The sequence below is a fragment of the Pecten maximus genome, chromosome 7 (assembly GCF_902652985.1).
Source record: "Pecten maximus chromosome 7, xPecMax1.1, whole genome shotgun sequence".
In the NCBI taxonomy this organism is placed as follows: Eukaryota; Metazoa; Mollusca; class Bivalvia; order Pectinida; family Pectinidae; genus Pecten; species Pecten maximus.
Window position 1 is genome coordinate 36,695,871 of NC_047021.1, and position 128,651 is coordinate 36,824,521.

The window sequence follows — 128,651 nt, forward strand, 5'->3', positions numbered from 1 at the left end:
CTTTGTCAATATTTTACTATACTATTTTTTGTGTCAAAATTTTGTTTGTTGGTTTGTTTTGTTATTGTTGTTGCTGTCTATTTATTTTTATTTTTTTTTATTTATTTTTTTTTTTTTGGGGGGGGGGGGGGGGGGGGCTGTTGCTTGTTTTTTTTATACTTGTTCTTTAATTTATCTGATGAATTGCTACAGCTGTAACTAACGATTATACATTTCAGACTGGCAGCTCTGACTGTTTACGTGGCAGTTGTTCAGAGAATGAAGTTTGTGTGGACAGGAGGGATGGCAGCCATATTTGTCTTGATCAAGGTATATGTCATCGGTTATATTTGTCTTATTTGTCTTTGTGTTTATTTCTGATACCGTTCGTCGTGTAAACACAAAAAGAATCCTTATTTCTTATATTCCTGACCTACCGCCTAAATATATATATGAATAAAATGCATTTGGACAGACTCTAGCGGGTTGTCCTAATAGCAATGTCCTGATATAATTTGGCTAGTTCAAATATCCTATCACTGCAGAGATATACCTGGACACAACAGCATAATATTATCAACTCCAAAAGTCTTATATCGGGGTATCAAGGAGAGGAATTAACATAAGCATATAGCTTGTCTCCCAATGCTACTGAAATATATAATTGTAATGTGATGTAGTGTATTTCAATAAAACATTGTTAAATCAAACCTGCCCTGTGACACATTTAAGAAAACAGAAAATCAATGAGAATGAAATATAAGACTCCATAGTTGTTATTTCTTACGTTGAAGTGGCACCCTAAGGTCATGCTGCAGAGAATAATAGAATCTAACATGTGCATGTTCAGTGGACAGAGATATCTCAACCCGAGTTTGATAATTTGGGTGGTCAGCGCGAGGCTTCGGTACAGTAAGGTGTTGGGAATATTTGTTTTAGTGTCCCAAATATTAAAAAAAAATTACTGAAAAGAACGTTTTGCAGCCGGGAACTTTCAAGTGTATTGAGATTAATGTAAACATGGTATGTTTTTGAATTAAATATTAGCGCAATTATTATTTGAAAGCACGACAAGATTGATGAAATACTTCACAACTATTGTAATAATACACATGCACGTAACAGAAAACAATATAGAATTAGACAAATCGATTACCTGGCATTGAAATGTAGAATTCCTGATAAAACTTTGTTTTTAAATAGAGCTGCACGGCACAGATAATTTCTTAAGCCATAAAAAGTTATTTTAATGTATTAATATAATATGTTTCAAACTGATGTACATTTACAATGCAGAACGTCACCAGATGTTATGCTATATAACACTATTAAATCATTTGACTTTACACTATCATGTCTCCCTCTTCTTTGATGTTCTAGGTCTATGCCCTACAGCCGACTGGGTGTATTTTAACCTGAAGTGTTATTTCTTTTCCCGGAGTAGAAAATTGGGAGATGAGAGCGTGGTAAATATTTTATTATATTTTCTTTCTTTCTCCATATTCTTGCGAAGGCGTTATTTTACCTATTGACATCTTTACTTCATGCCATTTTCTTAAGTGATCAATATATAATTGTGTAGAAATAAACGAGGTTCATTTCCCTTCATCAGTCCATGAAAGGAACAAAATTGACAATCAATCCATAGTGTAAATACAGCTGCATTCATCGCCAATAACAGGAACATAAAAGGTGAGGATCGAGTAATTAAGTATTCAAAATAATTGCATACAGTTTTTTGTAATTTCAAATGAGAGCCTCTTATTTTAGAATGTTTCTTCTATCTGCACAATATAAATGGCACCTTAAGTAAGTAGATTATAGAATAGAGAAATAAAGAATTTAACCCTTAGGATGGCATGTAATGGGCCTTCCGTATGTTGTTCAGTAATGTAACCACCCACTACTACAAGTAAACCCCGCCTCAAAATGGCTGCTCACGGGGCAATCAACTAAACAAACATTGGAATGTGTTTTTTATCTTGTGTATCTTTCGAACTTATTAAATTCTGTACTACCTGTTCAGTTTGACTTTAGACTGTTTTGTATTGTGCCTGTATCTTTGAACTTTAACGCCTAGGGTCTGCCAGGCTTCGAGGTATATAAATGAACACTTGAAATGCTACCCGAAAACTATGCAGCTTTCAGATGAACGATGATGTAAATGACATTTATAAAAAGCAATGTTATCAATATTAATATATCAGCGCCCATTAGTGAATATTACGTATATTCTCACGAGGACATCCGAACATCGTGCAAATATGGCGGCAGATTCGTTTGCTGCCTGACGAAGTCATGCCAATAACGTGCTGTGCAAAATTTAAAATTTAACCCTGTAAATGTTTGGGAAATCGAAAACGGTCCTAATTACGGGCGTGTGACGTCAGCGAACGAGTAATGACATATGATTTGAGTTAGTTCTAATACCCATGCCATAGGCCTCTGTTCTCAGAGAAAGCCATGACCATTAATTTAGTAAACAGATTGATACGTTATATTTTCTCGCTATTTGATAACCAGCAATCACCAAAATATATAATCAATTGACTTGAAATTATGATACAAACATTGTACTATGGACGAAGTCAGACACACAGAGAGGCACAAAATGATTAAACCAAAAACCTTCCTAAACTAAGTGATTAAAGTTATTACAAAGGATTTCGTATTATTATTTTTCTATATTACACAGGTGTTCTGTGACTCTTTGAACGCCAAACTTGTGAAAATTGACAACACTGAAGTGAACACTTTTCTCCTATCGGAAATGACACGACGGGGTAAGATTACAAATATAACCTTTCTTGATTACACTTCCTTTTAAGCTCATTGTTCAACTGCTATAGGTAAAAAGGAGTATATGATTTTATACTGAGCTAGATTTCCCATGGATAGACTTGTAGTTAAATTCATTATTTGTCATATGTATGTAGCCGTCTCTACACAAATAAAATCAACGAGTAATACCGATACATATTTTATTTCTAATTCAAAACCGATAACTTAACACGAAAGCAAAAGAAATGAAATACAGACTTGCATAACGTACCTGGAGAACAAGTTGACAAATTGATATGGGTGATCTTTGCGCCACCCATTTGCTTTGTTGCAAAAAATTAAAATGCATTTCCGTGCTACTTTTCATTATATCAAGACTTTTAGAGAAAATATGCAATTAAAAAAAACAAAAACAAAAACCTATTTCAAAAAATGATTAAAAACTTGTCACAGGTCTCTGTAAATGATTAGTGGTAACAAAGAGAATCATATTATAGTTGAGAAAGTTATCCTACATATATGTAAGAATTTCATTTTTGCAGGCATTGTCATTTCACCAAAATATGGATTTCATTTCTCACAATACTCTTTCGTAAAGAAAGAAATCTTATAATTTTTCTTGTAGTGATAGATTATGATGAAATTAGATGATATAATCATACAAAACGTTAATTTATAATGAAAATTATAGTAATACAGCACATTTTTTGTCGTTTTTCTACTTATCACATAAAGAGGAGTTATCTCACCTTTATATTTCATCACATTGTTCAGTTACTGTCCTCGTATGTTTTTGGGCAACATCAAAAACACTGTCCTTGCCTGTTCTTGAACACGAGAACAATGTTCTAGTCATAACATATTCTAGGAACAGGAATCTCAAACAACCTCCAAAGCAAAATGGTTGGTCAAGGTTGTGAAAATTTGAGCTGGGGAAAGTGAGGGGCTATACGGACGGAATAAGCTTCAATATCGGAATAAGTGTTTCTGGATAAATGAATAACCCAATTTTCGGTACATTATATATGTAAGATAGGTGTTCCGGCATGCCATATTTACTCTGACTTAAACAAAATCTTGGCGGAACCAAACTGTGTCGGAGAATTCCACTTCATTTGCATCAATATATTTACTTCTGACTGTTGTTTGGAACATTTAACTGTAAGTGTATGTCATCCCCGTGGTTATTGCGGTACGATGAATAGATACGTAATTTCAAAAATAGGTGGTCCAATATTTGATTTCAGTATATGTGCAATATGGTGAAATACTTACTTTGGAATAATGTAAGGAAATTACTCGCATATATGCAATGCAAAAAGCTATCACCAACGAATTGGCCCGTAACCAATCAGTATTATATATGTTTGATGATAATCAATGTCAAATTAGTATTGGGTTAAATGCATTCTGTAGTAATAATTATCTTATTGGCAGGAATGAGACGTATCTGGCTTGCTGCAAACGACAGGGCTGTGGAAGGTGAATGGGTTTGGGGGCCTGGAGACGAAGTATTGAATGCAGTGTGGGCCCCGAAGGAACCTAACAACTACAATAACGAGGCGTGTGTCATTTTGGATCGGGTCACAGAAACGTGGCACGACTGGGGTTGCGCAATATATACAGCTATTGCATATTCCGTGTGCGAAGTTGGTTTTTGACTTTATTTCCATCTTTACAGAATGTCGATTTTAAAACTGTGCTCCTTAAATATCGCGGGTGATTTCTCCTACTTTTCCCTTATAATAACACTTGGGAACTTTATCATCATCTAAACTTTTCCTATGTTTTCTTTCTTCTATGGTTTCTCTTTCAGTTCTTTGAATTCTTGTGTTGGTATCAACATGATCCTGACTGTTGGTGTCTCCTTGACGCTCGTCCTCATTAAAATCCTGGCTGTTGGTGTCCCCTTGAGACCTGCCCTCGATGCGGAGTTGGTTTTTGACTTTATTTCCATATTTAGAGGATGTCGATTTTAAAACTGTAATTTCTCCTGATTATTCTTACCCTTACCATAACACATGGGAACTTTATCATCATATAAACCTTTCCTAACCTATGTTGTCGTTGTTCTATGGTCTCTCCTGTTCCTGTTCTTTGAATCCTTGCGTTGGTATCTCCATGACGCCCGCCCTCATATGATCCTGAGTGTTGGTGGCTCCTTGACGCCCGCCCTCATACATTATGTATGACCCTGGCTTTTGGAGTCTTCTTGACACTCGTTCTCATTAAAATCCACGCTGTTGGTGTCCCCTTGAGACCTGCCCTCATATGACCTTAACTGTTGGTGTTTGCTTGACTCCCGCCCTTGTATGACATTAACTGTCGGCTTCTCCTTGACGCCCGCCCTTGTATGACCCTGGCTGTTGATGTCTTATGACACCCACCCTCATATGACCCTGTCTGTTGGTTTCTAATTGACGCCCGTCCTGATTTGTTATGATATAATATTAGAATAAAATCATTAATGACAGGGATAAAATTTGAGGTTAGGTGTAATGACCAATTAAGATTTGATAATATCAAAACAAAATTAATATGTAGTAATGATATATTTCACCCTATCGCCTTTTATAATTGATATGTATATTGAAAAGCTTACAATCGTTTATGGAGCTTTGTTGTACCTTGAATATTATGCGAAAAATGCTATAAAGGTAATTATTGTCGGTACGATCATACTGAGCTGGTGGAAAACAATCGGCAAAATCTCCTCAAATGTCCTTCCTTCGTTCGAATACAGTTTAGGTCGTCAAAATGGAACTTAATGGACACATATAACATCAATAGAAATTTTGCATATTTCTACTGTCCGACAAAACAAAACTTATATATAGTTATTGCATTTTTCATCTCATACAATCTACGATGTTTACTCACAAAAACGCCGTTTGTTTTAATCGATATAACTACACAAGTATATTATGTACATTGAATAGCGTACATTCATTTATGAGACTTCATTTTACCTTGAATATTATGCAAGAAATTCAATTTTTTGTAGCTAGGTAATTATTGTAGGTACGATAATACTGAGTTGGCAGAAACCATTCGTCAATGTTACCTTTATTACGATTATAACTTTAAAACAAGGTTGTTGTTTTTGTTTTGTTTTTTGTTGTTGTTTGTTTGGTTTTGTTGTTGTTTTTTTTTGTTTTTTATGTTTTTGTTTTTTTTGTTTGTTGGGGTTTTTTTTATTAGAACATTTATTCAAATTGAGTGTCGCTTCCCTGAAACTTAACATATCTTTTTTGCTTGAATATCGTAGATATTGTGATTGGCGACAAAGGTTAATATGTGATGTTGGCGTCGTTTGAATAACGTTGAGCTTGTGTCTCCAGGAGAATCCGTAGTCTTTGATGAATTTAATTAGCAATTGTGTTATATATAGTGTAAAATGATGGGTTTTTTGTTTTGTTTTTTATTGTTTCTACTTGTACTGACTGTTTTACAGTTTTATTTATCAATGCTACAGTACTAATCGTTTTAAAGTTTGTGTTCATACAGGATTTTTCAGTGAGTTGTCAATGTATATATAATCCATTCATGTGTTAATCGAAAAAGGGGCCACGATAATCCTGTCGTCAAGATAAGATTAGAGGTGCACGGTTCGACTCTCCTTACACGTGTCGGTTTGTGTTTCTCGGGAAGCTTAGAAATAGGCCGGTCTGTGCTGTCGTGGTTGGGTCCTTGGTCAAGACACTTTATCGCTGTTACTATGACGTAAAACCCCCGACAATCTGGATTGCATGCGACGGGCCTCGTGTATGTGGTTCAGTAGTTACCAACTACTACTACTAGGATAACCCACACAAAATTACTCTGTCTGTTCATGGGACAATAAACCCTGCAAGCAAACAAACACAATTATATAGGTTCTGTATACATGTATATCCATCCTATTAATGTGATTATACTTTTTAAAATCATTTTTTGTGTATCCAACCCTGCATAATTATGTGCTGAATGATTGATAGAATTTTAGTGTTCATATATTTAATAAAATTAAAATAAACCAATGTTTTGTGTTGTGAATTTACTTTATCGTTCAACGAAAACGCTTGTAGTGTTACATTGTTTATATCGAGTTGTTAATTTTCTCGATCTCTGCTTTTTACCTATTGCCATTGTGCTTCGTCCGCCGTCCGTACACATTTCCTTTCAAAACTCTACTCCTCTTCCACTCAAAACCAGTTTTCAATCAAAATCACATTCCATCAAATCTCTGTTCTGTGAAAATAACAATAGGACTGCAGCCCTTGCTTAATATTACATATATTATTATTATTAGTTAATTTGGTTTCATATTTACTTTCAAAATATCTGACAACATGAACCATCTCCTGTTGACTTTACCTCAAATAAGTCTTCTTTTTTTTAACGAACGTCCGCACTTGACTGCAATAAATCAAGTAAAACATTTTATCAGGCTTTAAAAGGATCACAGAAAAGCATAGTCGAATGAATGACATGAATAGTTTAAAGCAAACATATACTGGAATATAATCTCCATTCTTACAGCAATTTATGAGTGCTGAGTGATTAAAGAAGTATTGCTCATTCGCACATAAGCGGCTTGTTAGGTTAGGTTTGATGTTGCGTTGTTTAACGTCCTTTCAACAGGTAAGGTAATTTAAGGACGAACTCCCCTGTGTGTGGGAAGCGTGTGGTAAGTGCTTGTGGGTTTTGTGAGGCTGTGGTATATTCATATTTATCTCTTTGTGCTTGCGGGGAACTGACGCCAAATTTATAGTGCTCCCTCACTGAGGAATAATGGCGCAGACACCCAGCAGACACCTCAAAAGATCATATTATACTGACAATCCTTTATTTGCTATGAAGCAGGTGTAGAGAACTACCATTTCTAGAGTCTCTGGTATGTATCGGCCTGGGAATAGACCTCAAAGCCTTCCTCACATAGGCACACGCTCAACAAACGGCAGTAAGGCAGTGTCAAGGAAGACATAAGGAAGAATAAAGTTGTTTAGAAAGAAGGGAAAGGCTTGTTAGGAGACCATAACATGTAGAATTCTATCTTTATAAAATGACATCAAAAGGGCAGTAATTCAAAGTGAAAATCGATCAAACGAGGGGGAAATATGCACAAAATCGAGTGATACTTGAAAAAAAAGTGTTCATCAATGGTAAATATCAATTTAATGGACTGGTTTCTGACAAGATTAAAGGTTTTATCGGTTTGAGGAAATAAATATATTGGTCTGAATATCATTCTTTCATTCACTTATGTACTCGATTTTTTATTTCAGGAAGGGTGTGATAAGCAACGAGTTAGGAGTTTGCTATTTGCGGTTTGCGCAATTCTGATTTCTCCATCACTCATTTTAATTTTGAGAGAAAAAAGTACTTAATACAAAAGAAACAAGAGCCCAAATCTATGTGAAGCAAAATAAATATTAATTGTAATAAAACATCTACGTTGAATATCAATACAATTTTGTACTATACAATCAGAATGTATTCTTTTTTTAATTTTAGAGCTCTTTCGCAAGGCGTGAATAAATGTATTGGTCTTTATTTTGTTTAGCTTTTAGTCATTATGTCATATATTTGGAGACATTTGAGAGGTATATGCCAGAAATGAATGACTTTTAGAAAAGGTATTTCACATTATGAGACATACATCCACTGCAATCTGCCTTGAGAACAGACATTGGTCAAAGCACAAGCTAAGTTATAAGATTGATAAAAGGTTGTTTATTTATTTGCTACCAAATGTGGTTGGTTTATGACCATTCAACCTCACGGCATATCGCCGATAGAAACATTAAGATATATTGCAAATGAATTCATTGCATAAAAACTCAATACTTAGGAGGGGCGGCAGATTCCAAATAGTTGGGCGGTTTAAATTCAAAGTAGACATTGTTGTTTTGGGTGGGTCAAACTATCATCCCACGTAAAATATTGACCCGTTATACGATTTCCGCAGGGTCGTATTTCCTTATTACCTCGACTTGACAGGAGAAGTGGTAATTGAGTTGGTAAAATCTAATGACAACTCCCTCTGCCATTGCACATGTCACTAAGATATATTTAAACTAAACATAAACGTCCATGATACCTAATGTTGTACTTATTGGAAATGTACCTGTACGTTGCTGAGAGCGATGAGTGAAAACCCACTTGTGATGTCCTTGATCACTACCGTATGGCTACATCCGAATAAATAATACAATGAATCATTAAAAAATAATAATATATTGACTTCAGATACTAAAGGCTTTTCATAACATCAACAATATATTAAGCAGACTGACTTAGCGATACCGTGTGACTTATTTGTCATTCGTTTAATTACATAAGCTGTTAGTATTTACTGAAAACAAGACGATGCATGCTTACTTTAAATGACCTTTGCAAGGAGAAGTTGTTTCTCCAAACGTGTTGTGAGGTAGCCTTAAGCTTTCTTCTGATACAATTATGTACAGTGTTCAATCTCGTTATCTGATACTGACAGCAATTTTCTTCTTCCAAAAGTTTCTATTTGTTGATGGACATGGTATGTGTGCTGGGAATGTAAAGGATGATCTCGAATCAAGCAGATACTACAAATCCTTTATGGACCTGGATACCATTGGATTGTTACAATGCATCAAGATATGTAAGAAATACAAATTGTGTGAGAAAATTCACCACAATCGGGAGCAACTGACTTGTAATCTCATGATGACGTACCCGGAAGAAGGCGACATGACGTCACTTCTGGATGTGCAATCTGTACTGGTGAGTCATTTTAATTTACTGCATCTACATTTATGTGTTTAACAGACGTTTTGGTCTTCACTCCCCAGGAAGTTGTTTTTAAACATAGAAGATCGCACGACTGGCCAATGCTATTTATACTAGGCATTGATTTGACTTTTGAAAGACAAAGCAAGGAATCTGAGATCATGAATTCAGAGATTTTGGCAGAGACGTTGTTTTAATCTTCATCAACCAAGACGTTTCTTGTATATACCATCAATGTCATTGATTGAATTCATCACAAATTATATGCTCACTGTTGAGAGTTATCTGCGTCCAAAGGGCGCGTTGTATTTTTGTTTGTTTGTTTGTTTGTTTGTTTGTTTTTTTCCCTAGTAAGGAACAATTCCTTTTTGGATAGGTTTCAACGCCAAAAATTAAAAAAAAAAATGTATGTGTATTCATGGCCAACGAATGAAATTTGCAACAATTCACAGATTTGTTCTGCCAATAGATTAATTGTAAAACCGACGTTGATGAGTAAAACCATGCAGTTTATATTTTGTTGAGTGAAAGCCGCCTACCAATGTATAATTAAAAACAAAACTCGTCGTTCAGTCCCTATATGACATTTGTCGCCGTCTAAATCTGACAAATCTTAAATCATAAAGTATAAATTTCTAGAGCGCAGCAAAGTGACCCGAGTCGTCAATGAATAATTTTACACCTCTTCAGTGATGGAACAATATTGTTTCGGTCAGTGCGTCGAGTTCTAGTCTTACAAATGACCGTTTGTTGTGGGTTTAGCATCGCATACGTACAGCAAAGCGATCCGTCTACATTTAGTGTGGTCTTCAGATGCAGAAATGCGGATATATTGTTTCTTACTGAGTTAGGGGTGATCGGTCATAATCGAATCGACGATAGCTGCGTTGCCTTATCGGCTCAACAAATATTAATGAGCAGGATTATCATTGCAACGACGTATCATCGGTTGGGGACATTAACCTGTTTCACGACAATCTTTCTGTAGCTCACGTTCCCTATTATAGACTGAATAAGCCAACACTTCGTGAATCCTGCTTTATGGTGATAGGAAGAAGAGTCAACATGAAAGGACATCGCCATTATGAAAGATTGGCTGTGTCTGATAGTACTTGCCTTTAACGACTATAGAAACAAAATGATTGATAGGCCACGCTTTTACGGTCTGTATTCATGCTTAAAATCATAGATTAACTTCCTTTGACACAAGTAAGATGACAACGCATTCGTCTATTCAAAAAGAGCAGATGCACGTTGACACTCTTTGGTTTACTCCCCGTTAGTATGCAGCTAATCTCCTATACGCGTTATGGATCCGGTTGGTGGATTAAAGCAGACCTATGTATAAAACCCCACCCAGAGGCCATGTCAAACGGGTACCTGTAAAGTGCGAAACGAAACGAAATCAAACGTAACGAAACGAAATCAAACGAAACGAAATGAAATCAAACGAAAAGAAAAATAAAAACATTGAAGCAATTTACAAAGGCCTAAGTGTCCCATTCTCGTCGTTGTTAAAACAACACACAGGAAAGAATGAATTTATCGCAATATTCATTCAATTTTTAAATATAGAATAACTCTATTTAGATAATATGCTCAGTCAACTATTTATAAGCGTGCAAATCACGTAATATATTGGTGCACGCTCGATCTAAAATCACGTGACAGAGGTGATTGTAAGAAACTCCTTCTGGTCGTGAAAAGTTAAAGTTCCGGGAAAATTGCTGCACTTGAAAGGCGCGATTCGTATAATAACGCCGTCTTAACGCACCGTTCCCGTGTTGCTGGTGTCGGAAGTGTAGACTATTTCTGTAACTTTGATGAACTGTGAATAATTCTGGATATGTTTTAGACAATATTTAAGTACTTAATTAGTTAAGTGGATTATTTTATTTCAGCTTTGTTCGGAGATTTTCGTAAAACCAACTTGTTCTTTTCATCGGGATGTTTGAAATAACGCTTATATACTGTAAATAAGGAGTTGAACTGAGTTAATATGTAAGAGTAACGTCCCTTCATTTTGAAAGTAAATCTAGTTGGTTATCAGTGATTTTTAATTAGCAGGTGGGTAAGAAATAGTGTATATAGTTTATGATTATAAATTTATTGATAAGAAGATAGTTTTCCAGTATTTGTGATTATTTTGGTAGAATCACATGTTTAATATACACATTTTTTTGTACACACAATACACTACGCGATTTGTATGCCTATACATAATGGACTAATCATAAACATGTATTCGGAATCGGACATCGAAGGAAGTCATCCAAGTGCGGACACAAAAAAATAAAGCACTAGTATTTAAATGAACCATTTACGACTGACATCAAGTCCGTCTGATAGGACTTAAATTGGTGTCCCGTGTGAGAATGTGTAACTTGCACGATAAAGATCCCTCGGCGGTCTTTTGGTGTGATAACGCCGGCCCAGAGGATAAGATGTTTTTAGTCAAATATTTAATATTTTGAAATATTTTTTAGGTGTTTAGATGGACGTCAAAAAGCTTGATAAACTAAATTCAAAGGGAAGGGTCTATTCTCTTCTCCCTTCATCTTCGCTAGGGTAAGCGTAACTGCTACTAAATAGTGCTAGGCGAAGACCCATTTGAATCTTGGGGTCGCTTTCTCAAATTAATCACACCATCTATTAGACAGGCGACTGTCTTTCACTCCCCTCCCTTCTTTTTTCATTCCATACTGTTCTCATTCTACTCAATTTCCTATCTATTCTCGTCCACTGAAAGGCCACAAGGCCGTAATATTTTTATTATTATTATTATTATTTTCAAAGAGCTACAGATACAAAAATGTCCTTTTTTTTGCACCGATGAGAATGGGACACTTAGGCCTTTGTAAAGTTTAATATTTTTCTTCATTTTCAATTTTTTCATTTTTCGTTTCGTTTCGTTTGATTTTCTTTCGTTTTGCTTTAGTTTTGCACTTTACAGGTACCCATGTGTAACTACACCATGATAACGGTCAGGTAACTCCATCAAACCTTTCATCTAAGAATGGAGGGGTGCTCATTGAAAGAGAGTTGTTGAGAGGTCGTGCACGTGGTCTGTATCTTAGGATGACTTTACCGTGGAATCCAAGTGGCATACAATGTCACCATGCTGTTTGATTCACTGCCATATATAAAGATCCAGATAATGTTTGATATTCAAGGGGATAAGACAGTTAGGAAATGACGAACCAGATGTCACGGAAATTGATATTGGTGATCTTTGCGCCACCATTTACTTTGTTGTTAAAATTAACAATGCATGTCTGTGCTACTTTTCATGATATCAAGACTTTTGGAGAAAGCATGCAATTAAAAAAAAAAACAAAAAAAAAAAAAGGAAAAAAAGAACAATTTCAAAATAACAATCTTTTTTCACATGTCTCTGTAAATGATTTGTGGTTCCAAAGATTAGCAAGAGTTACATATGGCCCTGACCCCATGTCTAGTATAGCTCTAGAGCACACTTTTATATGAAAACCTTTTTCTCCAACATCGGTGTTCTATTTCGTCCTTATATATCCTCAATTTACGCTTACCAATAATTTACACTTGACTCGACGTCATTTTGCAAACTAAGTAGGTCGCGATTGACTAATAGAATATATCAATGGTCTGTTCCGTGGACAGGGATATCTCAACCCGAGTGTAAGAGTTTGGCCAGTCAGCACGAGGCTTGCCCTGTGGTTATTGCGGTACGATGATTACATACGTAATTTCAAAAATAGATGGTCCAATACTTGATTGCAGTATACGTTCAATATGGTGATATACTTGAATAATGTATGGAACTTACTAGTATATGATACAAACTGCTATCACCAACGAGTTCGCCGCCCGGAACAGTATTATATATATTTTATGATCATCAATGTCAAATTAGTATTGGGTTGAATGCATTCAGTAGTAATACTTATCTTATTGGCAGGAATGGGACATATCTGGCTTGCTGCAAACGACAGGGCTGTGGAAGGTGAATGGGTTTGGGGGCCTGGCGACAAAGTATTGAATGCAGTGTGGGGCCCGAATGAGCCTGACAACTACAATAACGAGGCGTGTGTCGTTTTGGATTGGGTCACAAAAGCGTGGCACGACTGGGGTTGTGCAAGATATAAAGCTTTAGCATATTCCGTATGCGAAGTTGGTTTTTGACTTAATTTCCATATTTAGAGGATGTCGATTTTAAAACTGTGCTTGCGGGTAATTTCTCCTGATTATTCTTACCCTTACCATAATTGGAACTTTATCATCATATAAACCTTTCCTAACCTATGTTGTCGTTCTTCTATGGTGTCTCTTGTTCCTGTTCTTTGAATTCTTGTGTTGGTATCTCCATGACGGCCGTCCTCATATGATCCTGAGTGTTGGTGGCTCCTTGACGCCCGCCCTCATACATTATGTATGACCCTGACTTTTGGAGTCTCCTTGACGCTCGTTCTCATTAAAATCCACGCTGTTGGTGTCCCCTTGAGACCGTCCCTCATATGACCTTGACTGTTGGTGTTTCCTTGACTCCCGCCCTTGTATGACCTCGGCCGTTGATGTCTTATGACACCCACCCTCATATGACTCTGGCTGTTGGTTTCTAATTGACGCCTGTCCTGATTTATGATATAATATTAGAAAAAAATTAATGACAGGGATAAAATTTGAGATTAGGTGTAAAAACCAATTTAGATTTGATAATATCAAAACTAATATGTAGTAATGATATATTTCACCTCATCGCCTTTTATCATTGATATCACTATATAATGTATATTGAAAAGCTTACAATCGTCTATGGAACTTTCTTTTACCTTGAATATCATGCGGTTTTGGATTTGGTGGAAAACAATCGCCAATATCTCATCAAAGGGGCATTTCTCCGTTTGAATACAGTTAAGGTCGTCTAAATATAATTTAATAGCAAATATGTATTTTCTCAAAGTAGTAAAAGTTATAATCGTTACATTAATACGGCAGTTTTTCTCGCAAGATAAACCAAAGTTCTTAGAGTATTAAGTCCTAAAAATTCTTAATTTGCCCCGAAGTATCAGTAAAAACCTCATTTTTCTGTATATTTCGGCGTTAATTTCATTGCTATTAGGCACAAACACTCATATAATCCTTGTTTAGACACATACTTCATCAATAGAAATGTTTCTACTGTCCGACAAAACAAAACGTTTTTTTTTTTCTCATTTTTCTTTATATTTTTCAATGGTCACATAATACATGATAATATAATCCTTATACATGGCACAAGCATACTGAGATTATACCAAACTGTAGTATTAATACATATAAATGTTTATTTAACTTTACTACCCCTCCGTGATTATCGGTCACTGCCATATATTTCACCCTTTGGGTCCAAGTACCAGGTAACAACATCAATTCCCACCAAAGGACATGTACAGTTAACTAATGTTTATATGCATAATAATATTCATTTAAGAATTGAACTGAACCAAACTTTTTATTTAAGTTAATGATTAAAAAAAGATGATGTACATGTACAGTTTACTTATATTTATATACATATTAATATTATTTCAAAAATTGAACTGAACAAAAGTTTTTACTTAAATTAATTGGAATTAAAATAAAACAAAATCAAAAACAAAAACAAAAAAAAACAACAGGGTTGATGGACATGTACATTTGACTAATGTTTATATGCATATTGATATTAATTCAAAAGTTGAACTGAACAAAACCTTTTTATTTAAATTAATGGTTAAAAAACCCCGGGGTTGATATGCAGAATAACCAATGTCGCATAACCGAGAACCCTATGTATGTAAAGATTAAACATCTACATATATTAACACTGATACAGTGTAGATATGGTGCCTGTAATGTCTTACAATCAATTAATTGTCTAATTCCAGTGCTGTGGCAATATTTCTCCATCTCTCCCTAACTGTCTCTGCTTGTGTATTGGGATAAAATATTAAACTATGATTATCAATCTGTCTGTAAAAGGATAACATTGACAAGACGCCATCAACGGATGGAGTAGTGTACTTACATCTGCAAGCATATACATATTTTCTAACAGGTAAAATATAATAATGTATGCTATCAAACTGGATCGTTGTTTGAACCTAGTATCACAGAAGAACATGTCATAGGAAAATATATAGTGGAAAAAGTATCAAACCTTTTTTTTTTTAGAAATTCCCATAAAACACGGGAGGGAGGAACATTCCCAAAAGGATGTTCTTAGGATTCCCTACTTGCCATACAAACACGTACAAAGCTCATTTCATCAGTCTAGTGTTTGTATAAATAATTCTGTGAAGCAATTTGTACTGAAATGTTCGTATATTTGTATCATCAGTCAGCCTAATCGGAGATTTAAATATTAATTTCCATTCTTCTGAATTGAATGTAGTTTCCAGTTTTTCATTCCATTTGTCTATGTTTTTCACTGGAAATTTCTGGTATTTACTTACTATAAGGTTATAGAAATATTTTGCAATGTTAATGTTTGTCTTAAGTACGCTTGTATATTTGCTAAAAATATTATTAAGTTTTCTACCATTTTGTATGATACATTTTTTGTATTTCGCTTCCAACTTCTTGGAATAGCAGAAAGTAGCCCTTGATAGGTTACAAAATTTGTATTTATATTAAATGTCTGTTTAAACTCATTCACAGATAAGAATTCACCAATTTCATTTATTAACTCATTTATAAAGAAGACAATACTTATAGTGTATAACATGCCTAGTATTTATTAATATTTCCCATGGATAGACTTGTAGTTAAATTCATTATTTGTCATATGTATGTAGCCGTCTCTACACAAATAAAATCAACGAGTAATACCGATACATATTTTATTTCTAATTCAAAACCGATAACTTAACACGAAAGCAAAAGAAATGAAATACAGACTTGCATAAGGTTCCGGGAGAACAAGTTGAAAAATTGACATGGGTGATCTTTGCGCCACTATTTGCTTTGTTGCAAAAATTTAAAATGCATTTCCGTGCTACTTTTCATTTTATCAAGACTTTTAGAAAAAACATGCAATCAAAAAAACAAAAACAAATAACTATTTCAAAAAAATTATTAAAACCTTGTCATAGGTCTCTGTAAATGATTAGAGGTAACAAAGAGAATCATATTTTAGTTGAGAAAGTTATCCTACATATATGTAAGAATTTCACTTTTGCAGGCATTGTCATTCCACCAAAATATGGATTTTTTCTCACAATACTCTTTCGTAAAGAAAAAAATCTTATAAATTTTCTTGTAGTGATAGATTATGATGAAATTAGATGATGATGAACAGGAATCTCAAACCACCTCCAAAGCAAGAACAGGAAGAACAAAGATGGCGTCTCTGTGGCAATACTAACTGCCAAACGTCTTTATGTCATTAATATTGTGTGCAATAAACATCACTTCAGGAAATTGTTAAACTGTTTTTTATAAACGATGTATCTCTAAAAGGTTAAGCGCCAGGAATTTAAAATTGACATAGATAGTCACTACATTTGTTTTATACGGATAGCACATGTATCAACACTCTTTTGTCTCGGGAGGTAGCATTGTGTTTTAGAGTGTTTTAGAGTGTTTTATATTCCATTGATAAACCTTTTCGAAGTGACCTTTTGATGTGAACTGGGCATTACTTTTGTGAAAGTACTTGGTAAAATATCAGAATTCATTAAAGATATGTTTCAACTTCATCATTAATATTAGCCCGAGTTACCTATGGCCCTGACACCATATGTCTAGTATAACCCCAGAGCGCACTTTTATATGAAAACCTGGAATTCTCCGACAACGTTTGATGTCGCTAAGATTTTGGTGCAGATAAAATGAAATCGGGCATGACATGACACCTACCTTACATATATGGATAAATGTGATACATATTTACCACAAAACACCCATTTAGTTCAGCATCGGTGTTCTATTCCATCTTTATATACATGTACCCTCATTGTACGGTGGTCAATAATTCACACTTGACTCGACGCCATTTTGAAAACTATATAGGTCGCGGTTGGCATAATCATCATAGCAGAGCACGATGTGGCGAAGGGTAACAATATTTCTATATAGTCAGCCAGTTGTGATATGTTAAATAAATGTTTCCTTGTATGATATATAACAGATATGGGAAAATAATGATACGCGTAGTTGTCTTGATTTAAACTATGTGAGAAGAAAACACGACAAATGTTATTTGGTCTTTCCGGTCCATTGATTTCTGATTCCGATGGTTAGCTGCACTGTCATAATAACAAAATAGTTGGTCAAGAGTGTGAAAATTTGAGCTGGGGAGAGTGGGGGGCTATACGGACGGAATAAGCTTCGATATCGGAATAAGTGTTTCTGGATAAATGAATAACCCATTTTTCGGTACATTATATATGTAAGATAGGTGTTCCGGCATGCCATATTTACTCTGACTTAAACAAAATCTTGGCGGAATTCCACTTCATTTGCATCAATATATTTACTTCTGACTGTTGTTTGGAACATTTAACTGTAAGTGTATGTCATCCCCGTGGTTATTGCGGTACGATGAATATATGCGTAATTCCAAAAATAGGTGGTCCAATATTTGATTTCAGTAGATGTTCAATATGGTGAAATACTTACTTTGGAATAATGTGTGGAAATTACTAGCATATGTGCAATGCAAAAAGCTATCACCAACTAATTGGTCCGTAACATATATATATTATATATATTTGATGATAATCAATGTCAAATTAGCATTGGGTTAAATGCATTCAGTAGTAATAATTATCTTATTGGCAGGAATGAGACATATCTGGCTTGCTGCAAAACGACAGGGCTGTGGAAGGCAAATGGGTTTGGGGGCCTGGAGACGAAGTATTGAATGCAGTGTGGGCCCCGAAGGAACCTAACAACTACAATAACCAGGACTGTGCCTCTTTCGATTGTGTCACTGAAACGTGGCACGACTGGAGTTGCGCAAGACATACAAGATACGCGAAGTTGGTTTTTGACTTAATTTCCATATTCACAGGATGTTCATTTTAAAGCTGTGTACCTGACAATCTGTGGTGATTTTCCATACTTCTCCCTCATTACCTTACCTTTCGTATGTTGTCTTTCTTCTCTGACTTTTCTTTCCTTCTGTACTTTTAGTTCTTGTTGATGTCTCCTTGACGTCTGTCTTTGTCCTCACATTTCCTTGGCTGTTGGTGTCGCCTTGACGCCTTCCTTCATGTGACCTTAGCTGTTTGGTGTCTCTTTGACACCTGCCCTCATATGACCCTGGTTTTTTGGTGTCTCCTTGACGCCCGTCCTCATATGACCCTGGCTGTTGGTGTCTCCTTGACGTCTGTCTCTGTCCTCATATTTCTGGCTGTTAGTGTCGCTTGACGCCTGCCCTCATATGACCCTGGCTGTTGGCGTCTCCTTGACACCCGTCCTCATATGACCCTGGCTGTTGGTGTGACCTTGACACCCGTCCTCATATGACCCTGGCTATTGGTGTCTCCTTGACACCCGTCCTCATCTCATATGATCCTGACTGTTGGTGTGACCTTGACACCTGCCCTCATATGATGCTGACTATTGGTGTGACCTTGACACCTGCCCTCATATGATGCTGACTGTTGGTGTGACCTTGACACCCGTCCTCATATGATCCTGACTGTTGGTGTGACCTTGACACCTGCCCTCATATGATCCTGACTGTTGGTGTGACCTTGACACCTGCCCTCATATGATGCTGACTCTTTAGAAACAGTTTAATTCTGTTTATGCGTCAACTATTCTGAATGTGATTAAATAAGTTTCTAACTGATGGAAGAATACTGAAAAAAGAAGAAACGTCCCTGAAACAGCGTATTGTTGATGGAAGAGATAGCGCTTTTTATACAATATTTACGGTAATTTTGATTTACGCAGACAGGCTGAATATGACGTTTTGTGGAAAGTGCAGTTAGACTAGTATTTGTGCCGATTTAATCGACGTTGTACATGTAATTTGATAATTAACGTCACTTTATCAAGTATGTTTCACATTGCTATGGACATCTATTATGTTAAGGCTCGAATCTAGCTAGAGGTAGCGTCGTGTACGGTATTAGAAATAGTACTGATGTAGGTTAGGTTCGTTTGTCAGAACAACAGCAGACATTACGTCCGATACAACATTAATTATATTATTGATGTAGGTAATGTTCGTTAATTCGAATCCCGATGTAACGTCTTGAACAGTATTTATTACATTACTTATAAGGTTAGATTCGTTACTCCGAATCATGTAAGAAGTTAAGTTGTGTACAGTATTAAGTTTATTACTGCTGTATGCAGTGTTCGTTGGTCCGAATCCCAGTAGAGGTAACATCGTGTACGGCATTAAGTATATCACGGATGCAGGTTCGGTTCATTGGTTCGAATCTCATTAGAGGTTACGCCGTCTTTTTTTATTTTAAAGTATGTTACTGGTTAGGTTCGGTTAATTGGCCCGAATCCCAGTAAAACTACGTGTACAGTATTTAGTATGTTACTGATAAGGATAGGCTCTTTGGTTCGAATCCCAGTAAAGGTAATGTCCTGTATAGTATCAATGGTATCACCGATGTAGGTAAGGTTCGTTGGTTCGAATCCAGTTAAAGATAACGCCGTGTACAGTATTAAGTATGTTTCTGGTGTAGTTAAGGTTCGTTAATTCAAATCCAGGAAGAGGTAACGTTATGTGCAGTATTATATCCCTGGTGTATGTAAGGTCCGTTAATCCGGATCCCGTTAGGGGTTACGTCGTGTACAGTATTAAGTATGTTACTGCTGTAGGCTATGTGCTTTTGTCCGATTCCCGTTAGACGTAACATCGTACACATTATTAAGTGTACACTTTATTACCTCTTCAGGTAATGCTCGTTAATCTGAAATCCTTTAGAGGTAACGCCTTGTACAATATCAAGTATTTTTCTGATGAAGGTAAGGTTCGTTAATCCGAAGCCAAGTAAAGGTGACATCGTATACAGTATTTATTATATCACTGATGTAGGTAAGATTCGTTAATCCGAATCCCGGTATATGTTACGCCATATACAGTATAAGTATATTACTGATTTGGTTTAATTCGTTAATCCGAATCCTGATATAGGTAACGTTATATGTAGTATTAAGTATATTACTGATTGGTTTATTTCAATTAATCCGAACCCTGATAGAGTCAGTATCGTGTACTGTATTTGGGTTATTACTGATGAAGGTTGTGTACGTTTGTAGGTAATGGCATCGTGGGATACACGGGGTAGCCGATGATGAGGAAATGATCGCCTGTTTGGATTCCAATATACACCCAATCTATTGTATTCATTAAGTGTTTTATTAATCATGAACATGTATTTATTCGCTATTGTATTTGTAACTTCATGGATTTGGACCAAACAGGAAATGCTTCATATAAAAATATATTGCGCAAATTACTTGTACTTTAAAGGGGCATTCATTCATTTGAATAAAGTTTAGGTCTTCAAAATGTAACTTGATGGGAAATATGCATATTTCCACATTAGTAAAGTTATAATCATTACATTAATACGGCAGTTTTACTCTCAAGATAAACCAAAGTTCTTCAGGTATGAAATCCTGAAAATACTTAATTCGCCCCGAAGTATCACTCATTACCAAAAAAACCGACGATATATTTGTGTACGATTTGTCATTGTTCTGTACATTTCGGCGTTAATTTCGTTCCTTGAAGACACAAACACTCATATAATCCTTGTTCGGATATAGATTTCATCATAGTAATTTTGTCTATTTCTGCTGTCCAAACACGAAGGAATGCCCCTTTTAATTGTGTAACATTTATATTATGTTATTATTCTTGTGTTACCATATAACGTCCATAATTAAATGCACGACACGACGATATTCGATAACGACAGGGGGTAAAATCTGAGGTGATATGTAATAACAATGTAGATTTCAAAACGTTAAAACAAAACTTATATTTAGTTATAACATATTTCATATAATCTATGATATTTGCTCACAAAAACATCGTCTGTTTTAATTGATATTACTATATAATGTGCATTGAAAAGCTTTCAATCGTTTATGAAACTTTCTTTTGACTTGAATATTATGCGAGAAATGCGATTTTAATAGATTCAAAATAGCTAGGTAATTATTGTCGGTACGATAATACAGAGCTGATGGAAAACACTCGTCAATATCTCATTTATAACGATTATAACCTTGAAGAAAAAGCTATGTTAGGAATTCTCTAAAATTCATTTATTCAAATTGTTTATTGTTTCCCAGAAAACTGGACATGTATTTTTCGCGTGTCTATCGTAGATTCTGCGACTTTAAATGACACAGATTAATGTGTGATGTTGGCGGCATTCGGATTAAGTTGAGCTCGTGTCTCCAGGGGAATCCCTGTCTGTGATAAATTACAATAGCAATTGTCTTCTATCTAGTGTATAATGATTTTTATATTGTATTGTTTCTACCTGTACTGACTGATTCATCGTTTTATACGGGTACCTGTAAAGTGCGAAACGAAAGCAAAACAAAACGAAACGAAACGAAATCAAACGAAACTAAACGAAATCAAACGCAACGAAACGAAATCAAACGAACCGAAAAAATGAAACATTGATAAAATGAGAAAATATATTATACTGCACATAGGCATAAGTGTCCCATTCTCATCGGTGTAAAAACAACACACCGGAAAGAATAAATCGCAATATTCATTCAGTTCTTTAAATATCAAAAAAAAAAAACTATTCAGATTAAACAGGTACCCGTTTTATACCACAATTACTACAGAATTAATCACAGTGAAGTTTGGGATCATTCAGGATTTCTCAGCGAATTGTTAATGTATATATAATACACTCCGGCGTCAGTCGAAAAGGGGGCCGCGATAGCTTAGTCGGTTAGAGCGCCTGCCACGGAACCTCAAGATGATGATCGGAGGTGCATGGTTCGACCCAAACTTCACGTGTCGGTTTTTGTTTCTCGGGAAGCTGAGAAACAGGCCGGTCTGTGCTGTCGTGGTGGGGTCCTTGTGCAAGACTCTGTATCTTAATTGCTCTGGATGCCATGATCCGTCCTCATATGACTATAACTGTTGCGAGGATGTTAAACCCCTGAGAAACTGGATGGCATCCCATATGTGGTTTAGTGATGTCACCAACTACTACAAGGAGACTTCGTCTCAATATGACCATGGATGTTCACGGGACAATAAACACAGAAAAAACACATACACACACAAATTAACAAATCTTTTCTTTATAAATACATTAAATACGTGTAATTATACTTTTAAAATCATTTTGTATAATACTATATTCTCAATGGTCGTAAGGATGGTGGTGTATTTCAGTGTTAATGTGTTCAATAAAGTTAAAATAAACCAATGTTTTGTGTTGTGAGTCTATGTACAACAAAGACAATACCATGACGTCATAACAAACCGATCTATGACGTCACATGTTTGCTGCTGAGCTACCTAGCAATCAGCAATGGCGGAGATGTCAGCATGTTATCATTGGATGACAACACGATTGATAAATGTATAAGATTATTAGTAACGATATGCATTTGTTTGTTGGTCAGCACATGGTTCGAATTGCCTTCTTTCTACTGGTACCTCACTTGGTAAGTTTGTCTGTCTATCTGTATATCTGTCTGTCTGTCTATCTCCACCACGGTATACTTTCAAAGTTGACTTGTTCTTAAATTTAAAAATATTAATCAATTTAAAGATTGAATTAATTCTAATGTTAGCAAAATTTAAAACAAACAGCCATAACTTTTCCGTTTTTATACGCCCGCCGCGAAGGCGTCACCCTGTCCGTCCGTCCGTTCGTCCACCAACATTTACATTGTCCGGAGGTTTCAAAGTACTGAATGAATTTCAATGAAACTTCATACAGTTGTTCCTTGCAACAAGCTCTGAAGACGAATCGAATTTCAAGGTCGTGGTTTGTGAATCTAGGTCATTGTTACTATTTTTAGAAATCTTGTATAACTTTCATTGTCCGGAGGTTTCCCGTCAAAGTACTGGATGGATTTCAATGAAACTTCAAACAGTTGTTCCTTGCAACAAGTTCTGGAGACGAGTCGAATTTCAAGGCCGTGGTTTGCGGATCTAGGTCACTGTCACTATTTTTTTTTTTTTTTTTATTTTCTATCACTTTCCTTGTGCGGATGATTATAGCTGTGGGATTCTTGAAGTTTACTACTCCCCACACAAAGCCATTTGGATATCTCTCGGTAAATAAAGGTAATCACAGTGTATCAAACAACAATTGATTTTATTCCATTTCAGCTTGCACAAACAATCATTTCATTGCACATCTGCATGTATACCCTTATAAATGCCTGCATGTTATAATCACGTACTAACCATGCGCCACTAATATTCCTTTTTCACACCCAATTGTTCATGCTTAACGTTATAGTTAATTCTTTCCTTCAACTAAACTGTGCGTCGATTTTCATGGTGGGCGTATTGTGTACCGTTCGCGGTACTCTTGTTGAGAGAGAGAGATAGAGAGAGAGAGAGAGAGAGAGAGAGAGAGAGAGAGAGAGAGAGAGAGAGAGAGAGAGAGAGAGAGAGAGAGAGAGAGAGAGAGAGAGAGAGAGAGAGAGAGAGAGAGAGAGAGAGAGTCTGAGAAGGTGCTCTTCACAATAAGGAAGGTCCAACTATTTATACACATAGATTGTAACAAATGTCCAGTTCCCAGTGGTCTTGTCTTGTCTTGTATCTTCTTGTCTTTCTTTCTTTCTCCTTTTCTGTCTAGTGTGGAGCCCGACCTGGGATATTACAAGAGCGTTGTTACTTATTTTATGGATGTGAGAGTTAAGAGGATATGTCCAACTCGAGCTGAAATAATAAAGGTGAGTATGGAATAATTTTAAAGATGGGTTCCCAGCGACTATCGCTCATCGCATGGTGCACTGTCTCTTTTCGCTTGGCGGGACGCTGATGCGACAGTGCCACCATAGGAAACTTTGTTTTGTTGACCCAGTGTCGCGTCATTTTTCGCGCACTGTTGCATTTCGCATGGCACCAGCATATGTGACAAAACTGCGCGCCGGTGCGACATAAAAAATGTGTCTCCATTTCGCATTGGCGGGGTACTTTCGTCGCACGACGCATTGTAACTCTTCGCATGGCGCACTGTCGTTCTTTGCATGACGCACTGTCGTTCTTCGCATGATGCATGCGCTGTCGTGCTTCGCATAACTCAATGTCGTTCTACGCATGATGTACTATCGCAATTCACATGGCAGGTGCGACAAAGGGCAGTGTATGCAATGGCAAGATCCAGTAGAATGACATTTCCTTCTCGGAGACTGTCTAATGAACTGTAAAATTATTACAAACAGCAATAATGCAATGGAAGGTTGTGATTCCATTTGTATCTTGTAGGGATGTATATTGTGCACGTACAAAACATGCATGTTGATTCGCGAAATCTCGATTTTCACCTTTTGAAAGATTGGCCGTATATGTAGGTTTAGTCATATAAAACACGTTAAATACAAATCTTGTATATTTTGTTTAAATTGTAAGAAGACTTATGTTAATTGTTAATTTAATTTTTTTTTCAAATACGCTTTATAGAGTTTGCTTTAAATGCCAAAACAGAAACGCGAATGTGAAAAGATGTGTCAATTTTATATCAGATATGTCATTATACACTGCGTCCTGTGGGAAGTTTCTCGTCGAGTTGTGTATAGTAAACACGCACGCGTATGTGTATAGTAAACACGCACGCGGATGTGTATAGCAAGCACGCAAGCGTATGTGTATAGCAAACACGCACGCGTATGTGTATAGCAAGCACGCACGCGTATGTGTATCGCAAACACGCACGCGGATATGTATAGCAAACACGCACGCGTATGTGTATAACAAACATACACGCGTACGTGTATCGCAAACACACACACGTATGTGTGTAGCAAACACGTATAGACACTACGCACGTGTCTTTAAGTTATTCGTGTGAATGGATAAAGTATGCATTATGCGTTTGGGTTTATCACGTGATTGTCTATTTACTTCCAAATATGATGCTTTCCCGACCTGGCACGCCAACAAGGCGGTTAAATGCGGGACATAGATAAAGCAAAGAAAAAAATCTATTCATTTTATTTGCTTATATATATATGTACAACAACTTACTTTACAAATCTGGTACCAACGCAAACCTCATAACTTTGACAATCTGGGAAAAATAAAAAATAAAAGAATTAATAACAAATATTTATACGAGGAACAAAAATTGAGCGCAAAAACGTGGGAACCCATCTTAAACCGTCTTCTTTACCATAGATAAAAGTAATTGGTTGAAATATTATTCTACCTGTATCTTTTCCAACATATATATATATATATATATATATTTACATTTCCACTGTGTGTTCTCTAGATGAAGGTACTAACAAAATTAGCGTTCATTCCTAGGTGAACAATTAATCTGCCGCGTATGAATACATACGCGTAGAATGCAGAAGTGTGAATATAAACTCGCGTTTGATTACACATGAAATAATGTTTTATCAACTTTAAAACTTGTTAATAATTGTAAAATTGAAGACAACATTTCAAAATGTTTCTTTCATGATGATTAAAATAATGAATTTGTGTGGAACTATATTGTGTGTACTTGTGTACTTGATTACCTTTCCCGCCAAATTGGAACTATCTAGCTGTTACGCTGTTACATCGATCATTCAGCTGTTTCGTCACTACGTATAACGAACGTAGAGTACTGTTTCTTATGATTTTTTTCAAAGATTACGTTGAAAAATAGTTTTGAAATGTAAATATAAGAAATAGTTGTTATTTTTTGTTGTTCACTGGTGTATGAACGGCATTTTTGACAGATACTTCAACATGACGCGCTAATGCGCGTCATTAAAATATCTGTCAAAAATGCCGTTCATACACCAGTGAACAACAAAAAATAACAATTATTTCTTAAATATTTTTAAATAATATATATGTATCTGGTTAGAATGTTGTCTCTTTTAATGAAATATAGTGATATATACCAACCAGTTATAAAATGTATTTATTTATTTTAGGACATTGTGTACAATGCATTCTTTGCCATCGTTTTCGACGAATTGTAACAGAGTCAAACAGAGATGGCCAACCACAGTGCCCATGTTCCGGGAATGGAGAACTCGTATGTGATCTCGTAAGTGATAGCCATCACGTTGCGTTGGATTACAATAAGTTTTTATAGTATTCGGGTTCATTCATTTTCACAGAAAAGATATACATGTATATCGAATGTGGAATTCTTGTATATCTACGAGTAAATGTCTACTTATCTCGCTCTGTCGTCGTCGCGATGTGAAATACTAATTCTTTGATAATTTTTCTTTCATTACAGATTTGTTGGATCGAGAAAATGCCGATGATGGAAAAACAGCTGTGGGAATGACGCGTAACACATTCTATATTGTTTTAAAGTTTGTCATAATGACTAGTTGGGCCTTTCCGACATTAACCATTGATGGTTTCGTGGGAGAAAAACTGCCAACATACTCGTTGAATTGATCATTAAAACATCCGTTCATATTGGTTTTCAGAGTTATATGTTATTAAATGCGTCCGATGTCGGTTACATGTAAATGTCAATTGTATGTGGCGTCGTTTTACTTAAGTATTTCGTTTGACTAAAACGATACCATGAAATTACTAGAACATTATATTGATATCTATTATCGGTATATTGATGTCCCTTATCATTATAGTGATATCACCTAATCATTATAGACATATCAACTAGTCATTATAGACATATCACCTAGTCATTATAGAGATATCACCTAATCATTATAGTGAGATCACCTAATTATTATAGAGATATCACCTAATCATTATAGAGATATCACATCGTCATTATAGAGATATCACCTAGTCATTATAGAGATATCACCTAATCATTATAGAGATATCACCTAATCATTATAGAGATATCACCTAATCATTATAGAGATATCACCTAATCATTATAGAGATATTACCTAATCGTGATAGAGATATCACATAATCATTATAGAGATATCACCTAATCATTATAGAGATATCACCTAATCATTATAGAGATATCACCTAATCATTATAGATATATCACCTAATCATTATCATGATATCACATCGTCATTATAGAGATATCACCTAATCATTATAGAGATATCACCTAATCATTATAGTGATATCACCTAATCATTATCATGATATCACCTAATCATTATCATGATATCACCTAATTATTATAGAGATATCACCTAATCATTATAGATATATCACCTAATCATTATCATGATATCACATCGTCATTATAGAGATATCACCTAATCATTATAGAGATATCACCTAATCAATTTAGAGATATCACCTAATCATTATAGTGATATCACCTAATCATTATCATGATATCACCTAATTATTATAGAGATATATCACCTTATTATTATAGAGATATCAACTAATCATTATGGTGATATCACCTAATCATTATAGACATATCAACTAGTCATTATAGTGATATCACCTCGTCATTATAGAGATATCACCTAATCATTATAGAGATATCACATCGTCATTATAGTGATATCACCTAATGGTTATAGTGATATCACCTCTTCTTTATAGAGATATCAACTAGTCATTATGGTGATATCACCTAATCATTATAATGATATCACCTCATCATTATAGAGATATATCACCTCGTCATTATAGAGATATCACCTAATCATTATCATGATATCACCTAATCATTATTGTGATATCACCTAATCATTATAATGATATCACCTAATCATTATAATGATATCACCACTTTAGAATTGTTTTCAGCATTTTATACAGTATTATATGACTTTGTTTTAATGGATATTAATTATTCCATACGTCGGTAGAAAATTGTATGCAACGTGTATATCTAAGTCCGTGATCTTAATTTCAAAATGCCAGTGCTAAAATTTGTATTTGCTCAATTGTCGGTAGACATGTATAGGAGTGACTCCTATACATGTCTACCGACAATTGAGCAAATAATTTTCTATTTCAAGAAAATTCATTGACAAGCAAAATCATTGAAATTTTGTTAAAATGTATAAAATGTGTGTAGTAGCGACAACTTTTTGCATGTCTCTGTATCTTATGATTAACGACTGTGAAATAATCATAGCATCGTTTTCCAATAAATATAATAACAAACGCTGAACATTTGCAACGCACAACGGTTGTCTCCCTTCCTAGGCCAGTAGAGGGCGTGTTGATACAAACTTCCTGTTGGTGTTATTGACCTGGGAAAATAGAGAAGAAAATCTTATTTGTCCTCAGGTAAAATCACAAACGAGATAAGACTGTTGTGAAATATGCGTTTTTGCCTAATTAAGAAACAATATGGAACATGAATACGTAAAAATGATCATCTTACTGCCATTATAATTGACTGTTTGAAGCGAAAGGACCTCCGGTACTGTCCAGGAAGAGTGATTGTTTACTTTTATTGTTTTCGTTTTTAGAAGCGATCACGTTACATAACTAACAGTAATTCAACTTATTTAGATTTCTTGGGTACAATTTTAACATTTGTCTTTTGTTTATACATCATACAAATGAAATCTTATCTCTAAATGTGACACAAGTTATGATACAAGTAACATTTATCATGTTGTGGGCTAGGTGTAATCAAATCCGAGAACATCGTTGCCTGAAATGTTGGCATCTTTCGAATAAATAACTGAAAAAATGCCAAAAGAAAAATCTTAGTAAACAAATGCCTTGACGTGCAAAACGTCCCCGGACACTCATTCTGCCCTGGTCACTCATCAGGTAAACCGTGAATATTGACATATGTATGTGGTATTGATATATTGACAGACGAACGAATATTGATACTAATGATTCATTTATTATTAATGGTTACTAAGGTGACGATTGACCCTTACTCTTACTTGACTTTATTTTCTTGATATCCAATTAATATTATCGAAGACATCACCTGCATTCTTCTTGTATGACCTGAATGATACATTAATGACAAGTAAGTTGTTCTTCATCATGTAATGGTTTAAATTTCACTCATGACTGCTGTAATGAAATAAATTAACACTTCAAGAAATAGTCTTTTTAGTCCATAAATGACACGTACAGACTGCATTATGTGTAAACTTGATCACTTACAATCATCACATGATCATAACCAGTCATCTAAATGGCAATCCTTGTGACATGATCTACATATATAATATTTTATAAAGCTATCATAAAGTATATTTTGTAGATTATAAATGTAAGAAAAGTTCACATTAAAATAACAATGACTTAACTGAGCAACTGCTTTGACAACCACACCAGTTCATGTCTGGTGAGTCCAGAATTAATTTTAATGCATACTGTATATATGATTTACAGTGGGTTTTTTTTCCTGGTCATTTTAGAAATTTGCAAACTGTCAGATATTTTGGAATCTTTGTGTATCAGAGGGAAATGCAGTGAAATAGATTCCATGTTACCACTTAATTAATTATATATATATATAATTTCATTGGAATTCATTCCTGTTTATAATATCACAACCAAAATAAATAGACAGGAAATTAAAAGCACAGATTTGATTGCTAATTGATCAAAACCTGATGATAACATGTGCTTTTATTTCATTTTCTAGTGAAGTGGCCATGTAACGTAATTACCAGCCATGTCTTAGGAGAAATAATGATTTCCTTTCATTGAGACATGTAGTCACACTGTTTCTTGTGAGTGTACCCGTCCACAGTTCCTTGTCATGTTTGGAGCTTCTAATGTGCTATAGCACATTATAAGGTGACACTGGTGAGTTATTGCAATAATCATGATATGTCATACCTGTATAGTACATTTATAAATTGCTAACAGATGTCATTTCATTGTCCTAACAACTAAGTCCACCCCTTATTTAGAGTAAAATGTGATGTATTGAATTGACATTATGATCATCAGACCAGAAAAAAGGCTTTTATCTGCATATGGTGAGCATGCTCAGTCAATTTTTTCACTTGGCAATTTTTGAAAAAAGTGCACACAATATGTGCAAATTTACAGTAATAGAAATAAAAGATTGTTTGATCAACACACTCAACCCCTTCCACAAGTCATTGCTCTTGTCCGTTTGAAATTTTCCGTGTTTGTAAGCTGACAGCTACTTTAGTAAAAAGTATATAAATTGTTTATTTAAACATCGACAATGTTATTCACTTAACACAGGACAAAATTCCAGAATGTCAACACCAACGCTACCAATAAGTGGAGGCAATGGTCACACAGGGGGAGGTAAGTATGACTAGAGGTTTTTGAGAAGTTTAAAATTCCATTGAAATGTTCTGCAATTGAAACTGTGATAGACTTTAAACTATTATCATAGTTGTCCAAAAACAAGAACAATTTAAAATCATAAACTCTTGATATGACAGGAAAATAGAAAATTTAGCATTATAATTGTTACCTTTGCAGTTTAATCGAAAGAGAATCGTTTCAGAACACAAAGTGCATAATACATGTAGTTTATAAAAATATTTGATTAGAACATTGGATCATTTTCCCCAGTTTAGAAATGTTCAACAGGATGAGTCTTATCACCAATGTTCAAAGTTTCTTATATAGTAATGAATGAATTTAAGAATTACTTCCGCTTATATTTCCGTGATTCTTACAAGTCATAACATTAACTTTTGTCTAATTGGTTTCTAGCGGACGATGTGAGCGTGAAGGAGCCGGATAACTCTGAGTACCAAAAGTCTTTACAGATTGTTCTGGGGACGGTGTGTGGAGTGTTTGGCTTCTTAGGCCTCCTGCTTCTTATCTCTATTCTCTATCGACTCTACAAACGGCGTCAGGCAAGAAGGAACTACACTACAGGTACAGTACTAGGGTTGATATGCCACATTAATCTGTGCTTAAATTACTGTATAACGTGGTATTAGTCCCTACCTGTGAAACTGGGGGGGGGGGGGGGGGGGGCTATATGTTTCCTCCCTGTCTGTCCAGCTGTCTGTTGTCTGTTTGTCTGTCCGTCCACTCAGTTCTCCACTTTTTTCTCTGCCATGCTGCAAGGTATATTGGTGAAAGTAGGTAACTTCAGTATGAGTAGGTACAGATTAAGTTCAAGTTTCAGGGTTTTTGGGTCAAGGTCAAGGTCACTGTTACTATTTTTAGCGGGGACCGGAAGGGACATGTATTGCTTAAGCAATACTCTCAGAATGCTTGCTTTTTAACGAAGTGTGGATTTTTTTTTTGTATTTTACAACCACATGGTATTTGAATTTGCAAAATTTTACTAAATTTTATAGTAATAGTGAATCAGATTGGTGTGGTAATCTAGACCTCTTTTATAATGTTGTCTGTTCATGTGGTGTTGACAGGATGTGTACTTAAACTCTTTAAAGTTCATTACTGTTACTATATAAAGCCCAAATGCTACACTTAATATTTGATAAATGGTATCAAAACTGCAAGAATTAGAATTGCAAAAACTAAATATCAGTTTTGGAAGCAAATGTGATATATTATGTCTTAATTAGATGCAATATTTTAGTGATCTTTGTAAGAATTTGGAATTTGAATCTGAATGGTCAATGTTTTGCTGATATGGAACACTGCAAGGTTTGCAGAAGAAAAAGAAATAATTATTGACTTACAATCAAGGTCACAAGGGTCAAAGTTATTAAAATATCAGTACACAAGCAACTTTTGAAGAACCAAAAGGATTAGAGTCACGATAATTGGTCTACATGTACAGCTTAATATCATTTCTGAATGATACAAAAGTGACCAGAAACGACATTGAACTTCATTCAAGATCAAAGGTGTCAGTATCTTTATTGCTTATAACTTCGTCTGAAGGATTATTTTTAAAATATTCAAATGCTCTTAACTATATAAGCTGGTACAAAATATTATATGTTATTCAATACAAAAGATGTTGACCTAATGCTCTTAACGGAAATCAGCTGGCTTACTTTTACTGCTTCTATTTTAGGAAAAAATTAAGTTGATGATTTTGACTTTGATTTACAGGATCAAGGGAGCAGAATGAATTAAACAGCTCTATAACTCTAGGTATGTAGTCAACATACACAGGAATATGTTGTATGTTATCTATTGTGTGCCAAAATAAGCATTCAGCTTTAAAAGGAAGTAAAACAAATTCTGAATGCCTATTTATATTGCTGTATTTCTTTCATTTGTACATGTACCAGGAAAATAATTTGTGAAAGGAATACAAAATATCTTGCAATAAATGCTAAGATATGTCTGAGTATATTTTTTAATTCAATAATAATGCATAACTAAGCTGTACATAGAGTGCTCCAGATAGCTTGTACACGCATATTTCTTTTCAAAGAAATTGTTGACCTGGGATAATTCAAGCAAACAGAATTCATATGATTGCATCAGTTTGCAGCTTAATGCATGTATATACATGTAGCTATCTAAGAATAGCAAAACACACAAGGTAGGGGTGAACAAATCCCTATGTTCAATGTTCAAAGGTAATCTGCTTGCTGGAGCACTGTACACTATAATATAGGAAGTCAGACTTATTCTGACATTTTATCAACTATTTTATATAGGTCTGGTGTCTGCATCATTGATACAAAACAAGTTGACAAAATGTAATGATGATTTGGACTATAATATAAGTTGCTTTCTTTCCGAAATGTTTTTTTCTTTCATATAATACACTAGAACCTGGCATATCTGAACTGCCCAAGACACCCAACAGGAAAACTTGAAGTATTGGAAACATAACAGGAGTTGAAAATTCAGAAATTCTAGAAATAGTGATTTCTATATTTATAATTGTATGTTTGATGTTTTCAGATCTTGAACAGAAGCAGATACCATCAGTGTTGCTCCTGTACGCATATGACTGTGCAGCTCACGAGAAAGTTGTATCAGCACTAGCTGGCTACCTCATAGAGACCTGCAACTGCAATGTTCATCTTGACCTGTTCGAAGATCAAATCATTTTTGAGCGTGGATTGGACGACTGGCTCGTGGATCGCTTACAGGAGGTGGATTACATCATTGTTCTTTGTTCGGTTGGTGCCAGACTACGATGTACAAAAAAACGTGTTAGATTCAAATTTGATCCATGCAGAAAGATTCCTGACTATTTTGCTGTGGCTGTTGACTATGTGGCAGAGAAAATGAGAGTAGAGCGCTCTAAAGGCCTAGCCATGTCTAAATATGCTGTGGTTTACATGGACTATTCCACAGCCAGTGACATTCCCCATCAGTTGGAGACTGGTGCCAAGTTCTGCCTGATGCGGGACATCTTGCCGCTGTTTTGTCACTTGCATGGGACAAGTACAGAGCAAACTAAAAATGGCAACATATGTTTGGGAATATCGGATAAAACATATGACAGCTCAGAGCTAGGAACAGAGCTCAGAGTTGCTATAGAATCTGCAAAAGAATTTTTTCGTTGTAATCCAAACTGGGTTGAGGATAGTATGGAATTCATTCCCCCACCGAGTAAGTCAAAATCTCGCCACACAAGGAAAAGCTCCTTGGAGCCTTTGTTAGGGGATCTGAAAGTGAGTATGCCGGAGACTGATGACCTTCAACAGGTCAACACATTGGTTGATGTTCACAGCCAGACCTTGCCACGCAGTACGAAACAAACAAACTTGAATATGGTGGGAAGTATACAGAATCGTCAGAATTCTCTCCCCTCCTCATTGTCTAGCCATCAGACTTTGTCTACCCCACCAAATCACACCTCAAAATCGTGTGACAGCTTTCAGTCGCCATCGCTTTACAGTGGCCTGGAACAAATGCCGTGTATGGTTTGTGGAAAGGAGGGTGAACACAACCCCAGCACACGGTGTAAAGGGCGCCGGCTTAATCGGCAGCTCACTCAGGACAGCGAGGATGACATGTCTGTCTATAGACACAAGAGTAAATCCATGCCGACTGTGTGTGATTCTAGTATCCACAGCTCCCAGACAGTGTTTCAGGCAGATGTCCATAAGGAATGGGATGAACATGGGGCAAAATTGTCAGGCTCAGAATCGCAGGATTCCGGGTCAAACAAAGACTTTGCAATGGAAGACCTTGAAAAGGATCTGCAATCCATTAGAATGCCCTCTAGTCTTAAAATGGGGTCGTTTCATTACGACATCCCATCCATAGCAGTTCGGCCTATTCCTAAGGTTACTTCACATATACAGACTTCACCCTCCCCCATGCCCCACTTACCTACCGCGGCAGACGCAGCACTGCTCCTTCAGCCCCTCAAGCAAACATTCCCCAAGGGAGACAAGTCATCAAGTGCTATGTCATTGGAGGAACAGATCTATCAGCTGCAAGACATCAGGTTGTGAATTTGTAACCCTGTGTGTATATTAATTGGAATACCAGTATGGACATGTGTCCTGATCAATCCATCTCGACTAAAATCGATTATAAACATACACTGTACAAACATCAGGTTTATTCTTTGACTTTGTCCTTTACACAGGGTCTTGCATGTTTCCAAACAGGTTGTCAAAATAGTTACTATCAAAATATGGCATTGTGCATTGTATTTTCAAATTTTTATGGTACTCAGGTAGACAGACAGATATATAACTGTAACTGAAGATAAATCATGTATATAGGAATACTGTATTTGATTTCATATCTAGTGCTGCAACCATACACAGCCCTCACAATACGATTCGTATCGCAGTACTTGTCTCAGATACGATACATATCACGGTGCATTTATTTTGCACATGATCAGTGGAATATATTAAACAGCATCTGTTTCTGTTCCACGGAACCCGAAATGTTTCCAAATATTTGATAAGCAGTCACTCAACGAAAGCGCTTCCGCACCCCATGCTGGTTTTGGGCGATGCTAATTATTGCGCAGAAAACTGGAAATGGCCTGATCTGCAAAACTGTTAGCGTACCGTGCCCCAAACTGTGCCATTAACACCGTGATATACGTATATATCGTCCCACGGATTACCATTGCAGCACTACTCGTATCTTAAATAATAAATGGCTCCTGTTTTGGAATTCTCTGAAACATTTTCTGTGCATTAAATACAGCCTCTCCTGATGTATTATTGATGTCTGATGTAAATGTTACATCTGTAATTAAATTACTGATACGACAAACAGACTTGACACAAATTCCAAACCCAGGGTTCATGGATATGTATATTACCGTGTTGTGTATATAAAGATATGAATATAATATATTAACTCTTTTGGGATTTTGTGCCAAGTCCCTGTGGTTACCAATAGCTAGACTAATATAGATTTAATTATAAAAGGAGAAAAAATAATTACCTGGAAAGCAAAACATTTTCTTAAAATGGAAAACAAATGCTTTAATGCATTTACCTGTTCAACATTTTTTCTGTTTTCTGTTTCTATCAACCATGCATGCCATTCACAGATGTTTATGTCGCCAGATTTGGACCCAACATAGATGTGTACATACTGGTACCAGTTACATATGTAATGCAGGAACACACTACTACTACAAATAGATAAGGTGCTTTAGTGTATATATATTGTGTAACTAATTAACGAGACTCTCATTAAAAATACCTATATGTTGTACATATAAGCTGTAGGAAACCCCAAATTGTGATATATATACATTCATTCTATACTGTAATTAGTATTTTCTAATCTGTATTCTATTGCTTTGACAAATTATTTTGTAAGTATATTACCTGTATATAAACTTACAAACTTGTCACAATCTATTAACTGTAGATGTGAATGTTGTATTTGTACATTTATTGATGAAAACAGTAATTTTTCAGCAAAACAAAATGTCTGTTGTACCTATATTTATTTAACATTTTATTTCGCAAGTCGAAAACATATTATATGTTATGTAAAAATTGTGATATATATATGTGTGTGTGTAGTGTCATGTTTATTTGATGATTTCTGTTATCTGGTTTCTTTGCTACTGTAAATCACTTGTATTTTGATTTTTGGATTTATTTTCATGTTAAGAGGCATCAAGATCTAGAGTCTTGCATAGTCCATGACACGAAAAGCTCATTTTTAGCGAATTTAAAGTAATATCTAGATCATCGTTGATTATGCCGTTCAAAAAGATGTCTCAAGATGTAAATTTGTAAAATAAAATACAGTGGAACTTCGTTAATTCGAACTGAATAGGACCTAGAGAAAACTTAGAGTTATCTAAGTGTTCGAATTAAGCGAGTTGTAATTTTTGATGCAAAGTTTGGTCAATATTTGTCAACAAAAAAATGTATTTGCGAAATCTAAGTGATCTACAAAATGAAGCAATTAGATTTAGTGTTCAATGCATGATGACTATTGATAAAGATTAAATTCTATCTAAATATACCAAAATCCAACAATAAGCTAATGTCTGCTAATTAAGCCCACACAATCTGATCTACCAGAGTTATCTCCCTCTGTTGCAATATAGTGATAAGCTTGGCAGCCAGTGGGGCCAAGATTAAGCCCATGTATTTCTATTACTGCTTAGTGAAAATGTTAACAAATTTATCCTTGTTTCATAAATCTGCAAATTACAATAAGTCTACCAGTTTTTAGCTCACCTGAACCGAAGGTCCGGTGAGCTTATGGCATGGCCCCTGCCCGTCGTCCGTCTGTCCGTCTGTCAACATTTGCTTCATATCATTACTAGTCTAAAAGTTCTCATTGGATTTTGCCCAAATTTGGTCAGAAACATCCTTGGCGGAAGGGGTTTAGATTTTGCATAAATGGTGACTCGGATCCCAAGGGGCCAGAGGGGCGGGGCCCAATATGGGAAATAGAGGTTATTCCTTTAAATCACTACTTGTCATAAATTTATAAATGGATTTGAACCCAATTTGGTCAGAAACATCCTTGGGGAAAGGGGAACAGATTTTGCATAAATGGTGACTCTGCCCCCCCCTGAGGGGCTCAATGGACAGGGCCCAATAGGGGAAATAGAGGTTATTCCTTTAAATCGCTACTTGTCATAAATTTATGAATGGATTTGAACCAATTTAGTCAGAAACATCCTTGGCGGAAGGGGAACAGATTTTGCATAAATGGTGACTGACCCCGAGGGGCCCAATAGGGGAAATAGAGGTAATGCCTTAAAATCGCTACTCTTCATCAAGTTATGAATGGATTTGAACCCAATTTGGTCCGAAACATCCTTGGGGGAAGGGGAACAGATTTTGCATAAATGGTGACTCTGATCCCCGAGGGGCCCAATAGGGGAAATAGAGATAATTCCTTTTAAATTGCTTTTAGTCATTATGTTATGAATGGATTTTAACCCAATTTGGTCAGAAAAATCTTGGGGGGGGGGGGGGGGGGGGGGAAGCAAAACATATTTGCATTAATGATGACTTTGACCCCCAAGGGACCAAATGGGCAGGGGCCCATAGGGGAAATAAACGTAAATACATAAATTGCTACTAGTCATAAAGTGATGAATGCATGTTCTAAAAACAATTTTTGAGGTCTTTCAGACCCTTAGAGAGTCTGGAGTTTATTATTTCTTCAAAGCACTATAACCATATATAGCATTGTTTGAGATTAACAAATAAAACGAATTGAACATGAACATTATTTTGACATTTGGTCTATTCCATCCAGGTGAGCGATACAGGCCCCATGGGCCTCTTGTTTAGTTAGAGTTGGAAGGTGTGTTTGACTCCGGGGTTTATTACAGAATTTAAGTACCGCCTTGAAAACTAGCATTAAATCAGGCCTGACTTAAAAAATGCTTGATTTCAGGAGAAGTATTTTCCTCCTGAATTCAATTTAATTTTTCATATATTCGTTTTGCTAAGCATATACATCATATATTTAGCTATGTATATATTATATGTTTGTAACTAAATGTACGTATGTATGTATATCTAATCATATATCTTGTCTAGAATGTAATTATATAAAATTCAGATTTTTTTTTTTTGACAAATTGATATATACCCCGGTAGGTACATTTGTACATCTGTAATTATAATGATGGTTTTTGTGCAATATCAATGAGTTTTGAATAGTCATTATTCACCTGTGCCCAGGTGAAAAATAATGGGTTAGGGGTTATTCCAGAAAATTGGTATTTTTTCTATGACTTTGGATTGCAAAATCACAGAAAAATGGACTGCAACAAATGCAGCGTGGTAAAATCATAATTCATTTAAATATGAATTTCAGGGAACACAGGTCCAGAAGTCTGTTTATGGAATGAAGGCATTGTGTAATTATGCTTGTATCACCTATATATGTACTTACTGAGTTTTGGCATACCTTAATTCTTAATTAAAAAGTTGCAATATTTGATAATAAAATATATTATGATAATAATATTGCTTGTTTAGATATTCACATTAAGGTTTGTACCCTAAACATTTAATCAGAAATATTCTTTAAAAGCGTATTAGTGGCATTCTGTTTTTTGGTGTACAAGCTATTTGAGGGATGAATTGGAATGGGTAGAGTAAGTGACGTTTTTTGGTCCATGGTTTCTCAAAATGATTAAATGATTTGAAATGGTCAGCTTATGACTGACTTTTACATTTAAAATTTTATTCATTGTTAAGTTGCAATCAAAATAATTCAATGGTGAAGAAATAAGACTGCAAGGCATCTACCCATCAAAAAATATATGAAAATGTTTGAATTGATAAATCTTCAGGTAAGTTTATACTGCGAAATGGCTCGATCAATTTTCTTCATTTTCTTTGTAAGTTTATACTGAGAGTTAGAAATGGTTCGATCAATTTTCTTCATTTTCTTTGTAATATGGTATCCCTTGTTTTGAGCCTTGACCCTTATTCCAAGGGTCATGACCTGGTTTTTCATCACACTGAATATCATGGTATACTTTCCTGGAGTTATCTCCCTTTTACAAATACATGTATAACCCAAGGAATTATAACTAAATCTGCTCTTTGTGCAGTTCTTATTTTGACAAATATTGGGACCAATTGCTTTACTTATTGTACCTCTTCCTTCGGGTAAAATGGGTATATGTGATAGGCTCTTGTTGATTCTGACAAGGAAGTCAGCAAAATTGTATGTAGTACTGTTAGGATCGATGCACTAACTTACTTAATGAATATATGTGTGAAATGTTGAATATACATGAATGTGAATATTAATTACCGATTCTCATTAGTGCTTTAATATCCATTGTTTCTATTATCTGGTTATTATTTCATAAATATTGTATACATGATTCAAAATCGGTGTAAATGCAGTTAAAACGTTTTGATGTTTGGTTTGTACTTAATGATTATGCCAATGATATTACAAAAAAAATGTATTTTGTGTTTATATTTATATATATATGCCAATGCCTAATTATAAGCTATCAATTTTGTATGTAAATTTTGTGATCTCATATCAGTTCTATTTCAAATTGTGATTGAAATCTATTCTGTACAGTAATGTAAGGGACAGCAAGGTACCAGAGACAAATAAATGATCCATATAGCTTTTGTTACATGGCAGTTTGCCCACAGGATTTAGAAAACATTATCTAAGAATGAAAAAAATGTTTAAAAAAAAGAATCAGATTTGTACATGTTGAATTATGAAACAATTTCTTTAGGTTGATAAGTATTGTGTAAATAGACTTTGGTACATCACAATAAGTATTGGGTATTGGATTCAAGTCTATTCACATACATATTGAATTGTTCAGTTCCATATCAAAATGTAATTTTACATGTTGTAAATAGGGACAATTTCATAATCAGCGACTTTTCTGACTTCGGAGATATTTATCAATCTGACATTTGATAATGTTTGGTTTCTATGAGTTTCCTAATTAATTAAGACACCAATCAAACCATACACATATACTGATCATCAGGGATTCATTATAAATTAGTGACAACACTTATGTTTACTTTAAATTAACAGAAACATATATCTAACGTTTCATTGTACTTGAATAATATTTCCATGATAGAGAAATTTTTAATTACCAAGTAAGCTTAGATCTAAGTCTAAAGCGTGTTCAATGATGCAGAACCTGACTGGTTGATGCTTATTGAGAAAATATTTTTTTTCTTCTAAATCTAGGAATCGAAGTTAAGTAAAACTTCAAATTATCTTAAGAAACAAGGATATTGAAGTTACGAAATGCTTATGCGGATACTTCATTCCATGAACTAATGTATTTGCAGAACACATTTGTCTTAAGTCATTTATCAGCCGTTCTGCTTGTATTATGCTGTGTACATGTACTGATTTTGTTAAGAGCACATTACTAATCATGCTTTTGTGATGTATGAAATATCAACTGTACCTGTGATAAACCTAGGATCTGTTATTCATAAGTAGAAGCTAATATGAGTTTAGATTATTCTTTTGTTCAACAACAGAAAATTAATCATATGTAAGTCTGTGGCTCTGTATACCCTTCTTTTGCAGTAAAACGACACTTAAAGTTGTATTTCATTAGCGAAAACAACTGTTGACAATTTCATCGTGTAGTTTTTTTGCGTGGATGTGAAATTTCGAAATAAGGTAGAATGTATGTACATTTGTATAAGATTTATCACAAAAGATATACATAAAAAGTGATTCCATTTAATGCCATCTACATTTTGTGTAGTTAAATTAATGTATCATTTTACATTATGGAGATATTGAAGAAAAATTCTTAATTCTGAATACATTTTTCTATAATTTCTTAATAAAACAATCATAAGTGTATGATTTCATGACAATTTATATACATGTACATACGCTAATTTATAAGAATCCTTTTTTTTAACATACAAATTTATTTAAGTCAGTTTAAGTTAATTGAAAGCAAAATTTCAAATATAGCTACAAGCATGCGCATGCATATGTTTAAGTATTACTACATGATAATTTCATTCGGAAGCCATGGTCATACATACAGTATTTTGCATTCAGTTTTAAGATATTGATTTATTCATTATGAAACTGAAGGGTGATACAACTGAGCACAGTCACACAGTAGCACTGTTAATTGTTTAATTTTAAGTTTGAGCATGTTCGCAATCCTGATTTGTGAATTGGTTTGCCAAGACAATCCTGCTTTGTATCTGGATTGTCAGGACCGTCCTGATTTAAAGGGCAGTTGTTCAGATCATCCTGATATGTAGATAGGTTGTCCATAGTGTTCAGTCTGTTGATTGGTGTCGCCTAGTATCCTGATTTGTAGATGGGTTAACAAGACCGTCCTGGTTTGTAGATGGGTTGATCGGACCATCCAGATTTAAAGAGAGTTTGGTCGGCTATCCGGATATGTAGATGGGTTAGCCAGACCATCCTGGTTTGTAGATAGGTTGGTCGGACCATCCAGATTTAAAGAGAGTTTGGTCGGCTATCCGGATATGTAGATGGGTTAGCCAGACCATCCTGGTTTGTAGATAGGTTGGTCAGACCATCCAGATTTAAAGAGGGGTTGGTCGGCTATCCGGATATGTAGATGGGTTAACCAGGCCATCCTGGTTTGTAGATGGGTTGGTCGGACTATCCAGATTTAAAGAGGGGTTGGTTGGCTATCCGGATATGAAGATGGGTTAACCAGACCATCCTGGTTTGTAGATAGGTTGGTCGGACTATCCAGATTTAAAGAGAGTTTGGTCGGCTATCCGGATATGTAGATGGGTTGGCCGAACTATCCTGGTTTGTTGATTTATTTGCTGGACCATCCTGGTTTGTAGAAGGGTTAGCCAGACCTTACCATCCTGGTTTGTAGAAGGGTTAGCCAGACAATCTTGATTTGTAGATGAGTTGGTCTTACCATCCTGGTGTGTAGAAGGGTTAGCCAGTCCATCCTAATTTGTAGATGAGTTTGCCGAACCATCTTGATTTGAAGATGGGTTATCCAAGCCATCCTGGTTGATTTAAAGAGTTGGCTGGACCATCTTGATTTGTACAATTATCCCGACCCAGGCATTATTCTCTATTTCACATATCAATGACATTCTCTGAAATTTCACAGCCTTCAATGAGACTGGTGTATACAAATAAATATCTTTACAAATAACTCCCACTGTTTGTATTTATTGAGTTCGTGGCCACAGTCCACGCTGCATGCTTTTAGCAATTTTTTCCAGAAAGCGTGCATCAGGGGTATCTTGCACCATATGTGCTGGTAAATCATTACAAATCAAATATTGTAACATTACAGATCAGATTACACAACATTTCTTTTCAAAGCGATTGCACAGCGAAATGCCACGTTTGAGTAAAGTCTATAGGGGCAGGGTCATTCATCTGGTAGTGCAGCGGCATTCGCAACGTCATGAAGCCCAGCAATATGGTGTACACGAGACAACAATATCCCGTTTAGTTGGGCGTCTCCGAGTCACAGGGAGATTGGGTTACCGTTCGGACTTCCAGGAGCGGACACCCGCGAATTAGGTCGCGACGTCAAGATAGAGGCTTACGTTTTTCGGTTCTCCGTAATCGATTTCTGACGGCGACGGAGACGGCACGTCAAGTTGTGTCCAAGAGCCAAGCCCCTGTGTCCAAGAGCGGTTAAAAATCGGTTGTGGGAGTTTCATTTAAGGCCACGATGTCCTTATGTTGTTCCGCCATTTACGCAGAGGCGACGCAACGTCGAATGCAGTGGCTACTTGCACCTGCACCTAATCAGTTTCGTTTGGCCCATTGGAGACGCGTATTGTTCACTGACGAGTCTTACTTTACTCTTTACAGGGCAGATGGACGACAAAGTGGTGAGCGATATTCTGACGCTTGCATAACGGAAAGTGACATATTTTGGTGAGTGCCTGTTATGGTACGGACTGGGATATCTCAAGGCGATATAACACTTTTCGTGGTTATCGATGGTAATCTTACTGCAGTGAGATATCGGGATCAGGTCTTGAGACTACACGTTCTTCCTCTTATCCATCAACGTAACCTTTCGTTGCAGCAGGACAACGCGAGGCCCCATGTTGCTAGGGGTTGTCGTGACTAACGTTCCAGTTCTTGATCGGCCGCCATAGTCTACTCCTATACGTATATGAGGTTTTATTCTACCTGAATACATTGTAGTTGGATATTACGATTAGTTACATGACAGCCTGTTAAAAGTTTCCTGTCGTGTAAACCTCTAATATTATTGTAGTACATACAGTCCAGAAATGTTCCATAATCGAGCATTTTTGGGACCAGCTAGACAGGAGAGTTAGGAAGCGTTCAACGTCACATATAACGTCGCTCAACTCACGACGGCCCTTATTCAGGAGTGAAATAATATCCCTCAAAGGGCAATAAACACCTTGATGGGGTCAATGTATAAGAGAGTAAGAGCAGAACTGATGCCAGGGGTAGACACACATGCTACTACCGATTTCAATCGGGGGGGAAACGGCGCAGGGTACCCTTATTTTAAAGGTGTTCAATCATACACCGTTTGTGATAGGACAACAAAAATCATCAACATGTATTCAGTATTGATGAAATCGAGAAACCCACATCATGAACACTTCAAAGAATCGTGTAAAATGATAACTATCGAAAATAAACTTGGGTTTCTTTTTTCCGCTAGTATAATTTATAGTAATCACTTTGTCACTATATCCGTCCGTATATATATTAGTTCACATTTTAATGGGAGACCCTATGGCCTTACAATTGGAAACACATATACTAGAACAGTTTAGGCTGAATACAATATGTCATGTTCAAGTTATGCTAGACCTGTACGGTGCTATTCAATACTAGCTTCTACAAAAGTAATCTATAATTCTGCTCATTATTAAACTTAAACTAATTATAATACCAGTTATGTTTACTAAGTGTATATTTATTCTATGTTCATTGATCTTTATCATACATATGCCATGCTCTTTCTTTAACATATATGTGATTTGAATATTGTTATTATATCATGCTGTTCATTTTGGAGGAAATAAGGGCGACATTGATAATATCAATAATAATAGCAAGGTCTACACCTGATGAAATTTTGGTGATCATTGATTATGGTTAAAAGGGGTCAAATGTCACGCGGGACCCCTTCTAAAATAATCTTGCTCAAAACAGCCAGGGAGCTCGCAATTATGATAGTTCATAGTCACACCTTAATATCACAACCTCTTGAGCTCTACATCTTGTTAAATATTGGTGGTCGTCGACAAAGTAGAATGGTTGTCATCATTGTCAATATATTTCTGAAGTTGAATCTGTAGATTCAGTCCAAATCTTTATCACAAAATTGTCTTACAATTTTTATTTTTAAGTAAGATAGTTCATAGTCACACCTTAATATCACAACCTCTTGAGCTCTACATCTTGTTAAATATTGGTGGTCGTCGACAAAGTAGAATGGTTGTCATCATTGTCAATATATTTCTGAAGTTGAATCTGTAGATTCAGTTCAAATCTTTATCACAAAATTGTCTTACAATTTTTATTTTTAAGTAAATGCAAATAGCACAGTCTCGTAAGCTGAAGTGGGACGCTATGTAAACTCTTACAGAAATATGTTTTTCTCCGCCACTTCAATGCTATTTTTAAACTGTCGAATGAACCACAGGCGCTTGCATAGAAAATGTGATTTTCAATTTTTTTATATGACAGTAGTATGTGTATTCTGTTAAGTACTTATCAGAATACACATACCACTGTCATATAAAAAAAAACCTGAAAATCACATTTTCTATGCAAGCGCCTGTGGAATGAACGAGACCAAAGTGGCCAACGGGATCTTATTGAAAGGTGACATGCATTTATTGTCATCATTTATGAGTCATATATTCTGTTTATAAAAGTTAAAATAAGATAAGTATAGAATACCAATGAATGGGTTGTTTCCTTTATTTAGTCTGTTTCCAACAAATAGATTTCGAGACAATGTATAACCCCCTTTTAAGTCCAAAGAATAACACCAGCAATGAATAAGAAAACGATGACTGTTGGGATTTGTATTGTGAAACTCACAAAACTGAAATAATCAATAATGATTTGAATAAGTATGGCTAGATAACTTGCTGTCTAATGTCGGTATTTACTCGGCAGACTGACGTCACTTATTGTGATCGTCACCGTATTGTTTGCGTCCTTTGTCTCCCTTTACATTGATAACATTAGAATAATAACAATCTAACTATGCATTGTTGGCTTGATACCCGGTCATCATTTCTCAACAGATAAGTGAAAATAATAATTCAAAATTCTTTACTGAATCCATCATTTTTGTCTCGCCTCTGAGGAAGAGTTACTTTTCCGACAACGGCGACGACAAAGTCGTCAATATTTCACTTTAAAGATTTGCGCTTAGATCCGTTGTGCAAGAGGCCAACTTTTACCCAATTTTGTGTATAGCTAGATCACATAATGGACCGTCTGTGTTTGTTAATGCATATCTTCCTTGCTCTCTTTCAAGCTGTTTCTATAGGTCCGTGTTGGGTGAAGGTCATGCATGGTAAAGTGTTACGGTCAACATCAGATCACATTTGGAAATAATTTATTTCCTGGTGTGATATTAAGTCAGACTCGTTAGTTGATATGCCTCGTGGGTTGTCGCAACAATCACTGTGACTTAGTCCGGATTTGACCTAGATTTGTAGGTCAGGTGATGTGTATGCAGCAGAGGACGCTTATTCTACCGGAACACCTGGATCATATTCTTGTTTTTTGTTTTTGTTTTTGTTTGTTTATTTTTTTTTTAGGAGTCATCATGGAAATCTATATGTTTGCTTATATTTTCCAGCTGGTTTAATCGATTTTTTAGTTTGAATCGTGGTTTAGTTATTATGTCGGTATTCTTTGTTGTTTTTCAAACATTACTAGTTCCAAACAAAAATAACTATTTATTATATCAACTGATTTGTTTTACTGCTATACACATTTGTACCAACTAGGGAAACAGTCAATGTTTATACATGACAAATATTTCATAATGTATAGGATAATAAGTCGGACGGCTATGTAATTACCTGTATCATTTTTAATCGAACACCTTATTACTGTACTACATGAAGCAATTCTGATAAATGGTTAAAAGCAAAAGCAGAGATAGGACTATGTATACGACAGTGAAAATGATCACATTGGATGTACATGTTCAATGCAAGTATAATGAATTCTATTATTACGACACTTTCATAAATTTCTAGATTTCCCTTCTGAATTTCAATTTTTTCCATGAATCATTGACGACTCATAGGACAAATGATGCATGATGCAATTATATATGTACATGTATATATATTATTCCGCGTATTCTTTACGGGTATTACTTTATTTAGATTTACACCTGCTATTCACATGTTTCTTTTGAACAACCCTTTAAAACTGACACACCCAGTACATAGTTTGTTGGTGACGTCATTATATAAGGAAATCACGGCATACTGTTTACGAACGTCTATATTAAGAAGGGTCAGAACCTTTGCGGTAGTATTTCTGAAAGAGCTAGATTCATGAAACATCCCTACAGCATACAACTATCTCTGGTTTCTATAACTATTCATTAATTTAAATGGGTTCCAAAAGAGATCGATTGGATTTGTATTCCTGATAGTGCCGCAGTATGGCTGAAGTTGATTTAGTTCGGTCTACAAATTCTGGTAGCTGTGCCTCTCTTTTCAATTTGTCTATCTGAGCTTGCCGTCTTCCCTCAGGTGAAAACGAGTAGATAAAATCAGTTGCCTCTTTCGCCATGAATTTCCTCATCTCATAAGTTGACTTGCATTCTCCTGGGAATATTGTTCGGTCGCGACTCATAATGATAGTTTTTGCCTTTCTCTTGATCCTTCGATGGGAATATTCCTTGACGCGAAGCTGTTCACTTCTGACGCTTCCAAAGTCAGTCAACCGTGAAGATGCAGAAAATGCACGATCTCCTTGATTATTCATCTGAATAGAATTGTTAATTGATGGACGTCTCAATCCTACCGTACTTGACTGATCAAGCGGATGAAATAGCGACTCACGACGGGTCCCGATCGAGATTTCACCACTTTCTTCGGGAATAGGTGCAAGGTCAAGCAAACGACCTTTTGCGATCATATTTGCTAGTCGAATGTTCTTTGTTGCCTTCTTTATATCCCTGAACTTATCCACTACTACGGTCCTGTGTTCTCTGACGTCTTTGAGATAAGGGTCATACTTTTCAAATCGGTGCTTTCGATAAACTTGTCCAGAAGCGATGATTTTGATAAAATCATCTTTAGTTTCTTTGATATCTCTATTCGTTACGTTTTCCGTTTTCTGTTTGGTTTTTCGGATATGACGTAATTTCATGGACAAACGGTTTCCCTCCTGTTCATTTTTTACCCTGGTAGAAAACATACTTGATTTGCTCATTCTGAGTGCAGCATTAAAGCGAGATTCCCATCCCGACCAGCCTTTATGAGAGTCAGAAAGAATGCGACGGGGCATCTGTAAGTATAAGAAATAAATAAAAAACAAAATTACAGAGGAAAACAGTTTGATTTCATTTCAATATATCTCTAACATTGGAATCAAGATTTCTTTTCAATTCACGTTTTGAAATTAATCTTATAATATGTATGATTTTTTTATCTACGAATGTCTGCGTATTAACACTGATATAATCAAACAGCGTATCTGATATTTTGACAGCTTTAGTTGTGCCATGCGCGCTCAAAAATATACCAATAAAGACTATATATATATATATGAAATATTATTGAGATTTTGACTCCAATTAATACCAGAACATATATTACTACATTTTTCAAGATGTAAAAAATGGATTGTGTAATGTTTGACATTACAGTTGTTCATATGTACATTGTCTATTTTTATTGTGTGTGTGTGTGTGTGTGTATGCTTCTACAACGTAGACACCATTGATTTAAAAGCATTGAAGACCATCTGCTACACACCTAAAGTAACTTTATACCTATTTATTGGTCTAGCTAGTGTATCCATATCATTGCTGGAATAGAAAGCTTTAAAGCCCCAATTGTTTTTCTCAATTTTGAAAATAAGTCATAATAAGTATTTTGCGAAATAGAACGAAAACATTCTGTTATGATAATATGCGAAATAACTACAAACGTATTTATATTGATAGTGAATACATTTAATTATCACCGCTTGGTATTTTAACTCTATAGTGTCGTATTGAAAAAAAAAGTCTTATCATTAGAATTAGTTTTCACCTGAATCATTTAATTTTTAACTTACCCCTTTCTTTGAATGTTCTTGCTTCAATAATATCCGGATACAGAAATATTCTAAACTCAAATTATTACTAAAACAAGATAGTCACCTGCTGTAGTCATATTCCAGTTTATCCGGCTTGTTTGATGTTCAGTGTTAGGTACAGTTGCTGGTAGTGATGTGTTTATGTAGAGCCAGGGTAGACCGACACTCCAGCCTCGCAAAGGAACCGTCCGTTCGTTTGTAGATTTAAACAGTATCTAAATAACGCCTTTGTTAATTTATCGACTTTCGCCTTTAAGTTTACCTAACATAAAATTTCAATATCCGGCTTCTGTATATATGTTCTAATGAAAACATATTAAAGTGTAAAGGAAAATTATAAATTATGGATTATTTTGAGGGCTAGATATTATTTACAAAAGACTTTAAAATACGGCTCATGGTTGCATGCCATTATTACAATGCAATTCTCTCATTGATCGAGAATGGAAAGTTTGTGATTATAAGCTTTAATATTGACTGTATTCATATAAGCACGACCGTCCTCATTGAATTTATAGTTTATATACAAAATGTTATATTGAAGCAGACGACATTGTAAGCAGACAAAAACCTAAATGTGAAAGATGTTTGCTCATAACAGACACTGTACTTCTTGTAACACTATACAATGCCCTTATTGTGGCTCTATGTAATAGTCGTCAAAATAGTAAAATGATTTGTTGGTTTATGGGTGTAACGGTAGCATACCACAGAAAGACTGGGTGGCCATGGGTGTTTTTTTCTTCTGTTAAGCTAATAACTCCTGTATTATGATATGCATAAAAAATGAACAATGTACACTTTAATTGGTATATTCATTATGAAGTAGTACATACAGATTTCACATTTGTTAAAACTAAAATAAATAAATTGGTTCCGGATTTTCCGAAAGTGAGTTTACACAGGAAATTTAGTTTTGCCTACATCGAAAAATGGTGGCTCAAAATCAAGGTAAGATAGCTGGAAAACTTAATGTACAACATACATTTTGTATGTCAAAACAAGATTAATTCTGTCTTTGGGATAGAGATTTTTAATTTCAAATAGGTTTCAGAAAAAAAATCGTTTCATTTTGGGTCAAATAATAATTATTATAATATTTTGCTATTTTAAAGTTATTTTTAAGTTGTTATCATGGTATTCACAGGTCTGAAAAACATAGAAAAAATAATTTTCCTTATCCTTCAGAGATGTATTAAAATTGCAAATGTTGTAAAGATTACAAATATATATACTTTATTAGAGGTAATATGTAGGGTTAACTGGCAATGTTTACATATCTAAAACATGTGCAATATTTTTCAGAATTGGACATTTTTATTGTACACGGCTATCAACACCACCCAGTGTCATTAGAGGCAGTAGCCACGATGTCTTTCTCACTGAACGTCATACGGCAGGATTGTCGAATGTTATCTGCAGCAATTTAGGGAAAAGGACAGTCCGTGATCTCGCCTACCTGTGAAACACAAACCACCCTCGATAGGAATCAAACAACACTGGGTAGGGATCAAATCACCCTGGGTAGGGATCAAACCAAACTGGGTAGGGTTCAAACCAAACTCGGTAGGGATCAAACTACACTGGGTAGGTATCAAACTACACTGGGTAGGGATCAAACTACACTGGGTAGGGATCAAACTACACTGGGTAGGGATCAAACTACCATGAGAAGGGACCAATCTACCCTTCGTAGAGAAATACACTTAAATCTTCACTTGAGGTCTATTAGTTTGATGCTTCAATCTCCTTTCTTTATTTCTTTGTATTCGAGAACACATGCGTTTTTATTTGTTTGAGGAACGAGCTAAAACAAAGAATTCATAGGGAATATGATATGATTATTTCTACAACGTCACAATTAATTAGTAACATACTTTATGTGTGGTAGTTTATCAGTTTCTTATTCCGCATTTGGTGCACACCGTATTCTCTTTAATCATGGATACTGTCAAAATAGAACAAGTTACAAGTGTTACTTATTATACCTGTCGTAATTTGACTGTATCTAAATATTATACATGTATATTTATCCTAATTTACTATCCTCATGCCCTACAATATACTGTAAGTCATAACTGCTGACGATTTTCAAGTAGACCACATATCGAACGTTATGAAGAAGAACTTCATTATTTATATATTTTGCAATACATATGTTGACGTGTTGTAAGCATGCTTAATGGTGTCGTGTCACTACCTTATTTCTCACTTTGAAAACATGACATTATATGTATGTCGCTTACCTTTCTGAAATACCTGGTCATTTTCTATCTTTTCTTCCAGAGTTCAAGTGAATGCATTTTTTGATATGTTTGCCTCCGATGTGAATTACGCCTTTGTCAACACATTCATTTGGTGTTTTCCTGTTCTTTCTCTACTCCAAAGATTAGGTCCTATATGTCTACATTATATGTTATTATTGTGTCGCCATGTTCTTGGTTTATCAAAAGTGCATAGTTAATTACTATACTTATTGGTATAGCTCTTTAAGATGGAAACTTATATCTGTAGACATAATTGATTGTAGGGTCCTAGACGGAAACCGTATGATTAAGTTATTCCAGTAGTTTCGTATACAGGAAACACCGGCTGGACTGCACTCCCGTTATATTGCTTCAGAGAAGGTTCATGTAATTGCCGTTAGAGACGACTTGGAGTTGATGGATTTTAAAAGCACTTTTTACCTCCAGATTTCCTTTAATTGTACTAAAAGCATGCATTTCCTGTCGACAGTTCAGCTAGTACCTGTGTACGATACATACGCATTTGCCGAATACTCTGTGACATTTTGTATATCGAACAAGTACCCTACAACCTTAAAGTAATGCATCGAGGACAAATATTTATAGAAAATGCTTTGTTTATGTCATTGTTTTTGTCATCAAAGAGTTTTATTTCCTCGTAAATTATGTTATATTGATGGACTTAAATAGAAATGGGACTTATAGTAGAAAGCACTTGCCATATTCACCAACGATTTGAGACATATCAGACAAAGAATGAAACTAATCATTAATCCTGGTTACATTTCAATTCCCCTATTCTTCATTAAACCTCGAGGATGATCAAGTCGTCGTCATTGTGGTTTCATGTATTTTGGTAGTAAATTCAGGTTGCTTGGAGATTAATATGTTTTATCTTTAAATGTACATAATTTATTTTTGTAGTTCTCACATGTTTAAGATGTAGTACATTGTTTGGTTTATAGAGTGGAATACTCATTTAAATCTTTAAATATCTTGACGAATTTACACTGTTCTTATCGTTTGATTTATGAATACAGAAACTGTTTACCTTTATACCATTATAAAAACTTCTCAGTTATCTGTACATCAATATATGGATTTTTATATGCGGTTAAGGGCATCCGGGTTAACTCCCGTTTAAATATACCGCAAACTGATTACAAAACTCGATTGCTTTAAGTTGTATTTGGCCGGTTTTACCGGTGTCTGAGGAGATAAGGCCAGCATTCTTACCCATCTACGATTGTATCTTTGTTATCTATATTTTTACATATAGAAAAATTGTAATACATTGCATGATTATCATATTACATGTAATGTTGTAAATGTCCGCGATTCACTTTTTTTATTTGTTATTTATTTATTTTTTTATTTCATTTTTTTTTTCGTAACAAAATACAAAAATAGTCTAATTTTTTTATTCTTCAATTTTACATAGTTTTACTTTCAAACAAATCGATACGCTTAACACCAGCATAATTCAATTCAACTTATAGATATACTTTTCTTTTTCCCCCTACTTAAGGTCATTGAAAAGGTTAACACTGATCTGCTGCCCCCATTTCAACACTTGAGAGCTATAGCTTCTTCTTTCTCCCCTGGCTGTTCTTCTTCTACATTTTGTTCAGATTTATTCTTGCCTTCGTCATGGCTGTCTCGAGAACGTTCAACCCCAAAACAAAAGGAAATTAATCAGTATGAACCTACACATTTTAGCAGTAATCTTATTTACGCGCGGGAAACGAAACTTTGCGCTAAATTATTAGTTCGCTTATTGAACGGAACATTATATAAACTATTTCCTGAGAAATTAATATGGCGCGCTAATTCATTATTGGTTTGGTTTTATTTGTTAAACGCCATATCAACAGCTAAGGTCATTCAAGGACATGCATGCGTGTGGTGAGTCCGTATGTGTTTTGGGAGGCTGCGGTATGCTCGTGTTAAGTCTTCTTGTGCTAGCCGGAACTTTTGCCGATTTATGGTGTTACCTCACTTAAGCATATCGCCGAAGACAACGAACAAACCAGTCGGTCCACTCCCAAATGCTGATGACAAATTATTATTGCGCTAATCTGTTTGAATTTCACAATGTGCTAAATATTTTGTACGTTAAATTTGTACGTTTATGGTTTGTAAAACACGACAAAACATGCAATGAATGATGCAAATCTTTAATAATATGAGAGGGAAAAATAAAACAGCACAGTTATGTCATATGATTCGGATATTTCTGAAAAAATACATCTCTAGACATTTTATGATTGTCAAACATTATATGTTTGTATATAATATATAATTTTCATAGCATGCATACACAATGAAAGGATAATGTTTAATTTCAGATAGAGATACATTATTGGTACACCAAATTAAAAGTTGAGATATTGTCAGTGATTATATGCAAATTCACCAATACCTTATATAAGGGTCTAATTCGGCAACCATATATCAAGAGCGATGCTTATCAATAAACGAAATGCGACTGAACACTTATCGTCGCATACAAGGATGTTAAAGACTAATCTGTCGTTCCAAAATACTGAAAATCATGGACTTGTTTATTACTTTACAAGACAATCCTGGACTCAAAAACGACAATTCTTACGATATCTGTTAATTATTGAATTCTAAATAGCACTGCTTCCACAGAACAATGGTTCCAGCTGACTAGCTAGAACGCTTGCCAATTATTATACCATAATATATTTGTCACACCGATATATCAATCACAGAATTGGGGTATAAATTAACAGTCAACACTTTAAACACATAATTTTACAATAAAAGGTATCATATAACAATAACGGATATTGAAATGTCATTCATTAAATTCTCTTGTTCCTGTTATGTTATGTGAATCAATGGTAAGCGAAACACACTGGCGCATTTCTGCTAAGACACAGCACTGAACGGACACAACATTTTGCTTTATATTATACAGTCACATTAGGAGCTGTTTCATGACAAGTATGCCTATCAAGCAGGAAGCCATGATATAGGTCCTTAATACTTAATAGACAGAAGTTCATTAAAAAAGATCATTAAAAGTACTGTTATGTTCGTGAGACAAAGTGAAATCAATATGTAAATTAAAATTCAAATCGTAATACTTATTCCGAAACAGTACAATATTGATACAGCTAGTTTCATGCTTATTATTGTTCATGCTAGACGCATGAATCACCCAGTGTGGTCAACAACGAGTCCAAATTTATTCCTGGTGGTGCCATTTGCCCACTTTAGAGTTGTCTAGCTTACTTGGATCTCATCATTTACTGTGTACATCAATTTTTGTGAAGTATATATTACCGGGACATATTCAATTACCACAACATAAGCGAAATTAAATCCCCGAAAATATTACCAAATATACAGCTATTTAGTTTAGATTACAGTTTAAGGTAAATATATAACTTTCCATAGTTTGAATCACAAACAAAAATTAATTAAAAATCTATCCGTGTTTTACTGTTATACCATGGGTTAATCTTCATTAGATAAACCGTTAAACGGGCTTTTGAAAGCCATGCTAATATGTCCAATGAACCTTTCAATCTCTTCTGAAGTTATGAAAGCATTTTCTTGTGAAATTTCACCTCTCAAATAGTCTATCCACGTTGAAGTATTAATTGATCCTTTTAGCGAGTTGGGTTACATATCCTCACATTAAAACGTTAAATACAACTGATTTCATTTGCTTTGCTTTTGTCTGTGTCGATTAACATTAAGGAGACGGTTGTTACATAAAGCAATAATCTGAATAGCGCCATTAACATACTATAAATACTGTCACAGGCAACGAGAATGAAATTGATACATTTCTTGGAATATTGAAATATATTACTGATAACAGGAACGACGTGGAGAAAATGATACAACGTTTATCAGAGTTAATGGCCCATTGTTTTAAAAGAAGAAACGTGATTTATTGATTTTGATGAGAATGCATCTACCTATGTTAAAATATGAAGTAGTAAAGAAGATATTTATGATAAGTTACGCAATAATGCTTTTATGATAAAACATATTACACAAATTAATTCTGATGTCATTAGTATCGTCATTAATGTTGTTTTTGCTTTCTTGTACAATGCTGAGTGGTCGCCAATGTAAACAAAAACACGAGAGGAATCTTCCGGAATGATTCAGCCATATTGAAAACTAAGTGACATTCTGTTAGTAATAGTTTTGTTTTAGCACCTCTATTGACCAGTATTCGACATCACCACAAAATAATGTTGTTTTCAAATTGCTTATATCTATTTGGATCCTGAAAACACTGATGTTTTTCCTGAATGCCTATATATGTATACCATTTTAAATGATTCACAGATGTTTGATGTTAAATAGTTAATGTCTGTTTATTCATTTAAACAATTTATCTTGAAATGAAGACAAAATGAGTCAATGTAATACATATGTTTTTATATCTGGATATACATATATTTAGCATGACGTCAGTGAACTAACATTACGTCACTGTGTCACGTGCTCTTCCGCTTCTCTCTTCTCATCTAATGTCATATATTTTGGACTCTCGGCCATGATACTCTGCATTTCCGAACCGTCCCGGCTCGTCGCCATGTCAAAGTAAGTCTTACTAAATATCCATGACCTAAGTTTGTAAATTTCATAGAGAATAAACTGGCTAAGAATTGCCTGAACTATGCATAAAACGCACGTAACAATTGCCTCTGCCGGATTCTCCCAGTTTAACACGTTATAGGCGTAATGGCGTCCTTGCAGGATAGTGCCGTCATTCAGGAAGTAGATGGCGTTGAAAAGAGAGTAGATAGAACCGAGCATGATGGCAAACAGCATATGGAGTATGCGCATTGGAGCTGCGCTGATCAGAAGGTCAAGGACAACATAGGTAGTGTTCAGCGTGTGTTTTAGGCGACTCATATCCGACATCAAGATCTCTGGAAAAAGATATTTCGTGAGTTATTATTGAACTTGAGTGAGATAATGCCTGTCACGAGAATAACGTAACATGGGTGTGGCGTCTCAAGTAGATACAACTTAACGTTTTATCACGATTTTTCCCAATCATAAAGTTTGTAAGCACCTTGGTGATTTTAAAGTAAAAAAAAAGATGTACTTAACAAATTATGTTAATTTCGCTGTCAGACATGTCCTACCTATATTTAAACACTAATTACTTACAATCCATAACAAAACAATTACTCTATTTTGGAGAAATATGCGTTTTCATTGTTTTAATCTTACCATGAACAATGAGCAATAGTTTATCATGCTAACTAGTTGGACAATACAACTATAAAATCACATAATCTTTTTCTCTGTTCTAAATTATGAATACAAGCACTTATACAGTAAGGACATATATGTAAATAATTGCTTCTGATTTCTTGAAATGGCAGATAAGAGCTACTTGAGTACGGTTGTCTATGGAAGTGGTGAACGGAGGTGTAACTCACTGGATGTGTCTAGAAAGGTCAGGAATCCCCAGTATGAAATGGTAACGACCACAGCAGAATTGTAACTGAGGTTCTGTAGACCCCATTGGAGCTTCAGCGATCGAGGCATTCTCTCAAACGTCTGACGATCTGAAATAGAAGGCCGGCATAACCAATCTGGATGCAGTACATAACTGTAATGATATATCATTAAGCTGGTACAAATATAACCATCTATATTGTATATAGCACATAGTAAAGTAACGTTATGACTAGAAATATTTCTCAAATTAATTTATCGGACTCAAGCTTTTTCGAATCATTAACCTTCAGGACACGAAAAAAATATGATTATGTTTTCAAATTTATTTGAGATTTCCGAAGTAAACTCTTAGATTTTTCATATTATTTTGATATTAATATCATTTTCAACTATAAAAGCTAAAGACACATGACGAACTGATTTAGAGCACGATGATAGTCTAGATGTTAAAAGAGCGGTTATAGAAAAGAAAAAAAAGTTGAAGGGTAGAAAAAGGCCAATATCTCTGAACGAAGAAGTACCTTTTGTCAGTTGAGCAAGTACTACACAGCATATAAGGTAAGAATGCAAACAATACTTGTATATTGAATTGTAAGTAACTGAACAATGTCATACGTGGTGAAATGGGTTCATTTCAGTTCATGATGATAGAAAAATACTTCCTACTACGCTAAGTGTACGAATTTCCAAACGCAAACTTAAATTCCATGCCTGTATCTATCGAGCAACCTCTGTAATTTTTTAAGTCAATAGCATATACATGTATACAAATTTTGAATTTCCTCTATAAGTTGTGATTAGCTCTTTAAAGAGTGGTATAGCATTCTTGATATTTAAAATATAAAATTGTTCCCTTGTGATTATATTTTTTTACCTATATATACAATTATCATCTGTGTCTGAGGTGAATATAGGCAGTTATTAACTCAATCGTTTCGGTCTGTTAATATCATAATTGTCGGGTTGATAAATTGCCATAGTCTAACAAACCGACACATTGTTTTTCATTATATGACTAATTGAACAAAGAAATACTATACATTTCAAAACATTTTAGAAATTTTTGTGATGTCATAAACAATATTATGTACAACAGCTATATAACAACACATCGTTACCTTATTCCAGAAAAATACATTTTTGTACTATATTTACAATACTTTTTTCACATGATTTACAAAACAATAAACAGAAATGCACATGATATTATGCACAATTGATAAAATTAAACTTTATTAGTGAATACGATAAGGAAAATACCATTTATCAGATGAAAACAATACCAAAACCAATCAACTACGGGATACTTGTTAACACATGTATCAGAATGCGGCAGATGGGAGATAATTCATTTAAGAAAAGCTATTACAGAAATAATTATATATACATGCAAAATATACGCATACTATAAGTTAAATGAACGAGAAATGAGATAAGTTATATTTTGTTCGTATGTTGTGTTGTATTTGATTGATTTAATTTTAAACTACTTTTAGGGCTAAAATCCGTACTACGACATTTTTCGTCTAAATCAGTATACAAATATTTCGTTTGGTTGTTCCATATATTTCCCTTTCTTCACTGTCACTTTTATTACTTTACCAAACAAAATAAACAGTTCTCACATCAATATTCTCACTTAATTCCTATTGACATATTGATATGAAGAACAATGGTCGGGACGTATTATAGTATAATAGGTGTTATAATAAGTGTATTTGACGTCGTGAAAATTTGTGCGGCCGGATTAAAACAGAAACAGATTAATTAATGTATTTTGCAACAATTAACGTAGTTATATTGTTTAAAAGGTTCATTTTCCGCACTACAAAATTTTATTGATGAATTTTTGTATATTTCCGCGAACAGTATATCTTTTTTTAAAGAACAGTAAGTATATCAGTATCATACTGCCTTCTGTGGAGAGTTTGTGTCCTGTGATTCTCACAGGACTGTAGACAACTGAATCCTAACGGGCTGATGTTCAATGTTATGCTTAAATATTAATTGTTGAAAAAGTATGCGTTTTGGTAAAGGCGTTTTTTTCTATTAAAGTAATACCATAATGAAATATTTAGTCCCAGAATGAAATATTCAGGTCGATCCCAGACTGAAATATTTAAGGAATATCCAGATTGATCCAAGACTGAAATATATAATGAATATTCAAGTTGATCCCAGACTGAAATATATAAGAATTATTCAGGTTGATCCCAAAAGGGTCCCAGACTGAAATATTCCCGTCGATCACAGCCTGAAGTATTCACGTTGATCACAGACTGAAATATTCAGGTAAGAATCCTAATTACTGCCTTCCTTTTACGCCACCATAATACCTACCTTGGACATTTACGTTGGAATTGGTAGATTGGTTGGGCGCAGTGTCTGGTAACGAAGAAAGGAACTATTTTGAAAAAGTGTGATTTACCCAAAACGTTTAAAATTATCTGTTTTGTACATCTACGTCGATCTTACCCTTTAGCGTACTCGACATAACTCCTAAGGGAGGAACTTTCAAAACGGTTAACTAATGGATCACATACGTGAAAAGAATTACCGTTATGATCAATTTGATCCTAAACAGCATTTCTTTACAGCATAAAAAGAACGCTAGAGCTGTCCCCTAAGAGCATTATTTGTTTTCTTCATTCTGGATTTTATAGATAAAGACAGTAATTTTCATACCACAACTGCTAATTAGCTGTAGGAATGCTTCTTACATCTGTGCAAAAGGTACCACTCGGGAAGGTTAATGGACGAAATTGCATTCTGACATCACTGTATACCCAATAAATTAGAAGGTCCAAAAAAATCAGTAAATACCCATTATCAGTCTGCCAAAGGGTCATTTTATCTTTTCTTAATCACTTCAAGTCGGGTCAAGCGTCTTACTTATACTTTCTTTCAATACAGGAAAAGTCACTGAGATTTCCATTAGACCAATATTTTCGTACTTAAGTATATAAAGAACGTAGAGCATTCCTGTGTCTATGGATATAGTACATTTTGTACCTCCAGAGAATTTACATAAATGTTGCAGTGTTTTTCAAAGTGTTTGCATCATTGGTAATTATACCAGAACTGCAGGACCATTTACTTCCAAAATCAACAAATAATACCGACATGATAACAAAACTATAATTCAAACTCAAAATTGATCAAACAAATGCAAAATGTAAACCAAAATGTCTATTTGCATGAAGACTTCTGAAAAGTACAGAGAGTAAAAAGTCAGATGATCCGAAAGATTAAATGGCTTCTAAATTTTTGGAATGTTCTTAAATAAAGCTTGCTCTTGGATATTTTCGTGATGACGAACGACTTCATAGGCAGGGGAAATCATAATAATCATGAACATTTTCTTAGAAAAATAGTAATATTTTTTTAAAAAGAACCAATTATTAAATGATATTTCACTCTTCCAAAATTGCGTGTCATTATATTTTTTTTTTCTTTTTCTTTTTCATTTTTTGTTCCACTAAATCCAGCCAAATCGATCATAGGCAAACATCAAACACACCTAGAAAGTATACTATTACTACCAGTACGGGAAACAATCAAATCCCGTGAGTACATTATGATCTCTTTGAAATTTATCCATTTCCATTTATAATTTCTTACATTTCTTATATTCCATTTCATTCAAACGTGTTTGGCGTTATACTCTGATTCTTAATTCCGTTGAGGAAAACTTTTCTTATCCTCTACATAGATTTGAATTTGTAATAATATAGCCCACGTGCTGTGCTTAGATACACGATAAGACGATTTGTATCAATGACACCGTTGTTGATAAATCATAGGGATTGCTTTGATGTTTTTATATACCACTGTTGGTATTTGTGAAGTTCGTGAGTGTTGTATATCTATCCTAACCAATATCAAAATTGTCAGCAAATCAATAATCTGAATGTCAGATCAAAAGTAGAGTTATTTTGTTTCATATGTAGATCAAAAGTACCGCTTGTTTGATTTATCATTTTCCTTGCATTATCTATAGCGAACATCACGTTACGTGAATGGTATTTTTTACGTGATATCTGAACTAAACACATTTAGAATGATGTTGATATTATATTTAACAATATCAAAACCTCTAAGCCAGTACAGAGCGAACTGTCATTATTTCACTACACCTCAAAAATAATACTAGATAAAATAAGACATAAATACTGTAGATTTTCAAGGGTTCGGTTTTTCACTATATATATTTTTAGGAACATTCTTTTTAAAAAGAAGTATGAAAGAATATTATGACCTGTGCCATAACTTTCCTTAAACTCACATTCACGACACATACACGTTGATACATAGTTCGCCTTACCAATTGCAGAAAATGAAGACAAGAGGTAACATATTTGTAATAAATTCATGTAATATACCATAAACTCGACAAATACATTTCGCAATCAGTGCCTCTAGATATCTTAAATCTTCTATCAGCAACATGGATATTCGGTGAAAAGAAAAGCAACAAAGAATACCGATATAATAACCAAACCATTATTCAGACTCATAATTCATTAAACGAGGGCAAAATATTAATAATAATATAGATTTGCCTGGATACTCTCATAAAAGCACGACGTACAAGGCGAATCACACGTGATACGGTAGAGTTAGCGTCTTCTGCTTCATCGAAGACACCCACCATACCTATCTAGGTCACGACAACACCCACCATACCTATCTAGGTCACGACAACACCCACCATACCTATCTTGGTCACGACAACACCCACCATACCTATCTTGGTCACGAAAACACCCACCATACCTATCTAGGTCACGACAGCACCCACCATACCTATCTAGGTCACGACAACACCCGCCATACAAATCTAGGTCACGACAACACCCGCCATACCTATCTAGGTCACCACGACACCTACCATACCTATCTAGGTCACGACAACACCCACCATACCTATCTAGGTCACGACAACACTCGCCCTACAAATCTAGGTCACGACAACACCCGCCATACAAATCTAGGTCACGACAACACCCGCCATACAATTCTAGGTCACGACAACGCCCACCATACCTATCTAGGTCACGACGACACCCACCATAATAATCTAGGTCGAATCCGGGTAGAGTCACAATCTCAAATGAGAGTTGGTGTGATAACGGATCCACTAGGCATATCAACAAGCATAAAACGCCTCAGACTTCATATCGCATAAAGACATATAATAAAAAATATAAACCCTCGAAAAGTTTATCGCGAAAACCACCATGTAATCCTCACATCCTGAAACCGTCCTCAAATATCTGTCTACAGTAAGTCATAAATCTTATCGTCTCCAACCACATCCACTTTTAAGCAATATGATAAATGTAATATCTACAATTTACAAAAACGAAGAAAGTCCATGTTCTTAACGTTATGGTCTTGTCTTCAAAACTTCAGCAGAAAATGTTATTGACTGCTTCTTAAAAGCAGTGCATTTAGGTTGTGTGCTGGTCCCAACCACACAACGAACACATAAATCGAGAATCAATTTCATGGAAAGATGATGTCACTATTTGTGTTCATAATTACAAATCTAAAATAATGCAATGTCAAAATACATATTTATATAACTTGATAGTCTCTCCGACAATAATGATAGCAATTATACTGTTTTAATCAGTCAGTAAAAAATAATGGAACAAAATAAATCACGACTCGATAGTTCGACCAATTTTGCGACGGTTTCAAAAATTGTTTACGAACTAAAAAGCAGCAAACAAATGCTTTAATATAAATTTCGAGTATTTTTTTAGTTATATTACGTATTGTGTCGGTCATGGTGTATTTAAGTGTAAAGCTGCCTTCTCTGATACTCGACATCTTGAAACGACGATTCCCTGATATGTACACGACAGTGGAATCCTTGCGACTAAGGTACACCAGTATCAAGTAAAAACTGACATTGTAACACATGCCTGCAAGTCAGTAGATCTTAATAGTTCAAATCACTGTTTTTATATCTGATAGGGTGCTAAAATAACACAGTCTATGAGATATTTTTACAGTCGGAACATAATCAAACAGAGAAAAAGGGTATATAAAGCAAGTATGTAAAACCGTTCTGGACACCGTGTGATGAAGAGCATCATCAATGCATATTTTAAATATAGTACGTATTGCATCTTTGGGAATGTGAATAGTCACACCTAACGGATATTCATTATGGGATATTTATAAAAGACGACATTTATACGGATAATACTGCTATTGCGGTGAAAGAATAAGCCTGCCGACCCCGCGGGACGATATTGTATGAGGCGACAAATGTGGAGCACCTTATAAATTCGAGCGAAACATCGAGTGACTCCTATTTGTAGGATATTAATATACTCTAAATATAGTTCCTCGAAACACCTAACGGGATATGGTATAATTACAAAAGATGATATTCAAATGTGTAATCCTGCATTTTAGTTGATAGAATAGACCAACTGATTTCGCCAGACGGTGCTGTATCAGGCTACTAATATGGAGAACATTACATATACTGTCAATTCGCCAGCGTCTCCTGTTTATGGAATATTGATTTACATGCTGGTCCATTGCAAAATTTCGGACATCTGTCCTTTCATTTGCCTTACATTTTTGACAGTCTCCCTCATGAAAACGTCTTCGAATAATCTTCGAAGTTCCAAATCTTCAAACAAAATGCCTCCGCATAAAATGGCATTGATGACAAATGATCAACAAAGGCTCTTAAAAAACAAATAACATAAAGATATACAATACAACAAAACTCTTTTCTTTCGAAAAACAATCGTATTGTCTGCATTTACTACCGTGCCCGAATCTCAGCCGTCAAAAAAACAACTGACGTGGGCGAAATAGAACTCCTAATTAAGTCAATGGCAATGTCGCTAAGCTATCACAGCCTGTTATTCTTCGGAAGAAAATCTTCACGATATTAAATTTACGCTCTGTTGTATTTTGGCTGATATGCTTACGCTTTCTAAATTTTACTGACAGAACGTTGATCGTTGATGCGTTATTGAATGAAATAAATAACGCCAGACAATTTTGATTATACTATATCATCTCACTGGCGTGATTTACCATTGACGGAAAACGTCACGGGATTTCTCTCTAACCACATATTAAGCTGGATAGCATGTCTGACCCATTACCATGGTAACGACACCAATTCTTCTGTACCGTCTTTTCCTCTGAAAAGATTTTCTGCGTGCAATGCTAACTGCATAGCAATGTTAGCTCAATATTTCGCACTAATAACACAAAAAATATGGTTTTTGGTTTAGTTCAAAAACCGTTTTAAGGTTTATTGTTAAATTTTATTGTTTACATGTTGGGAAGATGTGAATTATTGCTTTCAGTGACTGTGAATCTTTACCAAACGACTAAAACCATAATTTCAATATTATGCTTACATTTTGAATAGCTTCAATGAAAAGAACGACATATGCAAATAATTATCTTAGCGTCACGTGATATGTCTCCTCATGATTGGTCATATATCGGTGACATCACTTCCGGCTAAAGCTATTTTACACTAAAGTTCTAGATGATTTATTGCTGGCGGGTAAAGGAATAAAAGAGTGTTTGGGTTTTTATATTTATTTATTTACTAGTTTGTTTTTTTTCTTTTTGCATAGACTATATCAATATTTATTTCCTCTTATGGCTATTGATCAATTTAGAGTAATACAACTAGAATCAAGAATAAATATAATTGATACATAGCTAATACGTTTGTAGAAACATTATAAGATGGAAAACACACAATATCGTTTTGCTGTGTATGTGCTGCAATATAATTAATATAAAATACTTTATTTCAATGTTTTGTATCATTAAGCATTTATATCAATAAAGTATGATGAATTAAACTTCACTTAATGTGATAGTTGGAAGCCAGAGAAAAAAATCCTATTAGAAACACATTAAGCACAAATACATGTCTTGGCCTGATTACTGAATATCATTGTATTTCTCTCTGAAACAATTACATTTTAATTGCATGACATTTACGTTCTACGTTTTCATAGATTTCAATCAAATTAACTAATTAATTAAATCAATGAAATAAAATGAGTGGGCTATAATTACAAAATTTATAATGTTGATTTGATAAACTAGTAATTTGATAAATTGAATATTTCATGAACACTGATACCTTTTGTTTCAATCTTAATTTGATACGTTAAGAAAAATGTTTTCATATGCACGCTTGATATTTCTCTGTGCAAGAACCATATTCACCTCGACAATAAATTGTCGTGTGACGTCACAATATAAGTGATACCACAGCAACAGAATTCATTACCAGTTAAATGAAATGTGCTACAGTATAACATGGCAAAAGCCACTAAATACTTATCCCCTCTCACATACTATTCAAGATTTTCCACTCCTCGAAGTTTTGACATTTTGTTAATTTTAGCAATTCCAGTCAGGAAATTGGCATACATACCCTAGAGTCCAGTTAGTACGACTGGAATAGAAGGTCACACAGACTGCCTGGACAATAGCGGTCAATCCCAGGAGGATGAAACTCCAGTTAGTGGCGTAAATGAGGTAAAGCCATCTCCTATCACTGTAAAACACTTCCGTCTCATACATGACGTCTGCAATTATCCAGCCCACCATTCCCGCGGCAATTACCAGTCTGTACGCCACATATATCTTCTGGTTAATAGGCCACTGGAAGAATAAAGATATTTAAATCAGCTAATTCAGAATAGATTTATACTGAAACTGTTTCCAGTGATAGTTCGTCTAACAATGACATAATACTGTGGTGGATCATATTTTAGCAAGCTCTAATTTGTGCGCATCATTAATATAAATGATATGGAACAAAAACAATACATGAATGTAGCATTAACTGTAACTGTAATTGAAAATATAACTGCAGTGACGAAAGCTCTAAAATTAGAATACCGCGTAAATAAGAATACCGCGTAAATAAGAATACCGCGTAAATGTAAACATGAATTCAATGCTAAATAATAAATGGTCGGCATATGAACAAACAGGTGCTCATAGCAATGACGTTACACGTGCGCTTCTGAAAGGACACCTGCCCCGGAACATAATTATTTTTATTCAACAATGTCATTCATATTACAGTCAGATGGCTGCTTAGCAAGCAGACTTTCTAGAGTTAATTCCGTTGGTGAGAAATCCCCAATTAAGTCACTGAGTTATGTGTCAATTTTAGTGATATTTTAGTGATATAACACAATGGACTAAGTCATCAATCTATTTTAGCCCAACTTGAGTGATATTTTAGTGGAATAGCACAATGCGCTAAGTCATTGAGTCATTAATCTATTTTAGCACCATCCTAAATGATATTTTAGTGAAATAGCATAATGCACTAAGTCATTGGGTCATTAATCAATTTTAGCACCATCCTAAATGATATTTTAGTGAAATAGCATAATGCACTAAGTCACTGAGTCATTAATCAATTTTAGCACCATCCTAAATGATATTTTAGTGAAATAGCATAATGCGCTAAGTCACTGAGTCATTAATCAATTTTAGCACCATCCTAAATGATATTTTAGTGAAATAGCACAATGCGCTAAGTCACTGAGTCATTAATCAATTTTAGCACCATCCTAAATGATATTTTAGTGATGCAGATCAATGCATTGATTAACAGCGTCAGTTGATTACATTCAATAATCTGCCGTCCAATCACATCTGAATGGCACATCGAACTACGACGTTTCATCCCCTATATGCATGAACCTAATAAACTATTACAGTGAAATTTCATTTATACATGTATAATCCATATCAAGACAGTACACCGTTGTTAATGATGCTAGTGATATCTATACAACAAATCGACACTAAACATTGGATACAACTAGAAAACACTACTGAGTGATATCTATGACATCTTAACGATGATTATTTCAGTGAAAAAAAACAACATTTTATTATACAATAAGTTCCTAGACTGATTAAATCACACATGGACATCGTCCTAATGTAATATTCGCGTGGGCTGATACCATGTTTGTTAAATTGAGTAATTCTGCAATACATGTAACTCATACATTCACTTAACCAATAATGGGCATCCTTGTGCTGTCATTTTCAGTAGGCTGATGCCATATTAATTTTGATAAAATACAGTAATTTAACACCACATGTAGTTCATACGTTGACTAAACCATAAGTGGACATAGTCCTTGTTCATATTCCAGGGAGGTAACAATATGAACTCAACTGCAAATTAAATAATAAATGGACACTCTCATGAAACTAAATCGTTGTTTTGCAATTGTGAAACAAGTTATGCCAACTTATAATAATCACGCTTGTTGGCCCGGATACTGTGAGAAGAAACCGGGAATCACACGTTGTCAGCCGTACGGCTCCATAACTTTATTTACCGATCAGGGAATCGAGCCCCGGACGCCTAGGTTAAAGGCAAGAATGTTACCACTGTGCCACCCGACCACCAAATATTCGTTATTTTCGAGAATTAGACTGCGATTGGTTTTGTTTGCTTTCGTATTGTTCACGTCATAGCGACAACAATTTGTGTATATCTCCCTGTGATAGCGTGGAAATTGATGCCGACTTTACAGAGCTACCTCACTGAAGCATGTTGCCGAAGACACCCTAGCCTGACATCTCACCGGATACATTAAACTGACAACGGAAGAACCATTTGTCCCACTCCCATAATGCCGAGCGATAAGCAATAGTAGCAACTATCCTGGACCCTGGTATGTCTCGATCAGGTGACAGAACCCAAAGCCTTCCTCACAGAGACTAACACTTAATTAAATGCCAAAAGTGAGGCAGTGTCATGGGAGACTTTAGGAAGAAGAGAGCTGTTTAGAAAGAAAATATAATATCCCAAATTTAGTCGCCTCTTTTGATCATGCAATGGGGGTAGCAGGTACAATTTTTACGCCCTACCTGCAGGAATTCGAGAATGATATGCAAAGAAATTAATACTTATCAAGGAAAATTAAGTCATTTACAGTATTTTCGCGAAAACCCGCGAACATTTGAGCCATCGTAAAAGACAACCTTAAATGTATGATACACATTACTGTGAAGACAAACAATTTAAGACTAACCAACATGTGTTCATACCCGACATATGGTCAAGAATGAATAATATATACATATGATATATACGTATCAGCATACAGTAGGTCCATATATCATATGCATTATTACACAAACAGATAAAACACAGGCTTACGTGCAACGAAATCAAGTCGGGATGTCAATACATTTACGCCAAGTGTCATAGTTTCTAAACGATGACAGTAATAAATATTCATAAGTAGACAGAGTCATGAATATTTCATAACAGGGTTCTGCATGAATATTCATAACTACCCACCTAACACAGACAGAAAATCCGTTTACAGGGAAAAAATGAATTTCAATTTGGTGTAGTGATATATGTCCTTTAGACTGTTTTTGCATAAACATTTCGGTAATAACTAAATAACCGATTAACATGAAGGTTGTGGATGTAAATCACAAATAGTCATTGAACGATAAATAATGACCTAGATACATATTTATCATGTGAGCCAAACGAATACAAATACAGTTAAATTTTCTTTGAACTGTGTCCCTGATAATTATTTTTTGTGGTGGTCGTACCAGAATTTGATTCGGAAACATACATTCTAATCTTAGTTTCAATTGACTTTTAACACCGGTAGATATTCATTCATATTATTTTATTAAATCCATGATATTTAATTGGAAAACCGGTAGATTCTACGGTCGCCTCCTAACCACATTGCAGCATTCTAAATATTCAAAGTATACGGATTTAATGCGACTATACTGTTAGAATGTTATCAGGTATATCATTTTCAAAAAGTATTTCGTATAACGAACACTTTTCCTTAATTATGAAAGATGAAAGGTTTCCGTAACACTGTTTTGCAAGTGCAAAACAATAACGTCAAAATTCGGGAGATCTTACAAGAATGCATATGTTATGGTTTTAAGCAGCATTCTTTACAAACATCAGCTGTGGTAAACGGTGCTTTAAAACTCGCAAACAATATGTTAATTAAACAGTTTTGCGGAATAGGCCTGTGTATCTCTATTTCCTAATCTCAAATAACTATTTATTAGAATTGATATGTACTATTTAAAAATATAGTCGCTTTAAGTACGTCTCCAGGGATGGTGTATTGATCAACTAGATATTTCGTGGAATACAAATGAGACGTCATGTTGGAAATGTCCGTGTTGTATGGTTCTCATACTGTCAGGATATAGAACAACTGAGTCTGTATGATTCTAAATTATCCCAGATAGGTCGGAAATCAAAATAGGAATACCGACGGGTAAGCAATGAAAACATGTCTAGCTTAAAATTGACAGGGAGCATTTATACACAGACTTTTGAGTAACTACAAGGCGTTCTGGAAGGATAAACGCCTAACATGGTTGACGAAAACGCCGCCACCAGGCAAAGAAAACTACACTTCGAAATTCATATCAAACTCGGAAAAGAATATTTACCAACAAGATCATGACGCCGACCATGAATCACATCATCTTCTGAATTCGTTTTTGACAAGTAAAAATTGTCGGGTAGATTCGTGAATATGTCGATCAGATATAGGCTAGATATCTTGAAATTACGGACAATACGAACTTTACTCTGTCTTTAATTACAACGTAACCTGAAGGGATAACTTACAACTAAGCTGTATGACATTCATGATATTTTTACTGTATTATTGTTAATATTCCATTTTTTTAGATAGCAGTATTACTGCTTTCAGTTTATACGGTGTTCACATGTCCAGTTGATATCAAATGAGAACATGTCATGACTTAGATATAACCAAACTTTGCATAGCGGGTTCCGCCGATGAAGCCACAAACGCTCAGCAGAACACGATTATCGTTGAAGAAATATTTCTTTTGTTCATACTTGCCCCCGTTTTATTGATTTTAAGTTCGAATTACGGGTTTGTTTGCAAGTAGTCTACATCATGTCTATACATAGCTAGTATATAGCCTTGTATTTTCTATATATGGATGTTCAATCACATTTTACATTGACTTCCTTTAGAATGTGTATTTGCTTCGCCTTACAAACTGATCGTTCGTTATTCCTAGAAACGGAAACGTCTCTGACCTTGACACGTGTTTGCGCGATTGGTGTTGAGAGCTGACTGCTGTTGGGATTCGTAATTTGCAATCGCTTTGGACCAATCCGTATCCCGTTTGACTTCGTCAATCTTTAATCAGGATCTTGCTGGTGTCTAAAATATCCAGCAATTCATTGTCAATTATCGCTTTGAAAGAGCACGCGCTGAAATGAGGTGAAGACATAATGCAGATTTCTCCTTCGGGAGACAAGATACGTTCTTCACCAAACCTGTTAGCATGAGAACAATCTCATAGAATTAGCATTGTTGTTAATGAATCCTGTTTTTATTCCCCAAGAGCTTCCATCTCACAAAATAGACTCCCTTTTGCAATTATGGCAAACAGCTCTCTGCATTGGTTAGTGTTGTTGCCCAGACAATGTGTTGTTGACGAAATCAGCTGTGAATACTAAAACTAGTGATAAAATCCTCACATTATTTAACGATAAACAGATTAGGTTCCTATAGGGAGGAATTATATTGACTTTCGTATATTGGAGCATTGTTTATGATTATACTAAAGATTCATAACTGGTAGACTTCTAATAAGAAGTATTATATACCGTAAATACCATATAATGAATTGAAAATTGCATCATGCAATTTCTTCTTCTTTCTAGGTTTTTAGTGATATTAGTGGCTAAAATGTGGAAACCCAGAAGGGAAACCTGGGAAATCAAAATGAACGTACGAAAATGTAGGTAGGTAGGTGCACTAATTGTCATATTAATATCAAGCAATTAGATAAATGTTAGATTTTGAATAGAAACAAAAAGAAAACAAAATTGTGTACATTTTTATTTTTAAACATTCTGGTTAACTTTAACATATGACGCCATATTTTTTATGAATATATGGTTACTGCATTTTTGGGGAAATCCCATTTCACATCGACTAAGCGAACCAACCGTTACTTGGGACAAGCCGCCAACAAAAACTGGTCGATGATGGTATTGTGGTTCCGTAACAGCTCCTCAGTTGAGTAATTCCTATTATCAAACAATCAACTATGTGCCATGATCGATGGTTAGGATTTTTGAGCAAACGAAACGACACACAGCAAACACAGAACCCGTTCTCAATTTCGCTCCATCAACACTTAATGCTATTGGGATTTAAGCTGCTTAAGGCGTGTGTATCGCTGTTGATTATCCACAAGTATTGTTAAACAAGAGATATGCTATTGCATGAGATATATTTTTCCTCAACCGAGGTGTTTCTGGTTTGTGATAATTTAATCAGCTATGTGTTTTTTTAACCCGTAATGGTGTCTTCAATTTTGAAGCTAAAAATAGGTGATGTATTATTGGTACTTGATTTTGCTTTTAACTGATAGAAATCTTGACCTTGTCAATATGATATTCATAGCATGTTTTTTATGGATATGAAGCCTGGGATGCTTAATCCTCATCTACTTATACTATTTCATTTCCATTCATGTGGATTGATTCTTCAGTTGACGTAAACTGTGTAATTATTATTTTTGTGTGGCTAATTATTTTCGCGGTTATCCCTAGCGGACCTAGTTCATATAAATTTCATGTACCACCGCCATATAAACATTCTACTTATATAAGCACTTCTATCCAGGTGTTTGTGTATACATGTACATAAAGCTGGATACTCATTTTCGCGTTATATTATAACCACCGCGATCATAGCAAAATTAAGAATCAACCGCAAATATATTATCAACTGTACTGTAAACTGAATCAAGGGTTTATTTTTGGTTCTTTTATTTATTTATTTTTTCTATTTCATTTATTAATACCTTTTTTCAGTGTGATGCAAAATAGGACTTAAGCGTCGAGGGAATAGATGAACAGACTACACGTTTCTTTACGAAGCTAATTTCCACTCTTCGTTTGATTTTATTCTTACGTCGAAAACAGGAGGAGTAGATCTCTTGAAAAGACCAATTTTTTCCAGTACATGTTTCTAGGTTGTTGAACCTTTCATACGGTAGCGTTAAGTCTCGACTTTTGACGCGATATTTGGAAAGCGAGGGAATGTTATAACACAGCGTTCATCAGAGTTAATGGATATATTGCTGTTTATCACTGCAGAGCCCACTCAATAGCGAAATCTGTTAGCAGCCTTATTTCACTGGATTAAGTATTTCTTCACTATTAGCATATATATTAAATATTTTACGATTTATCCATCAGGAAAGGTGTCGCAATTCATTTCTCGAAGAGTTAATAAAAATGAACAGGTTTCACGAGCAATTTCTTGACGGATTAATTTGGAATACGAATTAGGTTAAGTGATTAGCCGAACGTTAACTACCAGCAGGAATTTCCATCTGCAGAAATGGAATCATATTATGTTCGACAGGATGCGAGGAGTTAGAACATTTTGAATTGTGGAAGCTATTTCGTGTTCCTCCGCGTAAATGAGATACAAGATAAGTTGATATCAGCGATATAAGGAATAGAGTTATAGCACACTTTTACAAATAAGGTGTGTCTGTGTACTAGCCACCAATAGGTAGATTCATCAGCGAAAATTGTCAGTATAAGAATGCTTCTTAAAATAAAGTGAATATCCAAACAACAGCGTTCACTTTATCTAACAAATATGTTTTTGTTTTTTTTTTCTTTTCTTTTTTTTTTTTCTTTTTTTTAAAGTTTTTTAGGTTTTTTTTTTTTTTTTTTATTGTTATTTTTATCATTTATTTTGTTTTCAACATGTTAAGTATTAAATAATATCCATTAATTTTAAAATATATGTCCGTACTTTAATCCAAATAAGAGGGTGTAGTATGTTCAGAAAGGTGTATGGACCAGAAATAAGTTCGTGTGGAAGAAATATATGATTCAGGAGAAAATATATTTGAATGTCAATAACGTCTGTAATTGTTCCTGCTGTTAGTATTGAACTGTGTTCCTGTTATCAATTCACAATGGTGACTGTCTGTCAGTTAATGACAGGAGATGGCAGGGGCCGTTTCAATCACACAACATGTCGCAGTTTCTGGGGAATATGTCATGCACTGTACTGTGTGTCCAGTAACCTCGTATTCAAATGCCGCGAAACGAGTTCATCATGGTGTCGTCTGCTCCCGGGAGATATATCAGAATGGGATTGTTTATTCGATTTTGTGGTACCATGCCCTATCGAGCACAAGCTTGTCTGTCAATCCTTTTCCAGTTATCTATTGGAACTTCAAGCTTGCCTAGTGCCAGCGTACCCTCGCTCATTTTATTGGAAGCGAATAGTGAAATTACAACATCACCAAAGGAAATGAAGAAACGTTTAATGTAAAATGGTATTTTAGAGAATAAACTCTCTGGCACTAAATATGTCCATTTGACTTCGTATCTATGATCGGCCAAGCACATCTGCATATAATTCGTTTTCTTATATTTCACGAACGCAAACTTATCGTTCTAAAGATACTGCCGAATTTTCCTGAATCAAAATTTATTGAATCAAATCTTATTTTTCAACACTTGATAACCAGGTTTTTTTAACTGATACTAACAACTCCTATTGGTCCGATTGGCAGTGCTCAATAGATGAACACCCGAGGAAACTGGTGCAACTGGGGAAACCCAAATAGTCAGACAGCTGGTCACTTTTTTTCCACGTCCGATCGGGGTATCAAACCTTGTTTTTTACAATCATTTTTGCACTGTGTGAGCTTTAATATTCAACTGACGATCCATAATAAATTACGGTACACCCGTATGTAATCAAACAAGCCAAGTGTTCTAATGCTATATTTCCTTTATACTGCAACTAGGACGTAAAACTTATCGTGCCTAATATCCTTTTTGACCCTTTCTTGCTGTTGGCATTAGGATGCGTTCTATCATATAGCCAACACAAATCAGAGTCGATGACATTAGTACCTGCTGCTCACTGCTTGATGCTCTGCATTTAAGCTGGCGGTAAGGACTTGTTGATCCGTTATCGTGATATTGTGAGCTAGAGGTTTGGCCAGGTGTGGCATTTCATTGTGATGGTACTATAAACGCATCTGGCAAAGCCTTCCACGTGACGTAAAACTATAGATCGCGATTTCCACTTGATCTGCAGATTGGATATGGTACGACTTTTATCAATTTATTAAATGAGTTTCAATGAGTTTAACAATTGCAGTACGACACTGACAAGAGTTCAACTTTTATGTATATATATATTGATAAGAGCGTATCTCTTGAGCGTCGCAAGAGGATAATAATAGTTAAACATAGAATTAACAGATTAAATAAAAGCTACCAATACACTATGCTGTGAAATATAGAAACTGGAAGCAATAGTCCAGTGGGTGGAGTATATCTCCCGATTTGACTGGATCATCTACAATCGCTGTTCGCTTTTTTGCGCTTACAAACAAATTGCACTTGCAAACAATGCCAAGCGGAGGATAGAAACACTATAAAAAGCAAGGCATTCCAACTCTTAATTAGATATTTTCACCAGTCACTGAACCACTTTTGAGAAAAATTCAGATATTCTCATTTGTTTAAATTATCGAAGTAGAACTTGTCGTAAAAGTCAAAATTCTAATATTTATATCGAAATTTCCCCATAAGACAAACACGAGTTCAGAAGAAATTATTTCCTTTTTTGTGAATTTTATATAACAAATACACAGGTACGGCACTATGAAGTATGTCGTATTTCGAGTGATGGTAAGATGATAACGTCACCATCGAGACACATATCTGACATTGTATCTATATGCCCATTTTTCTAGGATAGAAATAAATGCCTCTTACGCAACCGAAATCAGGTTTATGATTTGCCATTCTTGTCTTCCATTATACTTTAAAACGCACTCATAACACTATACATACATTACTCATATTGATACAGAGGCCTATATCGTCCCTCACCGGAATAATCTCAACAGGATCTTTACCGAGAGATATTTTAATCTCAACACGATCTTTACCGAAATATATTGTTGTTGTTGTTTTTGTTGTTCCTCTCAACAGGATCGTAGTAAACATGTTAATTCTTTTGATGGCAGTCAACCATTGAAAGGGATTGAGAATCAGTCGTCCTGTCCCGCTTTACTCTGACTTGGGATCTGTATATCTGACGTTAGCTGTGAGACAACCTTTTTTTGCTTATATTATTTTGATCACGAAACGAAACTTGTAATAAATAATATCTGAATGAACATTCAGGAATAATATACCCCATGTAAAGCGCATTTGTGGATTTCTCTCATCTTTAATCAACCAAGTGTAACCACTTATTTGCTGTTAACTCTAAGATAAAACACCAGTCTGTTCTGATCTGGTGCATGTCATTGAGGAGATTACATCAAAAATAAATAATGGTTGCTGTCATCAAACTCTTATACGTATATCTGTATTCGTATACCTCTGAATGTTATTACATCTAATAGAACTGTCCTATTCATTAACAGAGATGCATTCAGGATATTTACCGGTTTTATGTTGTATTTTGTATGTATGTTTGCTATCAATGTTATGAGATACATCTCGATGAACATTCTAGTCTTGTATATCACCTAACGTTGATCTACCACATGGCTGTATCTACAGAGTAAAGGGAACACGGAAAACGTAACATTGAAGAACTCTATTGTTGATTTAGGTGATTTTCATTTTATTAATTTCTTTTAATTTATTTTATTTTTTTATCTATTATTTTATGTTACTTCAATAATGAATTGCCCCTATACGTTTCGGATAAGACTACGTCTAAACATGAGCTTCCCCATAAACTAACAGTGTTACCATTAAAGAAAGAAATAACTTCTGGGATTGTTTTGACCATTCAATCTTTGAACAGAAACTTCATTTGTGTATTGTGTAAGTGAAGTAAAAAAGGAACACATATTGACTGAATTTCAAATCAAATATTCGCAAATTACGAAATAACAGTTTCATCTTCGCATTAATTCATAATTAGTCAGTGTGACTATTTTAACAATCAACGATTCCATGTGGTAACAATTTAGGCACGAGCAAAGGTGAGTTTTGTTAGGATTGTGGTGCAAGGTATTCTGAATGGAGAAGAGAGTATGGCGCCGTACTTAGAAGCGGTATAAGCTGGTGGGCTTGATGACCTTAAAAGAGAAAAGCTCATATCATCTTCATAAATTTGTTATTGGTAAAGCATTATTGATTGTAGTCATGATGCTATGATTGTGCGGGGGATGATTGCCGTTCAGCAATGAATGCAGATTACCTCTTAACAAGAATCGGGCCAAAGCTCTAAGGTGGTAAATACATCCCTAAAGCCAGACATTCGAGAGAGAAAATGCACATCTTGAGTAAAGAGAATCCAGGCAAATGAGAAAAAATGATTGCTCAGATGTTTAATACTGTGGAAGTAGTGGTTTGAAAGGACATTAAGAATGGAAATAATTGATAAATTTTGCTACTTTGTCTACTTGAATGAGGGCAAACTTCAGAGTCATTTTAGAACGTAATTTTAATGACATTTTCTATGTCAGGAACATTGGCAGGATCACCTCCTAGTCCATATACCGGACACCGGAATAGGTCAATGATAGTTCCTTGTGCTTCACGTTCAGTTCTGAATAATGCACATTAACCGTGCGTTCCTTTATCGGGTTCGTACCAGTTGTACCGGTACGAATCTGATGTTCTGATAATAGAACGCGCTGTATCAGTAGAACCGAACCGGTTCTCTTGTGGATCGTACCACTTGGATCCAAGATGGCAGAACTGTTGTTCACTGGACATGATACCGTACCTATTTGGTACAACTGTTACAAACCCGATAATGGAGCACACGATAAGCGTCTTTAAAAACAAATCTAGACTTTTGCGTGTCACGACGTAAGGACATAGCCCATAAATTCACTTCCAGAGCCAAACGCTTATTTCGAAAGCTAAAAATAGACAGTGTCAAGGGCAACAGTAAACGTTAGAAGGATATTCCAAATATATCTATATAATTATTACAATTGCATTGCCCTACCCTGCGGGGACAGCTTCTGAACAGATTGCCTTTCTTAAATAAGTAGTATGCAAACAAAATATGGTTATTATCTGATGGCTAGAGACAATGTATAGCAAATTGCATTCTAACAGAAGGTTTTGTCAATTCTCTTAACATGGCATCATTTTTAACTATATTTAGAACGTTTGTTTCATTGATGAAATAGAAAAGGATAACCTACTCGTTAAATACAAGTAAAAGGAGAGGAAATTGAACGACTAGACTGTGACTCGAACCCTTGACCTCTGACCGCTAGACAGACGATCTTAACAATTCCACCTGGTCACCGGCGTTCAGCCCAGCACGGCCACGCTCCGCTATATACGTAACACACATGTAAACTTTCTTTATATCCAAGTTTCATCGATGGAGATCGAACTATGTTTTTATCAACATTTCTATTATCTATTCTAGCCAAATGGCGCTTTGTTACTTTAACTGTTAATATCAATAAGGAAAATGACATTCAAAAATGGATGGAAAGGAATGCCAAAGTAGACATCTAATTAACTATACATGCAAAATACTCAAAAAGAACAATATATAAGACGAATCCAACTTTCCAATGGCAACCAAACGGGCGTAATGGTCTCCTGCAGACTTTTAACGGGTTTTTTTTTTAACGTTTTCACGATATTATACACATTTCTATGGAAAGTGCCTGACAAATGTCAAACTCCTTCTAAACCTTTACTGCACGCATTGACCTTTAAAACAGATTGATAACAAATAAAACCTAGACCAGTAAAATCAAATAGTGGACGATATCAGTCACAAAACGTGTAGAGTCGTATATTTCATGTATTTTAACGACACAGAGTTGTTTGTTTCACCGTATAACGCAATATTATCTCGTATATACAACAGAAGTTTTGGTCACTCTTGGCGTCTAAAGTCGTACAAAAGAACCTAGTTTTCGAAACCTGATATCCATCAATTAGGCATTGGGGCTTCTCAAATATCATGTTCTTTTCTCACGCAAATACAATTGTTTGCTTTGTTATATAAATTCAAAATGTCTTCGATTTGGTATTAGGGTTTCTGTCATATCACATTCTCTCCTCGCGCAAAGACAATGTTATTCTTCGATTCAATATGAAACTAAAATGCCTTCATTTACGACTGAAGTTAGGTATGGCTGCTCTCCTCGCGCATCGACAATGGTTTATTTAATTATATTAATTAAAAACGGCTTCATTTACGACTTCATTGGTTTATTTGTCATCGAGGAAGCAGAAGGCGCTTCCCTTTCCAGAACTCCTGGTCTGATGTTACATTACGGTATATATGGATCTATATTGTGTATATATATTGCCTCGTTTCAACGAATTTCAGGTCGATATTCTCTTGTAGATTTGTTCAATACTAAAACAAACTGACGTATCAGAGAGGCAGTAGTACACGTTTCGGAAGCATGTGATTTTACATGACTCAAGTCATGTCTTAGGTATGTATGTTTCAGTCGTTATGATATTGATTACCCTTTGTACTTTCTGTATACTGGTCCCGTGCTACTTATAAACTATATCCTTCACGCCTGCTGATACACAGCTGCTCAAACATCATGTGCATATATCGTCGAAATGTAAATACTTACAAATAGCTTGTAAGCTGTATTCATTATTTTATTATTAAAGTCTTTTATTGTATAAGTATAAATATATATGGCTATGTCCCAATGATACCTTTATGCATTGTATACAATCAAAAATGAATAAACGCCAGCTCATTCTAAAAAGAGTTGTTTGTCATTATTAAAGAAAAATCATAGAATTTTTTATTTAGGTCCGTCGATTAATGGATACTCAAAGAGCTATAATGTACACGAATTATGGGCTTTTGATATTTGGGACGATGTTTTAAGTATAAGTAGATTGTGTTTATACTGTTAATCTATGCAGTTCTGTGCCAACTAAACAACTAAAACAAACAAACAAACAAAACAAAGCCTCATAACAATGTACTGATTATTACAAAATGTAGTACGAGGGGTGGTCATGATCTTTAATGTGCATACTAAAACACTTTCATATCCATCACAAAAATACTTTTCATCTTTTGCTGTTATTTTCTCTCATCTATCTCCTTATTTACATATGGGTGGTGAGAAGGGGTGTGGCGATAGCTCAGTCTGTTAGAGCGTCGACCACGTAACCTCAGGCGAAAGTTCGCCACTCTCTACCGATGACGGTTTGTGTTTCTCAGGAAGGTGAGAAACGGGCTGGTCTGTGCTGTCTTGGTTGTGTCCTTAGGCAAGAGACTTTGTCCTAAGTGCCCTGGATGGCATGCGACGGACCTCTCTTGTGTTGTTCAGTGAGGTAGTTACCAAATACTACAAGGCGACCCCGCCTAAAAATGGCATGTGTGTTCACGTTGCAATAAACCAAACAAAAGCAAACAAGCAAACTAAATGTTTTGGGCAAAACAGAATTAAATCGGATCAGCGCAATTATATACAATACTTCCCGTCGAAAACAGAAACTGCAAGGAATGCTTTCAACGCCAAAAGTGACGAAATTAAATGTAGATTACCGCCCAAATATGTAAGTTTGCAGTATATATCAGAACTACGGTAAAGAAGACGTTGCCGGTAGGCGGTTTATAAAAAACGAAAGAAAAGATATAAGAAAATCTAACACTTGTTGCGTGCAAAAATAAGTTACATCAGAAAATCTTATTACATATTACACGGAGCCATGCACTTTCCATTTAACTCCAATTGTTCATTTAAACGGATGCATCCATGTACAAAAAAATCAATTTTCGGAATATTACCTTTTCTTTTTTTTTAATTTGTTTTCTGTTGGTTTAAGTCCTATACACAAATATTCATTGCACCAGTTTGAATGATGAAATTATCTATGTTCTATTCCGATGTATCCATGACACCGAACACGAGGTCGCGTATGACGTGTGCTAGTTTTCTAGTGTCTATAGGGTAGGGTAGTGAATGTACACGAGTTTTTAAAGTTATCCATGGGATGGAATGATCATGATGACCAGTCATCCTAGCTGACTTGACGTTTATACCAAATTCAGTCAAGATCCAACCACCCTTAGCACTCGTAGAAACATGAAAATGTCACCTTATGAACCTGCTCAAATTAAGCTACGCTACTGGGGTTTTATTTGCGGCTCTGAAGTTATTGGACATTTGAACATCAAATTAAGCTTCTTTCTGTGAGCCTCCTTTAGGACTTGATGTCCATACCAAATTTGGACAATATCCAATCGTCCTCAGCACTTTTAGCAGTATGACAGTAAGAAGTTTATCTGCATCTTTGTGTCCATATAAGGATGTTTCACTGGTAGTATAACAAGACAAATCTGTACAATGACAACTGTTATTCTAAGGCCACGGGGTCATATTCCAAAGCAAGGATAAGATAGACAAATATGCAAATATTGATATTTGTGTGTGGAGGAGGTATATAGTACATATGCATGTCCCAATAATGTTCTAAGAATCCTAGAAAATACATCGCACTTAAGTAGAAAGACCACCGGTGGATGGTATTCTGTATAAATTTTATAATCTGCCTCAGTCGTATGCTGTGCTGATATGAAATTATCGTCCAAATATTACTTCGAATTGAAGACATTTAAAGGTCGTGTATTGTTCATCTGTTGGAGTCACATATGTGACCTTCAAAACAAATAAAATTTAAAGATAATAATATCACTAGCAAGTAATGTTACATATTATATATTTTTCCTGTAACATATTAGATCTTTGTTGGAATATATCGGATTTTTTTTCAGCCAAGTGACCTTCGAAGAATGACATTATAACTTATATGTAAAACATGATCTGATTTGCGTTTTTGTCATCGCATTAATTTAGACTGTAGCGGTTGTTAAACAAAATCTAGTGACATGTTAACTGACAATTGTTTTTGTTAGTGGTACTAGGAAAGCTTACAACCATTCACAAACGAAGTCACGTCTGGCGTTGGTTGACAAAAGAAAATACACTAAGTAAACTTAGATACCAATACTGGAGCCGCAATCAGACAATATGGTCAAAATCGAGAGCTTTAAGTTAGATCACGAATACAATTATGCATTCGCATTCCATATGAAGCAGAAATATTCAATATAGCTAGAGTATAAACAAAAGTTTGACAATGCGAAGGGAATAGATAAAGCAGAAATATTCAATATAGCTAGAGCATTAACAAAAATTTGACAATCCTGCAGAACAGTATTTTGCGAATTAGATTCAAAACTACATCCAAAACAAGAGGGAAATCCAGACAGATAGTAATTACGTGAAAAATATTTAGATTTTTTTACGTCAACTCAAGGAAAACATCTTAGCAAAGCGTGGATCAACAGCATGTATATCTTTAGGGGGTGACACACGTAAATCTCTATTGCTGGAACACACATCATGAAGAAGAAGATGGCGACCGTAAAATGTCTTCCGCATTGATTGTTTCCCGCTTGTAGGCGTAATTCTGACCATTATGTAATCCAAGATCGATGAACAAACGCTAATATATTGTAGTCTATCGTATCCGAGCTATTCCTATTGTTCGAACAAAGATTTCATAAAATCGATACATTGCTACAGGTCTGAGGGGATTTGAACAGACCAGAGTGTACAATAGTTTAAAGTGATTTAATGCGAGACCTGCAATAAAGATTTTTGTCTTTTCCCTAAATAAGGGTCGTCAAAGACAATGTATCCTTTGTTCCTTTAAGAGCTGTCTCATCTCTTTTATTACCATTGCCTTTCAGAAGTTTCTGCTCGGTCAGCTGGTTTGTAGAATGATCAACCGCTGTTCCCGCTTCGTGCAGACTAAAATAGTTCAGTGCAAAGAGGCACCATCAAATGAGCCCCGGTAAAACCACTAAACAGCCTTTATTTTGAGAAAAGATATTGCTATCAACACACTTATATAAAAGACGTACATGCCTTCATCATCCTGGCATGGCACCATTATTATGGTTATACGAAGTGTTTCATCCCATTGCAACCTACCTCGTATACTACTAGTAATATCTGATTTAACACAAGACATAATTGCTACCAATCAATTTGTTTACAATCAACATTCCATGTGGACTTTAAATCTTTAGATTTGTTCCGTGGTTTTCTGTTAATGAACCCTTTTTCTACTGCTCTTGATGGGCCTTAAACAATAGAAAAAAACCTCAAAGAATACCGACATTATATCGAAACCAAAATTCACATTCAAAATCAATCGATAAGCCAAGACAAAATATGAACAACATTATATATTTCCACGGAGATCATTGTAAAGGAGAAGGATAGTAAGACCAGGTACTTCGTAGAAGTAGCGTCTTCTGCTTCAGCAATGACATCCGTCCTATAAATCTAGGTCAAATCCTACTAAGCTCTCAATATCAGAATGAGAGTTAGGGTGACGACAATGTAAAACTAAAAAGAAATATTCCATATGTTAAAACACGAATATGCGATTAGTTTATAGTTAAATATTTACATTTTGGTGGCAAAGCCACGATGTAAACTAAGTAAAAAGATTTGCAGACTATCTGAGCATAACTGACACCCAAAACGTGATATCAATCCAAGCCGCGCATGAATATATTCACCCACCGGAACCACTTGTAACTAACGTTAACAATCATATGGCTCTATGAAAAAAACAACCCAGAACTACGTCGTTTTTTATGTTAATTAAAAAGAATAAAAAAGAAATCTTATACAATATTGTTACGCAAGTAATAAAAAGAATTGAACAGACTGTGTTTTTTTCGTATTATTTCAATACACTTTTTTGTTTGCCAATCTGCACGTGACAAATAAACTTTGAAAAAAGGCTGTTCCATTTGTCGAACCCCATTGACGAACTCGCTGAATATTGGCATTTTTTATACTAACTCAATTTTAATTTTCAAAAATAAAAAAAAAATATGTCGAGAATGTAAATATAAGCATTAAACTGTCTTTTTGTGTGTCTATGGTCGATATAGATGCCAGAACTTTGCTAGCGCACAATATGACGTTTGTTTGCAAAGCTCTAGCATCTATATCGACCATAGACACACAAAAAGACAGTTTAATCCTAAAAGGGACATTCATTCGTTTGAATGAAGTTTAGGTCGTCATAATTAAACTGACTCGAAAAATACGTATTTTTTCCAAGTAGTAAACGTTATAATCTTTGCATTTATAACGCAGGTTTACTCTCAAGATAAACCAAAGTTCTTCGAGTATTAAGTCCTGAAAATTCTTAATTCGACCCGAAGATTCACTAATAACCGCAAAGAAAGACATGCGGTATTCGTATACGATATGGCTTTTTCTGGTACATTTCGGCGTTCATTTCATTACATTTAGGCCCAGACACTCAAATAATCATCGTTCGGATATAGAAATTGTGCATGTTTCTGACGTCCTAACTAAGGAATACCCCTTTATCGGCTTGATGATGTAATACTTCCAATATTTACAAAACAATTTGCGCATTCATCATTCTTTTTTATTTCCCCGCCTTCAAAATCATGATTTCTAAACTTTTGGACTTTAACTCCGCGGACGAGTAATAGAAGGACAAAACAGCTGCATATAATTGTTTATTCATTATTCAGCATATTTGTTGTACTATTTATAATGAATGGGTGTACTGAGGGAAAAAGATGGAATCAGACCAGGAATTATTAATCCATTGTTCCTTTAAGTATAATTGTGACTGATACTTTTATTGCACAAAATTTTACAATCGTCATATTCAAAGGTGCTTTTTAATATGTATGGCTTTTCTTCTTTCCTCTAGGTACATACAAAGCTTATTAAAATGTTTTGAGTGCCAAAATCCAAATATACCTTTTGGCTAGTGCTATATACAGGTAACCGAAAACTAGTTTGAGGATCAAGTGGGGTAATGTAATTTCCAAAATGACTAAGACTGTTATGGTAAATAACCCGGACATTACTGAGACCACCAATTCCGTGACTTTGTACAGTATTCTATGAGGAGACCATACTTAGGAGCTAAAATTGCAACACTTATTCGTCTTTCTTAAACAGGTAATTGTTATGTTATTGTGTTCCATGGCCACAAACCCCAACATCAACATCGAACTTTTAAAGTCCTAAATGATTATCTGAAGTAAGCAGGATGGAGTGGGGCCTCATAACGTATACACTAACCTCAGTTAAGAAGCCAATACACAGTTCAGCTCTCTAAACACTGATATACAATAGAAAGTGGCATCTAAATTTGGGATGTTATTTTCCTTCTTTCTAAATAACCTTCCTTTTTTTTCTTTCTTTTCTTTCTTTCTTTCTTTCTTTTTTTTTTCTTTTTTTTTCTTTTTTTTTTTTGTTGGTTGAACGGTCGTCCCTGTGAGGAAGGTTTTGGGCCCTGTCCCCTTAACAAGGCATAACACAGTCTACAAAATGGTAGTGGCTACTCCTGTTTAGCGCTCAGCATTTTAGGAGTGGGACAACTGCTTCACCCGTTGTCAGTATAATGTGACCTGGTGGAGTGACCTGCTGGTTGTATCCGACAGTATACTTCAATAAAGTAGCACTATAAAGTCGGCATTTCTGCCGCACTCCCAAAGAAAATACGATATTACTAAAGGTGATCAGGAGGGTTGGTGAAACTTTCCTTGAGTATTCAACAACCTGCCGATTTTTTGTCATTTTAATTATTTTCTTCTGCAACTACTCGGCATCTATCCCATTAATTATAGCTGGTACAACATTAAAACACCGTGCATTTGGAGGCATTGCTACAGGCAGAAAGGAAATGTTTACATAAGATAAATACTATTTTCGATAAATGGCATATACACATATAATATAGTGAATATCTGTATAAGTATTCATTATGGAAACTTTAACAGTATTTCGTATATCAACTTCTTGTGTTCATCAATACTCGTAAAATATTGTAAAAACATGTATAAGTAATTGCCATAGCCAAGATTAAACAGCGCTAGAAATGAATTGTTAAAAAGGGCAGATTTCTCGATGTTGTTTTCACCATATGGTAACCTTTGTGTGATTAACATGGTTTGAATAATGCAATGAGTGTCTTTTTCATTGCAGTTATTGATTTTGTCAACGGTTGGTAAGTATCCTATACACCACGTGACAATCCTTTTAGTGTGACATTCGTGCCAAGCTATGTTAAGGTATGTAAGACATTACAAGTCTATAATTGGCATAACCTTTAAGGATGCATGCCACTATATACCATCTCTTTCCCAAAGAGTTCTACCGAAACAAATATGATAGAATTGCATTGATAGCATTAAGTGTTGCTGAAAGTTTGCTGTTAGTGACACGGGAATGGTATTATTGATGAGATTGCGAGGTGACGTTTTTCTGTATAATATGACAATGTAACGAGGTTTGAACGTTGTAGTATAATAAGTTCCTACAATGACAGTAACAAGTTTTACCTATATATTTGTGTCCGTATAACAATATCTGGTAGTTTCACAAGACAAATATGTTGAATGGCAAACGAATGAGATTCTACTATGACAGTATCACATTGTATGAATTTTAAGAGAAAAAAATAACGGGATTTTACAAGTGTTCATTTTTTATTACGGAACTCTATCAAGGTTCCGCTGCATAATTATGGCAGATATACACATTTATAATGATATAAATATATAAATGTCAGGGTCCCGCTATGAAATTGAACAGTGCATATAAAAACAAAAAGATTACCTACCTGATAACGAAACCCTAATTTCAATTCAAAATCAATAAAAAAAATGTTCCAGGAGAATTATACCATGCATTCCGGAAGTGTAAGCGTCTTCCGATTCATCGATATCGAATACCTTAATGCATAATGATTATACTATTACCTGTATATGTATTTGTTGAACCCTAATCCAGGCAAATCAGGAGAGATCATTGAAATACGCCGAATGTGTCTAAAGCAGTTCTGTAGTACGTCGAGAGTTCTAGGTGCTAAATCTGCCGTCAAATGGTTTATATATAGAGAAGGCATGTCTTCTACGATTCCTTTGGGACTTTCTACATAAAACAGCTGTTGGAAATGATAACGTTTTCCCTGACATTTCGTATAGTATGGGCAATCATGTCCAATAACAGAAGCATCTGTATTTATCAGGGGAAACATTTCATTTATAAGAGGATCATAAATCCGGCACGGAAGTCATCAAATAAAGATTCCTTTTTTTATGGATAGATATAAATTTCCAGTTAAAAAAACTTTACATTCCTCAAAGTTTAAAACAAAGAGAAGTTATTTTCAATTTCAAACGTTTTAACTATTTATTCATTATCAGATTTCCTAACCTTTCGTATTATAATAGTTACTTATCAAATGATCATGTTATTTGAAAAATATTTATATGACAGATTAAACAATTTGAATTTAATGCTTAATCGAATCTGTGAAATTATGAAAAAAATAAACAGTATGGGGTCACACGCCCAGCCAATTTGACGTTTACCTCACACGCCTTAAACCTGACCAACAGAAGTTATTAAAACTAGTTCATATTACTTTTTTCTCAATTGTTTCATATTAGTAAAGTTACAGAATTTGTGTATTTTTCGTTTATGTCCTTCAAACAAACAGAATCAGTTTCGCATTCGGCACACCAAGTGCTAAGCTCTTTGATTGCGATCCAGGGAGTGTTCTCTATTAATTTGGTGCCCGTTGCCATTTCAATTATTTTGGCAACTATGCTCTGAATGCACCTACGATTTGGCAAAATAATTCAACCGTGGACATTTTTCAAAGCAATAGCATTATGTATTATCATTATACATAAAATTTGAAAAGGGGTATGGTTATCAAAATGATTATTTCTAAAAGAAATGAAAATGCTAACTTTCAAAAGGGAATAAAAATATTTATTTTCAAAAGATCATTTGAACAGCAATATCATTTGACATTTAGTGTCTCAACTATGGCTCGCTATCATGGTATTTCTTATCTAGACCTGATACATATTTTGATAATGCAGAATATTACATAAAGATAACGAAACAAATCTTGTATAAACATTCTATTCACGAGTCCAGAAGATCCAACATCATAGGAGTCTCTTTTATTTTCTGTGTATTTCCAATGTAGGAGACGTGGAATCCTTGTAATTATATATAAAAGATTTACAGCTATTTTGTAATCGGTTTATACTGCTCCATATAGAGTGCAAAAGGCTCAAGCACATATTGGTAATGGGAAATTTCAAATTACAATAACTAAATAACAGAACTACTGCTAAATGCTTTCGGGCAGCAGGACCGCGTCTACAATGTGAGCCCGTACTTCTATCTAGCGGAATAATGCTATTTTAAGCATTCATATTTAGGTTATTAAGAGAAGTACATATGTACTCTTCGAAGATGTATGTACTTGGAGATGATGCCAGACAGATAAACTTGATAGAGAAAGAAGTGGGTATCATTAAAACATCAAAACAGTGTTTGCTTAATAACACATTTATAATATATATATAACATGATATAAACTGTATCATGCATATAACATAGTATGATGCTGTATCATACAACTATTACATTCTTCCAGGATTCATCATGCAGTAAAGCAAGGGAACAAACGTGTAAAAATCAAAAAAGTTAGAAAAATCAAAATTTGTCAAAATAAATCTAAAAATCTTTCATTTCAACCTTACTGATAAGTACAGCAACTGCATAACAATAACGGCTAGAAAGTCTAAACCGAGTATTATTAACAACAATTGCCATTTTACATGATTTTCAAATGCCATCAGCCATTGTTGCGTGACGAAGCTAAATATTCGATTTGTTCCATTAGATTGATAACGTGCCAGGCTATTCCATTTTCTATTATTTTTTCGAGATTGCATAAGATCCAATTTATCAGCAATCAGCCTCGTACCGGAAAACCCGCTCAACCAGATATCTAACTTAAATACCAGCATGTTATCGACCTCGGCAAGAAGACATCGCGGTTTGAGCTATTACATAAGCTCTGTCAAGTATCTAGACCGCTGTTATGCAAAATTCTTTTTACGATCGCTTTGTATAATCCCAGTAATGCACACTTTCTTTTTACTTGTTTTAAGGGCTTCTTACGAGTGATGCGATTGACAATGCTTGAACAAAGGACAAAGGCGAAGTCATGTGATAAGTTATATTTTTAACACACTCTTCTTCCGTCCTTATATCAACCGAAATTGAGCATGACCTGTGTTCTCATTAGAGCTTAGTCTAGACTTGGCGTGTTTATCCATCTTTTCTAAGGTGGATAATATTGATCTGAAATCGACATCAAAATGGCGGAAGCACATCAATCAATTAGCATTGGAACCAACCGTATTTAGTGAGGCGTCATTTATGGTGAATTTTCCCCTTAATCGACATCCAAAGAATTGAGATAACAGGTCGAAATAGTTGATTTGTAATTTGATTAGCGTGTCCGCGGAAAGGTGACCTTGTGGCAAGTCGATAGAGACGGACTGCTGCCTACAGATAAGACTCGACTCAAGTAAAATCTTAATTTATAAAGAAAGAAATCCTAGTTCATGTAATGTGCTTTGTAGAAATATTTCGAGATTTTCGTTGATAGAATTAGATGACCAGCGTTCAAAATGATCTTATCTGAATATAATAATTCCAAAATATTGTTTATCTCGAAATCGAGTTAAGCATATAGTTTATCGAGTACAATCGAGGTAAGCATGAGTTTATATTATTTAAGACACCCATAAATGCTTTTATATCAAAATCATTCGGGATTACATGGCTTTATGATGGTTACAGAAAGCAAGATATACGGATTAACCGTTTCCCTACACAATACATCCGGATTAACAGGACCCTGTGAAATATCCAGATTTGTCAATTTTTGTTTCTGATATCCATATTAATCAGGTCTTTTTTAAATATTTGGATTAAACTGTTTGATTGAAAAATATCCGGATTAGTCTATTTTCATTCCAGATATCCGGATGGGTCTGTTTCATTGTAAGTCATCCAGATTAGCCTATTTCATTCTAGATATCTGGATGAGTCCATTTCATTGTAAGATATCCGGGTTAGTCTACTTCGGTGTAGGATGTCCGGGTTAGTTAACCTTATTGTAAGATATCTGGGTTAATCTGCTTCATTGTAAGATGTCAAAGTTAGTCTATTTCATTGTTAAATATCTTTTTTTTTTTATTATCTGGATTTTTTTCAATAAGAAATCAGGATAAACCTAGACCCACTAATCCGTATTGAAAAAATATATAAATGTATACGCATTGTATCTGTCAATGTTGCTGATCGTCTTTGAACAAAACAGCTCCATACATGTCCCCACATTTATTAAAACAAATCACCTGCATTCGTTTCCTAGTTGCTGCAGCTGCCGCAACAAATTAGCTTGCATGCAATTCCCCAAACAGGTTCAGTGATATGGTTTATAATAATAAACTGCAATGGTTTGCTTTCTCGCCCGCATTCGATTATTCGTAATGTCACAGATACGCTCGTACATGTATAATAGATGAACTGGTGGCAAACTTATTACGTTCATTTTACAGAATACTTGCTATCTAAAATAATGTAATTTGTCATTACAGTCTATCCTCAAGCATGCCCCGATAATATTTCAATGTCAATCCGTTATGGCTATGAAATATGTAATGAAATTATATGAATATATGATTTAGATAAAATTTGCAATTTTTGTGCGAGATCAATTTTATGATTGTGTTTCATATCATACACATCAAACCCTTGTTATATTACATCCATATGTCAAGTAAAAGGTTGGGTTATAAGCAAGGGATCCTAAGAGCTCGCCTTGCTATAATATTAGACAGTCATGTCGAAACATTATGTGTAATGTCAGAAATATAGTTTCGAATACATGCAATGGATGATCCCTGGATATTTTTGTTGATATGTATATGTGTGTATATAATGCATTATATTGAGCCCATGATGCGAGCAGTTCACTACATAGCAACTACAGTTTTTAGAGTTTTTTTGTCGTAGCAAGCCAGATTTAATATATAAAGGAAATTGTCAACACAAGAACAATTTATAGTCCTATCCCACCGAAATGTCACAGCCTGTTTGCAACTCAGTAGTACGACACCCTATACGATCACATAATGGGCTTAATATCCCTACATCCAACTAATCCAAAGCCAAAGGAAAGAGCGAGTTAGAGATGTTAAAATGTGTGATATGTACAAAATATTGTCGAGAAGAGAGCAAAACGACGTTGTCATGTACCATCCAATCATTTCAATTTCTAAACAAAGAGGTATTTTGCCTGTATTGTATCCCAAGCAGTCGACATATTATTAATAACAATGTCGATCCATTCATTGTATGCTGCTATGTCACGTATCACCGTGTTACATTCCGCAATAATATATATTTTGTAGTTAGTATTTTGTGGTGTGAAACGGAGGAATTGGTGATAAATTACCTGTAATATTATTATTTTTAAAGACAAAAAATTTGTTGAATTTTAGAAAAACAGCAAAGAATACAGACATAATTACGGACCATGAATCAAACTCAAATAAATAATGAGGAACAAAAATATTGATTAGCATGGAGACCATAAAAAGTACACGGAGATTAAGACCAGCTGTTCCTGGGGAGTAAGCGCCTTCTGCTTTATAAATCTAGGTGAAATCCGGGCTATATCACATTTTTAAAAGGACATTTGGGTATTTTATGCTTGGGGGAGTTTGGGTAATGTCAACAACGATAAGAGAACGCAAAAAGTATTTATTTCAACAGGTACAGAACAGTAAACAATGCAATAGTTTATGTAATGTGGGATATGGAAAGGTTTTTACGCAAAACGAATGCAGCAAGCGAAAGAGATCCAGGAATAGGAATATGGGCGAGTTAACAGAGCCTATAATCTAAATTGATAGAATAAAACATACAGTCACGTGAGCAGAAAGCAAGTAATATTTTGTAAGGCATGTAACGTGAGCATTCTGAAGAACAATGATAAGTATTGAATATGTAATAAGCAGCATTGTCCATAGTACAGCAAATATAATCATTTTGCTACCAAAACTGATATGAAAATAACTATTCATAAATTAAATTAATCCGCTCAATTACGCTAATTACCTGACATATGACGTCAGCAATCATCATTTACCAGTCATTGAAAACAATAAACAATATGAAGTATTTAAGTTTAAAAAACAAACATGAGCAATCTCCATCTACCAGAAAAAAAAACGAAAATAAGAAAATACTTTTTTGCGGGTTGTTTAAAAAACATTTAACAATTACAAAGTATAATTAATGATTTAATTCAACGAACAAAATATATTACTGCATTCAGATTATCACCAGCAATATCTATCTACCAGATTAAATCAACGATTTAGAAAAACAAAATATTGTTCTACAATTTTCAAAAACCTTGATTTCCATCTGCCCTGTTTGATTACTGTTTTAGGAAATCAAAACTTGAAGAAACTACTGGGCGACATGGTGAGAGTAATATCACATTTCATCTCCCAGTCGGTGCAGATGTTGCTGATTATATATACAATACACACGTGATTGAAAAACCCATTATGTGTGGGGTTTATATAGCTATACGGGATTCAGCGCATTGTGTATGTATATTGATTAGACGACAACCTGTCTCCTACATCGACCTACCCTCAGGACGCCACGCTTGTTACTAAATAGCGTGTCAACAACTGCCTTTATAAAACTACAGCGATATATAAAACTCCCCCGTCTAACTAAACATTCATGTGTCATAAAATGAATAATATATAAATACACACAAACTATAAGTAGTCATATTCATCACTGGTCACATGCAATAAACTCCATAATCTAGTTTAGCTCTCAGCTATCATTAACTTCATCGCCTAGCATACACTGAATACTAAACTCAAGCTCTTATACCAACCCCAGTTTTGAATTATAATAATTTTTGTCATCAATATGTAAATAGTGCTAACACAATATTAATATAACTACTAATGGAATCTTTCAAATGCCAAAAGCAGAATTTTCGCCATAGTACATTTTGTGTGTATTAATAGTGCTATACCATTTACCAGTATTGCATGAATCAACATTCATTTATGATAAATCGCGCAGTACAGTTAAACATACAGATTGATAACAGTATTGTAAACAAAAATCTTTCAAGGCACTTAAAACATCACCATCGACTAAATACTAAAAAAAGACAATACATGGTATTGTCAAACAATGGCTCAATACCATTACAATATCATTTAAAAATCACATCATCTATGGATATCATCAACTACATGGAGTTTCCACAGTAAAACGCCTTCAAATAGACCATACAAATGATCATCCATATAACATACGCTGCTTCTTTATAAACTAACAAAAATAAAAACTTCCAAGCTCCGCCAAGTGTGCACGGATGACAGCGTTGGTTGTAATATGCCTAAGGATGCTGGTGGCATTTGGAACTACATAATGCACGTCCCCTGCCACAAATAAACGTTATTTATCATCAACTGTACAAATTAAGATTCATGCTGCTGCTCTGACATACAATAGCATAATTAGAATCTGGGGAGATTCGTACAAAGCTGTAATTTTTCATTACGATACATAAATAACCATATTTTGACAAATTAAGACGTAAATATACAAAATACATTTGCGTTGCTGTTCTGAAGCGAAGAGCACAAGACAAAGATAACAGATGTCAATGATTGACAAGGGCAGAGACTGGAAGGAGCGAAATCGACATGTATTGGGGTACAGGATGATCTTTCAGAAGCCTACCTGTGGTCTGACAAAGTCCGAGGGGTTGTCATGGTTCAAGCCGAGACTCTCTGGTCTAAACTCCTGGACCAGGCTTTCTGCACATGACTCCATTTTGGTTCTCTTTGATGACGTCCTCCCCAGTTCCACAGTTCGTCAACGAGAACAAATAAATCCTTTTTACTTCATTTTGTCAACGTTGACATCACAACAGGGATATTCTAGAACCTCCTGTTGGGTATGGCTGTAGTCCTAGATGTGCTACCACGGGGATTAAAACACCGAGTAGTGCACAGAACGACACGGCTCCACACAAACAGCAAGATCGATAGACCGGCGGTCTGTGTCGTCTCTGATCCTGTATCAATGATTCAACCATACACGGAGAGGCAACTGGAATATATTAATTATAAGTGGGAATCATGGGTTGACACCATCCACCAGCTCATTACTACCCTAAATACGTTTTAATGATATCGGATCGTTTGTTTTGCCTACTATTTCGTTACTCTCATCTACTGCTCATTCGGAGGAAGTTTGGTGTCAGAAGACATTCTCTATAACACAATAATTTGTCACTGTTCAGCGGCGTGTTCTAGCACCAATAAATGTCCGCATGGACACTCTTGGAACCTGGTTAAAAATGTTAAATGTGACTTCAGTTACACTATATATCTATGTAAAGTATATCTAAGTTTGAATTAAAGATTATAAAGTTTTGTGCTGAATTGTTCTGATTTGGTATTTGATATATTTTTATTAAATTGATCAAAAAATGCCAAAGTAATCACCGACATACGCATAGGTAGGAATCGAGAGTGAAACCTCTTACACTTATCAGGCAATTTAAACAGCTCGATATACCAAGGGAGAAACATTGAAATAAATAGGATGTTAGGAAGTTATCAAATAGTTAAAGCGATTGAGTTTCTTGCTATATGTATGTGAATGACGAGTACTACATGTATACCAATATTTACTTGTATACACGTAAGGCATTATAACGGTTTAATGTACACGTACGGGGGACGTTATAACAAGGTTTTAGTGTACATAAATGAGTGTTATTATCATCATATCCAGGATTTTCTGTTTATATAAACGCAAGGCGTTATATTGAAGTTTCATTATATATGTAAACGAGGGCGTTATATCGAGGTTTTACTATGTATACAAGGGTCATTATATCGAAATGCAAGACTTAAAATGGTTTACTTGATACTAGTGGCGGTATATCGACGGGCTACTGTGTATAAACACTTTATTTAAGTTTAACATTATACATGTTGGTACGAGAGTCAGTATATCGAGGTTTTCATGTACATAAACATTCGTGTGGTATCGTGGTTTTAGTTTATAAACAAGAGTGTCCTATGGAGATTTAACCATAAATATTACCCAATAACAAGCTTGTTCATTTAAGTATGCGTTGCTACGTGCCATGTTAACGACAGTGGGAGACTAATAATGTTGTCTAATGGACGACAGACAGTATTAATAGCCACCAGGCTCTGTAACAATAGCTGTTACCGGAGTACATAAAACATTAATACACCACACATCATAAACATATACATATATTGACTTCGACCATTGATATCAATGAGATATGTACCAGATATGTGTTGCGTTATATTGACTCACCAACCCACCTATCATAGCAATCCATAATTTTATTTATTGCACATTACATTGCCATGTAGGGACCTATACCTGTCAACATATGTACCTGAGTGTCACCGGTTCCTTCATAATAACGCCAGGCCCCACCAGTGTTATAGTTAACTACGAAGAACCCGACAGAACCCAAAGTTTTTCTCACGGCGATGAACGCTTAATTCAAATGTCAAAAGGGTGCAGTGATCACGGAGAAATTTGGAAGAAGATATATTCAGAAAGAAGAGATATATTCAAACTTTGGTCGCCTATTACAAACCATGTCATTAGGACAACCTGCGGGGTTTTTTGAAGGTGATGGTGCCATAGTGTACAGTGACAGAGTACTAAAATGTCGTAACATTATCATATTTTCTCCCAACGGAACAACTAGAAATGTCCTATGTTATGTCAAGGAGATAGGTCTCAAACTGTACTGTATGTGTGAGAGGGGGGAATGATGAGGCAAGCTAAGGTCGGGCACTGTTCCCTGTCACACATATGGTACAGTCTGAGGCTTATCGCTCACTTAAACAAGGCGTCTTTAAACCGACCATTTGGGACAGTCAGAAAATGTCCACTAATGTAAGCTATGAAATGTGTGGAAAGTCACCCATTATATATAAACCAGGCACAGGTAAATCACGGGCACTAGCACATGCATGTTTATCAATGCGTTCAACCTTATCAATCCAACCATCACATGTAATGTAGGCACAGGTATCCTTAAACAATATTTCCTTTCTATTTTTATGTCATTCGCAAAATATCCTCCGACTTCGAAGGTCTGTCTATTACACAATCAGCATTTCCGCAAAAAGCCGGCTAATATTGATGATATATTGAGTGCGGTGTAAGGTCTAGAAAAGGATGTATATAATGATCCAGATTTTACACTGAAATCTTCAATATTTCCCCGACATTTCCTATGGAGAAGCGGGGCAATATTACACTGGAAATGAAGCGAGTGGAGACATGGAATTCAGAAAAACAGAATATATTTGACAACCATTGAACAAAGGTGATCTGAACACAAAACAAAATGAGCCATCATTGTCTTCAATGGATGTCAAGACCATGAGAGAATGAAAAAAAAAATAGGAAAATAAGGATGTTACAGACTGCGTGAAATTAGCAATACCCGAACTAAATAAAGCATTAAAGTATTCTGTTGTTGAGGTGAGGAATAAAAACGGCGCTGAAAACAGGCCAAATCGTATATACGAGCTGGTGGTTAGTTAGCATTCAACATCACTTCCGGTCCAGACTAATAGACGCTTTGTAAACTTCTGGGTGATGCTGAATTCGTCATAGGCCGTCCGCAGTGTGAAATTATAAACGGACGAAGGACAACCAACAAGCCAATGTTAGCGCTGCTCTGCAAGGGGAAAGTGTCAAGTCACTCAAATCGGGAAATCTTTCCGGTTAAAGACAGAACAAAATTGAAGCAAGTAAAAGTGAATCTGATTTTACAACTGGAAATGTGTCATTGAATCATAAATTCTGAACAGTGAAGCAAATATCATCAGGATTGTAAGGTGTTTTGACAGCAAAATAGTTTTTGTAAGCTTTAACTTTCACCAATTGCATCTAACTGTTTTACAGTGATTGTCCGAAAACGCATCACTTATAAACCAGAAAGCCGTCTAAAATCTTAATATAAAACGGCCACAGGTAATTTACCTACAGGTAAATCCCACACACTCCTGGAAATAAGTACTAAGAAAACAAAGGAATATCTGCTCATTGTTTTTAATTATTTCAAAGTAAGGACAGAACCATTTACGCCCGATGAAATATGGCACTCTTATGCTGTAGCACGCTATTCGTTTCATTTGATTTTGATCAATGATCAGGGGTTTTAAAGTCCGCAAACAATCCCATTGACATTCACATTGTTCCTAGCGACCCTGTTATAACGACATAACACCCATTAGCTTGAACTGCATTGAAATATAATCAATGTGAAAGTGCTCTTTTCTTTTTAAATGTTTTGTGCGATTTTTTTTTTCTTCTTGTTTTCTATTAGTTTTTTTCTAGTTTTCTTTTAGTTTGTTGGGATATTTTTTAACCATATGCTGTTCGATTTCTATGCCTTGTGTTGTCATTGACTTAACCTTGTGGCCAATCTGAGAGTTTTCTAGATAGTGCAGATGAGAAACTAAATGTCACCGAAATGTTTAATTACGTAAAAGGTTGTATATCTGTCACTTGATCTAGAGAACATGTCACTTTATTTCCTTTTTAAGTTCAGGAGTGCTCTAGATTCCATTCGTTATTCCCGAACATGCTAATAAACTTGTCAGGCTTCTAATTATCCCATCATTGGCAATTCTGTCGACATTCCAGAATACACAGCAATACCCAAGGTTTCTACAACGACTGGTAATAGTTACTCCCAACCTCACGATTTGCGTGATAGATTCCGACAGCTGGCTTTGGAAAAACCAGGAGCTTTCGAGAGTTGAAGGTTGATTGAAACTAGAGCAAGATTTGATGGGGGTTATCATTATCTTATTGAGATAAATTCTATTTCCGGAGGAGATATGCGGTCTGATGCCTTCGATGTTTGTTAATGTGGCTGGTTATTCCGCTGTCAATCACCCCAGATATCATCTTATATCACCTAGATTTGGCATGAATTTGCATGGTAGGTTAAGTCTATTAAGGAGAAGACGCTTACCTTCCTGGGATAACTGGTCCTTGCTTCTTAAAAAGGGTAAATGTATCGTTTGTTCATATTCGACATCATTTTTTCTATTTTGTATAGGTTTACACGACAGTAGTTTCTTCCTGTGCATGTATATTGCTACCATTTGCTTGATTAAATGATTCGTACCTATAATCTATGAATACTTATTTATAGATGTATAGGTACGAATAATTTAACGCAAGACATGCATTCTCCTTGTCACACGTTCCTCTCTCTATATATACATGTACAATGTATATACGTTTGGCTCTGTGACGAAGTCATGGGATTGGTTCACGCCTTTTTGTATTACAGCTCCTTAAAAGAAAGATCACTTCGTATATTTTTGTACCGTATGTAAAAGCATTTAAGCCTAATAAATTTTCTAATCTGAAGATGTTTTATGTACCGTTTTATCACAGATATATAATCGTATCTGTTCACAATTTACATTACAAAAAGGTACCTGAAAGACGGGAATGTTTGCGTACAACATAGTGTTTTATTTCCAATGTGTAAGTATTGTCGACTCTCTGTTTTCCTACGTTGAGTTATTCGTCCGGTGAGTATGAATCATTTCGATTTTATCATATTTGAAATATTATCGTATTATCATACAGTCACGTGATGTCTTAAAGGCTTGTGTCAGGAAGAGTTCAGGTACGTAGTGTACAGCAAAAATGAAAAGTTGTGACAGCTGGGCTGAATTGTACATGAAAGGCGGCCTTCTAATACTTACACAACACATTGACAGCGTCAGAGTAGACGTCATATAAGCAGAAAACACTCCTCCGCTGTCTTGATCACTATTACGTCCGACACTCTGGGATAAGGGGACGGGGTTTTATAGACGTTATATAGAATTCAGATCTACATGGGAATAATTAGGTCATAAATAAAGACAAATTTCTTCTGGCCTATATTGGTGTACGTACAATGAACCATTTATGGATTATACGATTACGTTACCATGGAGACGGTTTGGGGTTGACATTTCAAAATCTGCTCCAATTTTTGTCATGTCGACTCATTTATTTAAATGGAGAATCTAACTCAATTGCGAGCATACGAGAGGCTAAATTGTACGAATGGTCGATTTTTTTAGTACATGAATTATTATAAACCAGGTGTGCGGAAAGATAAACCCTTATCGTATCATTGAGGACACACGTCTTTGGAATCTAGGTAAAACTTAGTTTTGAGGACAATTCTGTTTTAGTATTCAAACATTTTATCCATGGATACCTCATTACACAGAATACGTGTTCTATGTGGTGATAAATGTTATTTTGCAACGATAACTATAAGTTTACCTTTTAACTTACTGTCAAATCATATACTTTCGTGGGCCCAAATAGGTAGTATGTTTCGTGGTTACTTGCTACGTAGATGACAACACCATTAGAATCCACAAATGTTATATTTTCGTGTAAAAGTGATATGAAATGGTGTGCAATAACGAAATATGTATTGAAATAGATTGAGATTACATATTTCTGGTCATCCTCTAATTTTTAGAAATGACAATTTATTAAGAAGAGAGGTTGACAATAGCCGAAACACTTGGGTCAACACTAAGCTGAACAGAGTTATCAGAGCTGTCCGTTAACGAAAGTAAAACTCCCATCTGTAGGACTCTACTATGGTTTCATCTACAAAGAGAAAGCCAACGCAATTATAATAGAGATATGCCACCAATTCTATTGGCATGTACTCGACAGAATTGGATTAATTGTATTCTTCCTCTCATCGTGTCTTTGATTTCCAGACTAAAATATAAAAATAGAGACATCGAAGCAGTACTTAGAAGTCTAATAACAAGCTCTTTGGTTGAATAGTTTATAAGTACCTGCATGAGGACAGGATCGTTAATGATGCCGGACTATCAGCAAAGAACCGAACGGAAGTTGTCTGGGATAGTCTAGCATTGCCGAGTGTAGGGAAGGACTAGAATTGATTCTCAAAGATTTTAGTAAGAGTACACGTGTACCTAGGACAGGGGAGGCGACCGATGGTCCTAACGTCAAAATATATCTAGAGCAGAGAAATATGAAAATGGTTCTAGACATTTCTGTGGTATCTAGGTGCTGGAAGGTCACATGTTAAGAGCATCTCGGTCGGGTCAAGTAACAATTGTGAGGAACGTTTACTGGCAGTATTGAGGTCAGGGACATCCGAACGTTTCTGATATTGACATGGGCTGTCAGAACTTCTGCCATAGCGAAAAGGTTAATCCACTCATTTTATAACCGAACTCCGAGTTTCCGAACATTTCGTGTTAAACTTGTAATGTGAATCACGTGATTAAAAGCCTTACCGGAAACTATTTTAGCATGCGGAATTATCATGAGTCACGCGAGATCTCGGCAGGTCATATGAACGCGGCTATTACAAATATGGCCCCTTTTCAGTGTGGCAGGAGTTTTGATGTTTCAGTCGGCCCATTTCAGATTTTCAAAAGGCCGATCAAACATCCGAAACCTTTAGATTACGTGTTGATATGCCTTGCGATTCCGTTATCACCATGTGTTGAAGTAATCTGGATTATACCTAGATTCGTATGGCGGGTTAGGTTTGGTGTAGTAGTGTTTAACGTTCTATTTAACAGCTATGGTCATTTGTTATGTGTGTATGTGTTTTGGGAGGCTATCTATATTCGCGTTTATCTCCTTGTGATAGTTTGGAAGTTACGCCGACTTTATAGTGCTACCTCACTGAAGCATACTGCCGAAGACAACCAGCAGGACACTCCACCTGGTCACATTATATCACTATAACGGACGAACCAGTCGCCCAACTCCAAACAGTAACTACCATTTGATAGACGTTGGTACGTCTCGATCAGGGGACAGTGCCCAAAGTATCCTAGCAGAGACGAACGCTCAACTAAAGGCCAAAAGTGAGGCAATGTCAAGTGAGATATTAGGAAAGTTAAGTTGCTGGAAAGAGGAGAAAGACAGGATCCAAATAATATCCCCCGCTTACGATCACGCATTAGCGGCAGCAGGTACAAATCTTACCTGTATGACGGGTGTCGTCGATGAAGAAAAAAAACACCTACACATCCGGGGCACTCGGTCTTATTCCTCTTGTACTTTTTCTAGGAAATCCATGCCGATCAATATATTTGCTCATATCCGACCTCGTCTTATTGATCTTTTAGTTGGAATTATGGTTTCGTAAGTATACCGATTTTTTTCAGTTTCAATTACGTTTGATTTAAACGTGATATGCTCATGATTGTAACAGGCGCGGATCCAGAATTTTCGAAAGAGGGGGTGGGGGGGAGAGTGGGAGTAATTTAGTGATAATATGGGCGCCGTAGGCGCGAGACGATTTTTTTTTTTCATTTTTAAGGCTATAAAAAAAATCCTCCTCCGAAAAAAGGGGGGGGGGGGGGGGGTTCTGATGTACCAAACACAGCAACAAAAAACACAAAAAATTGTTGGAACGATAACTAAATCGTTCCAACCTACCCTAACCTACAAATAGTTACAAAAAAACCCCTAACAGTCCCACAGAGTGTCGTTCTGCTCCGTGGACAACATGTGCAGGTCAAAACAAAACGTGCTGTCCGGAACAGGACGACACTCAGGTGGACAAACATGTTAAAAATAACAAAATTCGGCGTGAAATTCTCACACACTCTGACACCAGTGTAGAGAAAACTGGTGGGGTTTATCACCAGCCTCCTCTGGAAGACTAACGAATGCTCCCGTATCCAAAAACCCCGAAAATGCAGTGAGTTCGTGGTTCAGGATCAAAGAGGGCGCTCTCCGTCACCTCGCGGGATTATATACGAGAGCGCACCTCCAGCTCGTGCACAGAGCGAGTTCCAACCAGGGGAGATAACTCTCCCTGGATTTTCACTACAGTATCAGATTTTGGAGGTTAAGGAAAGCCGGAATACCCGGAGGTAAACCGCCGGCCTACGGTTAGTACCAGGCAACTGGCTCACGTGGGCTGCGAACTCGCAACCTTCAGGTGGAGGGCTAGTGACAAAGTGTCGGGACACTTTAACCACCCAATAAGGCTTATTTCAGTTCTAACGATTTGAAATACACAGAGACCTATATTAATGGGATTCGAAACATCCGCTTTTCTCGCCGAGTCACGACCTCATCTATTGTTCTCATAACCGGAAGTATATTTAGCACGAGATCTAGCGAGACCAAGCACTGCGGCTGCGCACTAGGTGGATATCGGAGTTGTTTATATTAGTGACACGTGCCATGCCAAGAGATGGCGACGGCTGTCTGTGCACATGTGTCACCGCGTTTGGCCGAGATAACTTCACACTGGCGACAGTTATACCTGTGCACTGTAAAGTATATCGGCAGATGTTAACAACGATAATTAAGTAGTGTCTAACCGAAAAAAGCACCATTTTTTCGTTAAAGATTCATATGGAAAATGTCGTCTGATTTTCTGCCATTGGATGATGATGTAAATTTAGATGTATTGTTAGAGAAATATACTGACGACGATTGTTATATTTTCGATAGTGACTTCAGTCAGTGCTTCCCTAATTATACCGGACTCTTACAGGGGGAAATATTATCACCTGTATTATTTTCTTTGTTTGTAAACGATTTTTAAATTAACTTTATTAATGACAACTGTCCAAGTATTGTATTACAGATGCTTAATCTTTTCTTGCTAATGTATGCCGACGACATGGCTTTATTTGCTAACCGCCCAGAAGATTCACAAAGTATGTTGGATTCTTTATATGAATATACCAGAAAATGGAATCTGGAGGTCAATGTTGATACAACTAAAATCATGGTTTTTAGAAATGGTGGACAAATAAGAAATAAAGAGTCATGTAAATATAATAATGACAATATAGAAATTGTTGAGTTTTAAATACTTGGGTATGCTGTTCAACTACAATGGGAAGTTTTACAGGACGTTTTACAAAACACAAAAACATTTTGCATAACAAGGCTGATAAGCTTTATTTTCTCTGACAACTTATCTTAGAAATCATTGCTTGAATGTACAAACTTATTGTTCGATCTATTTTTGATTCGTAAGTAAATAGTATTTTACGTAATGCATCGGAAATATGGGGATTTCATAAAGCACCGGATGTCGAAAGCGTACATTTGAAATTCTGTAAAAAAAAAATACTCAAGGTGCCTAAATCAACTTGCAACGATTTTGTTTACTGTGAATTGGGTAGATCACAATTAATTATTATTAGAAAATTAAGAGTGTTGTTCAAATATTGGTTAAAGTTGAAACAATCAGATAATTTGGTATTGAAAACATGTCTTGATCAAATGGTTAAATGAGAATGACGCGTGGATATGCGACATTAAGAATGAATTAGCTGCTTTTTGTATCGAGTATATGTTTGATTCTAATTTACCAGTAGATTATGCTTTTAAAATCATAGAGCATAGAGCAGAGATTGCCCTATGTTACAAAACAAAACATGTTAACAGATATATGGTTCGTCGAAAGGTAGATTATATCGATATCTGATAGATAGCCACTGTGTACAGTTTTAAACCTGTAGAAACTAAATATAAATGTATGTTAAATAAGTTTAGAACATCCTCACACAAATTATATATAGAAATAGGTAGACATAATAATATTACCCGAAGAAATAGAACCTGAAACAATTGTGATTTGGGTGACATCGAGGATGAGTTTCATTTATTTTGATATGTCCATTATATACAGATCTGAGGGTAAAAAATATGAAACAATATTACTACAAAAGACCATCTGTTTTTAAATTAATCCAACTATTATCTTTTAATAATGTTAGAGAGTTGTCAAATTTAGGTAAATATCTACATGTATAGTATATAGGTCTCCGATATACGCATGTACGTAATTTACCAGTTTGAAACAAAGAATTAACCGACCTATTTTCATTTCATGTGAAGAGACATTAAAACATGATTTCTAGGCGAACATTTTTAACAAGTTCTGTAACTATAGCGCCGATTCAGATTGTGTATATGTGATTGCATTTGTAATTTTTTGTGTTTTGATAAAGGGGCGGATTGCCTCGAAAATTTAACAAGCCTTATTGTTCACACTGTTTGAATTACTTCTTTGCCCCATATATACATGTACACGTATATACATACATATGCATCATCATCATCATCATCATCATCATCATTCTTTAATTCCTCATAAAGAGATACATAGAAATTCAAATTAATAAATACATTTCAATCATTTTCTTTTACAGTCTATGGTTTTCAAAATTGGAGAGAAAAAAATAATTTGTCGCGTTCGCGTCGCGGAGCGCGTGTCTGTTGATTTAGCTTTGGTCGTTGGCTGCGAGAAATGCATGTGATGCAGCTCGCAGAAAGCGAGTGGCCATTATCTGGAAGGTTTTGGAGTCCTCATTGCTTTCCTGTTCTTGTCCAAAAATGATTTGGACAAATCCTTCATCTGATGTATTGTCTAGAATTAAAAACATTTCAATCCCACACAAGTCCAGCACGTCTGTCAGAAACCTGTCCCTCACAGAATAAGTGGCCCCACATTGTGTGACATAATGTCGGATAAGATCTGTTCGTCTTTTCCCACATTTGAGGCATATTTGATCGTTATTCTGAGGTGGGTAAGTAAGTAGCTTCGACACAAATCTCGAGCAATTAAGGTCGGATGTAGATTTCGGGTTGACCCATAGCCCATGGGGATGGATATGCCGATGAACACATTTAAACCTGTCGAAATCGCTGTCTCGGTTAATTCTGTCCGTCCACAATTTTGTTTCGCGATTTCTAATGGAGAAAATTACAAACAATTTCCATGATAATTTTGATGGAAATTCAGTCTTGTTAGTAATATAGTGTTCAAATAAGTCCATGAGGTTGTATTTCTTAAGGATATCAAACACGTCGGGAATAAAACCTTTCTGTTCATAAATGTCATTATTCAGGTAGGTATAAACACGCATCAGGAAGACTTTTTTGGCAAGAAATTCATTTGGTATCTTTGAGATTGATTAATTATCGTATCACGTACTGTATGTTTGTGCATGAATTCTTGCGAACTACGAAATAGCAATATGTGTTCTTTTTAAAGTTGCCGTATGTAAAATAACTATAATAGATATTGTGTGTCAAGTTGATAAAAAGCAAGACCAGTCTATACTGTGCTTAAAATCCTTTGATACTGTAGCATTTAGAAAATCAATGTACCGTTATAACAAGAAATATCTTTTAAAAAGATAAACGGCATAGTTTTAATGCTGGTGATTATAATGTAAATCTGCTGTTGAAATAAATTAACGAACTAATGCGTTTCAGCACGGATAACAAAATTATATCGGTTTGAATCATATTTGGTGATAATAAGACTGCATTTGAATCAGGAATATAATTTTATTAAAGTGTCATTTGAAAAATATGCATGCACTTATTTAGCTTGCATTCAATCTTAACTTTGTTTCGTATTTAACTGGGTATCTGCATTTTGCATCTACCGCTACATTGACCAATCACATACTTCATCTTGACCAGTAACGCCACCTGTCGCGTCATATCCGAGGCCATGGACATTATAAAAGGTTATGCCGAAAAACAGAGCTACATTGTAACATAGGTAAAGACCCGGGGCTATGACCTGGCAGCGGTCGCTATGACTGCGCACAGTGTCAAGCGATAGTCTGTACGGCTGTCGACACTGGTGACTCGGTGCCCCGACATTTCCCCCTCCACGTGGTGAAAAAAATCGTCCGGATTATTGCGGTAAATTTACTTATGAAAAGTACGTTCCGTTCCCAAAATGGGGTTCCGGAATCGGAATCCGAATTTCCGGACTGATGAGTACAAATAACGTTACGGAAATCCGTTCCCGTCCATTTCCGTCCGGACTGCGAGTTTTCCGGACTATCGGCGTCCGGATTATCGCGGGTCCACTGTATAAGAATACGAAAAAAAAGAAGATTTATCACGATAGACAAGTTACTATAAATAAATATTAGTGTCACATTTAATCAAATTACACGACAGTCACGTCAATCATCAAACCCTCTCAGTCCCAAGTGTACTTTTTACTTTACTTTAAACATATTTTATTTCAATTAAGGAAAAGGGATTAGGCACAAGTTATTGCAACTTACTAAGGCCTTCTCCCATTACACATATAAACACATGTATATTACATATAGAAATAGGCATAAAGTTTGAATGACTATGAAAATTTAATACAAACACAATAGTTCACAAGAACTTTATAAATATTTTAAAATATTTTAAAATCTGTTGCTGGATTTTATGAATAAATGCACAAGTCTAAAAATACGACAATTTAGATCTACGGAAAATTGAGTATTACCATACAATAGAAGTTTTAAACTAGGTTCTGTTCCAAAGGCATTTATATGTTGTAGCATAATACGTCTTTCCTGAGCATAAAGGCGACATTCAAATAAAAAGTGAAAGGCATTCTCACATGTGTAGGGCAATCCAACACCATACACAACCTCCAAGAACGACAACTCCTAATCACCAAGTACTCCCAAGGGGAGACAACCGATGACCTTACCATTTAGAACAACATTTATATTGGGCATGACATGCCCCAGTCGTGTTATTATTGTATGAATTATTCATAAGCTATGTGTATTGAACAGTGTAAAATTTCACTAGGTTGAGTAAGTTTAATTGACATGACTGCTATTAGCATATATATATATAGAGTGTTGAATCTCTCCGCAGTAGACATGTGAATATATACCCTCATCGCCTGTTAAGTTACTTAATTACGACGATTGACAACAACGAGATTAATTATATTTATCTGTAAAATTTGTGTTGTTAGTTTTATGCCATGTTCGAATGAGAATCCATTGGTACATTATTTTAAGGAACAATCACCATTAATCGATATTCATTAACTAACACCACTAGCGGATCCGGGGGGGGGGGGGGGGTATCCTGTCAACCCCCCTTTTTCGGAAGAGGAAGTTTTCTTTATAGCCTTAAAAATAAATGGAAGTTAGTGAATAAAACAAAACAAGCAAATGCCTAAATGCTATATTAATTAATACCAATCAAAAAGTACAGACATTCAATCAATGTGACAGTGTGATTTCAAGTGAATCGTGATCATATATGAACCGGAAAATATGCACCGGTTATTGTCTTTTTAATTACCGCTATCAAAAAATATAATTGGAAGTTCCGGATCGAAACAGATGATGATTTTTATGCAGATGAAGAGCCTGCTCCGATAAGAAGAACATGATGGTAGGTACACAAATTTCATTTAAACAAATGAAAAGCATAAACTATAAGTATAAATCGAACAAATTGTCAGCATCAGTTTCACGAATTGGTTGTATACAGTAAGTCAGACGAGAGCGGATCCACGTGGGAGGCTGACACTCGGCCGGTATCATGGTCTGTAATCATGATTGATTCCTGCCCGGGGAAAATGGATGCTGTTCATATCTTAATTTCACAGAAAGTAATGAAATTAATTTTCTCTAATGTATGCTCGCGATGATCCCATGTTGTGATTGTCATTTGTGGATAGATCTAAAAACATATATATAATTGGGAAATGGCTTCATATAAGTTTGAAAGCCTTTGCTCAATCCTTTTGTATATATTGATGCAAATAAAACATGTTTTAATCAAATCGAAAAATAATATGGCCGAAAGTTGAGGCTTAATATACATGTATATAAACGGATCACGCACGCGTAACACACTGCGATCTCCGATTTCTGATCCGTTAGCGGAAAAAAAATGTTTTAAAAGTCTTTTATTTTTGTTGTAGTCCATGTTGACTTTATAAATATTAACGAAAAGTCAATAACTTTCTCTACACGAGCAAGTTACAAACTTTCGATATTATTCTCGCACATGAAAGTCACGTCAGATATAACTTTGATTGCATCGATGAATTAGTGCAATCTGATTAAAATACAGATCCTAATACTATTGCCTCAACACGATAGTATTCGGATCTGTATTTTAATCAGATTGGAATTCGTGCAACTTACTTTCTAGAAAACGATCCCGAATGATTGCAAATTTGCTATATCCATTTTCCGCCGGAGGGAACCACTACAAGGGCGCTGCCCTGGACCCCGTGGGGCGGCCCCTAGACCTTTCGCCAAAAAACATCGTCTCGCATTATCATTAAATTACATGAAAAACGATCTAGTATATATAACATTACAGACATATGAAATGGGCTAATTAACTGGATAATAGGCCGGTTATGTAATAATCCTTTTCTTCACGGACTTGTAATAATACTTAGCGGAGGTGGGTATTGCTTTTTGCATCCAATGTTTTTATATTGTAACATCAAGGCATTTTTAGCGTCGGACTCATAGTGACGTCATCAAATAGAGAGAATCAACTGAGGATATCGCCATTTTAGATTCCTTATTATTCTGATAAAATGTTATTTTCAAGATTTTTTGATAACATCTTGATTATGTGATAAACAGATTTTCATTTTCCTTTCCAGTGAATTACGAAACTTCACATCTTTGCTTATTTAACAGATATTCAGTGATACAAGAGTTTCTTTAACTCGTTTCCCTTTACATTACAGGCGGTCATGATATCAACAACGCCTAAATAGGAAACGACACTGGATCTACCCACTAGGCACGAATAGTCCGCACGTGCTACGGAGTTGCTAAGGCTAGCACAACTTAATATATCAGCTATTTCATCACCAGTGACTCCATCGTCTCTATCGCTCATTTGTGCTCACTATGTGTTGTTGACCCGAAGGTAAAAGTTATATATATATATAACTTAGCAACACAAATGACGAAGGAAGACAACTTTTTGATTCGTGCCCTGACCTCGAACCCACGATATACGGCACCCAATCGCCTAGCCAGAAATACCCGCAGCTTATACCGCTGCTCTTAATAAATGGTGGTCGACCCGATATCCTGACATGATCATTGTGGAAGTCGTCTATCAGATGATATGAATACCTGGATCGCAATGTATTTACATACATGGATACGAATTGTACATATATTACATATATTTCTCTCGGTACAACTACGACAGGAAATTCAAATCTATATCTTCGGATCACCAACACATAGTGTATATGATACATTGTGCTAATATATATATATATATATATATACATGTATATTCAATCAATCGAAAAACAATATCAGCCCTCGGACAATCGACTCCTCGGACTGATATCTGATCTATGTAGAGGGAAAAGCTATAGAAATGGCGATATATGGCGTATTGCCCTATGGAATTCATAAAACGTTCTTAAATGACAATAGCTGCATGTTGATAGGACGTTAAACAATACAAAACAAACAAATATGTTCAACATATCACTCATAAATATTAGAAAACAAGTGGAATCTATCAAATGTATTTACCTAGAAAACTCCGGCGGATTCATTTCGCTACAGGGACATCATGTAATTATTTTATTAATGACGTCACTATACTATAACTTGAAACATATTCATTTTAGGATATTTACGTCATGGACATATTACGTGGTTTACATGGTAGAATAGACCAGTTATGTGATAGAGAATAATCAATATATATGACCATTCTGACAATAACAATATTGATCTCGGCCGTGTGGCAACATTGTGTGCAAAATACCGTTGAGATGAATACATTGAGTCTAGGAATGATAAAGTATGTTTTTGATTTGATTATATGGAATTATCTAACATAATGGATATAGCAATTTTTGCTGCAAGGAAAATTTCATAAAATCAAAAAAATTACCACATAGTTGTCTACTCATAAATTTTCTGGTTCAAATACAAGTCTTTACAGAAGGAATATGTGGTTCCACAAAAACATGTTTTTGTAATGCTATATGCATCTGATGACAATTAAGAAATATGTTTCGTCCTCGTGTAACAATATTGAAGTACAAGATGGGAGCGTGTTTCGTAAGGCATGCGACTAAATCTCATAGCAAATACAGCGAATATGAAATCGTGAGGATGGTTCAATTTCAAAATCGACACCATCTTTGTTGTGGTTGGTGACCTGATCGTCTAATAGACTATTGGCATAGCCATGGACACAAACTGTATCCCTCTGTTGGCTGGCTTGTTTTTGGTTTCATACAAAAATTGTTATATTGAAGGGCTTATCAGAAGAGGAATCGAATACTTTGCAAAGTCCTTCAATTTCACCTAGTAGTATATTGATCCTTTAAATAACAAAAACTTGTTTGATCATGTCGATCGGGTATACCTTACATAACTTGAATACAAGTACATTACAGACTCTTCAATATTATCCGCTTTCCCCGATCTTTAATTAAGCAGCAGGGACAGCTTACAACTAAGCTGTATGCTATACGTGATGGTTTCAATTGTTTATTTTCCCTTTCTAGATAGCAACATTCCTGCATCCTCTGTATTCGATATTCAAGGGCTTGTTCCAATTATCACGATTTCTGTGAAAGACGGAGAAATTAACAACACAATGTTTTTGGTTTTGAGCGATGCAAGTTAATGCAGATAATGGGGAAGTTTTATGGCCGACATCATGTCAAACATAATATGATTTGGAAAAATTATATTTCCTTTTCCAATACAAAGTCGGCCAAATGTATGGCTTGTTGATATGTCCATGGCCAGTTATGCTGTTGTCACCAACCGAACTCTCATTTGAGATTGGTTTCTATGGTGGGTGTCGTCGACGAAGCCGAAGACGCTTACTCCTCTGGGTCATCTGGTCTTATTCGCCCTGTAATGTTTCAGGAGTCCATATGAAAATTTTAATTTTAGTTTATGATATTTGCCCTCGTTTTGCCTATTCTTTGTTTTGTATTTTTTTTTTTACTTTACCCACACTGGACAGATTTTACTGCACTCTGCACTACATTCAACCTTCATAGAATCAACATCAGCGCAATAGAAAAGAATTGATATATGATCTAAGTTTGTTTTCAAATTCCATATAAAATAGCTGTATGTGTTTTGAGTATTTGGAGTATTGATTGAAATATTACAACTTCATCTAATGCAAATAGAATACTGTTTAATACGAATCGTTTAATATCTAATATAACTGGACAATTTTATTGGAATTTAACATTACAATTTTATTAGGAATTTAACATTTTAAACATCACACGAATTGATAATCATTTTTTTTTACCAATTCGAATACAAATTACAAGCCAATGTAGGGGGAATAACTCTATCAATATTGAGATTCGGTAAAGGGAAATAACTGTGTAACTACTAAGTACTTTCTCGGTAAAGATTTACTCATCTTCGCTAGCCAAGGCTTCTGATTACGTTACACTACACGAACCAGAAGCCTTGGCTAGCGAAGATGAGATTTACTGGTCTGGGGTTGTTCTACTTTTATTTGACTTACACAAATACAATTCAGACATAATTGTAACCGAGTATTGAATTGTATCATTTTTTAACTTGTCTAACTTTAACTTGAAATTGGAGGTCATAAAATATCACACACTAATTCATGACAACTACAAATTACGCTTATCAACTTTTTTTTATTCTGTCATATAATAAAATTATTGTCGAGTTTGAATATCAGTTAACACATGGATAAAAGACATATAAATCTGGTAAACATCTCGGTCGTTGGACTTCGTAATAGCTGGATTTATCAACCCTTGGAATCTAATACAACAGGTAATCACATCTGCTGTTGGCCTCCGTAAGTGTAATACATGTATTCAGATTTCTAGGGTTGATAAATCTTGGTGCTAACCTCATCAAAAAAATCAATAAATGTATACTAATTCTCAGATTTTTTGCTTAAAATACCCAACGCCCTTACTTTGCAGAACTCTTTGGCATTAAACTTGTTATTGTATCTTGAAATTTCGTGTCTCAAAATTGAAGCGATCATATTTCTGTTGAAATCATTATTTGATGAATTACATCTTCTGTTCGAAATACAAAAATGCAGAAAATCACATTTTCACGACTTTATAAGCTTCCGCCCGCCACTCAGATTTCCTGGATTACGAGATTTGTTTTAGAATTGTATCTCCTTTTTTTTTCGCTATAATGCATGAACATTATATACAGGGTTCATATCAGTTTACGGTTTTCACGGGTCTGAAACAAAGATCGGTATTAAAATTCAAAATGTTGCATAGATTACGAATACATGCATATACAATTGTATGCCTTTGTAGACGGTAGGTAATATGTAGGGTTAGCTGGCTATGTTTAGATATCAGAAACATGTGCCTTATTTTTTTTTTAAATTGGCCACTTTTACTATACACTGCTTCCTATACAAAATATCGTTTGATACTGTTGATCAGACGAAAACGTTTGACATTTGTTTAGACCTTTTTTTCTTCTAAAGTAGTTTATGAACTTACGATTGCCCCTAAAGTTAATGGAAAGGGTCTGGGTACTGAGATAAGGTCTTGTGTATAAAAAGTTAATTTCAAAAATGATGTGACGAGGTCTGGGTATTCTGATAAAGGCGTTATCATGCCATATCATATCCAATCTGATTAAAATACAGATCATCATTATACACTACGTTTATTATCTATATTTTAATCAGACTGTATCATAACATTTCAAAATGATTTTTAAATATGTAAGGGCCTGTACTAAACATCCCTGACGAGTTCTATAGAAGGACGAAACTGCTGTATATAATGCAGTATAATTCTACAACCGAGTCTATTACTAAACGGCCTTCTTTGGGAAGTTATGATCCTATATTTACATTTGCTCCACATTTCCCCCATTGACATCATGCTAAGAGGCAGTTGCCACCATACGCCTATAACACCCAGTGCCTCAGGCTATAACACCCAGTGGGTCATGTGACATTAAAAAAGGCGGGATTTTTTTGTTTTGGTTTAGTTTTTTTTTCAAAGTTGACTAAAATGGTAAGACAATGTAAATATAAGTATTGAACAGTGGTTTTAATGTTGTTATAGTCGATATGGCAGCAAGATGTATGGTGGGCAAATGTAGCATGGAACCCTAACGGGTCGGGTTCCCATGCCATTTGCCCACCATACATCTTGCTGCCATATCGACAATAACAACATTAAAACCAATATTCATTGCTTAAATAATTCTCACAGAATTGTAGACAAATTGAATAACTCGCGTTAGCGTGTAAGGATTAATACGTAGATCTATACGTTATATTTTCTGTTTTAGATTTAAGGTTTTCTGATATCAAACTTGTAGGGCCCACTGTTACAACGTTATCGCATTTCAAAGTCTAACTCCGTCAATGGGACCTGTTTTAGTGACGTCACGATACAGGTGACCGCTCTTAGCGAAAACAATATATATATAAATATAGTTGGTGGAAATAAACACAAAATCATCAATTCAATGTCAACATTTTAATTAGTGTATTCCATCATGAGGATATTTACGTTTTATAAGATACATTATCGATCTTTTTTTCTTCTTCCTTTTTTCTACTCTGGTTATATGACGATTTTTCGTGAAGTCGAAGTCAAAATAGTCGTGGTTTCTGTTAACGGTTCATTAAATTTGGGGAAAATGATTCTTTTTACGTTCAGTAATTAAATTTCCTATGTCCAAACACATACATGCAACTATGTCAGAATAATGGAGAATTGGAAAGCATTTATCTCAATTATCTCAATTTCGAGTTTTCAAAACAAACAAAAACAAAATACAAAATCAAAAAACAAAAACAAACAAAAACAAACAAACAAAAAATCTCCAACTCAAAATTGAGCTAAATGCTGAAAAGAAACATACACGGGAATCCAGTGTTTCGGAAGGGAATGCATTTGCTCATTATCCTTGCAATTCGACAACCAAACTATCGGACATATTAAGGACGCGCATCGAAATGACGAACTACACATCGCAATAGAAAGATTACTCCCAGAAGAATCTTGACTACAGTCATAAAATTTCCCGTAATCTTTAGCAACTTTCATCATTCGAAATCATTCCCCACGTCTACAGTCGACACTTCTAACAGAAATCTTGATTTTTGGAACACAGGGACCTGGCACGAATTTCCAATCCATGGTCCATATATATGTATTATAGTAACACAGGGACCTGGCACGAATTTCCAATCCACGGCCATTACAGTAACACAGGGACCTGTCACGAATTTCCAATCCACGGTCTATATATATGTATTACAGTAACACAGGGACCTGGCACGAATTTCCAATCCACGGCCATTACAGTAACACAGGGACCTGTCACGAATTTCCAATCCACGGTCTATATATATGTATTACAGTAACACAGGGACCTGGCACGAATTTCCAATCCATGGTCCATATATATGTATTACAGTAACACAGGGACCTGGCACGAATTTCCAATCCACGGCCATTACAGTAACACAGGGACCTGTCACGAATTTCCAATCCACGGTCTATATATATGTATTACAGTAACACAGGGACCTGGCACGAATTTCCAATCCACGGTCTATATATATGTATTACAGTAACACAGGGACCTGTCACGAATTTCCAATCCACGGTCTATATATATGTATTACAGTAACACAGGGACCTGGCACGAATTTCCAATCCACGGTCTATATATATGTATTACAGTAACACAGGGACCTGGCACGAATTTCCAATCCATGGTCCATATATATGTATTACAGTAACACAGGGACCTGGCACGAATTTCCAACCAACGGTCTATATATGTATTACAGTAACATAGGGACCTGGCACGAATTTCCAATCCACGCTCATTATCGTAACACAGGGACCTGGCACGAATTTCCAATCCACGGTCTTTATATATGTATTACAGTAACACCGGGACCTGGCACGAATTTCCAATCCACGGTCCATATATATGTATTACAGTAACACAGGGACCTGGCACGAATTTCCAACCAACGGTCTATAAATCTATTACAGTAACATAGGGACCTGGCACGAATTTCCAATCCATGGTCCATATATATGTATTACAGTAACACAGGGACCTGGCACGAATTTCCAATCCACGGTCTATATACAATAGTATATATATTACAGTAACAGTGACTATAATACATTTTTGATGGACCACGTGGTTGAGAATTCGTGCCAAATTCCTGTGGTTGGGAGCAACTCATAAAAAGCTACATACATATAAATTATTTAAAAATCACAAAAACATGTTCAATGATAGAATTTATACCCTAATGATCATATAATGCGAGAATCAATAACGTAGTTTTTCATAGATTAAATAAAAAACCGGGAAACTATCCACTGATTAAGGGGAATATCTATGGTGTTCCGTTAGGGCCAAATTTCCAATATCGCTCCTTCGCTCATTCGACCTACACAGGGACCTGGCACGAATTTCCAATCCATGGTCCATATATATGTATTACAGTAACACAGGGACCTGGCACGAATTTCCAATCCACGGTCTATATTTATGTATTACAGTAACACATGGACCTGGCACGAATTTCCAATCCACGGTCTATATACAATAGTATATATTACAGTAACAGTGACTATAATACATTTTTGATAGACCACGTGGTTGAGAATTCGTGTCAAATGCCTGTGGTTGGGAGCAACTCATAAAAAGCTACATACATATAAATTATTTAAAAATCACAAAAACATGTTAAATGATAGAATTTATACCCTAATGATCATATAATGCGAGAATCAATACCGTATTTTTTCATAGATTAAATAAAAAACCGGGAAACTATCCACTGATTAAGGGGAATATCTATGGTGTTCCGTTAGGGCCAAATTTCCAATATCGCTCCTTCGAAGGAGCGAAAACACGGTGGCGAAGGAGCGAAAACACGATGACGAATGAGCGAAGGAGCGAAAACACGATGACGAAGGAACGAAAGTGCGAAAACACGATAGCGAAGGAGCGAAAACACGGTGGCGAAGGAGCGAAAACACGATGACGAATGAGCGAAGGAGCGAAAACACGATGGCGAAGGTTCCTTCGCTCCTTCGTCATCGTGTTTTCGCTCCTTCGCCATCGTGTTTGCCCTCCTTCGCGTTTAGGTCGAAGGAGCGAAGGAGCAATACTGGAAATTTGGCCCTAACGGAACACCATAAATATGTAAATGAAATGCGAAAAATATGTCATATACGCATGCGCAAACTGGTTTGTTTTGAAGAATTGCGGATTGATGATCAAAGCATCGCCTCAGAGGTCCGAAGTCGATCAGACGTACCGGTGGCTGCCACGAAGGCCAAGAAAATGAACGGGCAAAATCACAATATCATCTAGGACTTACAGAGTCAGCGTTAGTCTGAGACAAAACATAAGATATGTTAAACGTGAAAAGCCGCCATGTATCGACAATTAAACTTCTCGGCATTTGATCAACAAACCCATGCTTGCTTGAATGAAGATATGTTGACAGCCAAAAGAATGAATGTCGAAACATTGTTGACATCCAGAAGAATAAAAAAAAAAGAAACATGATTCAAACATATTTTATTGTCAAAACGTACAAAGGGATTGGGCACAAGTTTTTGCAACTTATCAACGCCCTTTCCCAAAACAAATACAAAATTACAATATTTGACAAAATAAAGACTAAAGGTCACAAATTAAATATTTTTGTAACATCTTTGTAACATTACTCTCCGATTTGTCAAAAGGCAGGAAGTACAGAACAAACAAATATCATGCATTTCAAAATCTATTGCTTGTTTTTATAAATTTGAGCAAATTTCTGAATATGATTAAATTAAATTAGAAACATCCCAATATGCGTCATGCCTCTTTAATGTGTGGCTACAAACCAGCTTGCTACACGTATTTTCTTATATGAAAATGTCTAAAATCAACGACCCACTGTTTAGCTTTAAGTAGCATACCAAATGCAGTGGAATGAAAACAAACAAACAAACAAACAAACAAACAACATTTTTGAAAGAACATTTTCTAACACGTACGTACTTTCTAAATGTCACAAATACTCACGATCGCTGTACCATGTAATTAGCTAAGACCAACGGCCAAGTGTATAGCTAACCTGGTCACGTGGAAGTTGGACAGTTGATGTCCGTCGGGAACATAGATCAACACCTTTGGACCAGAATCGATAAAGTCACATAATACGTAGTTATAATAGTGGGGACGTAAACAACGCCTCGGAATATATCGGTGAGATTGTTTCCCTGTTGTTGATAAATGTCCTTTTTCGGATCCAATACTGTTTTTTTTTTTTTTTTTTACACGTGATCTATATGTTTAAACTTCCTGTAATCACGAAATGTCATTATTAAGCATATCGCGATTTGACGTAATAACGACTTATAAGGATTCTGAATGTGTTGCTGACCGAATTCTAAAACGACTGAACTCTACAGCGTTCATTTTCAGGAAGGGCATAAGACTTTATCTGTCGTCCTCTTTGTAAGGTCCTTTAGGCGACTTAAAGTTAGATATTCATGTAAGGGCGTATCTCACTGGCCTGGAGACTAACTGGCGACCTACTGGCGACTCGAGTCTCCGCTAGTCGCGGCGTCGTCGCTGCGACGTCTCCTGGAGACTAACCGAGTCTCCGTGGAGTCGCGGGAGAATCGAACATGTTCAGTTTTTTAGGAGACTTTTTTTAGTCTCCAGTAGGTCTCCAGCAAGTCTCGGCGACGTCTCCGAGACATCCCTGCAACGTCGCCGCAACTGATGGAGATTGATTTTGTCCGCGACTAGAGAGACGTCTCCGCGACGTCTCCGAGACCTAATAAAGACTAATGAGACTGAGGAGACGTTGCGGCGACGTCTTCGCGACGTCTCCGCAGCGTGTCCGCGACGCTGCTTGACGTATTTCAGAGACCACGTGACACACCCCAAGCTCACATCGCCGATACTGCCGCGACTAAGGAGACGTCTCAGCGACGTTTCCGCGACATCCCGGCGACTTTTCGTGCAAATTGATCGTCAACTTCTCGGAAGTCGCCTTGATGTCGTCTTGGTGAGAGTGCACGACATTTTTTTTTCTCCCGAGTCGCCGCACAGTCGCGGCAATCGCGGCGACGTCTCCGCCAGTGAGATACGCTTTAACGGAAGTGGACCTGGCTGCACGCCGGTGGCTCAAATGGGTAGCATCCGTCTAGAGTTTAGAGGTCCTGGGTTCGAGTTCCGGTCTGGTCGTTGCGTTTTCCCTCTCCTGTTACATTCATATACTGCCTCCTTGAGCGACCATCCACGTCAGGAATATTTTGGGTCCCGTTCTATGGCCGTAACGTACCAAAGTTATTAAATATAGTCATTGACGTTCATTCCTTTACAATCAGAATTGACAAGATGTCACAATGAAGGACAATGAGCACATTAAGTCAGTATAAAAGAGCTGGAGAGATGCAATGCCAAAGCGACTGCGACATGACATTCCAGTGAGATGTCACTATAACACGGCCCTTAAGTCTGTAGTATTAAAGTACTGTAGGTAAGTATACTATTGTGCAGATATGACGTTGAAAAATAAATGATTTAATTTGGGTTGCAACGCGCTTTTTCATTGGTTTGCTTTATCTATTCTTTCTATCAAGAGATAGACCAACAAAATGAAGCACATGTTTTAATGACGTCATACACAACCGAGTAGTTCTCCCCAAAATAATACAATAATTTTGGTAAGTTTTCATACGCTGGTTCGCTACTATCTGATAAAGATATTGGCAAACACTAGCATGCCGTTTTCCGTCGAATATGCGAACAGCGTACATAAAATTGAAATTGAGATCAGTGAATGGCACGTGGGATATTTGAAACACGGGCTGTGTTTGGTCATCCATATACTCTGACTGTTGTATACAAAATATTGTTTTGTTTGCTTTAGAATTGAAACATTAGGATTACATTAGACAATCAATTGGTCTGTAGATGTTAAAACCGAAAACAGAGGTGCACTATTTACACAAGCCCATGCAGAGTGCACTTCGTCGGTTTCCAGACTAAACATCGAGATTTTTTTTTTAAACACCCCTTTCCTCTGCCTGTAATTCTGACAATTGGTATTTATAACATAAACATCTATATCATACACTCTGCAGCCGTGAAAACAGTTACATAGCTTCAAAGACAAATACATCAACATAATGACAAGATAAGATTTTCATTTTTATGTTGTGCTTTTTGTTTTAAAGGAACATACGGATATATATATCAGAGCCAATATTTGACATTGACCTCATTGTATTAATAGTTTGACATTGACCTCATTGTATTAATAGTTTGACATTGACCTTATTGTATTAATAGTTTGACATTGACCTTATTGTATTGATAATGTTTGACATTGACCTTATTGTATTGATAATGTTTGACATTGACCTCATTGTATAATAGTTTGACATTGACCTCATTGTATTAATAGTTTGACTTGACCTCATTGTATTGATAATGCTTGACATTGACCTTATTGTATTGATAATGTTTGACATTCACCTTATTGTATTGATAATGTTTGACATTGACCTCATTGTATAATAGTTTGACATTGACCTCATTGTATTAATAGTTTGACATTGACCTTATTGTATTAATAGTTTGACATTGACCTCATTGTATTAATAGTTTGACATTAACCTCATTGTATTAATAGTTTGACATTAACCTCATTGTATTGACATGTTTGGCATTAACCTCATTGTATTAATAGTTTGACATTAACCTCATTGTATTAATAGTTTGACATTAACCTCATTGTATTGACATGTTTGACATTGACCTTATTGTATTAGTAGTTTGACCTTGACCTTATTGTATTGATAATGTTTGACATTGACCTCATTGTATTAATAGTTTGACATTGACCTAATTGTATTGACAATGTTTGACATTGACCTCACTGTATTGACATGTTTGACATTGACCTTATTGTATTAATAGTTTGACATTGACCTCATTGTATTGATAATGCTTGACCTTATTGTATCAATAATGCTTGACATTGACTTTATTGTCCCAGATATATATGAGCTTCTAAAACCATTCTTCATGTTTATGAAGGAAAATCAATAATGTCAACCGAAAAAAATCGCATTATTCTTTAAAGATCTATAAAAAGTAACATGAAGAATAAAACTTTTTTTTTTTTTAATTTTTAATTTATTTTGTTTAAGACATTTCCTTGTAAATATCATCCTGGCTGATGCAAAAACGTTAAACCCGAAAAATTCCCCGTCTAGTCTTGTCTGTTTTTGTCACAGACGTCTGCTTCTGGTAAGTATTAAACAAAATATCAGACCCTACTCCTACTATATCATACATGAGTAGGGTCTAATATTTTGTTTCTATTTATACTAACCAGAAGCAGACGTCTGTGTCATTACCTCTACTCGTATCACCCTGAATGTTCGGAGGACTTTGAACCCGGTAGAGCCGTAAGCAGCTTTATCATGCACAAAACATACATATACGTACAGTCGTGTGTATATCGATACATCTGCATTTCAGAAGGCGATCACGCGTGATAGATCGTCTTCAAGATGTTTACGGGTTTCCTACATTATATAAAAAATGACTCCTGTTCTTACCGGGTGCCATTGGCCCTCCACGATTTCAATTGGTTTACGTCCCTGGAAAAAAATAAATTAATAAAAAAAAGATTTCAGGATCTAAGCCTTTTCAGACAACATGCTTCATGCTAGCGATATATCAAATTGTCTGACATTATAAGACATTATAAAGTCTCTTGCGGGTAGACTGATATTTTTCTTGTTTTGTTTTGTTTTTTCTTTAATTTAACACACAGAGACAATATTTCACAATAATATTAAGCTATTTTTTCACTACTGTATTCTCATTCACGCATACATATAGTATCCTTACACACACTTACACGTGTACCCTTCCTCCTCACACATTATTATAAATTTACTTATTGAATCAATTTTTGATAAATTTACGATATCGTTTACAACCATCCTCACGCCATAATATACGCCATATATAATTCGTAACAGAACAAAATGGGCTCTGTATCTTCCCTCTTCTTTTTAAACAACCGTCTCATCCTAATTTCTACCAGGTGACACCGTCACTTTGGCCTTTTGAGTTGAAAGTTCAGCCACAGCATGAGGAGGGTTATTGCTTCTGCCCTCAGACCGTAACATATCAAGGCCGCTCATATGGTTAACAACGCCGCCTTCTTGGCGCTCAGCACTTGAGGGATGCAAAAGCAAGCAAACACTTTTCAGTTTAAAAGAAACAGTTTGGTAGGAACTGATCAGGATTTGCCTTCGTTGCATTTGCGTCACATCAATTAAATAGACCTCTTTCTTTAAATTTCGTACATTGCATATCACGTGTCCAGTGACAATCTGGTATCAACAGGGAATGTCTTAATGACTGGCAAGAAAGGTAACTGCCATATTACAGGTACGTCATGCAACCATTAGTTTCCGACTGACGTCAGTCCGTAACATTAAAACCGTCATTTTCCTCATGGAATAATCGGAAGTCCCTAACCGGAAGTACTCGTAAGTCAAGCAGTCATAAACTTTACATGCCCTATAAGGCTATATCCGGAGCATAGGATAAGCCGCTATTGATTAGAGCTTAATGATATAGATTTGTTTATAGATTACATCGGAATAACCTGTTCAGTCGTCAGCGTCTGGTGTGAAATGTGACATTGGATGGCCTGGTGACATCACTATAGCTAGCTTCGTAACCGTCGCCAGGTCTGACACCAACAGCTTGTGTGTCACCTAGGTCGCATTCACTTTGACAAAAAGTGAAATCTGACGATCATTCACTGTTAATATGCAGCACGGCTGATGAACCCAAATAATTTAACACTTCTGTAATAAACAATTGTTTTATAGTAAAGAACGAAAATGTCTTTAGATATTTGACATTTGTAAAATGTGTTGTTGGAAACACATTTCCTGGGAAGGCATTATTCAGCTGTAGATATGCCAGGCAGTGACAGACAGACGATATAATGACCTGTTACAGGCTAAAATCGGTTAAATAATGGTCGCTTTTCGGTCATCATTCCGGAGAGACAGAATATATTGACAATCGTATGTCCCCTGTAAGATTGTTTTTCTGTCATAATCTTGAAACAACAACAGAAATCACGCATGTTTGATAATAGATCTCGTGAAAAGTGAAAATGATATGTGTTTCGGTAATATGTAACGTTAAGCGTCTTTGTGACAGGATGTTATAACACGTAACTAGGCAACAATGAAACTATTTGGTTTCGTTAGGTAAGTTAATTAAAGATAGGATTGATAGCAAAGCTGCATGATGTTTTGTTTTTTTTTAATTTCATACGGCAAGCCAATGACATATAGAAAATATTAATACATTTTGCAAAGGTGTGACTGAAATAAATTTGACTGAAGTGACGATGGAGACATTCCACCGCCCTGTCTCAGCCCGCGTGTTTTTTTCCGGAGATATGACGGAAAGGCCCGAGTGGTTTTTCAATTGGGTTACGATCGGTAAAACATTTATTTTTCGGCATAGCCGTATAATTTTCTTTTTGCCCCGGATATGACGCGAAAGGTGGCGTTACTGGTCAAGATGAAGTATGTGATTGGTCAATGTAGCGGTAAAGGCAAAATGCAGATATGCAGTTAAAACGAAACAAAGATAAAATTAAATGCAAGCTGAATAAGTGGAAGTATCTTTTCAAATGACACATTAATAAATAATAATGATATAATTTTGTTATCCGTGCTGAAACGTATCAGTTCGTTAATTTATTCACCAGCAGTTTTACATTATAACCACCAGCATTAAAACTATGCCGTTTATAGAAAATATCATGTTTTATATCTTTTTCTGCTAGTATTTTTCATATTCTAGTCGGTAGTTATATTGGGAAAAAAGCCCCCCCCCCCCCCCTCTCTCTCTCTCTCTCTCTCTCTCTCTCTCTCTCTCTCTCTCTCTCTCTCTCTCTCTCTCTCTCTCTCTCTCTCTGGGTCAAGGTCACATCACGGCGTCAGAGTATCGCAGACATTCGGGAACTGTGACGTCACTGAAGCGAACTTGCAGACACGTCATTCCTGTGTTGATCTGCCCTTCGCGTCTGGCTCGTCGGATGGATTAGTGGAAGACAGCATGTGTCTCCAGACGATTCCAAGTCTGACAATGAAAATATACCCTTTTACTGGGGAGTTTTGATTCACTCTTAAGACGGTCGAAGTCTTGATTAAAGTTGTCTTGGGTAATATAATTTAACGCTATACGCCAATGTTGACGCACAGGAGCTTGTCTTGTCTTATATTTAAAGAAATAGCCAGAAATACCTATATGTAAAGTCTTTATTTCTGGCTCTTTTTAGATATATGACTAGACATGTCCCCTGTGATTTACGCATGATCGTGAAAAAAATTGTGCATGGCGGCTGGTCAGTAATGGCCTGAAGAGTTAATTCTCATTGCTTTTACACTTTGCTGGCTGTTGTGCAATTTAACAGTAGTTAGATATATGAAGGATATCCAACGGTATCTTCAGTAATACCAAATATGTTTCACGATTGTGGCTACCATTTTGATATTTTTTATGAGAGCGTAACTATAGCAACTATATATACATCTATCTGTGTCGGTTTGTGTTTCTCTGGAAAGCTGAGAAACGGACCGGTGTGTGCTGTCGTGTTTGTGTCCTAGGACAAGATACTTAACCCTAATTGTTCGTGATGACATGCGACGCCGTATGTTGTTCAATGAGGTAGCCACCATCTACTACAAATATACCCCGCTTCACTATTGCCCTGACTGTTCAAGGGGCGATGAACTCAGCAAACAAACAAAGTATCTATACATTTAATTATATCAACGGGTTGCGTAATATGATATATATAAATGTCATGACACAGTTTACTTAATATAACGCCTTTTCTGTCTAGCATAGCTATTGCAAATCAATAATAAAAGGAATAGCATTGTTCAAAAGGAAGACGATATCATCGTATCCAGTTTCCCACGTATTCTATTAATATAGATACAGGTGGAAATGTCGGTCACGAAGTAGTACTGATCAATATTTTAATCATATCGGTCAAATGATTCGTTTCCATACGTAAGTAAACTAAACTAAGTGACAATGATGGGCCTATTTTCAATTTTTGTCTAAATGGTGTAACTAATGCTGATTAAATTATACTTGATATTATTCTTGTTTTCCGCAATTTTTTCGGAATATAACGTGAACGTCGCTTCGACAATAAAATACGTTGGCGGAACCTGGCCTTAACGTATAATGCTCGTGGCATTATAAATACACTGTTATTACGTCAAACAATGGTCTCGGTAGTGAAAATTGTATCGCCCGAGTTCCTCTGATTGGAGGACTTTCGTTTATTATCTTATGAATATCAATATGTGGTGGTCACGAGCGTAAGGTCATCTGCAACTACTGGTGAGTATATACATTTGTATATCATATTACAATTGTAGTTTTGTAGGCAGTACCATTATTAGGGTGTAATAAAATAAAATAAATATCTTTTGCAAATTCTGATTTAAAAAAAAAATATTCATGCTTTGTCTACTACTCAAATATACCAGATACTGAAAATAAAAATCGATCGTACAGGAGTTTCGTCCCTCTCTGACTCGTCAGTGATGTTAGGAACACATTATACAGCTATTTCGTCCCTCTGGGAGTCGACAGTGATGCTAAGGTTCCCAAAATGTGCAAATCCATATATATGAGAAGTCAGGGAAATCAAAATTTGTCTTGAAATGATAGAATGTAGTTTAATATATTTAGTAATTGTAAATAATTGTATTAGTTATAAATGGCTTTTACATAGTTTGGTTTTCAGCAGGGATGTGGCATAGCTCCGTTACTGTCGATTGCATTTGTTTTGCCTGGTGAGTGTACAGTCATATTAAAACGAAATTTAAAAAAATGGAGTTATCTAGCTTAACGTATAGGAAGGCCTTTTAAAGGTAAGACAAATCAGCATAAAATGTACTCGAGATTTTATGTTTTAAGTTTATGAAGCTTAGTTTTGCGGATTAAAATTGACACTTGAACTTAAATTGATTAAAAAAACACAGAAAATGAAGAAAAAAAATGTTTATCCAACTAGAATCTACCTCCAAAACAATAAATTGTTAAATAATGTGTTGTTAAATATTAATGAGATATTTATCACAATTTCCTATTCATAATTACCTTATTTGATCGTTTTTCCTTATTTTTCCGTCCGCATTGACGCTCGAAATATTAATGTTATGACTCATTTACATGCACTGTATAATCAACAATCATACGTCATGTTCTGTGGTTCCTTGTACAGCGGGACGTTTCAATGCTCGCCAATATGCACCAATTCGGGTTTTATTGCCTCAGTTATTATTTTGAGGACATTATATAATTTTGATTCATAAATATTGATATAGCAGGTTTGTCGATTCGTCATCGCTAGATGCTGACCCTTATAAGTCTATCTTGTACTTTAATCAAGGGCACCAAACGTTATTCAGCTTATTGTTAAAACGACCCTTGCCATGCCTGTCAAGAGATCGTCATGTCAACTTTGCGTTGTCACAGACGATATCATCGCTATTTCAAGTGACAGATGGGTATTTATCAAATGTAAACGAAATCTAAATCGCGAAAATTCGACAGCAATAATGTGCCACGCAGAGTTTTGGCCGAAACTTGAAATGTCGACCGTTTTGTCAAACAATTATTTACCTGCCTGTTTTTTGTTTGTTTTTTATATATTCATAGACGGACCATATCGGCCATCGTAGTTTTAAACCTAGCCACAGAGGCATGTCTCGTCTTTTATCAAAATGTAGCCAGGAATATATATATTAGGCCTACAGTTGAGTGTAAGCTAACCTTTACACCCTAGTGCACTCCTAGTGCACTACGTTTAAACTAGTAGTGCACTACATTTAAGCTACAGGTAAACTAGTAGTGCATTACGTCCAGTCAGGTGTGACTACAAATTTCCCTATACGGGTAATGGACGGTGCCACTGGACACCTGTGTTAGATACCTGTAATTGTTAGATATACAGACCTGTGTAAATTGACTGCCTTATATCTGTCATCCTGACTTTACGAGGTATATTTAAATGTTGATAAAATTTTATCTAATATTAACTCAAAGTAAAATTGGTTGCGGTTATTATCACAAGAGGTATTAAAACTCTATCAATTGGATTTGTAGTGGGTTTTTTATCATTATTTGTTTTTCAAGATTTCATTATAGTGTAAAATTAAAGTTTATCTTCCTGATTTCAAAATTTTGATGCTTTTCATTTTTTTTTTTAGATGTAATTAATATACATTTTATATTAATGATTAATTCTACCTTAATAAGACCTTGATGAATCTTTGTAGATTTTTTTCTCAGGTACACTGTATATGTACATATATTTTAATATTTATTATTTTATCAGACAATTTTTTTTAAAATTCAATGTATTGTTACTTCACTAATATCTGTTAATTCAACCATGAAATCATTATATAGTACATAATCAAGAATCAGAAGTTTCGTATCTTCTCATTTATGTTCTGTAAGAGACAATATCTACACAACAAGTTATGTACATGTACCTGTATGTATAATTGGTACTCTCATGACATGCCTGTTGTCATGGGCACCTGGGCCCCAGGGCCCAAACCCCACCTTACCACCACCTTATGGACCTCCATAACACCCTACCTATATATGTATCAGATGTGTCTTAAGGTGTGTCTGTTTTAACACCTGGCTATAGTTTTGTCAAGTCCCCAATTATACAAGCAGGGGTCCATGTATAGCATGCCGTGCCAGGCTCCTCTTGCCTTACCTACCTGTAATTAGCATCTAACACTACACATATTTAATATCTACTTGTGGATGTTTTTAAAAAAATTATAGGTGTTTTTTTTGCGAATCATCAAAAAATAATTAATTTTTATAAACATTTTTCTTCACAATAAAGATTTTCAATAAATATAGTGTATATGCTGATTTTCTTTAATTACAAGAAGAGGTAAAATCCCCATCAGTTATACATTAAAAGGTAAAGAACAATTAATCATTTTCTTAATGAAATAGGGAAACGCTTAAATGCTGATCAAAATATATCCCAAAATTTTGTTTTTAAACAATATAGCAAAAAACATGTTAGCATGAACTGTAAAAAAAAACGTTGGCTTAAGGTCCACATGATCTGCATGTGTATATAATATATTTGTTAGCAGGTAACTTTATAGAAGAAAATTATGAAATTACAAATAGAAGACAAGTACAGCTCCAGATACATGAATATGTATGTGTGTTACATAAGCTAAAAACTGTTGCCCTCCCCCTCCCCAAGTTTGCCAGTAGATGTATTTCATAACAAAAATGACATTAATTGTTCCCTCAGGCCATTATCTCATTCTGTGTTACCTGTAACTGATACATGTACCTGGAATCAGATCCAATATGTTAGATCTTCAAAGTATTAGATACCTGCACACGAGTACATGTACAGAAATTTCAACTATTTTAGTAAAGGAAGATGGAAGGTGTATTACAAGTAACATATACCTTTTATAAACTTAAAATTTTGAAATGTAGAACTGTTATGATCACTTAATTACCAGTACGTTCAAAGAATCTCTTTCTTTACATGTTAAATCAATGTTTAATTAATTTCTTTATGTGTTCAGGTTTCTGACTTTAAGCATTGGATGTATACACATAGAATGTACAACATATATTATGGGCTGAATTAGATTTTAATAAGCATAATATCACATCAAAAATGAAATTATGAATATGCTGCTTAATTTAACCTGAAATTAAACTACAATATTAATTAGATGTATCAAATTGAAAATGTTCAAGTAATGATAATTGTTTTCAAAAGTTTATTATATACTTTCATGTGATGAAAACAAAATTACTGGAATTAAACATGTGAAATATATAACTGATCAATCAATACAAAATATAAAGTACCAAAAGATAAATGAAACTTGGCTTGAACAATTTAACTTAGTTAAAGGATTTACAAAGTAAATCTGTTTTAACTTAGTTACCGTGTATAATTAACAAGAATAGAAAGGTTGAAATATAACATCAAACTAAACTTCCAAAATCTTTTTAATAACTCTTTGAATATAACTGCTAGATAGCCTTATATATACAGTACAGGTAAAAATCACAGGTAGCCTTGGGTACTGTCCATTACCTGTATGGGGGTTTTGCTGTTCATCACCTCTTAGGGTGTAGTGCACTACTAGTTTACCTGTAGTTTAAACGTAGTGCACTAGTAGTTAACCTCACTTGGCTTCGGTCTGTGTTAGACGTTATGGTCTCTTGACCACCTTGATAGATTTCAATTCATCATTACGTCTTGTTGCGCCTTGTCCTGGATTAAAAGTTTTTCATCAATATATCTTGTTGTGGTTCTGTGGATTTCTTTATGCTTATATACAATTTCTCCACCTATGTACAGTTTCCACCGGTTCCTCGACTAAAAATATCACCTTCACTTTGTAAAAATTGTCTCACAGTCCTCTTTTTCGTTTTATATACTGGCTTGTAGATATTTAAACACAAGTTGGGTGAAATTTTATTATCATGTCTTTCCAATGCTTGTTGAGTTTATTTTTGAATTGGTTAATTGTCTCACTTTCTACCACTTCCCCTGACAAGTTATTCCAGTCATTGATTACTCTTATACTAAAGGAGTTTGTTCTGATGTTCAGTCTGGTTTGGGGCTTCTTAATTTTGTATTTGTGTCCTCTAGTCCTCCTATTTGTCTCTATTTCAAAGAAATCTTCTTTTTCGAGGTTGTCTATTCCCTTGATTATTCTGAATGTTTGAATCATATCCGTTCTTTTTTCTTCTGTATTGTAGGGACAGAATGCCAAGTTGTTTAAGTCGTTGCGGATAAGATTGGTTTTTAATATCTTTCACTAGTTTTGTAGCCCTCCGTTGTACTTTCTCAATCATTTGTGTGTCTCTTTGATTCATAGGATTCCATACACTCACTGCGTATTCCAGATGGGGTCTGATTAGGGATTTATAAAGTGGTAGAAACATTTCCTTGTCTATATGACTAAAGGTTCTTTTCACCAATCCAGTTATTTGATTTGCTTTTTTCACCGCCTTCTCCACATGTTTACTGAATTTTAGGGTTTTGTCCACTACTACACCAAGATCTTTTTCTTCCTCAGACTGTTCAATGTCTTCTTGTCCTAGTTTGTACACATGGTTTGGGTTGTTGTGGCCAAAATGTAGACTTTTACATTTACTGTAATTGAAGTGTAATTGCCAAATATTTGACCAGTCCTCCAGTTTCATCAAATCAGATTGTGGTGTGTCTCTTTCCCTTACTGATCCACTTTTGTGTAGAATTTTGCTGTCATCTTCTGCAAATAATTTTATCACTGTATTTACTACTTCCGGTAGGTCGTTGACATACAATTGTATATCAGAAATAGTACTGGCCCTAACACACTTCCTTGAGGGACTCCGCTAACCACTGCCAGTGTCCATGAAGAGGTCTGTCCGTTGATCACCACTCTTTGTTTTCTATTCACGAGAAAGTTATTGATCCATTTTAGAATCTTGCCTTTAATTCCAATTGCCTCTAGTTTTTTGAGTAATTTTTGATGTGGTACCGTATCGAATGCCTTTTGGAAATCCAAATAAATCATATCTGCAGGCTCTCCGTTATCTAATATCCTGGTTATTTCGTCAATCATATCAATTAATTGGAGAACTGTAGATGTTTTGCTTCTGAAGCCATATTGATGTGGACTTAGTAGTTGGTTATTTTCAAATCTGATTAAAATCAGCTGTTACATGGCTACGTTTACTATGCACTACGCCTGTTTTTAATCAGATTGGTTATTTTCCAGATACTCCATGATATTGTCTCTAATGATGGACTCCGTAATTTTGCATATTGTACTTGTGAGGCTTATTGGTCTGTAATTTTTTGGTGAATTTTTGTCTCCTTTTTGTGAATGGGTATTATGTTGGCCAGTTTCCAAATATCAGGTAGTTCTCCTTCCTCCAGTGATTTTTTGAATACAATTGTTAATGGTTGAGATATTGCTTCTGCAGTTTCCTTTAAAATTTTGGGGTGTATATTGTCCGGTCCTGGCGATTTACTGGAGTTCACTTTTTGCAGTTTTTTGGTTATCAATTCCCTGGTGATGTTAAGAT

General features: G+C 35.4%; 3 protein-coding genes and 1 long non-coding RNA gene across 5 annotated transcripts; 2 read left to right on the forward strand and 2 right to left on the reverse strand.

Moving 5' to 3' along the window:
• The first annotated feature begins 22,956 nt into the window (after window positions 1-22,956).
• On the forward strand, window positions 22,957-27,083 carry LOC117330734. Its single transcript, XR_004533394.1, has 4 exons — window positions 22,957-23,139; window positions 24,288-24,384; window positions 26,584-26,699; window positions 26,898-27,083. It is a non-coding gene; the product is annotated as an uncharacterized LOC117330734 (long non-coding RNA).
• Window positions 27,084-28,791: 1,708 nt separating this feature from the next.
• LOC117330736 (interleukin-17 receptor D-like) lies at window positions 28,792-37,329 on the forward strand. The gene is made up of 6 exons (XM_033889191.1): window positions 28,792-28,861; window positions 30,195-30,358; window positions 30,770-30,835; window positions 31,253-31,420; window positions 32,579-32,620; window positions 33,386-37,329. The coding sequence occupies exons 3-6, from the start codon at window positions 30,784-30,786 to the stop codon at window positions 34,891-34,893; spliced, it is 1,770 nt and encodes a 589-aa protein (XP_033745082.1). The 5' UTR covers window positions 28,792-28,861; window positions 30,195-30,358; window positions 30,770-30,783; the 3' UTR covers window positions 34,894-37,329.
• A 7,972-nt stretch (window positions 37,330-45,301) lies between these two features.
• LOC117330737 lies at window positions 45,302-48,821 on the reverse strand. Of its 2 annotated transcripts, none has more exons than XM_033889193.1 (2): window positions 48,747-48,821; window positions 45,302-47,887 (listed from the first exon to the last, which is right to left on the reverse strand). In XM_033889193.1, exon 2 carries the CDS (start codon window positions 47,885-47,887, stop codon window positions 46,982-46,984), a length of 906 nt encoding a protein of 301 aa, XP_033745084.1. In that variant the 5' UTR covers window positions 48,747-48,821; the 3' UTR covers window positions 45,302-46,981. The 2 variants fall into 2 exon arrangements, with proteins under 2 accessions (XP_033745084.1, XP_033745083.1); XM_033889192.1 differs by having other exon boundaries at window positions 48,662-48,792.
• Window positions 48,822-53,089: 4,268 nt separating this feature from the next.
• Window positions 53,090-92,540, reverse strand: LOC117330738 (protein rolling stone-like). The gene is made up of 4 exons (XM_033889194.1): window positions 92,239-92,540; window positions 64,860-65,073; window positions 56,376-56,522; window positions 53,090-55,856 (listed from the first exon to the last, which is right to left on the reverse strand). The coding sequence occupies exons 1-4, from the start codon at window positions 92,329-92,331 to the stop codon at window positions 55,411-55,413; spliced, it is 900 nt and encodes a 299-aa protein (XP_033745085.1). The 5' UTR covers window positions 92,332-92,540; the 3' UTR covers window positions 53,090-55,410.
• Window positions 92,541-128,651: the final 36,111 nt, after the last annotated feature.

Coding starts and splice junctions, on each gene's coding strand:
- LOC117330736 (XM_033889191.1), top strand. CDS start 30,784: ATGTCAACACCAACGCTACCAATAAGTGGAGGCAATGGTCACACAGGG. Junction 30,836..31,252: donor CAATGGTCACACAGGGGGAG/GTAAGTATGACT, acceptor ATTGGTTTCTAG/CGGACGATGTGAGCGTGAAG. Junction 32,621..33,385: donor AAACAGCTCTATAACTCTAG/GTATGTAGTCAA, acceptor TGATGTTTTCAG/ATCTTGAACAGAAGCAGATA.
- LOC117330737 (XM_033889193.1), bottom strand. CDS start 47,887: ATGCCCCGTCGCATTCTTTCTGACTCTCATAAAGGCTGGTCGGGATGG.
- LOC117330738 (XM_033889194.1), bottom strand. CDS start 92,331: ATGGAGTCATGTGCAGAAAGCCTGGTCCAGGAGTTTAGACCAGAGAGT. Junction 56,523..64,859: donor GACCTTCTATTCCAGTCGTA/CTAACTGGACTC, acceptor CAGATTGGTTAT/GCCGGCCTTCTATTTCAGAT. Junction 55,857..56,375: donor GACCTTTCTAGACACATCCA/GTGAGTTACACC, acceptor ATCTTTTTCCAG/AGATCTTGATGTCGGATATG.